General features: G+C 38.5%; 4 protein-coding genes across 10 annotated transcripts; 1 reads left to right on the forward strand and 3 right to left on the reverse strand.

Annotated features, from left to right (window-relative positions):
• The first annotated feature begins 12450 nt into the window (after window positions 1-12450).
• On the forward strand, window positions 12451-45616 carry col11a2 (collagen, type XI, alpha 2). 5 transcript variants are annotated; one of them, XM_067412130.1, is made up of 66 exons: window positions 12451-12701; window positions 12805-12914; window positions 19221-19382; window positions 20102-20312; window positions 20598-20760; window positions 22061-22183; window positions 23066-23182; window positions 27406-27534; window positions 28992-29213; window positions 30940-30993; window positions 31211-31252; window positions 31634-31696; window positions 31939-32013; window positions 32208-32294; window positions 32408-32464; window positions 32593-32646; window positions 32820-32873; window positions 33144-33197; window positions 33349-33402; window positions 33654-33707; window positions 33900-33944; window positions 34110-34163; window positions 34356-34400; window positions 34616-34669; window positions 34760-34804; window positions 34998-35051; window positions 35218-35262; window positions 35477-35530; window positions 35768-35812; window positions 35955-36008; window positions 36165-36272; window positions 36441-36494; window positions 36605-36658; window positions 36874-36918; window positions 37121-37174; window positions 37280-37324; window positions 37407-37460; window positions 37547-37600; window positions 37700-37753; window positions 37939-38136; window positions 38269-38322; window positions 38615-38722; window positions 38807-38914; window positions 39000-39053; window positions 39143-39196; window positions 39362-39469; window positions 39566-39619; window positions 39760-39813; window positions 39959-40012; window positions 40106-40159; window positions 40261-40368; window positions 40452-40505; window positions 40649-40702; window positions 40798-40851; window positions 40993-41046; window positions 41129-41236; window positions 41359-41412; window positions 41548-41709; window positions 42326-42379; window positions 42555-42590; window positions 42795-42848; window positions 43014-43293; window positions 43385-43497; window positions 43571-43639; window positions 43851-44087; window positions 45457-45616. In XM_067412130.1, exons 2-66 carry the CDS (start codon window positions 12833-12835, stop codon window positions 45601-45603), a joined length of 5412 nt encoding a protein of 1803 aa, XP_067268231.1. In that variant the 5' UTR covers window positions 12451-12701; window positions 12805-12832; the 3' UTR covers window positions 45604-45616. The 5 variants fall into 5 exon arrangements, with proteins under 5 accessions (XP_067268231.1, XP_067268236.1, XP_067268233.1 ...); XM_067412135.1 differs by lacking the exon at window positions 23066-23182 and adding an exon at window positions 25298-26140 and having other exon boundaries at window positions 12451-12914; XM_067412132.1 differs by lacking the exon at window positions 28992-29213 and having other exon boundaries at window positions 12451-12914.
• Window positions 45617-45638: 22 nt separating this feature from the next.
• Window positions 45639-52406, reverse strand: hsd17b8 (hydroxysteroid (17-beta) dehydrogenase 8). The gene is made up of 9 exons (XM_067412150.1): window positions 51890-52406; window positions 51248-51450; window positions 50987-51103; window positions 49570-49665; window positions 49340-49425; window positions 48611-48695; window positions 48004-48046; window positions 47784-47858; window positions 45639-47656 (listed from the first exon to the last, which is right to left on the reverse strand). The coding sequence occupies exons 1-9, from the start codon at window positions 51933-51935 to the stop codon at window positions 47637-47639; spliced, it is 771 nt and encodes a 256-aa protein (XP_067268251.1). The 5' UTR covers window positions 51936-52406; the 3' UTR covers window positions 45639-47636.
• Window positions 52407-57257: 4851 nt separating this feature from the next.
• Window positions 57258-65881, reverse strand: LOC137002154 (SLA class II histocompatibility antigen, DQ haplotype D beta chain-like). The gene is made up of 5 exons (XM_067361661.1): window positions 65857-65881; window positions 65493-65760; window positions 65052-65335; window positions 57902-57984; window positions 57258-57287 (listed from the first exon to the last, which is right to left on the reverse strand). Exons 1-5 carry the CDS (start codon window positions 65879-65881, stop codon window positions 57258-57260), a joined length of 690 nt encoding a protein of 229 aa, XP_067217762.1.
• A 2834-nt stretch (window positions 65882-68715) lies between these two features.
• On the reverse strand, window positions 68716-81238 carry brd2a (bromodomain containing 2a). 3 transcript variants are annotated; one of them, XM_067412138.1, is made up of 12 exons: window positions 80609-81238; window positions 75888-76182; window positions 75603-75740; window positions 75290-75434; window positions 74165-74364; window positions 73561-74025; window positions 73344-73472; window positions 72876-73109; window positions 72478-72740; window positions 72061-72386; window positions 70413-70541; window positions 68716-70315 (listed from the first exon to the last, which is right to left on the reverse strand). In XM_067412138.1, the coding sequence occupies exons 2-12, from the start codon at window positions 76158-76160 to the stop codon at window positions 70185-70187; spliced, it is 2433 nt and encodes an 810-aa protein (XP_067268239.1). In that variant the 5' UTR covers window positions 76161-76182; window positions 80609-81238; the 3' UTR covers window positions 68716-70184. The 3 variants fall into 3 exon arrangements, with proteins under 3 accessions (XP_067268239.1, XP_067268237.1, XP_067268238.1); XM_067412136.1 differs by having other exon boundaries at window positions 79091-81238; XM_067412137.1 differs by having other exon boundaries at window positions 72888-73109; window positions 79091-81237.
• Between the last annotated feature and the right edge of the window lie 30155 nt (window positions 81239-111393).

Consider the following 111393-nt stretch of genomic DNA (forward strand, 5'->3'; position numbering starts at 1 on the left):
TAAACCGTGACGATGCATTTACAGCTATATTTAAACTTAAAACAGCTACTCAGTTATCAATTAAGTTAAAAGGCAGCTCCACCTATCAGCCGGTGTGAGGTGAATGCAGGACAGAAACCTCACTGCTCTCTTTGAATGACCATCACTGTTCCTTAAAATGGAATTTCCAGACCTTATGTTGCCAAATATTTCTTAATATATATTTTTAAATACATACTTAAAATTAAACGTTCTTTGGAAGGAAATTTTGCAACTGTAAATATTCCACTGACTACAAGAAGTGGACACCATGATGAGATCATTATATGACGGAGGAGTAAATTAGAGCTGCAGAGATGAGGGTTTTTGCAAATTAGCAATATTTATCAGCCATAAGAGGTTTGCAAATTAGCACTTTGGTTTGTGAGTTTAAACAAAAATGTAAGGAAATGACAAAGTTGTGACATAAAACTGCTCAAACTGCTGTGTATCAGCCACAAACACGTCAAGTCATAGTTCAAGTGAAATGTTATATTAAATTTAAGGATACTGAATATTTAAGGAAAGTCCTGTATGTTGATTTCCACTTCTTTCATCCCTTAAACCAAATTATTCTTTTTCTTAAACAGTGGTGAAATATATTGAAATGTGAATCTGTAAGGTCCTTATGAGCTCCTCAATATGAACATATTTGTTTCAGTGTTGGATGTAATGCATAACTAAATAATTACTGTAATTAAAATAAGGGATCACTCTTAATTTTTTTGTAATTCAAAAATTACTTCTGATGTAATTGCATTAAAAACAATTTAATGTGAAACAATAGAGTATTTAACATCAAAATCTAACGTCTAATGTTAAAACATGTGTTTTAACCTTCTCCCCTTTAGTCAGTTCAAGAATAATTCATGCAATTTTATATTAAGTAATAAGTAATGCAAATATTTTTTAGAGAGAGTAATTAGTTCAGTAATTACACTGTTAACCATAACAATTAATTAGTAGATAGTAGTTAATTCTTTTTATTTTTAGAGTAACCCAGCACTCATTTGTTTAAAGTCATATATTATTCTGTCCGTCATTTACTTTAATATTTTCCCCATTCAGATCTGTGCTGAAGAATTGCCTTTTTTTAGTTGTTGACATTCTGTGATTGTTTAACAAAGTAATGCATGTTTGCTGTAGACTAAAATATAGACAAATTGCAGTCTTCTGCTGTGGCAGTGTGGACGTCCGAAGCCTTTTGTTTTCTTAAAAACATCTACTTATAGTTCATGTCTTTTAGAAATGTAAAGTTTTCTTGTGTAAGAGCACTGGAGAGAAAAAGAAAACAAGTGCACATGAGGATATACTAACCAACACTGTAATTCGTTATTTAAAAAAAAACTGGCAAAAATACTGCAGAATGGAATGCAAGGTTTTAGTTTCTTGAAATACATGTTGGTCGTTGATTTAAAATAGAGCACTTGCTGACCGATTGTGTCGTTTTTTTTGTAATTATCCAGTGCAGAAAGTCTTTATTGAAAATAATTATTTTCTAAATTAATCACATCTTCATTTTGCTTTCTGCTATTAAAATGTAAAATAAAGGAAATACATGTGCCAGAGCTGGAGGAGATTTTGTAGATTATCCGATAAGGTGGAGAAGAGAGTGAAGATCTGCAAGGAAAAGAGACGAGTTTATTATTCATGTCATTCGCTGTTTGTTTCTTGATTGTCACTCATGCTGTTGTGGCAGCTGTGGCGCGGCTGGAAAAGTCAACTACATTGGAGTAAATGACGTTGATGCCATTTAGTTTTCCTGCTGTTAAGTTTTCTCTGTATGATTGTTGTCTTGTGAAGGCTTTGACCTGGTTACTCAGATATCACTATTTTTATCCTGCAGATCTTAGCGTTATGAGACTCTAGAGATTTCACCAATTTTGGGGTTACGTTTTTTTTTTAAGACATTAAAAAATGTATCAAAAGTGACAGTTTTGTGACATTTATAATCGACATCAACATTGATAATAAGAAGACCATTTTAGCATATTAATATTATAGTTCACACATTAGATTAGGGTCCAATTCTCACTATTAACTAACTATTAATATGAATTTTGCCTAAAAAAAACCTCCTAATTAGATTATTAATAGTTAGTAAGGTTAGTTGTCAAGTGTAGGTATTGGGTAGGATTAAGGGATGTAGAATATGGTCATGCAGAATATTAATATGTGCTTTATAAGTACTAATAAACAGCCAATATACTAGCATGTTAATAAGCAACTTTAATAGTGAGAATTGGACCCTAAACTAAAGTGTTACCATATTGGGTATTAATAACTAATATATATATATATATATATATATATATATATATATATATATAATATATATATATATATATATATATATATATATATATAATCAGTACAGTACAGTCCAAAAGTTTGGAACCACTAAGTTTTTTAATGTTTTTAAAAGAAGTTTCGTCTGCTCACCAAGGCTACATTTATTTAATTAAAAATACAGTAAAAAACAGTAATATTGTGAAATATTATTACAATTTAAAATAACGGTTTTCTATTTGAATATATTTGACAAAGTAATTTATTCCTGTTATGCAAAGCTGAATTTTCAGCATCATTACTCCAGTCTTCAGTGTCACATGATCCTTCAGAAATCATTCTAATATGCTGATCTGCTGCTCAAGAAACATTTAATGTGTACAATTGTACAAAATATTTGTGTACAATATTTTTTTTCAGGATTATTTGATGAATAGAAAGTTCAAAAGAACAGTGTTTATCTGAAATCTAATCTTTTGTAACATTATAAATGTCTTTACTGCCACTTTTGATTGATTTAATGCATCTTTGCTGAATAAAAGTATTCATTTCTTTAATTTCTTTTCAAAAAAATAAAAATAAAAATTCTTACTGACCCCAAACTTTTGAACGGTAGTGTATAATGCTACAGAAGCTTTGTATTTCAGATAAATGCTGTTCTTTTGAACTTTCTATTCATCAAGGAATCCTGGAAAAAAAGTACACAACTGTTTTCAACATTGAAAATAATCATAAATGTTTCTTGAGCAGCAGATCAGCATATTAGAATGATTTCTGAAGGATCATGTGACACTGAAGACTGGAGTAATGATGCTGAAAATTCAGCTTTGCATCACAGGAATAAATTACTTTGTCAAATATATTTAAATAGTACACAGTTATTTTAAATTGTAATAATATTTCACAATATTACTGTTTTTACTGTATTTTTAATTAAATAAATGTAGCCTTGGTGAGCAGACGAAACTTCTTTTAAAAACATTAAAAATCTTAGTGGTTCCAAACTTTTGGACTGTACTGTATATATATTCAAACAGATAGCAGTTCTTTTGTAATAATATTTCACAATATTACTGTTTTTACTGTAATTTTGGTCAACTAAATGCCTTGGTGAACATAAGTGGAAGCTTGTGTAGGAATAAAAAATACAAAAGGTAATTTTGATTTTTATCTAACAATTCTGATTTTTTTTTTTTTTTTTTCAGAATTGTGAGATATAAACTCAGAATTGTGAGAAAAAAGTCACAATTGAGATTAATTTCAATTTTTTATCTCACAGTTCTGAATTTTTATATCTCAATTATCTAAAAAAATTGCAATTACCCTTTTTTTAATCCGTGGAGGAAACAAGCTTTCTTTTAACAATAAAAAATATAACCAACCCCAAACTTTGAACTGTAGTGTGACTTTTGAGTCAACTAAGATCATGATACTCATTTAAAAGCAAATCGTATATCATAATGATAACTATTTTACATTAACAAAATATGACAGTACATTTAGTGTGCGCTTTAGATATAGCACACACACACATGGTTTTGTATATATATATATATATATATATATATATATATATATATATAAAAAAAAGGGATGTTGCTAAATATACACAAGTTAAAACAGTTCATTAATAACAAAATATATTTGATTTGGTTTGTTCAGTTTAACCATATTGTAGGACCAAATATCCAAGTTCAGAATCACTCTGGTTGTCTTGAAAAGGCCACAATCAGGTCTCTCGTACCTCTCAATCTCTCCCTCTCTCTCCTCTCTCCCATCAGGCTTCTACTGTACCTACCGCTCGCTGTGTGTCTCTCCCTTCCTGTCTCACAAAAGACCCCTCTGTTCTCTGTGCTTTACCCCGGCCACCCCACCCCCTTCCTCAACACCCAAGTGGTACATTCCCTTTCCTCCTCATCCTCCCCCTGGAGTGCGTGTCTCATTGACCGGTCCCATTGTGGAGCTCTTCTCCTCACCTTTAGCTTTAGTTTGGCTACAAAGGTGCATTATTACGGTACAGTGTGCGGCCAGTCTGTGCTGCAGACACCTCAAGCTCATGTGTTAGCCCTGACTCGACAAACAGACCTGTTGTTTCACACATGTTGTAGAGCACAGCGTAACGATAAGACGTTTGTCTCTTACAGCTCTGCAGATATCTTAATCACTAAATGTATACTCAACCTTTCAAAACTTTAGAGTTGGTAAAGAATTTATTAATGTTTGAAAGAAGTCTGGCTCACCAAGGCTGCATTTTTTTTTAAAATAAAGTAAAAACTGTAATTGTGAAATATTATTACATTTTTAAATAACTGTTTTCTCTTTTAATATATTTTAGAATTTATTCCTGTGATCAAAGCTGAATTTTCAGCATCATTACTCCAGTCTTCAGTGTCACATGATCCTTCAGAAATCATTCTAATGATGATTTGATGCTCAAGAAACATTTCATATTATCAATGTTTAAAACAGTTGAGTTTTGTGGAAACCATACATATTTGTTCAGAATTCTTTGTCTTTACTGTAACTTTTAAACAATTTAAGCTAACTAGTTCATGCTTATAGAATAGATCATCACATTCATCATTGTGTGTTTGACTGAAGCAAGCTGCCCTATGTTGATCGGGAGGGTTTTTCCTGCAATTAGTGTTCTGGAAATTGCTTGTTGTTTTTGTAAAAACTTTCTTCTAAATGACATGTAAACTGTTCCAAAAGCCTGCCAGATGTCTTTCTGTCTACGGCCTTAATCAGCAGCTACCTAATGTGGCATTCTAACCGCAGTGGAGCCCCAATCTGCACCAAACTCCACAGATTCCTGCAGGATAGGAATGCTTATGATTCACAAATGTCTTAATATCTTATATGATTATTTAATATCTAATATGATGACACTTTCAGCTCGCTTTAACACATTTTACCATGTTTAAACAGATTTTCCTTCAAAATCAATGTGGGAAAAGTTTGCAGATTATACTGTAAACCCGAATAAGTTGGGCTAACTCAAAAAATGTGAGGTAATCAGTTACAGCAAATTTTTTGAGTAATGATGTTCCCAGTTTTAAGTAAGCAGAACTACCAAGTTTTGAGTTTGTAGTACTCATGTGTGTTAATTGTTCTTAACTTGAAGTACTGAGTTCAAAAAAACTCATACATTTTAATAGCGATTAACATAAAATATTTAGTTAATTAACTTTTTTATTTTGAGTTCTTGTCAAATAAATGTTATTTATTTCACTGTAAACCCTAATAAGAAAATCCAGAAAATGCCAACGTGCTAATTGTCTAATATGTTAACAATAGCATAGTATAGATCTTTCTGAATGAGTACAGCAACTTAAAACATGTAATTTATGCTCTCAAAGCAGCATGCACCGCTTGTCACCATGATGGTAACTCTCCAAAAACCAACCCGATCTCACGGCAATTCGTACGTATTTTACAAGGTGGCTAATTCGTACAAATTCATACGACCTCACTCGTACGAATTCACACGTTTTTTGGTAAATCGTACGTATTTTACGAGTTTACAAATTCGTATGAATTCATACGAATGACCTACCCCAAACCCCACCCCTAAACCTAACCGTCACAGGGGTTTAAACAAATCGTACGAATTTGTACGAGTGAAGTCGTATGAATTCGTACGAAATAGCCACCTCGTAAAATAAGTACGAATTGGTCGTGAGATAGCGTTGCAAAAACCCACATTAACAGAAGCTCTTCTAAATTAGCATAACAAAACACTAATTACTGCTAAATCTCCCTTACCATTAATCTTGTGCAAAAAACCTTATAACACTTAATTTTAGCATTTACTCTCCCTTTCAAGTGCCATGGGCAAAGCATGATGGGAAATATAAATCCTAGCCCAGTTTCACTTAAACTTAAGTTGATCTAAATTAAAAGAAAAGTGTTCATACAACTCAAAACAATGAAACAGTTCAGTTTACTTGAAATATGTCAGTGCTGTGAACTCAAAAGAAAAAGAAAGTTCTAAATATTCATGACACACTCAAAAATAAAAGATTTTTTTGATGCTGTTCAGTTTATTTAAACTATTTTGTATCAGTTTTCTGGTTTAAATGTGATTGATTCATGTTAAATTGACTTGAAACGATTACTCTTTGACTTAACTTGATGTTTTCATATTGGAATAACATGTTTCAATCAAGTAAACCCAACCAGGACTCAATCAAACAGGATTTTCACTTCCCATCATGCTTTGCAAAGGGGCTGAACTAGGAGTGTAAATGTTGAAATAAAGTGTTATTTAAGCAGTTTTTAGGAAGATGAGAAAATGGAAAGACTTTTTAATGTTTACTGTTCTATTATGTTGGTATTTAAAAGTTTCTGTTAATTAATAGTTTTAGGGTTTTAGGTAAATCAACCTTAATAAATTAAGTTGACCCAACGTAAGTACATTAAATTGGAATAACAGAATTGCATAATGCTGAAATAAAGCAACTTAATCATGTGGAAATCCTTTCCATGATTTTTTTATGTTCGTTTAAAGAGTAATTTGTTTGAGTGCAGTTAATCTAACTGAACTAATTTGTTTAATTTAAGTTTGTCCTACTCAAACCAATTAAGTATTTTGAGCATTAGAGTTTACAGTGTAACCATAACCTGATTTCACCTGAGTTTCTGGAACAACATTTCAATTAACAATCAGATTTCAGTTACAACTGTACAGTTTATGTCAAGTTTAGGCTTACAAGCAGGGTTAGGTGCTTCTACATCCATGTTATTTACCTATCATTTCCCTCTGATTTTAGGGATAATTTATGGGTAGGGTTAGTTTTAGGGGTAGGGATGTGGTTAGGATTAAATTTTCCAACAGTTATGTTGACCCAGGAACGTGTTTGGAGCTCTCTACATAGGTAGCATGCATGGCACATGATGAACCCATCATGACACTTGGCTAGAGCAAACATCCATTCAGTGAATGCATTTCAAATTGGGATGGTTGTTTGCTCAGATGCATTTTTAAATGTTTAGACTTTTTGAAGATTTTTCCTTTTCAATAATCTTAGATATCCATATTAATCATTCATCTGAAAGCATTCTGTTTTTAGATTTGCCAGATTTTGTATTTTTGCCAAAAAAAAGAAAATGTTTGCATTTACATTGTGATGGTTTTTGTGGGTAATTAAACTTTAAAGACCTTATATTTAACTTATTTAAAAAAAAATAATAAATTCCTGGTGGAAACTACATTACCCATGATGCTGTATAGAAAATTACACCAATCAGAGAGTTAAAAAAAAGCAATATGTGGCAAAATTGCACTTTAGCTCCGCCCACTCCCAAGAAGCATTGTAGACAATCTCAAAATACTTAAATGTTTGTATTTGTATGCATATTTTGCAATGCACTTAAAATGTATTGTTTATATACATTTGTAAATGAGCAGTTTTTTATTTCGCCATCATTTTTAATTCGATTATGCCGTTTGCAGTGCTTCATGGGATTATAGTTATTTCCCTCACTAAAGCCGTTAAGTACGCAATCTTGTCTTTTTGCCAGATTTTTTAAAACTTTTTTAAATCAAATGAAAGTTTGTAATGTTCTGATTCACATTGTAACTGGTTGACTTAGTTCATGGCTTATAACGCTTTAACAGAGACTCCCTATTGGAAAAATATATGAAAAAATTACTTATGGAACTAGCACCACTGAAAGAGGGGGCGGGCACTAATGCACTCTATAGCCGAGGAAGCTGGCATGGCATTAAAACACCAACCAACAAACCAACTTATGGGCAAGGCTCTTTTACCATAAATTATTAAGTGACTCACTTTTGATTTTTACTTTTCATGACATTTAAAGTAAAATTACATGTATTGTCATTTAATAATAATTTTGATCATACCCAATTAACCAAATAGCAGTTTTTCCTATAGAATTTGTAGTTTAAATTATTGTTATTGTTATTATTATATACATTTATTTTATTAATTGTTTATTTTTTACTTTATGGAACTACAAGACAATGGACGTTCCTATTTTACTGCTTGTTTCAAATGAGATTTTGTAATGCAATTTAGTATTTCATCCAGAAAATCCTCTCTCTCTGTCCTCTCCATCACCGTCCCCTCCCTTGACTCATCAGTATGTCCCCAAATTTCCACTTCAGTCAGTGGGTCATATGAATCGACCTCCTCCCTTCTGCTCATGACTCCCTCAATTCCACCTCTCTCTCTCTCTCTCTCTGGGTAAATACTGTTTGATCCCTCTCTCTCTCCCTCCATCAATAGGCCTCATTCATTCCCTCTCTCCCGCTGCATGCCATAGGACCCCCTCACCATCCCTATTCATTCCAATGATTTTTTTTTTCCCTCCGTGAAGTTTTCCGTGACTTCTCAAAGAGTTAAGTACCTGTTCTCTCTCTTTTCACATCATCTTTTTCCATAGTCATTTTCAGTCTTTCTCTTCTCCGTCTTTCTCCCACACTTGTTTGTTTCACCTGTTTGGAATAAATGTAGTTAGGTTTATGACACTGGACATTGAGCTATGCTAAACATTATGATAAACTACTAAACATTAATCTATGCTAGCAAAACCTATAAATGGCTTTCATAACAGATTAATGTGTGAGTTATTTATATTTCAGTGAAATTTCAACGTTGTCCCAAAGAATAATAGAAAAAAAGGAGGAAAAAAAATAGACAAATGTACAAATTTAATGCTATTAAATCAATGTTTGTACCATAGTTCATATTATTTGGTCTTGGAAATACTTGGGAAGTATTTTGGGTCTTTTTCTCAAAAAGAAAATCTGAGGTGAACAAAATTAGGTAAAGTCTCCTTTTGCACTCTTTTTTAGGAGAAACTATAGCATTTTTGTTCTGAAATGTCCATTACATGAGCTCTCAATGTATGTTCTATTCCTGTATTCTTATATAAGTAGCCTTTTAATATTGTTTAATAGTCACCATTACTGAGACGATTGAAGAAGTTGAAGAAAAATTGCTTAATGATGCATAATTGTGCTAAATGATCTGAGGCGCAGCCAAATTTAGAGTCCGAAAAAATGAGTCAAACCAAAAGCTTATGTGAGTGTTCATGTTCCCACATACTATAATAATCTGATAAACAAACAAACATTTATTTGTTGGTGCTTTAAACTCTTACTAACATAGCTGATGGTTTGATAGCCATATGCAGCTCTCATCTACTGGCACAGCAACCATTAAGCTTGCAGACATTTGCTAACCTTCTAGCCAGCCTTCAGTCTCACCCTTCCCATTCCACAGGCTGATCTGGGCGTACATGAGGCCGGGATCCAAAATCACTGATCCATTCTCTTTAGCTCTCTCATTTTGTGCTCTTTACTTACTGGGAGCTCTGTGTAGCGTAATACAGAGGTACATACATAGGCAATTATTTTCAATGCTCCTGCTGTAACCCTGTACCAACCCAGTCCATTTCCTCGCAAACACACACACATACACATGCCAATCTATTTCCTTCCCCCCTTCTCCGATCTATTTTGGTGTGTTGTAGTGGGCTAGGGTGTGTGTGCGTGGTTTGCAGCCCTGCCCAGTAAAATACAGACTTTTTAAGGAAGTCTGCAATATAATCTGGTCGCTTTATTGTAATTACAAGGTCCCCATTTTGGAAATAACCATGCTGTCCGCAAGCACTTGCCGTGTCTGTCTCCAAGGAAAACTTGAGCTTTGCTTTCGTGTGCCCCCCACTGAACTGGTTAGTGCCCGGCACGTAGCCCTATCGGCAGATAATTCATTTTCTCACACACGCGGCGAATTTAATTTGCTCGCTCAGATGTTGTCATAAAATCTGTTAGCATGGGTGGCCAACCAAAACCTACACAACCGCATGGCTAGTGGCCTATCGTCAAACCCTGGAATTACTGTGGACAAATTAGTAGGCTGTATTAATCTGAACAGCTGAATTCACTCAAGGTGGGAAACATCTGTCTTGAGGATTTCTGAGTGGGTTTTTACCTTTTTCTTTCTAATAATAGGTTTTATCACTTTTGCCTTGTACATGGTTTGTACGCATGCCAAGACGTTATGTCAGTCGTCTATTTATGTGAACGTTCTCAAGGTACTTTGCAGTGTTTGAGTCAAAGTTGCGCTTCAGTTTTTTTGGATGTAAACTGGTCTCAGGCCATTTCAACCCCAGATGTATTTTTATACCTTCTCAAGGTCCGTGTTCACCTGTACGTCAACTTCTGAATATCTCAATGTTCACATGCTCAACCATAGATTCAGACCAAGTGGAGGCCATTTTTTATCTGTTTTAGTTGCATTTAGTTAGAGATTTTCTTTTTTTAAAATGCTGTTCATGATTAAACTGTAATTATGAACAACAAACTGCTTGTTTTGATCTTCACTAGCAGTTAGGTTTAGCATGAGTGCTAATTTAAAAAAAACAAACAAACAATCATTTAGAAGATTAATCTGCATACCCACACAACCCTTTATACAAGTGCTCTGATTTGCTATATATTATCTTCAGTAGTAGTTTAATACACCTGATTCCCACTTTCCACCCACATCCTCATTTTCCTTGATCTTTTCTCACATTTTTAAAAATATCTTTATTCTTTCTCACATTCTCTCCTCTGGCCTCTCTGTGTCAATGGGAACACCACAGATTTAAAGCATATGATTATACTGTTTTATTATAGAAACTCTAGAGTGAACCAGCCAGAGGCCTTACAAAAACACATGCCATGATTGTTTATGGATTGTCTCCCTTAGACCATAATGGGCCACAGGACATAAGAAGCACTGATTTGAATCAGTGCAAATTAGAATATCCGCGCAAGGAAAAAGCTCTAGTCAGCTCCTAGTGTTACTAGGAGTTTTAATATTCATAAAAGCACAAAGTGCAGGCCATATTGTGATTAGTGGCTGCTGACAGTATATTACCAGTCAATGGCAACCATTCAAAAAATTTTTATGCTCATCTTGTAGACCTTTTGTTCTATCCGTTTAAGGAACCTCAGACTCATATATAAGGGTTGTTTCTTCAAAAGCAAGTGGCTTATAAAGATCCTTAGACAGAGCACAGGCGTAACCTACATAAATGAATGGGTTTCCTTTTTTATCCCTTACTTTGAAGAACTGACTGCATCTATAGGAGGCAGTGAGAGAGAAAACGAAGGAGAGACATCAAAATGAACTAGTTTCTTTGGTGTATTGGAGTTCAAATAGCAAAATTAGAGAGAGAGCACATGATTACACTCATTGCTTTCTGACTCATGTCACTAAAGTATAATCTTAAAGAGTTAGAATAGCCTGTATAGGCCTACTTTTAAGAACTTGGCTACTTAAAGCAAAAGCAAATACTATAGGCTATAATTCCTGTAAACAGAGCCACTTTTGACATTGGGGCTGTGCAAAAGTGGAACGAATTTGAATAAAACAACTTTTATAAGTAAGATTACCTACTCTCGCGAGTTTGCTTGGTTTCAAACTGCTGCTCGAGCTCTTTAGAATCAGAATGAGTATGTCGGCCAAACATAACGTAACCTAAGTCATATTACTTTATTTTAGACTTTTACATCATATACGTATTATAAAAATCCGTGTTTTGTTCTGTTTTTGAGAGAAAGGACGTTGCGCGCGAGACGAACCAATTTGCGCGCCAAACATTACTGACAGAAAAAGTAGACGGGCTGAAACTAGTCATTCTTAGTTTGCATACAATAAACATTTCTTCACTAATTGTCGATGACTAACTGAAATGAAGTTTTGCTGACAGGGCTAAAGGTTCATTTCGTTTCGTACCTGCTGGCGTGGTCATTTTGACCAACCGATTTGGACCGAGCTATGAAAAGGGCAGGAAAGACACTGTGCATGACGTCACGAGCGGATAAGGATCTGATTGGCTGCCGAAATTCTTCATGCCTACGGACCCATCGGTCCTACATGGTTCAGCTGTCTAACAGAAATAAATAGAGAAAAATAAACTGACTGATCTACATGCCAATCGCTGGCACGTCAACATAAAACAGCTCATTTGATGATTGCAGATATTTTGGGACATATAGATCCTTGATGATTTCTTGAAATGAAAGTCTGTCGACACGTAACGAACGTGTAGAAAGCCGCAGAAGTCCGTATGCATGATTTTCCCTCCCTCTTTTCTACTCTCTACCCTCTCATTCACTCTCTCTCTCTCGCCACACACACACACGCTCCCTCGCATTTCGTGGGAGAAAGTAAGAAGAGGGAGAGAGAAAGAGAGAGATTGAGAGAGAGTGATTTGAAGTCTCTCTCTGCTCTCTCCGCTTTTCTGTTCACTCAGACTCAATGGGGCTCTAGCATTAGGGGTTTCAAGCTGTAAAACTGCATATTTATTACCCGTTCCCTTCTTTCTATTTAAGTTTTGTACATAACACAGATAACTTATTGAAGAACAAGGTGGGTGTGCGTCTCTTAAGGCGCACAAAGTTCCTTAATAGCTCCCTAAAAGCTGTGAGAGAAAGAACGAAAAAGCTAATTTTGAAATTGTCCTGCCTTGTAGTCCAAACCGGTCAAAAAACTTGGGAACTATGGATATTCGGAAGAAGCGGAGGCCGTGGTGCATGGAGACCTCGTTCGTGCTCCTCCTGTGCCTTGCTCTGGCAGAAGCAGGTGAGCTTTTTGCTTTTTTGGGGTGTTTGTGGGATTTGACATGATTTATGCACAGGTCATTATAGCTTAATGCAACAGTTGGTGTTGATGCGCTTTTACGCACTCCATAGGCTAAACGCTGAGATTACAGGTGACTAGCTGCCGTGTATTTGTGTTTTCAAGAAGATGCTTAAATAAGTTTTAATGATTTCACTTCTCAGTTAAATTGTAGGCTACTCTTAATTTTGTTGATAGCATATGCTTGTGATTGTTGTTAACATTTACTGAGCTCACATTGGTAGGCTATGGTTCGTCAGTTAACATCACTCGTTTATCATGTCAGAATTTGTCAAGAGCTGAAATATACACACTATAGGCCCTTTAGTTGAGCTCCAGGCCTCGTTGGCACACATGTAGTGTGGCATCCCCGGCGGGGGCATAGGATAGGACGGTGCTTTCACTGACAGGGTTTCACATCCTTCATTTCAGCGAGCAGCACCTTGAGGTGTCGTTTGTTGTTGTTAGCGAAAACAATGAATAGCCTAATCGTAGCTAGCCTACCCGTAGCTATTTCAAAGGGTATAGTTTACATTTTTATATACAGTTTTATTTTTTTATTTGTTTTATTTTTAAACATAGGCTTATTAATTACGTTCTCTGTAGGATGCTTCAGAATATTTCTGAATTTCTGAATAATACAGCAACACTTTATAAACGACCACTAATTCTGTGCTCGCCTATTATGTCTCTTCGGGATCTCTTTAAAATAATTTCTCAAATCAATATTTCAATTTAATATATTATTTTATTAATTAGGCTAACTTAAATAACCTCTTCAAGCTGTCCCAAGACCTTTGCGACGGCGTCCTAATCACCCTGTCGAGTTTTTTAGGCATTTTTCCTTGCATGTAGGCTATTGACACCTGTTCCGCACTGTGTAAAGTTAGTTTTATTAATAAAATTGTTGCTCTTTTTCTTCATAAACCTTATAGTTTTTTATTATTAAAAAATTCCCCTTTTTATTTAGTCAGATATTCATTTAATTTACAACACCCGACAAGACGTACTGCACATTAATAGTTCACTTTATAAAAATCGTTAGCTGGAAACAATAATGAAAAACTGCGATTCTAGTGTCCACCACTACTAGGTGAGTGGCGCTCGAGATTCGGCTGTTTTTCCAAAGAAGTTTCTTGTACAGTAAGTAGCAGTAGACATAAAAAGATATAATCTATTTTCATATCTGAACTTAGTACAGATTTTATTTTAATATTTTAATGTGCGAATAGTTGACTGAAAAAAAAAGGTTAAAAACAAAACATTAGATGATGGCGCGCGCCTAATCTCCCTCAGGCATGTATGTAATTCCAGATTGCTGATTTGATCGCGCTTTTTCTCGCCGTTCCTTCCCTTGAGCATTTGGAGGAAGTCTGAATATTTGTACGTCGCATGAGTAGGTTATTATTCTGCCCTGTGGTTCAGAGAGATGGAGTGAATGAGTTAGTGTCTCCGTGTGTGAGCTCAGTGATATTTGTGTAAACGCACACGTCTGTTACACCTGAAGAATTTTCCACAGTATGCCAGATTTAGGCCAGTGAAAGTTGCACTGTGAATAATCCTCAGCCTGCTGTTTCTACTTGATAAATCATCTATGCTTTTTTAAATTACCAGTAAGAAACTAGATTATGTGTAAGCCCCAAAATATTATGGAAACCAAAGCCACTATTTAGGATTTTCCTTTTATGTCCAAGTCCATTTATTTCTGCTAGTGTCCTTAAGCGCTCAACATTGTTCCATATTGTTGAATTTGGGACAGCAGACAGACTTTTGTTTTGAGAGAGTAGTGATTCTAGGTGGGGAATATTTATTTAACATGGATGTTCCTTCAACCTCATTTCAAAGGCAGCACTCTCAAAGAACAGTCTGTCTCGCTTCTGTTAACCAAAACACCATCAACCAAATGCAGTGCTGAGGACTGAATGGAGCCACTGTGTGTAAGGGAAATGCCCGGAATATTCGTGTATATATTCGTAGCACGTGAGAAAAGACTGTCTTCATGGGTGTGTCCATCATTCCTGACAATTTCGTGAAATGAAAGCAAGCATGTCATTGTGTGTTATTTTCATTCCTAATCTTCCCCTCACTAACTTGAAGTAAATTTGGAATATGAAGGCCAAAGTTTAATGAGATCACGTATTAGATTTGTTGAATATGCGATTTATGGATCGGAACGGCACAATAGGGTCACTATTACTATTGTAAATACTTGGTAGGCCTATTAAACTTGTTTGTATTGTTTGTACATGAATGATACCTCAACTCAAATCAATTGTTGTGGCGAGCTGTGCTATTAGTTTTCTAGGCGATCAGACTTAGTGCACAATTATTTATTCTTCGCACATTTCTGACAAACAAAACTAACTCCAGTCATCCAACAGCAGGGTTTTCAGCTGTAGGAACCTTTCCACACTTTGACCACAACAGGGCCTCCAGAAGCCTCACACTTCCACAAATGGCTCTGTTGACAACAATACAGTTCCTTTGGCTGAAGAAGCACAGCTTTGTGGTATGTTTCAGAGAGATAGGTAGTCATCATGTCTTCAAGGTTCAGTCCACCACAATCTTTTTTGGAAATAGATGTTTTTTGGCTCATAGAAGGTCATAGAAAGTTACGATTTGAGCCATTAATACCTTACATAGATTACTGGATCTCCTTTCGAAGCATGTTTCATTGAATTATGCCGATGTTCTCACATACAATGAAAATGACTTTACCGAAATTGTTTCAGCAGGTTTTATACCTCACAAAATTTCTGTATTTCAAGGTTAGTTTAAAATCATTTGATTTTGGAATGCAGACGACTCACCACAAGAGGGCCCAACACATGCTCAAGCTTTTTAACTCAGTAGCACCACATCTAAAAGATTCTCTGAGCACATAATAAGCACCCTCATCCTTTAGTCTGGCTTAGTACATTTTTTGTACATGTCTCATGATTGTAGCTCTGGATATATGGTGGCATCTTTATAGTTTGAAGTTGATGAGAGTGTTTTCACACTTCTGTGCATAAGATAATATGAAGGTGATCAAACTAATTGTCAATAACAAAATAAGAAATTATGATTCAAAATGTTTGCAAAACATTGCTAACCATATTGTCTTAGTTTGAGTAATTCTTAGGATATTTCCGGTAAAGTATATTAATTTTTGTCTGGGTAATATATGCTTTGGTTTACAGTGAAAGGTGTGTACAGTAGCTGTGGGAAGTCTGTATAAACGCTCAATCTTTTTTAGTTTACATGATGTTTAATATAGTGGCCATGTGGTCAGTTTACCCATCCTGGCAGTGCCAAGCAGAGGCACTCTGTGCACCCACACTGACTCATACTGAACCACACAGACCCAGACTTAAAATGTATAATACATTTATGGCCTTTGTTTAAGGCAGTTTATATTCTAATGCAGTTTTTAGCCGACTTCCAACGGGCCCTCCATCTCTAGGGCATGAGTTTTTAAGTTGAACTGAATTGCTTTGTGCACTACAATTGAATAGACATGCACAAATTAACTGGCTTATTGCTTAGAGGTACTTGTTCTCTAAAAATCTCATATGGTTTATTTAATAAAAGCACTAAATTATCAGTAAAAAAACACCCTTATTTCAGTTCCTGGAAAGAAATGCATCAGTAATCAGGCTAATGCACTTGTGCCAGGCTTGTTTTTAACCTTTCATCAAGATCAACCACACTAACACACTTGGCAATCTGTGAACATTAAATGCTCGTTTGATATATATGTCTCTGTAACCCCATATTATGCCAGGAGTTGGTATGATGGCATAGCTGTCTGTGTATTATAAATAAATCATAAATATAGAGAGCCATGATTTAAATTATAACCTCCAGACAGGCCTGTACATGCACGCCTAACTATTGCGGTTGGCGGGAAGAGAGAACGAGACAGGAAAGACAGATCCCATCATTGTGATGGATTTATCTTCATGTCTTTTGCATCTTTTTGAAGATGAATCTGTTTGCGGTTTGTTGTCACAGTTGTTTGATACATTCAGAAGTGTCTCCTGAAACCTTTTCTCCATCTTCATCCTTTCTTTCTGCTGTTTCAAATTGTCCATCTCACTCAAAACAAGGGCATCTTTGTGAGACAGTAAAGTTGAGAGTTGAAAGGTCAAGGTGTCAGGTGGTATGACTTGCTGGTATTTAGCACAGTTATTTGAAGCTCACAAGAAGGACAGCCTGAAGACAGTAGAGGGTCAAAAAAGAGAAGATCGAGGATCCGATTCTTGGGTCTTCTGGAATGTTCTCATCGCATGTTCATGACAGAGTTCTGATGGAAGTTTGTTTAGAAATGTTTGGGGTCACCTTGACTGGCAATGACTTACTGTTTGGAATGTTTGTACTAGGTCTTGTTTATTGAAAGCCATTGTCTGCTCGTGTGTTTGCAGTGTGTGTGAGCATACACTGGTTGTTTGTGTGACCACTTTGTGAGAGCAAAGGTTTCAGACATTCAAGGACATGTTTACAATGTAAAACATACTTCTGGCCAAGCTCTTTGGTGTGTGTTTGCAATAAATACATGGCTTAGTAGTAGTAATAAACCAATTGAGGTTGATTAATCAGCTGATATTTGGCTGTTTTGAGATGATTTGGCCGCTCATTCCACATAGTGTCAGTTCAAAAAATCAATGACAGCTTTAGAGATAGAGAGTGTAGCAATAGAGAGTGAACATGTTATGTTTTCTGTTTTTCTTTTTATTAACTTTGAGGAAAGTGTGTGTAAGATAAATACTCATTCTGTTAAATTTAACATACACTCTTAAAAATAATGGTTCTTTATTGGCATCAGTGGTTCCATAAAGAACCTTTAACTTCTATGGAACCTTTATTCCACAACAATTTCTTTATAGTTGAAAAATGTTCAAAAAATGGTTCTTTATTGGCATCAATTGTTCCATAAAGAACATTTAACTTCTATGGAACCCTTCCATAGAACAAAAGTTTCTTTATAGTTGAAAAATGTTCACAAAATGATTCCTTTTAGAACGGTTCACTGAAAAGTTCTTTGGGGATCCAAAAATGGTTCTTCTAGACATTGCTTTGAAAAAACCCTTATTTTTAAGAATGTAATATATAATGTTTAATATATTTTTTATCAATGTATAATCAAATGATTATTTTGGACCTAATTCAATGATACATAACATTTTTATTCTCTTTTATGTCTTATTTTATTTATGCTTGACCTTATTCCTAATCTTGCTCTGTTTGGGAAATGCTTTTTGGGCTTTTCCCTCCTTATTTCATCCGATTTAGCCAAGAAGGCCCAGTGGACATATAGGTTTAGCTCTCAAACAGTGGCATACATTGTGTATGTTGTCTCTTCTGAAAACCGATACAGTGACCAGAGACTTTCTCGTTCTTGTTCATCTCTTTCTCCCAGTATTTGAATAGGTTGACCTTTTGAGAATCAAGGAAGCATTGCATTTTAGGTAGAAGTCCCATTTTAGGGTATCCCTGCACTCTTGAACCTCTTTCATGCTGTTTCCACAGTATTGTATTGAATAACGTACACTAATTTTCTCTAGTCTAATCCCCTCTTATGAGCATCTGTCTTTGTATGGCTAACTGTATACTCACATTCTAATTAGTTTACATAAGTAGAATTTCTTATTTTCAGTCTGTAATATGAATATGCTAGTTGCTAAATACGAAATGACTTAACTACACATTGTGGTAACTACACAGACCATATTTTGGTCAGTGTGGTTATAGAGACCAAAAACACTGGCATAGCCTCAGAGGAAAGTACCAGCACTAAAATGGAAAGGAAATAAAGGATTTGTCAAGAGCTTGAAAGAGTGTATGGAGACAGAGCCAAACTTGTTTAACCTCAAATACGTATTGCAAATACATTAAGCCTTGTTAGAGAGTTTAACATAGTTTTAGACAGTTAATAATGTAGTACACATTGTGGGTTGAGCAGATGGCATCAGGATTCAGATGATCCCATAAAGAGCAATAGAGCTGCCAAGAGCAATAGGAAGATGGAAACAGACATAAAATTTTAAAACCTGTCTGTGTGGGGCCTTTTGAAGGATTCAACATCTGTTTTAAACGCCACATTCCAAATATGTTATATGGACAATATTTTGAGCCGTGTAAAATGGTGTTTGCAGAAATAAGTGCATTTTTTAACTCGTCTAAAAATAAGGTAGTATTATTTTGCAAAGCTCAGACTAAAAGAATGTATGCTGTTGGTATTTTCTTTGAATCTAGAATCTAAAAAATGAAACTCTTTCACTCCTGCAGATCCAGTAGATGTTTTGCGGGTGCTGCAGTTGCCTTCCCTCCCTGAAGGTGTGCAGAAGGTTCCGGGTTTCTGTACCTCCCGCCGGGCCGGCACTCCTGATCATGCCTACCGCATCAATAAGAAAGCTCAGATCTCTGCCCCCACCAAACAACTATTCTCAGGTACGTTCCTTTAATATCTGATAGTTTTAATAACATTTAATCATGTAAACCAAACCTGAAGACATTCTGTTTGGTTCATAGACACACAATTGTGTAACATAATGTTTTATCTGTACAAACTACAAGATCTTGCAGTGATATATATGTGAAAGTGGTATTTCAGTATTCAGTGTCTGGAATATGAAGGAAATCAAAAAAGACAAGGCTATGATTTGAGGCTTGGCAAGTTAGGAAAGTGATGAGACTGCATACTTTTTTCAACGTTCGTATATATAATTAGGAATTTTACAGTTTGATTAATTGGAAAGAATATTACATTTATGTATTATATATTATGTGGGATTCATTTTTTTATCAACTGGGTATTTGGGTTGTAATTCATTATTTTTTTCCTATTTTGTGACAGATTTATTCCCAGACTGGTTTCAAGAGTTTTTATTTGGATGTTGTTATGTTATGCTTAGAAAGATTATTGGGTCTGGTTGAAAATCATTTGGGTCGCTAACATGCAATTACTCCTCTAAAACAGGATGAGAGCTTTTCAGTAGCTAATGAGATGGTTGCAAAGTTAACACAAAATCTGAATGGTAGTGTCAATGAAATGAGTACAATTTTTGCAAGTTGAGTCTTGAATCATAGGTTTCCCTCAGACTGCAAATGTGTCTGTGCTTGAAATAAGCGGCTTTATTGTCTCAAATCTTCGTGTTCCTTTCCTGTAGGACGTTTCCCGGAGAACTTCTCCATTATGACTCTGGTAAAGGCCAAGGCTGGTCTTCAGGCCTTCCTGCTGTCCATCTACAACGAGCAGGGTGTACAGCAGCTCGGTCTGGAGTTGGGGCGCTCACCCATCTTCCTGTATGAGGACCAGAATCGCAAACCCGCCCCAGAGGACTACCCACTGTTCAAAGGGGTCAACCTGGCTGACGGCAAGTCAGTAACCAACCCCTGCTGAGCCCCATCAGCCCATCTGTGTCTATAAAAGTTTCAGAGATGTTATAGTTATTTGTGTTGCTGTGTTTTCAAGCAGTGTGATGTGTAAACTGTTGGTTGATTAGTAAATATCACTTTTTAGACTAATACTTTTTGTATCCAGGCACAAAGGTTTCTTACATTTTTGCCCTTGGCAAACTCACAAACTATATACAGGAACTCCTTTGTGACTGTCTGCCCAGTTTATGCTCATTAAAACCTTCAATATCTCATCTCATCCTATAGGTGGCACCGCATAGCCATTTCTGTGCAGAAGAAGAACATCACTCTGATCCTTGACTGCAAGAACCGTATAACCAAAACTCTGCCACGTAGCAACAACCCAGTCTTGGACACCAAGGGCATCACAGTCTTTGGAGCCCGTCTCCTGGATGAGGAGGTCTTCCAGGTCTGGTACACCTTGTGCAATGAGTTTTCAAGGAATTCTGTGATACACACTTTGTGATTGATAGATGACAATTAAGACACATTTTTGGACTTTTTTTTAACACAGAAAAGGGTTAGTTCACCCAAAAATGAAAGTTCTGTCATTAATTACTCACCCTCATGTAGTTCCAACACCTGTAAGACCTTCGTTCATCTTCAGAACACAAATTAAGATATTTTTATATATATTTAAAACAAAACAAAAATAAGGACTTTATTCAACATTATCTTCTCATCTGTGTCATTGTCCTACATTGTTTACGCTCAGCACTTCCAGGTTCTACATCAGAACGCTGACTGAGTATATGTTTTGCGCACAAAAAGTATTCTCGTCACTTCATAACATTAAGGTTGAACCACTGCAGTCACGTCGACTATTTTAATGATGTATTACCTTTCTGGACCTTGAAAGTGGTGGTTAAATTGCTGTCTATGGGGATTAAAAAAACCTCTTGGATTTTATCACAAAATTAATTTGTGTTCTGAAGATGAACGAAGGTCTTATGGGTTTAGAACGACGTGAGGGTGAGTAATTAATGACAGAATTTTCATTTTTGGGTGAACTAACCCTTTAACTACAATTTACTATTTTAATGCACATTCCTGGGGCCAGTTACAGTTCTTTACCAATTAGCAGTTAATTAGGGCTAATCAGTCTTACTTTTCGGATTCAAATTAGACCAATCTACTTTTTGATGTAACTGACTTAAAAACGTTATTAACTTTAAGGAAAAAAAATTAGATGACCAACATTTAACACTGTACTAGTTCAAGCATTTTTTTCTAAAATATGTCACATTATGGACGTTAAATGGGTTGCAAATGTCATTTTATGTTGACTTCAATCTTATATGATATAATCAGTGACTCGCATGTGAAACAGTTCTGACATTTCCAAAACACACCCGAAGTGGTCACAACATACTGGTCCAGCCAACCAATCAGAGCACATTGCGCTTTTCAGAAGGAGGGGCTTCATAGAGACTGGAACTAAACACAGCGTTACTGACAGACTGGGAAGAGAGGTGCTGCAAAAATGTAAAATATGTGAAAAATAATGTGTTTCTTGAACATTCAAGCATGAAAATGTATTCCAGTAGAGCCCAAAAACAAAATCAAGAATCCTTTAATTTCATACATTTCATTTCACAAAAAATTATTCTTGCACATACTAAATGCTGTATTATCCCAGTTGGCCTGATTTTGACCTCAGGTTCCAGGCCACAAACTGACATCCCTGCTTTTTCTTTTCTTCTCTCCAGGGTGAGATCCAGCAACTGCTGATCGCATCCAACCCTCAGGCTGCCTTTGACTTCTGCGAGCACTACAGCCCTGACTGTGACTCCCCTCTGCCCAAAGTCCAGTCCCAGGACCCAAACACCTACGTGAGTACCACAGCACATTTTCAAAATGGGGAAAAGCGTCCTGATGTGAGATATATAGATGGAGTTTCACTAGTAACAAGTGTTTGATGGTTAGTTTACAGTATGTTAATGCAACTCAGTGCTTAAGTCACCAAATGTATGCTAAATGTTTTTGCTTTTTCAAAAAAGTGACCAAATATTTGCTGTAGAATCATGCCGTTCAAAAGTTGCACCTGTATTTGACTTGGATTGGACTTGCGCTAAATGCTTGAGTAAATATGGGCCAAAAATGATATTGTAAATGTTACTCACAAAATCTCACATCAGAATGCCAGCTAATTATTCATGTTCTGAAAATCTAGATTGTTTATGTTTCAAAGCACATTAGTATTATATTTCACCTACAGTATTTAGCGCCCCTGATTTGAGTCAGATATCCACATCACTGCCCTACAATACATTTTCATACATCCACAGCTCTTCCACATCATCAAAGGTGCTCTACTCTAACGCAGTCTGCATCTGTTTTATAACAACCATTTCACTCTAAATGCTGAAACTGCATATAATAGCTTTATTTCTTCTTACAGTATACTGTTATGTTAGCTTTTCAGATGTTTTTTCGTTCATTGAAGTTCTCAATGTGTTTTGCAGTTATGCAGTAACATTTAAAAGTGTTACTTAACCCATGAGTCTGATGAACAAAATGATAAAACCATCATGCTGTCATCCTCATTCCTAGTTCCTACATCTTACATCCTCCATTTGTTTTCTCTGTCCAAAGTCTTCTTTTTTCACTCTTGACATTTGCTACATTCTCCTTCTGTCACTCACATGCCCTCTCTCTCCTTCCCTGCATTCCTCTGGCTTCACTCCTCCTCTCTCTCCCCCCATGTCTCTCAGTACTTTGATGAAGAGCGGGATGATTATGAATACCCCTATTATTATAAAGGAACTACGAGTGTCCCTCCCTCCCAATCCGTCCCTCCCTCCGTCCCAGCCGGGACCCTCACCAAACAGGTAAAGAGGGAGCGTGAAAATGGAGTGAATCAGAAAAGAGAGGAGGAGAAAGAAATGACATAAGTTATGAAGAAATACTAGATTTGCATTTGTCTTAAAGATTCAGGTACACTGGAAAAAAATAATATTTTTGTCTTGTTTTACATTAAAAAAATATCTAAACATCCCTGTAACAAAATAAATATATTTGATAAGGTTTATACTTAAAAAAAAGACAGAGGGGTTAGAAAAATATACTTAAAATTGTTTAGATGTGCATGATGATTAAAAAAACTGATTAGTAACTTAACAAAAAAGAAAAGATGAATCAGAATTTAATATGCAAATACATGTAGAAAGAGCACCAATCAGAAGTCAGTATGCAAATTTTACAACATTATCAGGGTTGTTGTTTACATCAGTGTCATTCAATAGATGATGACACAATTTAACGCAGAAAGTGTAATGTTAAACGTTCCTGTCGCGTTCAATTGAATAAACTCATCCTCTCCTTTCTGTTCACTCCTGTTTTTCGTCATGTGTGATGTCCCACCTCTTTCCGTACGCCACCTCGTTTCTCTTCACCCATCAACTGTAACAATATATTGATGTTGCTTGTGTCACCTACATGTTGTCCTTTGTCATATATTTGTACCTGTATAGTGTCAAAATATTTGTGTTGGTCAGTACATGATTGTGTGTATGTGGATTTTAAAGGGGCACTGGAGGCACACACACACACACACACACACACACACACACACACATACACACACTATATCACACACAGATCATGGCCCCACTGTGTTAAACCAACAGCCTTAGAGAAAGTACAAACACTGATTTACTTCACAGAGAGGGAAGTGTTTATACATCCAAGTACATAACATCTGGAATAAATTTTATATTTAGGAAATCTAGTGATTTTATATTTACATTTTTAAATGATATTTAAAAATTTTCATTTTATATTTACATTAGCTAGTTTAATTCTGATTTACCTTACTTTTTTCAGTGATATTTTTTTCATGTTAATCATAGCTCAGGTACACAGAGGTACCTTTTTATTCTTCACAGTTGCATGGCATTACTCTCCCTAAAACTTATGTTCTTACATGTATTTGCATGTTTTCACATTTCACCTGTTGTGTGAGTAACAAAACTTGTGAGTTCTCTTGTGTCTTGTGTCACGCTGATTTGTTAATATGTACAACGAACGTCTGTGTCTATGTGTTTATTCATATCCATCTCTTCACTTCTTAGGTTTACTTTCACTTTGGCCAACATTGTACTCTCACTTATTTGTAGTGCTGTTTTTCTTGCCCTGTGGACAGTCAAATCTGTATCTAGCATTTAAATATCTTGAAGTCTGTATTTCACTGTGAGTAAAGATAACTTCTACTAGCTCAGTATGTGTAGATAAGTCTTCAATTAATATGCCTGTTTTATTCTCTGCAGTTTTTGCTTCTGCTTGTCATCTGATTCTGGGTAGTCTACACCATTCAGTCCTTTCACATTGATTAATGTAACTAATAATATTTGAATTAGTATTATTTATGTTATTTGTCTAAAACAATTTTCTTTAATGATCCTATACATGCTGGCAACAGGATTATGAATGGTGTAATATGACTATCTCACTTCCTGTCCTTTAATTTTTCTCTTTCTGTGCAGTTGAGCAGCACAGTGTACCAGCCATGCATCAGTTTTATCAACAGATGCTATTTGAGCATACTTTCCCCCAGTGCCTCACAGCGTTACATCCCCATGCGCACAACATGCTGCTTTTTTAATGTGGAGATTGGCATTATTGGAGAAAACAGTACCACATTATTTATCTTTCTTTAGGTATAATTGAAGTTCACTAAATCTAAACAGATTATATAACTATGAAGAATTAAATCTGACTAAACATTATACTGTATCCAGTAATGCCATTGAAATCTCTGTCAGTCATTCAAGCGCCAGCGATCTTAAAATCATTGTGTTGTCTCTCTCTTTTTCTGTCCATCCCCACTACTTTCAATCCCACCCATCCCTGTTGTCTTCCACTCTCTATCTCTTTCTCATTCACTCCCTTTTCATGAACGCTTACACTTTTTAATACAATAAATAAAAACTATATTTGTCAAATAGGAGGGCAAGGCGAACAACGGCAAAGCCGATAAGCAAAAAAATGCCCCAGCCAAAGCTGCTGCTGGTGGAAAATCAGATAAACCTGCTCCAGCTAAACCAGCTAAAGCCAAGCCAACTCCATCAGTCAAAACTGCAAAGACCAAACCTACTGCAGCGCAATTATTGATTTCAAAGATAAAACCTATTTTGGCTTCTAAACTAGCACCCAAATCAAAAGTAACGCCAGCCCCAAAGAATGACAACAAAAAGAAGGCTAATGACAATGGAAAGGCAGTTGAGGAGAAAAAAAGTAATGGTCAGGCTAAAGTAAATGGAAATGGCAATGGCAAAAGCAGTGGGAATGGGAAAGACACTAATGGTAAGGCTGGCAGCAATGGTAAAGTCAATAACAACGGCAATGGGAAGGAAACTGTGGAGAAAAAAGCAAACGGAGAAGCTAAAACTAATGGTGCAAAAACAGTGAAGACTGAAAAGGCAGCAGTGAGCAAAGTAACGAAAACTGAGACGGGAAAAGCTAAACCAATAGCCAAACCACAACCAACCAAAGACAAAACGAAAGCCAACGGAGCACCCGCAAAGCCTAAAGCGACCAAAACTGTGGTAGAGAAGGTTCAGCCCAAAGTTGCTAAAACTGTTAAAGAAGCGGCCGTCACTCAAAAAACTGTTGTTTTCAAACCTACCCCTGCGCCTTTGCCTCTCCCTTCAAAACCTAAGGTCTTGGATGTCAATAACGTCAAATCAAAGACCAAAAGTTTCCCACCCTTCGACAAGGCTGCTGTGAGTGGCAAGATCGCCTCTTCTCCAGAAATACCCAAGAAGAAACCCACCAATGGTTATCAACAGGTACAAAATCAAGAGCCCGTGTTGGCCATCAAGAGCTGTATTTCCAACCTCATCATCTTGGTTCAGGACTGTATTCAAATCTCAAAGTAAAGGTTGATCTGGGATTTGTCTTATAACAGATGCAACACATACTCTGAGGTGCTTTTTGAATAAGATCCTACATCGTACATTTCAGGTTTTGCATACATTTTCAGGATTGATGTTAAAACAGAATCAAGGAGGCGCAAAAGACAAGATTTGTCGATTTCCATCAGGTTTGGCATAAAAATTCAGAAAACAGTGTGTAAAACCTTAAAGGTATCATGACATTGACCAGCTGTGAGGTTGGAGACATACAGACTCTCCTCCACCCTTTCATATATCAAATGATCTGAGCGATCATTAGAAGGATATGATAAGCGGTATAGACTGTGTCATCACCGCATGGCTATTTGTACAGTCTTTTGTTTCTCTTCCATTTTATTTCCTGTCACTCCAAATCTACACTCTCTAACTGGTTAGTTTGTAGAAAGTAGTTTACCAGGTAATGCCGATTATAAAAGCATGTGATCAGTTGAGAAACGTAGTCATAAGATCCCACAGTTTAATGAGTCATTGGTAGAGCTCAATGTTACACATGACACAACGAGTCTCTTTCTCCATCTCACTTTCTGATTTCAGCCTGTTTCTCTTTTACGTGTTGTTTTTTTAAATGCTGTCCTGTCAGTATTATGTGAATGAAACAGTTTCACAGAAATATATATTCTACTTTAAATATTGACTCTGTGATGCTGCACTTTCTGTCCGATGGATTGTGGACAAATGTCCAAAAGTTGTTTATTAATTGTGTCTGTTGTGTTTCAATGGTCCAATGACCATTGGCACCAACGTCAACACCTATAAAGTCAAGTTTTGACCCAACTTGACAATATTTGTTCCTTGACATGGCAATGTGGCTTATTAAATCAAATCAGGTTAAAGGGAAAATCTGTCTGGGACAGCAAATCTTGGTGATTAAAATAAGTCTTTCACTGTGTAAAGGTTTATTCCAAGATTTTTGATTCCAGCTGCAAAAGTTTCCTGTTCTGATTTTACTATGACGCGAGAACAATGGCTTTTTGCCAGAAGACTGTCGTCTTATATCGGCAAAAGCACATTGATCTCTTCTTTCTGCATGTAACAAGTTCACCAGATCTGAGCTTGTTATTATACTAATCAATCTCTCCCCTTCAAATCTGCTTGCCTCCACCCCCAACCCCACCCACCTCTTGGCCTCCTCCAATCAGGACGTAGATCCTGCTTACTCAGAGGCTGACCACACCCCCACAGAGACCGATTATTATTACACAGTAGAAGAAGAGGCGTCTCCACAGCCAGAGAGTGATCTGACTGGATATGAAGAAACCATTAACCAGGTAACCCACACCCATAGATAGCTGAGAGACATGGAGCAGTCAACAGTCTCTGTAAGAGTCTCTCAGTTACTTTAAATCATTACACTGGAGGTGAGACCAGCCTGTGTTTATTTTACATTAACAATTAACCATTCTGCAGCCACGTGTGCCATGATAAGTGCTGTACTTAACAGCAAAATGAATGCATAGCATCCATTTTATCAGATATTCTTTTGTGATTCTTATTTCACTTTCCTTAAGATTTTATCCTTGCTCTTATATCAAAACCGAATGTGTCTTGACATAAGAATGAAAATCTTGAGAGATCACAAAAGAAATGGTGCAAATATGGAATGAATACCATGCATTCATTGCTGGACAGCTCCTTTTAAGAGTGAGATATTTTTGGAAGTCAGACACTACCAATCTGTAAGGTCAGAGAAACTGATAAACTTCATAAATACAATGAGTTAGATGGGTTAGTTATGGGTAGACCTAAATCATTTTTCATCTAGAGTGGGACTTTTTGGTCAGGTTTGTATTTAAGATTAAACAATATGTTTAGTAATAGTTTGGAAATGGACAATCTACATGGCCAGTAAGTTAAACGAAATAGTCAACAATATAATGGTAAGAAACTAGTAGGTAGTTGTGCTTTAGTTTTTGCTTCAAAGTAAGTGTGTTGCCATAGACTTGATGATTCTGTGGTCTCAAATCAACAATATTGGACAATACACCACAAAAAAGACTTTAATTTCATCTTGAGGCACAACGATCATATTTATGGTCACACATTTTGCTTAGTCAATGTCATGATGACGGAGAAGAAATGGACAAGTGCTTTCATGAGGCCCATTCACATCAAGAACGATAACAAAGTTTTAATAATTGTTATTATTCTCTAAGAATAGGGAAGTCCATACCACAGCTATAAGTATAACAACACAGAGAAATTATATAATTGAAATCACTTTTAGAATGATTTTATTCCAGTTGATGAATGATAAAAATCATAATAATCAACAACATAGCCAATTAAAATCCATCCGGTTTGAGCATTTAAAGTGGCAGTGTGTGATTTTAACAAAAGGAATATTATCGTTGGCTGGTGTGGATGCTAATATAGTTATTACTATATTGTTCTTGGTGTGAACGGGCGTTTGGACTGAACAACAAAGCGGTAAAAAGGACTAATTCTTTGTAAAATTAGACATGAAGAAGACAGTTTTGGTGAGATCAGTCTGTGTGCTATGTGTGTGTGTGTGTGTAAACCTGTGCCCATATCTGTGTGTTCCTCTCTCATGATTTTTACAACAGGTAAGATCTATTTTTCTGATTATTCTGTCTCTTTGCTCTCTCTCATTTCCATTTTTCTTCTCTATATCTTCTATCCATTTCTGCCCCATCACACCATATAATCTTCCATCCTCCAAACCATCCACTCCACCCCTACCTCTGCTCCCAATGGTACGGCCCAGGTCGACGAGACTGTCGGTGTCGAGGAATTAGATACGACCAAGACAGGTGGTGAAGTGGTGTCTCAAACGCCAGGCGAGCCCTTCACTGAGGAGTATATAACAAGCGACTTTGGAATGAAGGAGTATGACTATTCCTACAAGGACTACAATGAGCCCATCTCCGAAAGCAAGACGGAAGATACCCTAGGCCCTGCCCTGTCCGCTGTGACAGATGAGGGAGGTGTAAGTTACCTTGTGCTTTCCAGCAAATTCCCTTTAAAGCTTTGATAAAAGCTTAAATTGAATTTGCACTGGCTTTAGGTCTTGCAGAGGCATCAAGCAGACAGTTGTTAAGACCAGCTAAGCTCTGGTGCTAGTCCAAGTTCTGTGGCCAGTTGCATAAACTATGTTAAGACAGTGTCTTAAGAACTAGTTTGACCAACTAATCTTTTTTAATTTCATTGTACATGGTATAATGACAATAAAGGGTTTCTATTCTAGCAGTTAGACAAGAGGTAATCAGTCTTACTTTTCTGATTCAGATTAGACTGATCTACTTTTATGTAACTGACTTTAAAAAGTTAGGACCAGTCTTGAAGAAAAAAAAAAATAGATGGCTAACTTTTAGTTAGTCAAGAAATTTATGCAACCAGCCCCAGGTCTAAGACTTAAACTCTGTTCCAAATCCCATACTTAGGCAGAAATATTTTTTGTTGTTGTTGAGAATCTTTTCTTTTGACATCTAAGCTGGCAAATGTGTTAAGATAATAAGAAATATGGATTTTAAATATATTTGCATTTTATTAAATACTGGTTATGGTAAAATTTGTTTGTAATAATCTAATTAAATATCTTAATAATATAAGTAATATTGATAATATTTGTATGAGTTATGTATTATAATTATTATTTTATCAGGTATTTAGCAAAATGTTAAAGTCAAACTCTGTTGGAATCAATTGTGAGTCAAATATTAAAATGACAAGCCTATATCAGTTTATTATGTTAAGATTTTAAGTTATTTTAGTATTGTTTATATACTATTATAGTATTTATTAACATTTTGAATTAGCATTTATTTTCATATTTCATTTTTTTTTCTTTCTATTATTTAAGTTCTCTGCAAATGCAAGATTTCTAGTTTTCATTTTTTGAGTTTAAGTTTTTAATCTAATATTTTTTTATTTCAATTAACCGAATTGATTTTTATTTTAGTTTACAATAACAAAATTGGTAGGCAGTAGATAGAAAGGCAGCGCACTATAGGTTTTGGAAGAGAACTTCAATTTCAAAAAGAGTTGATGTATTTGCAGTCAATGTTTACTTAAGACTAAATCAAATATGCTTAGAGTAATGGGTTACCAAGTTATGTCATCAACAGAAAATGGTTCCCCTGTCAGCAAACCTTGTTTATCACAAGATTTGAACACTGCTCCTTTGCACAAGATTCCTCTGCAAGTCTGCATAGAGTGCTTAGTTCAGTATAGCGCCATTAATATTGGTTGACTAAGCTGCTCTCATGCTGATCTGAGACCTGCCTTAATCTCGATCAGCATAGAACAGCAGTATCTTCTTGGAAGAGAACCACGACTGTTTGAGCTTGACTTCAGCGCCAGAGTTCTTCAGTATGTATTAATGTGCTGTAGACTTGTAGATCATTAACTGCATATATAAAAATAAAGCTGTTACTTCAGTCTCTAATGTGCCACATTTAAATGGATGACCTTACAGAAGTGGATGAGTGGCGTTTTAAGACTGTTTGGTCAGTATTTACTTGACTTCATTATAACATAAATTGTCAGTCAAGGCCTATCATGAGTTTCAGTGAGCCACATTCATAACCACTCAAAGGTTATAATGTTGGCGGGTGTACAGTTCTCAGCTACTATCTGCACATCTTAGACTGTTGGTTTCTTCTTTTTGTATATTGACTGGGCTCTGTTTTGGGTTACATATCTGTTTTCCTCAGACCTCCGTGCATGGCCTGAAGGGAGAGAAGGGAGAGCCTGCTGTCCTTGAACCTGTAAGCATCATAATTTCAAAATCGAAACAGACAAAACCATTATGATAAAGGTTAACATTTGGGAAGTGTAAAAACAACTTCAAAACCTGTTTAGACATTTAATTCACCCAGGCCGCCAGAGGGTGCTACAGAATACCATTTTGATATAGCCCTATGGCATAATTACTTATTTTCTAGATGTTTAATTTCTTCATTTTTTTCACTCTTAATCTCACAGGGAATGCTGATTGAAGGACCACCTGGACCAGAAGGACCAGCAGTATGTTCTCTTTTATTCTTTTGAGTGAATTAATGATTAATTAGCATTCCCATTCCTTTTTAACCGAATTGCAGAACATCCTTTCCTACAGCTTCCATATTGTGCATTGCAATTTATTTTTTCTCATATACAGTGAATTCAGGAACATTTTCCCAGTCATTTCAATGGCAAAAACGTGTCCCAATCAACCTGAATTCACCCTAGTATATGATATTTACTACACAGGGCCATCCCAAGCTTGGGGCGGGGCCCAGTGCGAGTTAGCGGAAGTTACTTGTTACTGCATGCTAGTAAAAAGTTATGGTAAAAATTAAGTTCCACAACTGTGGTTTGTGTAGATAATAAAATCTCATTATTTATGTAATTTTCTCTCTGCATTAGGGTCTCCCTGGCCCCGCTGGCCCGCAAGGACCCCCTGGTTCTGTTGGTGATCCTGGTGAGAGGGTAAGTAGAAATTTTTTTTGTGTGTGTGTGTGTTTACACTTTAGTTTTTTGTATATGTAATTTGAAACTTTGAAATACATACATTTGAAATACATACATTGTAGTGCTCATTGTTTCATTAGGTTTTTCCAAGTTCATGTTAACTCTCCTTGTGAATAAATAAATTTAGTGTGTTATGTGGTGTAGAGAGTATGTAGTTATAATTGAAAGTATTTAATAAATCAAATTGGTTGTTTCTGTAGGGTGTTACTGGTAAGGCTGGTTTACCTGGAGCGGACGGTGTCCCAGGACCTCCTGGAACTTCTGTCATGCTTCCTGTAAGTCTTCTCTCCTCTTTCTTTCTCGATGCTCAGTGTTCATAAAGTCATCTCACCACTAGATGTCACCATTTTACCATTACAGTCAAGGATGTCATATATGACTTTATTCCTAACCAGCTCCCCCTCAGCTCCCACATACAAGTTAGTCCAAACTGGGCCTTGATTTGCAAACCTCTTTTCTGTACTTGCAGTTCCGTTTTGGACAGAGTGGTGGCGAAAAAGGGCCCGTTGCCTCAGCACAGGAGGCCCAAGCTCAAGCCATTCTGTCGCAGGCTCGGGTTAGTTGCAGCTGTCATAAAACAATCATTTAACTTTTATTTATTGCTTTTTCACATTGAGGTCTAACTTTATGTGACTTAATTTAGAATTAATGGCGTTTTCTTCTGTCTAGATGGCTCTGAAAGGTCCACCAGGGCCAATGGGTTTCACCGGCCGTCCTGGACCTTTGGTAAAAGAACTTAACGCAAATAAATTATATATATATTACACTTTTATACGTTTTTTGTCAAGTGCTTACATTTTGATGTTGTGATCAGTGTGCTATTTTGTGTTTTTTGTTATCTGGTTCTTAAATAGGGAACACCTGGAAGTCCTGGCTTAAAGGGAGAAGGTGGGGACCCTGGTCCTCAGGTAAGACCCTCCATTTGTGTTTCTCTGTTATTATAATTGTTAGTCTTTCCTTCAAGAACATTTGCCAGACATTGAGTCATCCTGAAGTTCTCTGACAGTCAGAATGTACACATATCTTGCATAGAAACTAAAGAGACAGGCCTTTATCATGCATCCCTATTGTGTTTTTGCAGGGCCCCAGAGGTCCTCAAGGATTGTCTGGTCCTCCTGGTAAAGCTGGTCGGAGGGTGAGTCCACTACAGTGTTCTTGACTTATAGAAAACCAAACCTATAGATTTACATCAACAGAAGCCATATCTACGCATCAGAACATCAAAATATCTTAACAGTGTTTTTTTACTCAAGGGCAGGCAGTAGGCAACAACCCAGAACACCTTAGAAACTATATAATAACGTCCTGGCAACTACCCAGAGCGTCCTAACACGATGATAGCACCACCTGCATTTTTCTTATGAAATGTCAAAATCAATTTGTTTATATATGATGTATCCTGCAGGGTCGTGCTGGTGCTGATGGAGCCAGAGGAATGCCTGGAGAGCCCGGAATTAAGGTTGGATATTTTAACCATTTTTGTTTTTGTTGTGTTCTGTGTGTGGTTTCAGCTGTATGTGTCTTCCAACTCTCAAAGGCAATCATGTTGACTTTGACTGAGTCTTTTTAGACAAGAAGTTCATGCACGTGTGTGTGTTTTTCTATATTAGGGTGACCGTGGCTTTGATGGCCTTCCTGGTTTGCCTGGTGACAAGGGTTATCGGGTAAGGGCTGAAATTTATTAAATATTCATGAACTATATTGTTTATTTAAATCAAAAGGCCTGTTCCAAAAGGTAGTGAGGTTTTAAGGCAGCATAATTTATTGTGTTTATGACACCTTCTTTTGGCCAAAATGCAATGCAGCTTCTCATGTGTACACAGCAGACAGCAAGGGTTTCACTCACTGGAATTTGTTTCGTAGCTTTTAGTTATTTATTTAGTTATAATATTAAAATTTTACATTTTTTCTACAGGGTCAAACTGGCGGAATGGGACCCCCAGGACCCCCCGGAGAGGACGGAGAGAGGGTACTTCTCAAGGATTTTTTTTAACATTTGCACTGTTACAGTAAATAACAATAACAATAGTGAATATTAATTATGTATGTTGTCTAACATCCTCTTGATCTTTGTTGATTTTTTCTTTGTTGATTATTTGCCTTATATCTATCATCATCTTCATAAAGCAAAAAAATGAGTTTTCATCTTGACTGTTGTCAGGGAGATGATGGAGACGTTGGACCCAGAGGTCTTCCCGGCGAACCGGTGGGTATTTTTGTTTCTTAGACACTGTACACAGATATGACATTGTATATGATAGTATCTGCCTGTATAACTTGGATTTCCTTTCCAGTATAAAGTCCATAAGGCTCTGTGTTTTAGTTAGATTTTGTTGTATGTTCTTTGATTAACCTTTTTCTCATTTTGTAGGGCCCCCGTGGTTTGCTGGGGCCTAAAGGGCCTTCTGGCCTCCCTGGTCCTCCTGTGAGTATTCATTGAAAGATACGAATACTACATAGTAAAATGTTAAATCGGGTCTTTTAAGGCAATTTTATAATTGATATGGTTGCACAGCAACTTCAACACACCATCATAAAAGATTTGAAAAATAAATATTTGTACATGGATATCCAGATCGATCTTTCTTTCATTTCTCCGTATTATCTCCTTTGCCAGGGTGTTCGTGGAAATGATGGTCCACATGGTCCAAAAGGAAACTTGGTCAGTAAATCTGACTTCTCTGACATTACTCTAGATGCACATTCTTGAACAGTTTAAAATTATGTAATATAATGTGACATATGTATGTAATAGGTTAAGTAGTCATAATAACAGCAATCATAGTATGTAATAGAAAAAAATTAACAGTCTAAGAAAAAAACATCAACATTAAATATTCTCGTCCTCATGCTCATTGTCCTCTTCCCACTTTTAAGGGACCCCAAGGTGAGCCTGGTCCTCCAGGACAGCAGGGGGCTCCAGGAACACAGGTGAACTATGAAGTTTATGACAAATGTATTTACAAATGTACAAAAATCAGAGTGAAGTGTATTTAATATTAATGCTTTTGTGTGCAACAGGGAATGCCAGGGCCACAGGGTCCTAATGGACCGCCAGGAGAGAAAGTGAGTGTTTTTATGATTGCAGAACACAAAGCATTTTTAATAGTCAAAGAATGTTTTACAAAATGTGCTCTTGTCTGCATTTGATAAAAAAAATATACAACACACTTACATGTCCAGTATTGTGCTGAAATCATCAATAATGTTTAAAGGAATTTAATGCAATTATACTACCATTATGTTTGTCTTCTAACAGGGACCCACAGGAAAACCAGGTCTACCAGGAATGCCCGGAGCTGACGGTCCTCCTGTAAGTGCTAGATAGGATTTTATTTGACCACTTTTGTTTGTAAATGACTTTCAGTTTATGGGAATTAATCATTTTAGACCAAATGTCAGTTTGCTTAATGTGACAAAACAAAAATGATTATGGAAGACCTGTGGTAATGAATGTGCCACTCATGTTTGTCCCACAGGGTCATCCCGGAAAGGAAGGCCCAGGTGGAACCAAAGGAAATCAGGTGAGGCCATATAATTTGTTCCACAACTATTTGTATCCTGTTTGTATTTGTGCACTTTATACTGAGTGTAATCAGCAATTACATTAGCCTTCAGTACAGAGATAATATATTAAACTGTCTCACTTTATCAAATATCTAACAGAACTCTTATTCCCTCAAATCCCAGTGTGTTCATATTTTGACCTTTATTTTCTTTGCTTATATATATGTTTAGGGTCCTAATGGTCCTCAGGGGTCTATTGGCTATCCTGGCCCTCGGGGAGTGAAGGTAAAATATATATCTTCTTTATTTTGTTGAATGAAGGTAGCTTTTGTTGTCTTGAGCTATTTTAAATGGACATTAAATCATTAAAGTGATACATTTGTCATCCTGTGTCTTTGTCATCTTTATAAACAATTCTGTCATAGACATTTTTATGTATTGGAATTTTGGCAATGGCCATTAGTTGATATCTGCTCTCAGCTGTAAGATCATAACAGACTGCATATTTTGTGACATTCACAGGGAGCTCAAGGTATCCGTGGATTGAAAGGCCATAAGGGAGAGAAGGTGAGTGTTTTTTGTTTAAAACATTAACGTAAGTCATATATATTGTCATTATAATAATGAAACATTTCAGTAAATTGTTATCTGTTTGTGCCAAAAGTGCAGGTTCAGTGGTCTGTGATAAATAAAATGCTCTTACTTTCAGGGAGAGGATGGATTCCCTGGAATCAAAGGAGACTTTGGTGTGAAGGGAGAGAGGGTACGTCTTACATATAAAGCATCCCTGGATAGAAACTCATCAAGTAGCATGTGATTAGCACAAATGTAAAATGATGATGTCTAGAGTTAGCATTAGTAGCACTTGACTGTATTGGCCCATTTCATCTGCAAACTAAGATTTGTTGTGCACCAACAGGGAGAGGTGGGAGTGCCCGGACCAAGAGGAGAGGACGGTCCTGAGGGGCCAAAGGGTCGTGTCGGACCCCCTGGTGAAATTGGCCCTATCGGCCTGTTGGGAGAGAAGGTTAGTTTGATTATATAAATTAAGAGGTGATTGCTGATTTTGACTTATAAGTAATTTTCGCTATGTTTTGTATTGCCATTGGTGCTGACTGTAAGGTATAATGAATATTATAATGTTATATTGTTGGTATAAAGATGTATTAAATCTTACTAAATTATGTCATTCCAGGGTAAACTTGGTGTGCCTGGACTTCCTGGATATCCCGGAAGACAAGGAATTAAGGTAAACAAAAATAATATTGTTTATGATGCATCATGTGTGATATACAGCTGTGGATTTCATCAAATATAATGTTTTTTTTTTTAAAGTTAATGTAATGCTTTTATTTTCAGGGCTCCCTTGGTTTCCCAGGATTCCCTGGTGCAAATGGAGAGAAGGGCGCAAGAGTAAGATTTTTTTAGACTAATTTAGACTAAAACTCCAGACAACAGAATTAGTCACATGGATGTCAATGCGACATCTGCATTTGAGGTCAAAGTTGAATAGTTTACAATTAATAATTGAAATAGTTCCACATACACACACACATTCCACATACACATCTTCCTTTATTTTTAAAAATAGCTGACTAAAATTCAGAATTGATTTTTTTTCTTTCCAGGGTTTGATCGGAAAACCTGGACCAAGAGGACTAAGAGGGCCGACAGTATGGACCTGTTTTAATTCATCCTCTCATTGCTTATTCTTATTCTTGTTCCTCTTTATTAAACACATTTTGTGCTTTCATTTGATTTGAGATGTTTGCTGTAGATTAATCTTGCATTTGTTAGATTTGATCACGCAGATGACTGATTTCATATCAGTTCACTTGTAAAGCAATGCCTAAAGATTTATTTATATTTATTTAGGGTCCCAGAGGGCAGAGGGGACCCCGTGGGTCAACAGGAAAAACAGGTGCTAAGGTATGAATGCAATTTAAGTTAAATTATTCTCAAAAAGTGAATTAAATTGTCATTGCCAACAATTGTAGGTTATGTGTACATAACCAATTAATTCTGATGTTTTAGGGCGGATCAGGCAGTGATGGGCCTCCTGGACCACCTGGAGAGAGAGTATGTTTATTTAAAATTTTATTTACAGCTTAGATATTTTAGTTCATCTTTATTTTATTTGTAATGTTTCCGCATTTTTCAGGGACTAACTGGACCTCAAGGTGCAAATGGATTCCCTGGGCCAAAGGGACCTCCTGTAAGTTACAGTTTATAAGTTGGATCTGATGCTTGCAATGTAAGTTTTTGTCTATTTTTTATTGATATGTCTATTGATTTTTGAAGGGACCTCCAGGGAAAGATGGACTGCCTGGACACCCTGGACAGAGAGGCGAAGTTGTACGTATCTTTTGTTTTTGTGCATTACAACATTCACTGAGATCAAGGTGAGATTAAATGTGCAGCATCATTTATTTTCCGTTTTCATTGCATTCATAGGGTTTCCAAGGCAAAGTTGGACCACCTGGGCCACCAGGAGTGGTTGGACCACAGGTGAGTTTTATAATTTCATTAGAGGTAGAAGTTTTTTGGTGTAGACCTTCAATATTGCTTCTTCGAAGATTGAGTAATTTGTCGGAGAAGAAATCCAAATTGACTCTAAGATGAATAAATCTTTAAAATCAATTGAGAAATGTATTGAACTATGCAAGCTTTACTCAAATCTAGTTCTTGTTTAGGGTCCCTCTGGTGAGACTGGTCAGATGGGTGAGCGTGGCCACCCAGGACCCCCAGGACCACCCGGTGAGCAAGGCCTTCCTGGACCCTCTGGTAAAGAGGGAACCAAAGGAGATCCCGGTCCCCCTGGCGGCCCCGGTAAAGACGGACCCCCTGGACTGAGAGGATTCCCAGGAGAAAGAGGACTCCCAGGAACTCCGGTAATAAGACCTGCTCATTCTTACCAGTGAATTTTAGATTGTAAAACCTTTTCTCTATGTGTTTGGTCACTTTAAAACTGCACATAAATGATTTATATATAATAAGTGAGCTCTACCTGTGTGCTTCCTTAGGGCACTGGAGGACTGAAAGGAAATGAAGGCCCTGCTGGACCACCTGGACCTGCTGTATGTTGCTCATATTAAGCATATCATAAAATATCACAAGTAGAATACAGACTTTCATTAAGTTCTGACTCATGAATGTCTCATATTTCAACACAATCAACTTCAATCAACTTATTTAAATCAGCATAAAAGTACAAATACAGACATTATGTATTATTTGTGTTTTCAATTATGCTTTACAAATATTTACAATTTAAATATATAAATTTTTTTATGTCACAATGAAGAACATATTATTTTACCATTTTTGAGGAATTATGAAATCACATGTTGGTATTTCAACTAATTGCAGGGATCATCTGGGGAGAGAGGAGGTGCTGGCACTGCAGGTCCTGTCGGCCCACCTGGGCGACCTGGACCTCAAGGACCCCCTGGAGCTGCAGGAGAAAAAGGAGTGCCAGTAAGTGTCTACTGTAAGTTTGCACTGTATCTCTAATACAGTTTTATTTACAGGCCCGTCACACAAGATCATCCTGTTTTACAGGGAGAGAAAGGTCCAATTGGTCCAGCTGGTCGTGATGGCATCCAAGGCCCAGTTGGTCTTCCTGGCCCTGCTGGACCTCCAGGTACTGCTGGAGAGGATGGAGACAAGGTCAGTGACCTCTTCATATCTTGATATTCATATTTCAAATGGATGCTCTTGTCAAAATATAAATTTTGCATTGTTCTTTGTATAGGGTGAGGTTGGAGAACCAGGACAAAAGGGAGCTAAAGGATCCAAAGGAGAACATGTAAGTAAATTAGCTTTCACTTAAAGCAAAGAATCCTTGTTTTGGTGAACATAATATCAATCTATAATCAATTATTTGCATATTTACAGGGTCCTCCTGGTCCACCTGGGACAATGGGTCCTGTTGGACAGCCTGGTGCAGCTGTAAGTGTGAAAGGAATTTCATATTCACACATATTACATGTTAAAGAAGTGCTTACATTGCATTTTTAAGGAAACAAGTGGGATTATAATTTCATGGTACCATTAATGGCTTAATAACAAGTGCTTGTGATCAACCCCATGTCAAATCTCTTCATCTCTACTCAGGGTGCTGATGGTGAGACAGGTGCCAGAGGTCAGCAGGGACCATTTGGCGCTAAGGGAGATGAAGGGACAAGAGGATTCCCTGGGCCTCCAGGCCCCATTGGATTGCAGGTACTCTAAACAGATTGTGTTTTATTCACTCTTACCTATTAAATTCTATATACAGGATGCTTTAGTTATAATTTATACTTCATTAATGTTCATTAGGGTTTGCCAGGCCCATCTGGAGAAAAGGGAGAGACCGGAGATGTTGGGCCATTGGTGAGTCTTAATATTTTAATTCAAAGAGAGTTCAGAAGGTGCAGTTGTTATGTATAATGCATCATGTGATCTTCTGGTGTTTTGAATCATGATTAGAATGAATGTATTTCCTAATCTTTTCTGGTTGTGTATTACTGTAGGGTCCTCCTGGTCCCCCAGGACCACGTGGTCCAGCTGGTCCTAATGGTGCTGATGTAAGCAACTTAATTTTGCACTATAAATAATACTAATTCATTATTATGTTTTATAATCACTATGCATTGACTCTCTGAAATACTTGATTCAGTTAATTTTGTATAATGTCATTATGTTGTTTCATGCATATTGTTCATTTTGCAGGGGCCTCAAGGTCCTCCAGGAGGTTTGGGTAATCCAGGTCCCATAGGAGAGAAGGCAAGTATAGGAGAATTCATCTTATTGCATGGTTGACAACTATATGATTGTTCTGATTGATGACACTTGACATCTTTTTATTTGTATTGACAGGGTGAGCCTGGTGAATCTGGACCACCTGGTGTTGGTGGAGAGCCAGGAAAAATGGTGATAATTTTATGAAAATTGAACATCCTCTGAGCCTGTTTAAAATACATAGTAGATATGGTCACAGCTAACATGTCACTGGTTCGCTTGTCCAATGATAGGGCCCAAGAGGAGAGCGTGGTGAGAAGGGAGAGGCTGGGCAGCCTGGCACCCCTGGTCCTGCTGGTGGAAAGGGACCTACTGGAGATGATGGACCCAAAGGAAACCCTGTACGTATTAAACATGACATAGCTTTAAAAGAAGAGATAGGTCTATCTGTGACTCTTTGGCAGCTGATATTTGTGTTTTTAAGGGTCCTGTTGGTTTCCCTGGTGATCCTGGCCCCCCTGGTGAAGTTGGACCACGAGTAAGTAAAGCTATTGTCATTTATATACTAATACATGACAATTAAAGTCAACATGAATTCATACATGTTCCTGGTTTTATTATAGTATATGATTCATTATTGCTCAGTGGTTCCAACGACTTTGTTTCTGACTTCTCTTATAGGGACAAGATGGTGCAAAGGGTGACAGAGGAGAGGATGGAGAACAAGGAGAAGCTGTGAGTGATCATTTTCCTGTTTATGAAGGGCACATCTTCCTTATGCATTCTGGGCCTTATGAGGTGTTTATCAACATATGTCATATTTACTTTAGGGTTCACCTGGACCAACTGGTGAGAACGGGCCACCTGGACCTCCAGGAAAGAGAGTAAGACCACCTTGAATTTGACCTAGAAGAGAGTCATTTGTAATATTACATTTATCTATTGATGTACAATAAATATTATACAGGATCTTATAAAAAGGCATATTTCTGGATTCTAAATTATGTGTCAATGTTCATATTTAGGGTCCTCCAGGTACAAGGGGACCAGAGGGTCGTCAAGGAGAGAAAGGAAGCAAGGTAAGACTATATAATTGAAAGAGAATACAGCAGGCATTCTGTAGTTCTTTTCCTCCTATAATCTTTCTGTTTTTTTCCCTAGGGGGATCCAGGTGCCCTCGGCCCTCCAGGAAAGACTGGACCCGTGGGGGCACAGGGTCCACCAGGAAAACCAGGAACTGAAGGTCTAAGAGGGTTGCCTGGATCAGTGGTATGAGATGACAGTTATCCAATCAGAATTGTTTCTTTTCTGTAAAAGTTCTGTTTATTTAACTAAATCTAATGTAGTATTTACTGATTCTGATAAAACTGATAAACGATCATTTCATTCAGGGTGAGCAAGGTGCCCCAGGTGCTGCTGGCCAGAGAGGACCCCCTGGACCGATGGTAAGACCTTGGATTGAGTAATGGATTGAGTATTGAATATAAAAGAACTCATTAATGAAAGTGAAGTACTATTATAATACCATATAATATATGCATATATATTCAATACTAAAATGCTTTCCCCTCCTCTCACAGGGTCCTCCAGGTTTACTTGGTCTTCGTGGTGACCCTGGTGCTAAAGGTGAGAAGGGACATCCAGGTATGCTCGGTCTGATTGGGCCTCCAGGAGAACAAGGAGAGAAGGGAGACAGAGGCATGCAAGGACCCCAGGGATCATCAGGACCCAAGGGAGAAACGGTATGTGAAGTCTGGTCAAGTCCGCACATTAAAATCAGACCACAGGAAAATATACATGACCGTTTAAAAGTTTGGGGTTGGTACAGATTTTTTTATAGAAATTAATACTTTTATTCAGCAAGGATGCATTGATAAAAAATGATAGTAAAAACAAAGATTTTTGTAATAAATTTTGTTTAGCTTTTATTTTTATCAAATGATCCTGAAGAAAATGTATCACAAAAAAATTAAGCTGCACATTTTCAACACTAAGAGACTAATAAATGTCTCTTGAGCACATAATGAGCATATCAATCATATTAGAATGAGTTCTGAAGGATCATGTGACACTGAAGACTGGAGGTCACCTACCAGTGTTGTGAAAATTCAGCTTTGCCACTGCAGGAAATCTCAATTAAACTTATACACAAATAGAACATTTCACAATATTACTCTTATACTGTATTTTTTTCATCAAATAAATGCAGCCTTGGTGAGCATAAGAGACTACTTTCAAAAACATTAAAACATCTTACCAACTCCAGACTTTTGTACATACATGCAAAACTTTCCTAGTTCATACCCTATTTCATACAATCAAATATCTTCTTTCATTTCTTGATGTGTTTTATTTTAGGGTATGCCTGGAGGAACTGGCCCTCTTGGCCCTGCAGGTCCTGCTGGTATGCCTGTGAGTAAACTTTCATTACTATTTCTCAGGTTTTTAGAGCTGTTTATCATACCAAATTCTGAATTTTCTGAAAATATAAACTATGAGTACCAACTTGAGCTCTGAAGCACCAAAATATAGTCTCAAAACATTGGTTTCTTTGATTAAAACTGAATGGATGTGATGTTTTTCACAGGGTCCGAGGGGTGTCAAAGGAGCTAAAGGTGCCACTGTGAGTAATCCTTGTGAAATCCTTCCTTAAATATTTGTACTTAACATATAAAATGTCTGTTAATGAGTGTGAGAATTATATCATGAGCCATATTATGTGAGGTAATGTTTAAATAAAGCATCATACATAGTTCACATTTCTGTCTTACATCATACTTTACAGTAAATTTACACTAATTTTGTGTGTCTTATCTCTGTGGTACAGGGTGGAGCTGGTCCTAAAGGAGAAAAAGGTGTACAAGGACCACCAGGACCACCGGTGAGTATAGTCTGTGTTATCTAGAGTACAAAACGCAAGAATCATTTGGCAGGGAAAGATTTTTGTTGAAAACAAACACTGATTTAAGACAAAAAATAAAGGAGATCAGCACATCCCAGAATTCCTAAATCCTTGAAATGTAGCTGAATTCTTCTTTTGCTTTAGGGTCCCCCTGGTGATGTCATCCAGCCGCTGCCCATTCAGATCCCCAAGAAGTCCAAGCGCTCCATCGACGCCAGTAAGATGCTCTCTGAGACTGACACTGAGGCTGCCGACGCCACGGGCGCAGAGTTCCTGACTGGAAATGAGGGTATGGAGGAGATCTTCGGCTCGCTCAATTCCCTGCGTCAGGAGATCGAGAGCATGCGCTTCCCACTGGGAACGCAGGAAAGCCCAGCCCGCACCTGCCAGGACCTCCACCTCAGCCAACCAGATCTGAAAGATGGTATGATCGTCATGGTTATTAAGTGATTGATACATTACATGACCAATGGTGAGGCATTTTGCAATCTAATCATTATGCTTCTTTTATATAGGCGAGTACTGGATTGATCCAAATCAAGGCTGCGCCCGGGACTCTTTCAGAGTTTACTGTAACTTCACTGCCGGTGGAGAGACGTGCTTGTATCCCAGCAAAGCAGTAGAGAATGTAAGAACTTGCAGTCATTCACCATTATATGGTTAAAAATTCATGTTTAATTCATCCAAAAATTCTCCCATAGGTAAAGATGAACTCTTGGCCAAAGGAGAAGCCTGGGTCCTGGTACAGTCAGTTTGCAAAGGGCAACAAGGTGAGTTTATGGCCTCAAAACTCTTTAATTTAACCAACTAATATGCATAAATAAACTAAAAGTAACTTAATTAAAGGGCATTCACATTGAGAGCGATGTACAGTGACAAAAATGAATTCATTCTTTTAGACAACAAAATTTTAGATTGTGTTGCTCAAAATATGCTCAATATGTTCTAAATCATGAATTAATACTTTCATTTGTGTTGTAGTTTTCATATGTTGACTCGAGTGGAGAACCTGTAGGTGTAGTCCAGCTGGGATTCTTGCGGTTGCTCAGCGTCCAGGCCCGTCAAAACCTAACCTACCACTGCCACCGATCAGTGGCCTGGGTTGACTTCACTACCGACAACGGTTACCAGAGGGCGCTACACTTCCAGGGAGCCAATGATGAAGAGCTGAGCTACGAGACCAGCCCCTACATCAAAGCCCTCATCGACGGCTGCTCTGTAAGTTTCCTCTTGCTACATAAATATTTTTACACTAAATTAACATTATGGGCCAGATTTACTGAACAGGACAAATTAGCGTGAGAGAAATTCCAAAAAAGCGTTGATGGGAGTGGAAAGTTCTGCGTGTGATCTACTGATGCAGACACAGCCGGTGTTCTGACCAATAATGCTACCTATCATTTCCATAATGACCAACGCAATCTACCAAGAGCAACGCAAATTAGCGTCTGGTTTAAGACATGCACAAATACCAGTAAACTGACTAGCGCAAACCTTAGTAAATCGCATTGTGTGATTAATTTGAATACTCTCCCCCCATAAATTTTGCGTCTGAAAAGGAAACTCCTACAAATGCATATGCAATAAGGTCAGCTGAAAAATAACCATGTGTCCATGTCTTTTCAGCGCTAATTTTTCACTGCGTGTCTTTAGTAAATCCTGGTAGTAGTTTTTTAATGCCAAAAGAGGGTTTTTGCTGTCGCAAGCTATTAGTAAATCTGGTCCTAAATGTACATTAAAGTACATTAATTGAACAATTTAACAAAAAAAAATTTAAATACACTACCGATTCAAAAAGTTTGGGTTCAGTAAGATTAAAAATGTTCTTAAAAAGTCTTGTATGCTCACCATGGCTGCAATTAATTGATAAAAAAATACAGTAAAATTGTAATATTGTGAAATATTATTACAATTTAAATACAATTTTAAATGTATTTTCTTTCTGTGATGGAAAAGCTGAATTTTCTGCATCATTACTCCAGTCTTCAGTGTCACATGATCCTTCACCAACAATTCTATTGTTGCTCAAGAAACATTTATTATTATTATAATCTGTGTTAAAAACGGTTGTGCTGCTTTTTCTGATACTTTTGATATTTTTCAGAATTATTTGATGAATAGAAAGTTTAAATAACAGTGTTTATTTGAAATAAAAAAATCTTTTGTAACAATATAAATGTTTAACTTTTGTTCAATTTAATGCATGCTTAAGTATTATTTTTTTATTATTATTATTATTATTATTGACCCATTCTGTTTTCATTGTAAGAATACATTATAATGCTGTTATTAAATCTACTGGGTATTTTCTGAAATTGCAGTTGATTTTGATGTAGACTTTTTTAGTCTAAATATGTAAACAGCACTTCATATCTCGATTACACAATTTATTTTAGGTGAGTTTTAGAATGTTTTAACTGCAGCCAAAATTAAATATAAATAAAAATGTTTGCGCTTGCTGGGTAGTTTTAGTCTTATATACTTTTATCTACAAATTACACATAGTTCTTTTTTTTCCATTATCCAATATATTTAAGGTATTTTGTCTCTCCTCTTAAGTATTTCTTTGTCTTTTTCTCCCCTGCAGTATCGTAAAGGTTTGGACAGGACAGTGCTGGAGGTGAACACACCTCAGGTGGAGCAGCTCCCTCTGCTGGACATCAGGATCTCAGACTTTGGGGAGGACAATCAGAAATTTGGTTTTGAAGTGGGACCTGTCTGTTTCCTGGGATAAACACACACATGCTGAGGGCAAAGGGGAATACAATCACCGATACAAACACTCACACACAAACATACTCACTTAATCATGCACTTAAAACCTAGACATAATGCAAACACTATAAAGACATTTGAAATTACGTGTAAGAAGTGGGACACATAGATTCACACACACACATACACACACATGCACACACACACATTGTTGTGAAACAAAGTTGCACACAAAGTACACGCCCAGGGAAAAACACTCCCAGCAACGGATGGACAACAAGAGGAGAAGAGAGCCATTCTCGCAGGAGAGGAGAAGATATTGACAAATATTCTGTCAAGTAACAGAAGTGTGTTCGAGCAGATACTGCTGGCCTAAAGCGGAAGACCCTCCCGTTTCGGCCCCCTCTCTCCTACAGCTCCCCTCCCCACTGTTTCTCTTCCGAGACGTTCCACTCTTCCTACCTCCATGCCTGATCGTTCCTTTTTATAGTCCTGTGCAGAGCTCCGCCCCTTCCTCGCTTCCACCCGTACCTTATAGAATAGAATGCAGGTGCAAAATTTAAACTGAGGAACGGAAGCCGAGCATGAAAATTCCATTAGAAGGTGAAATTAGAATGCGTTTCTGTGCTGTAATAAAATCACACCTGAATGACTTGGGCCATATAAAGATGCAATGAAATCAAAGCCATTAACAGTGTAAAATTGTATTGAATTTGATAATGTTGTACATTTATTATAGAGTAATAAAATCTGTACGAATTTTCGACTTTTATAGACATGCTGCCAACTTACCAGTCCAGTATTTATGCGTTTCACTACATGTGCCTTTTACAAATTTGCATTTTATCTGACAATCTGCACAGAGTTGACCCACAGCATTCAGTATTGATGACAAACCGATCTGTTTGTCACCTTTGACCTTTCGTGTGAAGTGTTCAGGCTGGAATTGTGCATTAGAACCATTTGTACAGAAATATTTTATTGTATTTATTTTGTGAAACAAACAGGTGCTCTCAAGAAAATGACCAACACTTGCAGTACAAAATAATGTGGTATTCATCTGTAATTATTTCCTGTAGTTTTTCATCAATCTATTAAATATGTAAATTAAACCCCAGAAAGCAAATCTGCCTTCTCTGTATGATATATATATACTTGCTTGTGATAATATTGCATTATTTCAGTCGCAAATAAGAGGTTTCGGAGAGTTTAGAGCAGGTGGAGATGCCAAAAAAAAAAAAAAAAACACCGAAATGTCTCGAGATTCAGACAGCAGTGGAGAAGGGACAGGAAGAGGAAGGAGAGGGAAGGAAACTGATGGTGGTTTGTTTTTTATGTATATTTTTTGTTTCTTTTTTAAAACATGGAGAGGGGAATGAAAAGCTATAAAAATTATTTGTGAATTAAAAGTTGTTTGTGTGGTTTTCTCACAAGGACAATACTGCTAGGATTGTTTTTGTCAGTGAAAGACAAACATCTGCCTTTAAAAAATATGGTGCTAAAACTTGTTTTATGTAAGTACTTCAAAATCTGTTTGTGTAATATATAATCTATTTAAAGAGCTGTTGGACTCCTTTGTTGTCTTTTTCCCGTTTGTTTCCAGTTGTCATGGTCACATGGTGCTTTTGCTAATATTTGATCTGCCTCGTTCTTCTGAGCCAAACTCCCATTTTCACTTTTCAACAACAAGTTTTCTCATGTCTTAGGTGAAACCGTATGTAATTTGGCCACTTTCCTTCAAACACATACAAAACCTTCATCTTAATGATCAATTTTGTTTGCGCTTGGAGTTTTGAACTGTTAACTGTTTTAATTCTTTGACTTGATGTTTTGGTCCAAGCATTCCCATTAAACCACACATCAACACATTTCTTCTTGTGTCAACTTAATTGTTTTTTAAAAGTGGGTTCTTTATAAAATATTCACACTTTAATTGTATAAATATAGGATTTTCATTTGTCGCACTGTATACAATATTTTTACAGCAATTACATTACATACATTACATAAAGGCACCGTGTTGTTGAACAACAAAGACATTTAACATTGTTTTCAGCCAATGAAGAGTCCACCTGTATTGATTAAAGAGAAAAGTTCATGTTAATTCAATACAAACTGACAACAGAATATATCTAAATAAAACGCTCTCTGTAGTTTTTCTGCTGAAGATGCTGTTCAGTAAGAGATAAAGCTTCTTACCAGCAACTTCAATGCTGACTCCAGTAATATATCGACTGTCATCAGAAGCCAGAAAGGCACACGCGTCAGCGACTTCTACAGAAACAAGAGTGAAAGAGAAATAGATCTCATTTTATATTTATATACATAGTGATCATCCAAACCAATTAGTAGAACACTTTTGGTATGATAATAGTGCATTTATGAACATGTTTTTGTATAATGAAGAAATAATAGTTACCAGCAGGCTTTCCCATCCTTCCCATTGGAATAATGGATGTGAGCTGCACAAAATAACCAAAATAGAACTTAAATAACAATAAAAGTGGCTTTAATATGGTAAAATACAGTGCAATGGTCTGACAATGCAATAAATTAATATAATAAAAAGGTTAAAGGGATAGTTCACTCAAAAATGAAAATTCTGTCATAATTTACTCACCCTCAAGTTGTTCCAAACCTGTATGAGTTTCTTTCTTCTGCTGAACACAAAGGAAGATATTTTGAAGAATGTTGGTAACCAGATAGTTGAGGGCACCATTGACTTCCAAAGAAAAAAATACTATTGAAGTCAATGGGGTCCATCAACTATCTGGTTGCCAACATTCTTCAAAATATCTTCTTTTGTGTTCAGCAGAAGAAACAAACCCATAGAGGTTTGGAACAATTTGAACAATTTTCATTTTTGGGTGAACTATTCCTTTAAGATCCTTCAGTAAAGTTTAAAGCTGTTTTAAATCAATAAAAAGAATCTCGTCACATTTAAGAAATAGCTCTAAATGACTTGTTCATGTGCACAAATAATCAGCTTGTTTTATTAATCTGAAGACAGATATATTCTTCCTTACTTTATCGATGACTTTCTCTGGTACTTTATCTGTCATGGGTGTAGCGATGAACCCTGGCAGCACACAGTTGCAGCGAATACCAAATCTAAAAGGCACAAAACATTTTTTATATTAAATTATTAAAAAACAGAACATAAAGAGACATGGGCTGCATCCTGAATCTTAAAAATGCTGCCTTCAGAGGACACATTCCAGGTAGGAAAGTATCAAGGCCAGTGTTAGCTTCACTTCCTGTCTCATGATATGCCTTCATCTGATTGATTTCTGAAGGCTGCATAGATGTATCCTTCGCTGCCTTTGATATCCCACAATCCTGTGCTTTCCATTATGAGGTAGTTGAGTTAAAAAAATAAAGATGATGTCTGAAAGTTGTGGTTGTTGGTCAGTTTGTACATTTTTGTCCAATGTTTTCCACTTTTTAACTCAAGTCTAATGAAAAATTACTATTATAAATTAAATATTTTATTAGTTTTCACCAAAGAAAGTTACTCTGCCTCAGAAATCTGTCTGAAATCAATTTTGTGAGGTACCTTAGTGTGCAAACGCTACCTACAAAGTCATTGATAAGGCAGTGAGGCAACAAGTCAGCTGGCTAAGTTTTCATGTTTACAGCCCATTATTAACACATAAGCAGCACCACAAACCCTAAAGAAAATCATAAAATGGTAACAATGTGTTTAAAAATGGCAGGTCTGTAAATATGTGCCAGTCACAGTAAAATGCTCATACTTGCTGAGCTCTTTGGCTGCGGTTCGAGTGAGTCCCTCCACTCCGGCTTTAGAAGCAGAGTAGTTCACCTGGCCAATATTCCCAACCTACAGCCAAAGAAAGAGATACTATGTTTAGAAAAAATGTTAATGACTTTATTAAGCATCCTTGGTGTAAAATTGATAAATGTCCACTGTAATAAAACTGTGAGTGTACTACAGTGTGATACTGCTCTACTGTAATTGCTTGACCTTGCCCACTATACTGCCCACAGTGATGATGGAGCCCTTCGCTGCCCCGGCAGACACTAAAGCCTTAGAGACGGCCTGAGTCAGAAGAAAAGTGCCCTGAAAGAGATCATGAAAACAGAAGATCAGATACACTGTATAGATTATTCAACATTTTCAGAAACACTATAGAGACGGGGACAACTTTAAATGAAAAGGAACTGAATATACATACTACCATTTAAAAGTTTGAGGTCAGTAAGAATTTTTTTTTTATAAAGAATTAGTACTTTTATTCAGCAAGCATTAAACTGATCAAAAGTGACAGTAAAAACATTTATAATGTTACAAAAGATTTCAATTTCAAATAAATGTTGCTCTTTTGAATTTTCTGTTCATCAAAGAATAATGAAAAACAAAATGTATCAAGTTTGAAGAAAAATATTACGCAACACAACTGTTTTCAACATTGATAATACTAATAAGAAATGTTTTTTGAGCACCAAATCAGCATATTAGAATGATTTCTGAAGGATCGTATGACTGAAAACTGGAGTTATGATGCTGAAAATTCAGCTTTGCCATCACTGGAATAAATTACATTTTACCATATAAAAATACTAATCAAATAGTAAACAGGTATTTTAAATGGTCACAATATTTCACATTTGACTGTTTTTACTGGTGTATAAATGCAGTCTTGGGAGCATAAGTGATGGCTACCAAAATCAAAAACATTTTTTTAATAGAAACTTAAGTTTCTTGACAAGACTCACTTAAAACTTTCTTGTAAGTAATAAAGATTTAAAGGATTAGTCCACTTTCAAATACACTTTTCCTGAAATTAAGGTTTTTGATGAAATCATTCCAGGATTTTTCTACTTATAGTGGACTTCAATGGGCACCAAAAGGTTGAAGGTCAAAATTACAGTTTTAGTGCAGCTTCAAAGGGCTTTAAACAATACCAGACAAGGAATAAGGGTCTTATCTAGCGAAACGATCGGTCATTTTCGAAAAAATTGTAAATGTATATGCTTTATATAAACAAATGATTGCCTTTCAAGTAGTTTCGCCAAAACCGCATTTCTGTATTCTTCAGAAAGCTTACGCTGTATGTCCTACCCCTTTCCTATTCTACTTACGGAACGAACGCAACGGCAGTTCCAATAAGGTAAGACTCTTATTCCTCGTCTGGTATCGTTTAAAGCCCTTTGAAGCTGCACTGAAACTGCAATTTTGACCTTCAACCGTTTGGGCTCCACTGAAGTCCACTATAAGGAGAAAAATCCTGGAATGTTTTCATCAAAAATATTAATTTCTTTTCGACTGAAGAAAGACATGGACATCTTGGATGACATGGGGGTGAGTAAATTATCAGGAAAGTTTAGTTGAGAGTGGACTAATCCTTTAAGATTTAAGTGCCAAAAGCACCTTAGAGCACCTTGAGATTGACATCAATGACTTTGTCAAAATCATCTTCTTCCATCTTGAGAAGGAATTCATCTTGAGTGATCCCGGCTGCGTTCACACACACAGAGGGCGGCTGGAAGTAGCGGCACTGTAAGAAAACAAGATCAAGATCATTCTGGTTTATTATTCGACCCTCGGAGCTCCAGAAGAGCCCATGAACGACACACACACACACACACACACACACACACACACACACACACACACACACACACACACACGGCTATCATACCTGTATACTTGTCACTAGTTTCTCCACACTGTCCTTTGATGACACGTCCACCCCCAGGGCCATGTGCTCCTGACCTTTGTGGTCACGTGACAGGAGTTCCAAGGTCTGATTGGCTGATTCCTCATTGCGGTCAGCCACTACTACAGAAGCACCTTCAGTGGCGAATCTCTGACACACGGCCCTGCCGATGCCACTGCCGCCTCCTGAAACAAGGACACTGTCTGACCATGACTGCTTTATGATTCTGATCAATAAATCTCTGATATGTACAAGAACCTATATACCTTTCAATTAATTTCTTTAAACTTTAGTAGAAGCAAAATGACAAAATTTTGCATACGGTTATAATGCAACATTAAGACTAATAATGGTTAAAAAAGCGAAAAGCATTTTATGTATTGTTAGATATACAAATACTGAAAACAATACTGTAACTGTAGCTTTTAATGTTTTGTTAATCATTTTTACAGACTCAATAGTTCAAAACATGATCTAAACAAAGGTTTTTTCACGAGCACTCAAAGTGAACGGTAGCTGTATGACTTGTACAACAAAAGTGTTCAACTTTGAAATGGTATTATGACATAAATTATATAAAATATACATGGCCATTAAGACAAAGTAAATGTTTTTAAATCTCACCCGTCACTAATGTCAGCCTGGATATGAGACGAGAGGACGCCGCCATTATGGTCACCTGTGTGTTGTAGTACCTGATTATGTCCAGTAGAGGGCATTAAAAGACCACTGATATTTTTTCCCACGCTTCACTGTCACGACCTCTTGACTTTCAAAGGCATGAATGGGACAAAGCGATTTACAATTACACAGATAGGATACATGAATAAAATAAAATAAATTCGCTCACATTTATGTCGTGAAAACCTTTACTTTCTTGTATAAGTTCAGCCGAATGTTTAAGCAGCTGTTGGCAAACCTCTGGTCACCCTGGTCAAGCTGTAGGAGCACATGAGTATAAATGACCTGGATACACGCATGGAAATCATTACACTAAAATAATTTTACACTCATAAGTCGTCATAAGCTCCGCAATTTTATAAATATAATTTACTTTTACTGTTGTTGCTACTCGATTTCAAATAAATAAATCGTCCAGCACACTACACGAGGTAAGTGTTTACTGTGTTATTCATATAGTCCCCAAACAAAAGGAAAATTTTTCATTTTACAAATTTAAAAGAGCTGAAAGAAATGAAATTAGATTTTACAAAATGATTGAGAATTGCATTGCTTTAGCTCGTTTTAAGTAAACTGAACAAGGATTATTTTTGAGTGTAAAGATTACAGTTACTAGTTAGAGTTAGAGAGGGAGTGATAATGGGCTAATTAAAGATAATTATTGCAGAAAAAAAAGATTTAAGTACAAAAGCTCAATACCGCAAATGACCACAAGAGGGCAGAAGTGTCCAACTGGAGAAAAAAATGACCAGCTTTCCTCTTTCAAAATACAAGCCGCCCTGGGTTTTTAAATTTTACGGTCTGTGGTTTTATTGTGAAAAAAATACACGAGCATTTTTTTTTTAATTAAATTTAATTCTAGAGCAGTTGTGGTCAACAATAAAATTGTCCCTCAATAAATCTTAAACTTATTTAAAATAAATTATACTTTTAATTTTATAATTTAATAATTTTATTGTTATATATAAGAATAAGAATGATAATGATCATAAAAATAAGGGAATACAAATTTTATATATATATATATATATATATATATATATATATATATATATATATATATATATATATATATATATATATAAATTTGTGCTCAGCGTAAATGAGTACACCCCCTTTGAAAAGTAACATTTTAAACAATATCTCAATGAACACAAAAACAATTTCCAAAATGTTGACAAGGCTAAGTTTAATATAACATCTCTTTAACTTATAACTTAGAGAACAAAAGTTTCTGTTTTACTCAAATCAGAGTGATGCAAAAATAAGTACACCCCACTGAAAGTCTCTGGAGCAAAGCTAAATTTTAGACTACAAAATTTAATTGAACAAGAATTCAACCACAGGTGAGTCTAATTATTCATTACACAGGTGACCAGCAGACAGTCGACTATAAAAGGGTGCTAAAATCCCTTCCCATTTCATGCTGTCAGCAATGGCACCACATGGAAGAGAAAGAAAATTTGTTTACACCGGAAAGGTGAAGGCTACAAGAAGATCAGCAAAGCTTTACTCAGAATACTGTAGCAAAAGTGGTACACAAAATGTGTGATCTAAGTTATATTATTAACCTGACTTTCATGTTATAAGTTAAACAGATGTTATATTAAACTTAGTCTTGTCAACATTTTGGAAATTGTTGTGTTAATTGAGATATTGTTTAAAATGTTACTTTTCAAAGGGGGTGTACTCATTTACGCTGAGCACTGTATACAGTACAGTCCAAAAGTTTGGAACCACTAAGATTTTAAATGTTTTTAAAAGAGGTTTCATCTGCTCACCAAGGCTACATTTATTTAATTAAAATACAGTAAAAAACAGTAATATTGTGTAATATTATTACAATTTAAAATAACTGTGTACTATTTAAATATATTTGACAAAGTAATTTATTCCTGTGATGCAAAGCTGAATTTTCAGCATCATTACTCCAGTCTTCTTGTCACATGATCCTTCAGAAATCATTCTAATATGCTGATTTGCTGCTCAAGAAACATGATTATTTTCAATGTTGAAAACAGTTGTGTACTTTTTTTTTTCCAGGATTCCTTGATGAATAGAAAGTTCAAAAGAACAGCATTTATCTGAAATACAAAGCTTCTGTAGCATTATACACTACCGTTCAAAAGTTTGGGGTCAGTAAGAATTTTTATTTATTTATTTTTTTTAAAGAAATGAAAGAAATGAATACTTTTATTCAGCAAGGATGCATTAAATCAATCAAAAGTGGCAGTAAAGACAATTATAATGTTACAAAAGATTAGATTTCAGATAAACACTTCTTTTGAACTTTCTATTCATCAAATAATCCTGAAAAAAATATTGTACACAAATATTTTGTACAATTGTACACATTAAATGTTTCTTGAGCAGCAGATCAGCATCTTAGAATGATTTCTGAAGGATCATGTGACACTGAAGACTGGAGTAACGATGCTGAAAATTCAGCTTTGCATCACAGGAATAAATTACTTTGTCAAATATATTCAAATAGAAAACAGTTATTTTAAATTGTAATAATATTTCACAATATTACTGTTTTTTTTTACTGTATTTTTAATTAAATAAATGTAGCCTTGGTGAGCAGACGAAACTTCTTTTAAAAACATTAAAAATCTTAGTGGTTCCAAACTTTTGGACTGTACTGTATATATTATTTATTAAATACATATTTCAATATTATTAATAAATTAATTTATATGCATATTGTACTATGTACAATATATACAGCTCTGGAAAAAATTAAGAGACCACTCCATGTTCAGAAATCAATGTTAAGTGGTCTCTTAATTTTTTCCAGAGCTGTATAAATAAGTATATAATATTTATTTTGAACATAATATAATTCGTATGCCATCTAATTTTCTACATTTTTTGCTTTCATTTATAAAATGCGTAAACTACAAAAAAGCTTTAGTTTTTGTTGATTGAAAATGTTTGTTCTTAGGTCAAATACTTAAGGGAAACATAAAGAGCTTTAACACAAAAGGGCTTCTGAGTTCAGCAGTGATAATGACAGTGAATAAGCTCCACACTGCACCTGCTCTGAAATCTAAACCTCGCTGTTCATCTGGGGAAATGAACTGAACAATTAACCACAGTCCCTTGTGGCTGTTAGAGTAAATGCAGTCAGAGTGTTTTCTTTCTGCAGCTTTTCTGCCCTAAATGATATCATTCAACTCCAGATGATTAAAAAATAAAACTGTACATCAATGAATCTCTAAAGATATGCATGTTTCTACAGACACAATTTTATAAACTTATTTGATGTTGCAGCATTGAGGTTTATATTTTATGTTTTTTTTTTTCTTTCTTTTTTTTTGTCTATATATGTTTTGTTTCGAGCATTGGTATTTGACATGCAAATATGAGTCAGAGGCAATCATGCATAGGTACGTTAAAAAAAATATTCTTTATTAAAATGAGCAATAATATACAACATGGAATCAAACATTTACACGCACCCACATAAAAGTTGATTTTTCAACCCTTAACATGACAAAATGAATGAAAAAGGTGCTCAAAAGAGGGGAAGAGAAGAAAAACCTGGGGAAAACAAGAAAAGTGTTTACATATTACCTTTACATCTATCCTGGATGATCACATCATTATTTCAGTATCAGTAGTGGTAGACGTTTATATGGGGGTAAATTGATGCCAAAACCATTGAAAATGGACAGACTAAAATTCACAAATAGATATTACAACTTGTAAACACAAAACACAATCTACAAATAGATAAAAAATCCACAAACAAAGTCCTCATGATCCGCAAATGTAAAACAAGATCTACAAATAGATACAAAGTCCTCAAACAAACTCTTTGTGATCCACAAATATAAAGCATGATCTACAAAAAGATTAAAAATCCACAAATAAACAAATCCTGATTCACAAATAGAAATCAGTGACTTGTACTTGAAAACCAGAATTTGAATGAATGTAAAGTGACTTGTTTGCAGGTGAAGATTATGTTCTGTTTGTAGATTGTGTCACATTTGTTTTCATAATTCTGACACTATTGTTTCGCTGTTGTGGCAAAATAATGCCATAACCATTGAAAATGAAGAGACTATGAGTCAAAAATGCATATTACAATTTGTAAACACAAAACAAGATCTACAAATAAATTTAAAATCTGCAAATGTAAAACACAGTCTGTAAATAGATTCCAAATCTGCAAACAAACTCCTCATGATCCGCAAATGTAAAACAAAATCTACAAATAGATAAAAAATCCACAAACAGACTCTTCATGATTCACAAATAGAAATCAGTGACTTGTACTTGACAACCAGAATTTGAATTAATGCAAAGTGATTTGTCTGCGCATGAGGGTCATTTTTATTTGTAGATTGTGTTGCATTTGTTTTCAGAATTTTGGCACAGCTGTTTCGCTGTTTTTTCCATTAAAAAATCTACAAATGCCCTCCTCACAATTTGCAAACAAACATGGTCTAACTTGTATTTTCAAACCACTGTAAAAAGACATTCGTACACATTCTGTGCAAAGCTCAGCATGCAAGTGTTGAATCTGTGTTTGCAGATCACAGGGCATTCACAGATCCCTCTGCACACGTCTACAGATCTTTTTGGCACTATCTTTCCGCAGAGTGTGTGACTACGATCCACACGTGTAGTCAGCCAATCAGGGGTATTGCTTCAATGTGATGTCACGCCCCCTCAATAAGCCCTTTTCAAAATAAGAGCTGACACTTCTCTAATGTGTGGGCTGGGCTCACTGCCATTTACCGTTGCCGGTGTCACAGCGCTGACAGGCGGACAGAGCCTGGGCAGCGCTGCCGTAGGAGTAAAATCTTTAATACGTGGAAGGGGGAGCTGCCACGGGACCTGCCACCGTTATATGCGCCTGCCTCGGGACCTGCCACGGTTATGCGCGCCTGCCTCGGGACCTGCCACGGTTATATGCGCCTGCCTCGGGACCTGCCACGGATATATGATGCATATATGATATATGCCGATTGATGAATGCGTGCAAACAGTGCAATCCTGCTCTTATGTACCTATTTATCATCTTAACTTAATATTTTATTCGCTCTTATTGCCCATAATAGAGCGCGTCTCGTGGCTCCTACTCGCGTCGCGCCTGCCTCAAGATCTCTCACTGTTTACAGCTACCAGACACTCTGATTGACACATGAGAGCAAACGGATACATAAATAAGAGCAGGACTGCACAATTTGTCATCTTATATTTTATTCGCTCTTATTGCCCATAATGGAGCGCGTCTCTTAGCTCCTACTAGCGTCGCGTCTGCCACAGCTTAGCGTCGCGTCTGCCTCAAGATCTCTCACTGTTCACAGCTACCAGACATCCAGGACTGATGCAGGAGAGCACAGAACAAAACATGTCACAGCCAAGGTGAGTAAATTGAACAGGTAAAATCACATTGTGGTCTGTGAAATATTGTTTAAGGATCTTTTTAAGTACTAGTTTAATAAGTTAATAAGATTTTTACAGTCTTTATAAAACATTTCTTTAAATGTTTGTGTCATTCAACAACACTGAAACAGCATTAGTTTTTATTTTTATTTATTTATTGTAATATGGGCTCAGACACCTTAAGCAGAGAAAAAAATGTAAAAAAAAATATGATTGTAAAAAAATGGGCTACACATTGTGGCATTAAGGCAAACTCAAAAGGTTATGCTGTACAAAATAAGTAACTATATTAGTTCTGCAAAGTGACTTTTTAGACTGTATTATTCAACAAATTTGATAAAGATAACAGGGAAGGGGGCACAGAGAAAAGTCCAGACAGTAGCACAATGTGTGGTGCAGCAACAGGAGGCATCCCTTTGTCATCAAAACCATTCAGGATCAGAATCTGTGGATGCTCTGTAAAATTGAGTATAATTATTTAAGGGTTTAAGGCTAGACTGAATATTAAAATCGGGAAAAGGGAATTTAAAAATGCCATTTTAACACACTTACCCCAAATGTCCCTTTGTTTGCAAAGCCGTTTCTGCCTGGAACCTGTGGAAGCCCTCTGTCTTTTTTAGGATTAATAGGGTTACCTTTGAAAGACCAAGAGAGGACAACAATTTATAATGCATTTTATTTGATTGTTCTCTATGCATCACCCATGCATTTTTAAGCAAACAAAATTATCCAAAAATTTACCTCAGGATTAAGTACTTCCAAAATGTAGGATGTATTACGTAATTCTGTTATGTCAATCTGTGTGACTCTTTTAATTCTATCAGTGATCCCCTCTGTCTGTAGCAATAGGCATTGCATTCAACATTGTTACAGTATATTGGTAATTAAGTGTAGCTCAAAATGCTAGGAAATAATTGTTTATATTTGTTGTTTTTCTACAAAAGTTACATGTTTGTTTATTACAAAATTGGTTTACCTGTTGTTCATCAAAAAAAGAAATCCTTCCATTAAGTTTCATCTTCAGCTTTGGGGAAAATTTTGGATTTTTATGCAAAAACTGTTTGATCTAATTGTGCCATTTGTGCCAGACACATGAACAATAGAACACAGCAGAGATTCTTCCAACCCAACGATGGAAGGATATGTGCACCAACAGGCGCAAACATAACACTTGCAGCTGAAGGAAAACTAACAGTCAACCTTGAGTGGATGAAAAACTTCAGAAGTAATCCAAGACTTGCAGCAAAACCCAGAGAAATGGACGACTTCTCATGTCCACACCCTGAGACCAGCACATTAGACCAGTATTCGTTATATGATAGATTTCATCAAAAAAAACAGAAGCACCCTGAAGTATTATGTATTAAAATATTCCATGACTTGGGTACAGTCTGCTTTACATCCATTTTTTTTTTTTCAGAGATGCATTTAGACATCTAGACTCCCTGGAAGGGTGGACTGAGCGAAAACCACAACAATGGCACATAAAAGATGGAAGAAACTGTGGTGTTTTTGTTTGCACAGTGAGTGGACAGAGATTTATGTTTGCTACTTTGTACATTCATTAACATTTACAGTATATAATAAATACTATGGAGACTTTAATTAAGTAAATACAGTACATTGTACAAAGCCCTTTACATTTTTGTAGATTGCAGAGATGGAAGCAAAAGGGCTCAGCATGTCTTACGAGTTGCTCCACACAGAACAGTTGATCCACCTTCGGATGTACCATGCCTCCTGTTTGGTTAAAAATATACAAACTAAGGTAAAGCAGTGTCAAGCTCTAAATTAAATAATGGTGGCGTTTTCTCTAATCTGGATGTATGTATGATCTGTCTAATATTTGAGTAAATATAAAATAAATATTATAAAAACTATATTGCTTAAAATTATGTACTGGTTTGCTCATCTTCTGTTCTTAGGACTTCCCACCTGAGATGATAGCTTGTGAGGCTAAAAACAGATGTTTGGCCCAGGAGATTGATGTTTGCATATTTCAACAAATCTGGACCAAATAAGTGATAATACTGCATTTTAATATGTTGTACTATATTGATTGAGCAGTTATATAAATGTACATATTTCCTCTGCAGAACCATGCACGCAGAGGTCAAGACACTGCAATGGATTCAGTGTGACATTTGTAATAAATGGCTGCACTATGACTGTGCTTGGCATAAATCCAGCAATGGTCACAAAGGACATGGCATTCAGCTGTGGATGTGATATTGAAAAGTCATATCCTTACGAGAAGTATGCGGTTTACATTTTCAAACAAATTTCATTCTCTAATCACAACATTACAAATACATTGAATGCTTCTGTAACCCTCCCATTTCTTTTAACAGAACACTATCAGTGTTGAAGCAGGGATTGGTGGTGAACATAATGGCAGATCAGGACATTATGGTAAACAACATGAATACTTCATCACACCAATACCTGAATAAATGTGCCTTACCTTTTGTAAGGTTCTCATCTGCATATCCATTCTCTTGTGACATTTACATGCATATCTGTTGGAAGTTTTTGGAAGTGAACAATTAGAAAAATATTATATATTTGTTACACTTATTTCAAAAAGAAATACCGCATGATGCATTTCTTCACATTGTAGGAGCTACACAACGGCTTGACAAATTGCACAATTAGATCAAACAGTTTTTGCATAAAAATCCAAAATTTTCCCCAAAGCTGAAGATGAAACTTAATGGAAGGATTTCTTTTTTTGATGAACAACAGGTAAACCAATTTTGTAATAAACAAACATGTAACTTTTGTAGAAAAACAACAAATATAAACAATTATTTCCTAGCATTTTGAGCTACACTTAATTACCAATATACTGTAACAATGTTGAATGCAATGCCTATTGCTACAGACAGAGGGGATCACTGATAGAATTAAAAGAGTCACACAGATTGACATAACAGAATTACATAATACATCCTACATTTTGGAAGTACTTACTCCTGAGGTAAATTTTTGGATAATTTTGTTTGCTTAAAAATGCATGGGTGATGCATAGAGAACAATCAAATAAAATGCATTATAAATTGTTGTCCTCTCTTGGTCTTTCAAAGGTAACCCTATTAATCCTAAAAAAGACAGAGGGCTTCCACAGGTTCCAGGCAGAAACGGCTTTGCAAACAAAGGGACATTTGGGGTAAGTGTGTTAAAATGGCATTTTTAAATTCCCTTTTCCCGATTTTAATATTCAGTCTAGCCTTAAACCCTTAAATAATTATACTCAATTTTACAGAGCATCCACAGATTCTGATCCTGAATGGTTTTGATGACAAAGGGATGCCTCCTGTTGCTGCACCACACATTGTGCTACTGTCTGGACTTTTCTCTGTGCCCCCTTCCCTGTTATCTTTATCAAATTTGTTGAATAATACAGTCTAAAAAGTCACTTTGCAGAACTAATATAGTTACTTATTTTGTACAGCATAACCTTTTGAGTTTGCCTTAATGCCACAATGTGTAGCCCATTTTTTTACAATCATATTTTTTTTTACATTTTTTTCTCTGCTTAAGGTGTCTGAGCCCATATTACAATAAATAAATAAAAATAAAAACTAATGCTGTTTCAGTGTTGTTGAATGACACAAACATTTAAAGAAATGTTTTATAAAGACTGTAAAAATCTTATTAACTTATTAAACTAGTACTTAAAAAGATCCTTAAACAATATTTCACAGACCACAATGTGATTTTACCTGTTCAATTTACTCACCTTGGCTGTGACATGTTTTGTTCTGTGCTCTCCTGCATCAGTCCTGGATGTCTGGTAGCTGTGAACAGTGAGAGATCTTGAGGCAGACGCGACGCTAAGCTGTGGCAGACGCGACGCTAGTAGGAGCTAAGAGACGCGCTCCATTATGGGCAATAAGAGCGAATAAAATATAAGATGACAAATTGTGCAGTCCTGCTCTTATTTATGTATCCGTTTGCTCTCATGTGTCAATCAGAGTGTCTGGTAGCTGTAAACAGTGAGAGATCTTGAGGCAGGCGCGACGCGAGTAGGAGCCACGAGACGCGCTCTATTATGGGCAATAAGAGCGAATAAAATATTAAGTTAAGATGATAAATAGGTACATAAGAGCAGGATTGCACTGTTTGCACGCATTCATCAATCGGCATATATCATATATGCATCATATATCCGTGGCAGGTCCCGAGGCAGGCGCATATAACCGTGGCAGGTCCCGAGGCAGGCGCGCATAACCGTGGCAGGTCCCGAGGCAGGCGCATATATCCGTGGCAGGTCCCGAGGCAGGCGCGCATAACCGTGGCAGGTCCCGAGGCAGGCGCATATATCCGTGGCAGGTCCCGAGGCAGGCGCGCATAATGTGGCAGGTCCCGAGGCAGGCGCGCATAACCGTGGCAGGTCCCGAGGCAGGCGCATATAACGGTGGCAGGTCCCGTGGCAGCTCCCCCTTCCACGTATTAAAGATTTTACTCCTACGGCAGCGCTGCCCAGGCTCTGTCCGCCTGTCAGCGCTGTGACACCGGCAACGGTAAATGGCAGTGAGCCCAGCCCACACATTAGAGAAGTGTCAGCTCTTATTTTGAAAAGGGCTTATTGAGGGGGCGTGACATCACATTGAAGCAATACCCCTGATTGGCTGACTACACGTGTGGATCGTAGTCACACACTCTGCGGAAAGATAGTGCCAAAAAGATCTGTAGACGTGTGCAGAGGGATCTGTGAATGCCCTGTGATCTGCAAACACAGATTCAACACTTGCATGCTGAGCTTTGCACAGAATGTGTACGAATGTCTTTTTACAGTGGTTTGAAAATACAAGTTAGACCATGTTTGTTTGCAAATTGTGAGGAGGGCATTTGTAGATTTTTTAATGGAAAAAACAGCGAAACAGCTGTGCCAAAATTCTGAAAACAAATGCAACACAATCTACAAATAAAAAATGACCCTCATGCGCAGACAAATCACTTTGCATTAATTCAAATTCTGGTTGTCAAGTACAAGTCACTGATTTCTATTTGTGAATCATGAAGAGTCTGTTTGTGGATTTTTTATCTATTTGTAGATTTTGTTTTACATTTGCGGATCATGAGGAGTTTGTTTGCAGATTTGGAATCTATTTACAGACTGTGTTTTACATTTGCAGATTTTAAATTTATTTGTAGATCTTGTTTTGTGTTTACAAATTGTAATATGCATTTTTGACTCATAGTCTCTTCATTTTCAATGGTTATGGCATTATTTTGCCACAACAGCGAAACAATAGTGTCAGAATTATGAAAACAAATGTGACACAATCTACAAACAGAACATAATCTTCACCTGCAAACAAGTCACTTTACATTCATTCAAATTCTGGTTTTCAAGTACAAGTCACTGATTTCTATTTGTGAATCAGGATTTGTTTATTTGTGGATTTTTAATCTTTTTGTAGATCATGCTTTATATTTGTGGATCACAAAGAGTTTGTTTGAGGACTTTGTATCTATTTGTAGATCTTGTTTTACATTTGCGGATCATGAGGACTTTGTTTGTGGATTTTTTATCTATTTGTAGATTGTGTTTTGTGTTTACAAGTTGTAATATCTATTTGTGAATTTTAGTCTGTCCATTTTCAATGGTTTTGGCATCAATTTACCCCCATACGTTTACCTCTGTGCTGTCTTTTGTAGTAGATGTATGCAGCAGAAAAAGCCACAATAAGGCCAAAAAGGAAAAAAGAGCAACCCACAACTAATTTTGCAATTCTGGTATCGAGAGAGGTTGAGTCTGAGCATGAGAAAAGATCAGAGAAAGAGAATGAACAGAAGGTGACAGAAGTAAGTACTCTATTTTGAGAGTTTACATGCAAATCAATAAACTAACAACGCAAGAAAACCATCGGAAACATCATGACAAAGAAATGCATGTTTACTGTGGACTTTACTTGTGGGAAATTTCTACAGTAATTCCAACATGACATCAGCTCAACAGAAGAACAAGAACTTCATGAACACAAACATCATGCAGTAACATGTATTTGCAGAGGTAAAAGTGTTGGAAAATTTGGACCAGACCACATTTGGTGGGTCATGGACAGAATGCCTCGTCAGTTTTAGTGTTATTTTAACATTATTTATATACTATTATAGTGTTTATCAATCATTTTAAATAGCTGTTTTATTTTCAGTTTTTTGTTTTAATTTTAGTTTCATTTTTAGTCATTTTGTTATGTGCTTTTCTTATTTTTAGTCTTTCCTGTTTTTGTTTTTTTAATTACTATATAGGTTTAGTTTCATTTTATTTATATTTCAGTTTTAATTTTAGTTATTTATTTATTCCAGTGTGTATTTTAGTGTTTTTAACTTATACATATTAAATTAAAAAATGGAAATTTTAATTTTATTTTTAATTTTATTTTTAATTTTTTTATTTTATTTTAATTTTAATTTTTAGCTTAATTTCAATTAAAAAGGGGTTTCTAATCATTTTAGATAAAGTGTTAGTTCACCCAAAAATGAAAATTCTGTCATTAATTACTCACTTTCTTGTCGTTCTACACCCGTAAGACCTTCGTTCATCTTCAGAACACAAATTAAGATATTTCTGATCGAATCTGATGGTTCAGTGACGCCTCCATTGACAGCAAGATAAGTAACACTTTCAATGCCCAGAAAGCTACTAAAGACATATTTAAAACAGTTCATGTGACTACATTGATTCAGCCTTAATGTTATGAAGTGACGAGAATACTTTCTGTGCGCCAAAAAACAAAATAATGACTTTATTCAACAATATCTAGTGATGGGTGATTTCTAAACACTGCTTCATGAAGCTTCAAAGCTTTACGAATCTTTTGTTTCGAATCAGTGGTTCAAAGCGTGAATCAAACAGCCAAAGTCACGCAAACCATTGAAATTTCGAAACACTTATGACATAACGAAGCCTCATTTACTGAAATCACGTGACTTTTACACTCCGAACCACTGATTCGAAACAATTTTGTAAAGCTTCGAAGCATGTGTTTTGAAATCACCCATTACTAGATATTGATGAATAAAGTTGTTATTTTGTTTTTTTCACAAAAAGTATTCTCGTCGCTTCATAACATTAAGATTGAACCACTGTAGTCACATGAACTGTTTTAAATATATCTTTAGTAGCTTTCTGGGCATTGAAAGTGTTAATTATCTCGCTGGCAATGGAGGCCTCACTGAGCCATCGGATTTTATCAAAAATATCTTAATTTGTGTTCCGAAGATGAATGAAGATCTTATAGATGTGGAACGACATGAGGATGAACAAACCCTTTAACCACCACATTCAAGGTCCAGAAAGGTACAAAAGAAATTGTTAAAATAGTGGTTAAACTTTAATGTTATGAAGCGACAAGAATACTTTTTGTGTGCAAAAACAAAAATAACAACTTTATTCAACAATCTCTTCTCTTTTGTGTCATTCTCTTATGCTGTTTACGTTCAGCACTTCCAGGTTCCACGTCAGAACAGGGGTCTCTCAGATTTCATTAAAAAAATCTCGAAGGTCTTATGGATGTGGAACGACTAACCCTTTAACAGTAATAACCCATGGTCAGTTCTTCTGCATGAAGTTGATGATTGTGTGCTTTCTTTTTGTTCATAGATCGGCTGGTGATCAGCACCAACTACCACTGGTAAATTCCAACAGTTATCTAAACAATTATTAATACAGCTCACTATCTTCACTCACCCCACTGAACGACGAGAGGTTTCTCCAGGCCGCTGTGCTCCACTCTGCAGCTCACTGCGACTCCTCTGTGGAGCACCAGATCCAGGTATGAATGCATCTGGTAGCTCCAGTCACCATTATCCATGAATTCAGTAGAGATCACGTCATCAGTGACCTCCAATCCGTCCATTAGCCAGGTCATATTAATGGCCTGTGGGTAAAAATTGTATGCACGGCACACCAAGGTGGTGAGCTGACCATAATGAGCCTTCTCAGTGGAGCGTACGGTAACAATGGGCGGCACTGTTGAAAGAAAACAAGATTCATCCACTAAATATGACCTATTGGATCACTTCAGACTATCTCAACACATTGCTTTCATTTCCTTAAAATGTCATTATTGTGTTCAAATGAAAAAGCAGAAGATAAAAGAAGGATGAAAAATACACTGTTTACCCTTATTTTCTCGATGTGCTGTTGACATAAAATCTTGCATCAGCTCTGCACAGTGTCTCCAGCTCTTCCTTGCGCTGTTTCATCTTCCAGATCTGACTGTTGAAATGATCGGCGTTCTTGATTCCATATTCATCATAACCAATGTATTTCCCCAGCCTTGAGTCATAACTGCACAGAAGCTTCTGGTTGAAGACCAGCTTCACTCTGTAGACCATGTCAGACAAATCCTCTTTGCTATACTCGCATTCGTCAATGCCCTGGAACACGTAAACATCTGAAGAGAACAAAGTTATTCAAATGAGAGTCAGTATATGCCAGTTAAGATACATTCTTGAGGGTTAATACATCCAGAAATCTGTGCATATTCAACAGTGAGGTATTTTATTTTGCTGCATTGAGGTTCTTGGAAAGATCAAACAGGAACTTAAAAAGTATTCTTGTCATTTCATAACATTAAGGTTGAACCACTGTAGTCACATGGACTATTTTAAAGGTGCCCTAGAACTTTTTTTTAAAAGATGTAATATAAGTCTAAGGTGTCCCCTGAATGTGTCTGTGAAGTTTCAGCTCAAATTACCCCATAGATTTTTTTAAATATTTTTTTTAACTGCCTATAATTAGAAATGAGCCGATTCAGGGTGTGTGGCCCTTTAAATCTCGTGCTCCACGCCCCAAGAGCTTGCGCTTGCCTTAAACAACATAAAAAAAGTTCAAACAGCTAATATAACCCTCAAAATGGATCTTTACAAAGTGTTCTTCATGCAGCATGTCTAATCGCGTAAGTACAGTGTTTATTTTGATGTTTACATTTGATTCTGAATGAGTTTGAATGTATGCTCCGTGGCTAAAGCTAACATTACACACTGTTGGAGAGATTTATAAATAATGAAGTTGTGTTTATGAATTATACAGACTGCAAGTGTTTAAAAATGAAAATAGCGACGGCTCTTGTCTCCGTGAATACAGTAAGAAACGATGGTAACTTTAACCACATTTAACTGTACATTAGCAACATGCTAACAAAACATTTAGAAAGACAATTTACAAATATCACTAAAAATATCATGTTATCATGGATCATATCAGTTATTATCGCTCCATCTGCCATTTTTTGCTATTGTCCTTGCTTGCTTACCTAGTCTGATGATTCAGCTGTGCACATCCAGACGTTCTGCCCTTGTCTGATGCCTTTCATAATGTTGGGAACATGGGCTGGCATATGCAAATATTGGAGGCGTACACCCCGACTGTTACGTAACAGTCAGTGTTATGTTGAGATTCGCCTGTTCTTTGGAGGTCTTTTAAACAAATGAGATTTATATAAGAAGGAGGAAACAATGGTGTTTGAGACTCACTGTATGTCATTTCCATGTACTGAACTCTTGTTATTTAACTATGCCGAGGTAAATTCAATTTTTGAATCTAGGGCACCTTTAAGGTTGAACCACTGTAGTCACATGGACTATTTTAACAGTGTCTTTACTTCCTTTCTGGGCCTTGAAAGTGGTAATAACATTGCAGTCTATGGAGGAACAGAAAGCTCTCGAAATATTTTAATTTGTGTACTGATGAACGAAGGTCTTATGGGTTTGGAACAACATGAGAGTGAGTAATTAATGACAGAATCTTAATTTTTGGGTGAACTAACCCTTTAGATTTACACAAATCAGAAGCTACAATGGCTCTGAGCATGTGATTAGGTAGTTACCGTAAAATGGTGAGACTAGTCCTACAAGTCAGTCCTGTCTTCATATAACAGATATTTCAGGTTATTAAACTCACCTTTAGATGAGACACAACAAAACGCAAAGCCCACCAGGACAAGTCCGAGTCTGAGTGTCCTCATCTCAGTGTTCTTCAGTGCAGAAGCAGTGCTGTTCGTGGAGAGTGTTTGAATAATGAAAGCATTCATACGCTTCACTGACCATGGATACTTCCTCATAATTTAGTATCAATTACCCATAGGATCAGGAACAGTGCACAAGGCCTGTAAAAACACTTTTTTGTCTTTATCCAAAAACATTTCAGTGTACAGGAAAGCTAAAGATCTTCTAAAATATTATGTTTACACTATTATCATCTACAAAATATTAAGGGGAATTCAGGTTAAATCAAGTACATTACAAAACAACTAATATCTGTTCGACGACCCAATAAGCTGTCAAATCCCATCCATACACTCATGTTGACTGTTCCTAAACTTACCTCAGCACACTACAGGAATGTTACACCGCCACATTCGGGGCTTGTGCTGCTAACTGAGCGTCTGATGTTAATGCTAACAGGTATTATTAAACTTAAAAAGAGACATTCGACGAACAAAAACAACTACTGCCACCTTCTGATGTGGTTCAGGATAGTATCCTGATGAATGCAATGCATTTTTACAGATTAATGTAAAAAATAACTTTTATAATTAATTTATATGATATACCCCCGATTTCACAGACAAGGCTTAAGTTAGTCCTAGACTGAAGTTAGACTGAAATGCATGTTTGAGCTGTTTTAACTTAAAGTAACGTACTGACAGATCTTAAAATATGTCTCTGCCACTGTTTTGACTCAAGATACACACCAGTAATGTTTATTTCTAGTGAACGTTTATAAAAGCTACTTAAATATCCTAATTTAACTAAGGTCTAATCCTGGCTTAGGCTAAGCCCTGTTTGTGAAACCGGGCCATATAGTTTAATGGCGCTTAGGTTATATATAAATAAATAAAGTTATTTTAGTATCATTTAAAAACTATTATCATTTTGTTAATATTTTCAACTAGTTTTTATTATAATAGCCATTTTAATGTTCATGTTTTGGTCATTTGTTTTGTTTCACGGACAAGGCTAGTCCCAGACTAAAATGCATGTTTGAGCTGTTTTAATTGAAAGAAACTTGCTGACAATATGTCAGTGCCATTGTTTTGTCTCAAGATGCACACCAGTAATGTTTTTTGCTAAAGAACATTTTAAAAGCTACTTAAATGTCCTAATCCTGGCTTAATCTAAGCCCTGTCTGTGAAACCGGGCAAAGTTAGATGAGAAATGTCATTTTGGCAACTAGCTGAATGAAATATGTTTAAGTTTCTTTATATTTTATTAAGTAACTTTGTTTTTAAATGGTTTTAGTTAACTATAATATCCCTGGATGCAATACATATTCCATTTAAGTTCATATAGAAATATATGAAATAATATGGTCCTGAAGAAACACTCAGCCACAAGATTTTGTTTTAAGAACATCTCACCCTCTTTATTAATGTGACATTTTTCAGATGAGAACTACGGTCGCATGAAGCATCTGTGGAGATGATGCTTATAGCGTGAGGTTTCATTTCGTTATGTTTTGTTGTTTTCTTAAAAAAACAGAATGAGCTGTGGAAAAAACCAGCCACAATACTAAACAGAAGAGCTGAAGACAGGAGTAAACAAAGAAAAAAAAAGAAAAACATAACACAGGAAACAGAAATCAGGTCATAATGACAGATGCAAGCTGCGAGGTCATGAAACTTACATATGTACAAATTTTGGAAGAAAAAATACAAATTTTAAATTGTTTTGTTGTTGTGTAACTGCATGTGTTATGATATTGAAACTATATTTTCAAGCATTTCATTTCTGAATATGAGGGTCATTTTGATTTTAAAAAAAAAATCATAAATTGTGCATTAATTCTCTGGGCAAATAATAATAAACACACTAAAACTGAACAAACAAAACCAGACTAAAACTCAAAAACCAAGATTTACAAAACAGTATTCATATCAACACCTTATTAAGCAGCTTCTGATAGTGCATCTAAGACTCTGTTCTGCTATTGAAATCCTGACCGAAACCACACGAACGGAAAAATAATTTAAGCATCCAGAAAAACAAATGCTCATGTAGCCCAGCTGAATTCTAAGAGCACGATTCTGTATGTTTAATGCAGATTTGAACCCATTCATTTGACCATGGGGAATAAAGCAGGCTGGATGGAGAGGTGATCAGATTCAAGTTTTAAGACGCCACTAAAGCCAACATGTTATTTCATGTTCTCCTAACTTCAAGATGTACAGATGCCATTTGAATAGGTGGAGCTTTGTTTTTTTTTTCATTCAAATGCACAACCAAGCGGCCACACATCCACGTATGTGCAAAGTGTGTAAATTACTCGGAGTGGGCAGGAAAACCACTGGATTCAATGGCACACATACACATCACGCACTCGCTCATGCAAACAAAAGTGACAGTATTTTCCACTCCAAGCCTTTTGTTTTCTTTAGGACAAACAACTAATAGGTCAAACGAAAAGAGGGAGAGAAAAAAAAAAAAAAAGCAACACAAAAGATTCACAAAAGAAAAAGTCAGATTTTTGTTTTCTTCCCTACCAGGGAATTGCTTAAAATTCTTCTTTATAAAAGAAAAATAGATATTTATATATCTTTGTACATATATATACACAAGGTAAAGAAGGATGGCCTAACGGAAATGAGTCCCAAATTAGACAAGGATGCCCCGGTCTGCTTTTCCATCACTTCCTTCTTCGTCCAACATTTCCAGAATTCTCTTTGACCCCACACTGCTTCTATACATCTAAAGAGAAAGCCTGCTTTTCCTTATTCATATTTCTCTCTGTTTTACTAGTTGTTGTTTAGAGCAGGAGCTCTTTTCTATTCTAGGATGGAGTGCGTGTTTTAATTATTGTCTGTTTCTTTTGATTGGTTCAGCCTGAGTCTGAGTCACTGGTGTCAGAGGATGAGGAAGAGGATGACGATGAGGAGGAGTCTGAGCTGGAACTGCTGGCGCTGAGACGAGACGCCATGGCATGGGGTTCCACCGCAGTGGGCTTCTCCACTAAAAGAACAAGAGAGAGATGTTCATTTAATCTGATTAATTAATAATTTGATTAACCTGATTCTGATTGAATCTGTGAACACCTCAGAGTCCCTACCTTTGGTTTTCTGTGGTTTCTTGCCGGAGTTGAGCTGGCCGCTGACGTCCTGCAGTCTTCTCTCCAGCTCTCTCTTCTTCTCCAGAGCCAACTCCTCACGAGATTTACCCGCAGCACCTTTGACTGCCACTGGAAAACACAAAACACACATTTGGTCAAATTTCCCATGCAACTTCTGAAGTATTTATGTCAAGTAACTTTTATTTATATAGCACTTCATACAATACAAATTTGTTTACAGTGATTAACAATGATCAATGATGTAAACAGAAGCAGCTCTAGAAAGTCAACAGTGTCATTATTCAGTTGAAATTAGTTCAGTGTTGATTTAGTTTAGTTCAATAACTGTGTAACTAAAGATCATCAATTATGGAATGAGAAAACAGTGATGTCCTCATCATCCAGCTCAGGTCAGTTCTCATCTGATAGTGTAAGTGCAATCAAATCAACAATATTGTCGAATATTAAGTAATTTATAGTGTTTTATCTAGAAATAATCAGTCATGGGTGTCTCTACCTGTACCAGGGACTTAAATGTTAAATCAAAGATACAATGAATGTAAATAAGAGTAGGGGGAAAAAAAAAACTTCAAACATTTCCAGTATTCAGGTGGATATTTATAAAGTCATACACCAAGGTGTATCATCTAAACCACTAATTTGGCTTTTTGAGAGAATCAGTATCAGATCGATATCAGATTTTATTTTGAATAAAAGCATCTGCCAAATGCATAAATTCCCCAATTCTGTCTCATTCATGTCTCATTTGCTACCATTTAGTTATATAAAATAAAAATTACAAAATAAAACATAAAAAGGCTGCATATATTCCTATCTAGAGAGCAGAGCCAATATAATATATACACACTACAGATTGGGGTCAGTAATACTTTGTTTTTTTGAACAGTTAATAATTAATACTCCATAAGGACACATTAAATTTTTCAAAAGTTACAGTAAAGACATTTATAATAGTCTTAAAATTAAGAGATATTTATAAGATTTCTTTTTCAAATAAATGCTGTTCTTTTGAATTTTCTATTTAAAGCACCCTGAAAAAAAAATGAATCCGTATCCACAAAATAAACTAAGCAGCCCAACTATTTTCAACATTGATAATAATAAATGTTTCTTGAGCAGCAAATTAAAATGATTTCTGAAGGATCATGTGATACTGAAGACTGGAGTAATGATGCTGAAAATTCAGCTTTGCATCACAGAAATAAATTACATCTTAAAATATATTCAAATAAAAAAAAAAGTATATTTCACAATACTGTTTTTACTGTATTTTGATCAAATAAATGTATTTTTCGTTTCTTTTGTTTCATCTTTCCATGTAATTATTCAACACTGTACCTATGTTGACACACGAGTCACATGGGAGATGACTCAACATTAGTGGAGGAATGAAAGAACTGCATTGTGTTTGTTCACAGAAGGGTAAAGAGCATATGACTGTCGACCTGAGGAGCGTGCTGAAACCAGGAAAGGTGGGGCTACACAAAGCATTATGGGTTAAAGTCTAGCTTCAGATTCCCATTAGCCGCCCAAGAACAAACATTCTTTTTTTAAGAGGAAGCTTGTATCTTTTTTTTATAAATCAGCTACACTATATAAATCTTATTTAAATGAAATGTGCTCTTACCATAAGGTTTCCGTGGTTTCTTTCGTAAACACATCATGACGTATCGCTCTAGTTCCCGCAGTGTGGACGGTTTGAGCGTCTCAAAGTCGATCTCGATCTCCTCTGGGTTGGTGTCGCGCAGCGAGGGCTCTCGTGATTGGATGATGTGGACCACGCGGCCCAGTTTCTCGCCCGGCAGCCTGTTGATGTCCAGGCTGAGCTGCCGCTTCTCATCGTAGCTCATGGGGCTGGTCTCCTCCTCTTCCTCCGAGTCATAGTGTGGCGTAAGACCACCGTGGCTCATGGGTAGGGGGTTAAACGACGCAGCTTGAGATTTCTTTGAGGATCTAAGGGAAACATGACAAGGAATAAGATTTGTTTATTTTTGTTGATGATTTATGAATTAGCTACTGTGTAAATCAGTAAATGGAGACATACTTGCTCTTGTTGCTCTTCTTACTGGAGCCCTTCTTGCCCTGAGTGGAAGTCGCTGCTTTGCTGTTGCTCCTGCTCTTTGGCGTCTTGGAGAGTTTTGGCGTTTTCGGCGGCCGAATGACAACCTCATCCTCCATCATGCTCCTGCTCCTCTTGTGTTTTTCCGGCTTCTTCTTTTTCTTCTTGTCTTTCTTTTCTTTCTTCTTCTTGGGCTTGACGATGGGCGTAGAAGACAGCGCAGCCAGCTGCTCGTGCACCGCCCTCAACTGCAGACAAGCGAGTCAATGAGTGTCACTGTGTTTCTAAACCCACGGCCACTGCAGCTCTCAGTAAACGTACAAATACGTCAAATCTGACAGTGCCGGTTTTAGCGAACTTTGTTGGAAAAGTTCAGTCGCTACCTGTGTACACACCTGTTCCTGAAGCTGGGCCAGGCGATGCGCTCTCTCCTCCTCACTGTCGGAGCTCGGGCTGCTCTCGCTCTCACTCTCGCTGCTCACGTCACTCTCTGACGACGAGGAGGAAGAGGAGGAGGAAGAGGAGGAGTGACCGCCCAGGCCGCCGCCCAGGGACGCAGGTGGGAGGGACTCCAGAGGTTCGTCAGGCATCTTGGCAAAGCGGAACTCAAAGACATCCTGAAATAGAGAAATGAAACCTTTAATATCCAACTTTTGACATGCTTACTTTTGGTATAAACGGAAGAAAAAGTAGGGCGGCATGATTAATCTCACTTGAATCGTGATCACAATTTCGCCCCCTATTCACTACCATTATAAAGCTTGGTAGAGACAGAATATTTTTAAATATATTTCCGATTGTGTTCGTCTTAAAGAAGATAGACATATATCATGATCGTGAAGTGTCCATACCTGTAATTTTCGGGCCATGGACACCACATCGTGATCTGGAGGATTGTACTTGTAACAGTTTGAAAACATTAGCCTGATGTCAGCAGCAAACTGCAATGCATCCCGGTACTCCCGATGATCCATTTTCCTCTGCAAGATCGAGAAATACATGAAGATCTGATTGAGCACATGGTGGCATTTTTAAATGGTTATGTATCTAAAACTCTTCAACGCGCACCTTTATAGTGCTTAGATCCATGGGACACTTGATAATATCGTGATAGTCGTGCAGTCCCAGTAAGGAAACATCCACCGGCTTGTAGAAGGGCCAGGCGTAGGCTGTGTGCTTCTTCGACAGCAGCTCCTTGAGAATCGTGCTGCAGTATCGTAGCTGCTGGCTCAGCCTCCCACGCCGCACTGGCTGATGTTGGTTCTGGGAGTCGGGCAAGTCTTTCCGTGGTGGCTTGATGGGCCTGCCACTGCCACCTCGTCTCGCTGGAACTTTGTCTCCAACCAGGCCTCCACCAAGACCTAGGTTCAGGCCAAGGGACAGGCTCTGTTTGGGGTCTGCACTATAAGCAGAGATGGTGAGTGGAGAGTCACCGCCGCCCAAGCTGAGACCCATGCCACCTACACCCATAGTGAGAGGCATGCCCGTGGTGGTGGGGGTGGTCGTGTCTGCCTTACGCTTGACGCCCTTTTTCTATTGAAAATATAGAGAAAGAAAAATTAGCTAAATTGCATCTAAAATGCAAAAAAGCATTTAAATTAGCTTATGCTGCATCTGAAAACTATAAATACTTTTTTTCTTTTTTTTTTCTTTTTTTAATAAGAGGTCTTACCTTTGCAGTAGGTTGGGTAGGTGGCAGGCCCAGCAGCGCAGGGGTGCTATGTGAAGTGGGAGGCAAAGTCTTGGTTATAAGCATCTGCGGTGGGGTGGACAGGACCGAGTCTGGGGTGTCTGGAGTGGGAGGGGAGTAGGCCGACTGGGATACAGAAGATATAGCAGGGACCTGATGAGCTGTTGTGAATCCACCTGAAACTAAAAGTGAGACAGAAAAAAGAAATGCATAAGCACAAAAGCAGACAAAGAGCCAATAAACAGAAGCACCAATTGAATTTCACACAAATCGACTGTAATTAATCAATAAGGATTTTTAAAAATAATTTAATAAGAGCAGTTTCTAGTAGATGAAATATTGTAGAAATGAGTATCACTAGAAACACACACCAATATATAAAATCTATTGTATAGTATTTATTTAATTATTAGTGGCTAGCATTACATTATATGATATAATGGGTTTATGTGAAGATTGTTTTAAGTTTACTTAAATTAAAAGTAATTTTTAAAGCCTAATAAACATTGAAATTGATAGCTGTAATGTTAAAAAAAAATCTATAATGTAAAAAAAAATTAAATTCGTAGAGACGCAAGAACCAGTATTAGTATCAGTGATTAAACAAATATTTAAAATATACCGTTAAGTTGTTTCTACATTAATTTGGAGAGTAACGGTTAAATTATCACAATATAAAATATTAAAACCTCCAATGTTTTAATCACGATTAATTACAGAAAAAAAAGTGTGATTTAGTTTTTTTTTTTTTTTTAAATCGATTGACAGCACTATTAATATATATATATATATATATATATATATATATATATATATATATATATATATATATATATATATATATATATATATATATACACACACACACTTTAAATTTAGCAATTTTTATATAATAATATGTACTTTTTATTAATATTAAAAAATATGATTATAAAAAAATATAATAATATATAAAGTATTATAAAAGTATATATTTTTAGTAATATATAATTTTATATTTTAAATATTTATGCATAAATATCCAGGTAAATATAAAGATTTGACCATGAAATCCTGTCAACACAGTTTAATCAGGGTCATCTATTTTTTCCCCCACCCTGTTCTTACTTGATTTGTGGCCTTTTTTAAGTTTGCCCGGTTTGCCCCTAGGGACAGGTGCGGGAATCTCTTCTTCCTCTTGGGGCATCTGTGCAACCTTCTGCAGGAAAGCCTTCTCCAGAGACTGGGCCATCAGGACAATGTCATCTGTTGGCTATAATAAACAGACGACTATTAGATCACATGGCAGTCTCTAGACAATTCTACTGATGCATGTAATTGCACCATAACAGGCTGGGTTGAAGACCTGAGCCACTTAATGGAACAAAATAACTGAAAAAACAAGGCTGAGCACTAATAGAAGGCTGACTGACTGACTGACCTTGTTGTAGATGTAGCAGTTGGTGAACATGGTGTTGAAATCCTGCATGCACTCGCTGGCACTGCGGTAATAATTGTTCTCCAGTCTTTTCTTGATGGTCCCCATGTCCATGGGCTGCTTAATGATGTTATAATAATCCTGCGTGAGAGAAGAGATGAGCAAACTCTTGTGTTTAGACTCATTACTTCTGGTATAGCATGCCATCATGTTAAATATTTAATAACAAGTCTTATGGTCTGAGAAACATCCCCCAATCAGTCCAATCTGGAACGAGAACAAACTTACAGGGAGGTTGAGCTTGGCAGCATCCACCGGCTCATGGAAAGGCCAGGCGAAGTGATGCCTCCACAGCGTCTTCTGTAAAGCCTTCTGGAGGAACTGCAGTTGGTTGGTCATGCGGCCCTGTCGAGTGGGGTCCCGTACAGGGGGTTGAGGGGGTCCGGATTGGGGAACCTGGGGCAGAGCAGGTCCTTCAAAACCTTCGTACAGCAGCGACGGCTTGCGGATGCGCTTGCCGGGTCCGGAGATGGTCTGCTCCATCATCGTGAGCCCCTGCATGCCGTCGCCCCCGCCCAAAGAGCTGTGGAGAACAGGGAGATGAGGGGGTCATGTAGAGAAGAGCCAGATGAGAACATTTTGTCTTGGTTTCACAGACAGGGCTTAGATTAAGCCCAAAGTAGGCCTTGGTTAAATTAGGGCATTTAAGGAACTTTTATAAACATGCTTTAGAAAAAAAAAAAAAAAAAAAAAAAAAAAAAATTACTGATGTGCATCTTGAGACAAAAAAAAAAAGGCACTGAGTGCAAGTTGCTTTCAGTTAAAAGCTCAAACATGCTTTTTAGGATTAGCCTTGTCTGTGAAACCGGGCAATATAGTATCAAATATTGGATTATAGTTTCATACCCAGACAAATTATAACTGTAGAGACAGAACGACGAACAACTTTGTGATTTAATGAAATGAAACATGACGCGTCAACATAATCACAGTACACTTGTCATGACTCAAACTCTAATTGTCCGTTTCGCTTATGGGTACCGAGCATGAAAACACAACTGCCCCTCCAGCAGTTTATCTGTCCAGTCATGTGCGAGTTATGCTACGACTCATTCCGAAACCATAAGCCAGAGTCCAACTGGAAACTGGGGGCGTGACCTTAAATAGACTTAACCCAGATCGGGTCGTTTGTGTTCATCTGAGGAATTAGCCAATGAGTGTGCAGCTTTCAAAACAAACATTTTGAAGCACAAATCAATTATTCACGTTGGCCTTATATTACTAATGATTCACCCTAAACAAATGTTTTATTATTAAAAAGCAAGTAATTATAACAACTCTGCTTCGTCAAAGAGAGAGTGGAAAATCAGCCTACGTCTGTATTAACACATTTAAACTTGATTTTATGTATATTTAATACCTCAGACATCATTATGGACTTTATAATTATAACACGGTTCTATAAATTTATGCTGTCATTAAAATTGAGTTTTTAGAAAAACAAACAAGTATGACTTATGAGCCCATATATACAGGAATATAATCCTAAAGGGCATTTAACTGCCTTTAAGCCCACAAATTGCTTATGTTAAACTGCACTATCCTCACTAATTTTATAAAATAAAATATATGGGCTTTATATAACCTGAGTTTAAATAATCTAATTTCCTCCACGAGACTTACCTTCTGAGGCCTGTTAAACGCTTTAAAATGATCAAGTTGACAGCACCCAATACTTGCATCACAAGTTTTTACATGTGCACCCTCTTGAGATTCATTTATTGGGACTGCTCAGATGATGCAATATTTGTAAAAAAATCACGTAACGACTGCAATGTTAATATATGAAACAAAACTACAGACTACAAAACAGTTTAGATGGGTGTTTACTCTTTCTGCAGAACGATGCTCTCAATGCCTTCCAGTCAGGTTCTGTAAGTGAAGGTTTGTATACTTGCCCCAGTATAGACTGAGTGTAATTTAACAAACTTAGGGAAACAGAAAGCAGACTGGCTGCTTCTAAAGAAATAACTTTGGATATATGCATCACATAATTCAATACATTTACAACTTTATAAATATTTAGTCAAACTGATAAAACATATTAAACAACTTAAAGTTGGATAATTTAAGGTTTGAATGTACAATATAAACACTGCTATACAATGATACAAAAATCACAAACAGTTGACATTGAAAACGTTTTATTTTCAGTCCAAGTAAAATGTTGGATTACAAACAATGTTTGGAAAAACAAAAACAAATAATACGTCTAATTATTATTAATTGTTATTATCAGTCAAATGTACTGCATGCTGGTTGGGAGGGGGCAGGCGGCGGGCTTCATGCGGCTCGTTTAAATACTCGCGTTGCTAAGCAACCAAAAGCGAAACAACTCCACAAATTATTCAGTGCTGTGCCATTAGATTTCACAAATCAATGACACCAGCCACCAAAATAAGCCGAGAGGGGATCAAACAGGCACAGAGCCGCGGCCCTCCGCGCGTGTTAAATGTTGACAAAAGTCCACGTGGTGTGAGGCGGAAACGCAACTTAAGATGAGTTTCAGAATGACTAAACCGTGAAAAAAAAGAAAGAAAGAAAAATGGTTAACATAGGATCCTCAAAGTAAGCTTCAAATAATGAGGCAAAACAACTTACAAACACCCGATAAATAAATATTCGTTTTCCGAATCAAGGCGTCGCTTGTGACCTAAATCTCTAACGTTACATGATACAGAAATATGAATATATACCCCACTGAAACACATTATCGATCATAACATGCCTTTCTATTACGCCAGACAGTATTGTATGCAATCTACCGATCAAATTCACCACCACATGGTCACTGTAACACACTCGCGGAAGAAATGATCCATGAAACATGCTAGATTTAGTAAACCTAAAATTCAGCACACAGTTCCGAGTCTAAATAATCACCCAAAACAAATGTATAACATTTTAGTAGCGTGTCCGCAACCTGTATGACCAATAAAAAGACGTTAGCTGGTAACGTTAGCTGCTAGCATTAGCTTACCCTGCTAATTTCACGTTCGCATCCTACCACTGCATGTTTAACGACATACAATCATTTATGCAATTCAAACAATCTCAGATTTAAAAAGCGGTTGTATCACTGAATCTTGACAGTCTGAACACCGACAAATGTGTCGATAAACAAACTGCCGTCTCAGGGAACGAAAGCGCGCCTGCGCACTAAAGGCGGGCAGCTGCTCGTTAAAATCAGACTTTAAAACTTGAAGACTAGTGGCGAAGAGACGTTGTAAAAATAATAGTCGTTTCAACACCACTGCCATTAGAAAGTGAGTCAATGCAGGCTTATTATTCCAGTTTTTCACTTGAAGTTATTGCGACAGGACGAAAGTGATTAAAATAAATTAATTCCGAAAGATGCCGAATTATGACAATATTCCAAACAACATTTTCGTTCACAGAACAAGTGCAATGTCATTTACTCCAACCGGTACCTGTCAAAGGGCGGGCTAATGGCCGTCTCCATCGGGATGGATCCGGATTCTGTTTTTAAACCGGTTTCGTTCGAGTATCCGAGTTTCGCGGCCTTGTTTTTCTGACTTCCTCTATCCTCCAGCTCAGCGCTACAATGAAATGGCGAAGTTGAGGCTCCGCCCGACTTTTTATAAACCCATCGACGGCTCCATTGGCTGATGTCACGCCATTCGTACACACCTACGCGCATTCTATTGGCCATTCGATCTGTCCGTCAAATAGGCCACGCCCGCACATCCCCCGGAGCACGATTTGTGGGTTTAAACCATATTATTTCGCAAAAACACTCTCGTCTAGGCAACACCGCCACTATAACCAACATACAGTGAAACATTTTCGCGAATAGTTTACAACACTGATGGCTGCACTAACATTTCCAGAAATATTGCGTTTCTCAAGAGTTGAGTGTTACGTCAAAAGACTTCGCTGATTGGTTCCCCAAAACTAAGGCGCGTTCACCCAGGGCAGCTTGGAAACACGCCATTGGCTCACCCGATTAGTCACGCGTAACAGACAAATGCGGCACACACACGTAAAGATCACCTCGCCTTTCAGTCTGTTCCTGATCTACTGCCTATGAGAAGAGGAAAACCCCCAAAAATACCTAAACTCAAAAGTCTAAAGCAACCACGTGATACGTTCCTAAAATTAAGCAGGGGGAAAAAAAAAACCACACGCCTAAAACCCAAACACAATATTGTATAACAATGTTTTATAATCGTCCCATTAACGCAATGTAAAAAAACTAACACACTAAAGCTGACAAAAGGCGATGTCCTCCTCTGTGTCGATTCAACATGGCCTACAAGGAGTGTCCTCCATGAAATGACGCAGCAACTTTAGTCCTTCCAACGACGACACGCAGTGGTTAAACTCGATTAAATGACCAAAAATATAAGTAAAACACACTAAAATAGCCAGAAATAACTTAAATATTAGAATTACGTCGAAAATTTACACAAATAGCCTATAAAAAGAACTAATGCGTTTAGGCCGACGTCGAGCTCTAAACCTACCACAGCCAAAATCATCTATAAAACTTAAAATACGTTTGATTACCTAGCTGTTTTGATCAAAATCCATCGTTGTTTAACAGTATTGTCGGCTGTTTTAAAATCATCCGAGTAAACTACACTTTAACAACATTCATTTAAAGATTCTCTTTCCAGAAGCCATTAACAATTGTTAGACGCATAAGACTAAATGACCTGGTACAACAGAGTATTTTAAAACGATCCTCAAATTAAAACGGTTAAGTTAAGGAGAACAGATTTTTAGAAAAATATACTGCCGCCCATCCCCCACTACCAAGGTTACAGATTTGAAACAATGTCATAGATAGTGGGAAACAAAAATACAACACTAAACCGGTCAAATTATAAGTCATCTATAAATTATTTAAATTAAAACGCTTAATTTAAATTATTAATGTTTTACAACAGATTTTTTAAATAAATCTAAATCTCTTTAACATATACCTCTATCCAGATTAAGTGAATTGAAAATAAAAAGGAAAAACAAAATATGTCGAATTCCTCATTGTTGGTAAAAAATCCTGATTTTCTTCTTGTCTTCAGCCACGTTTCTTTATTCAACACATTTCCCTCAAACATGTCCGACTTCTTCTTCCCCATTCATTGGATCGAAGTGGGGGCAGGGAGAGTCATGTGATCACCCACACAACTGATCGCGTGGCTTAAACTGGTTTTAAGCGGGAATTCCATAAAACACGTCTTCGTTTTTAAATACACAGCACACAGAGAGCATTCCCTAGCAATTAAATACTTGATCTTTAAAAATCCATTAAAGTAAACGCGTAATTAGTCAGCTACGATGATAAATCCAGAACAAAGAAGATATTGCTATCGTTGCTGCGCCATGATTGGACGGAGCAGATCACGTGTCGGGCAAACCATCGCGCCATCGCAAAAATTAAACCACCTTATTTTTCACCGAGATTATCTTCTTGGAAAATGTAATCCGATTCCTTTAGATTCGTTCCAAATGCTCTGAATACTAGAGTTAACTTAGGTAAACGCAGAGCAAAAAGTTTATTAGGAGCACGAGAAATCCATGTAATCAATAGCTTTCATCTCCCTTGAATGTAATCCTCTCTGCGCATGTGCAGTTTCATCTGACTCCCTTCCCCCCGAAACCTGCTAAAATTGGAAACTTGTTCTGTGACTAATTATTTTGACTGATTACGAAATATAGCTACATTGAAACTGAAATAAGTTTGTAGACACATATTAAGTGCATCCTTATAAGGTTTTAACAAAGGTGAACACTGAAAAAAAATATTTAAATCTAGAAAGCAGGTGATAATGCATTGTTCCCTTTCGATACTTCACTCGTACTGCGTATGGGGAAAGGTCTCCCTTTTTCCCCGCTGCTGAAGCCTTTTTCAATAACGCAGTGTAACTGCACCGTCATTGGTTCACTCATAGACAAGTTGTTGAACCAATGGCGGCGCGGCATAGCTGCGCGGCCTATGGCGACAAAGCGCGCGAATATTCCCGCCGAAATGGGCGGGGTATAGGGCTATATAAGCAGGCGTTTCGCCATAGGATTTCAGTGTTTTCTCCTTCAGCGACGACATCTACTTCTCTTCGCTGATCTCCGCCTGAAGCCGAAGAAGCTCGCCGCCTTCTGCTCTCGCCGCCGTCTGAAGAGGCTCCCGCAGCGGACTCGCCTGGACTCGCCGGTGGAAGAAAGCGCCGGCGCCCTCGCGGACTGCAGCTTCTAGCGCCGTCGCCGAGCCGCCGCCTCCCGCTTCCCGCTTCCGGCCGCTTCCTGTGCGTCCCCTGCCGCCATCCGGCGCGCCGCCTGAGAGCTTCATCCGCGGCTTAAACGCCGCTCTAAAAGAGCGATTTCCAGCGGTTTTCACCGCTTTAAGAGCTTCCGCGGCCCTCGCCGCTCTAAAAGAGCCACCCAATTGCCGTTTTCACGGCAGCGGCGTCTCACGATGCCCCGCCACTCATGTGGTACTTGCAGGGCCCCCTGCACGACGACGATGGACACAGCGAGTGTGTCGCTTGCCTGGGCAAGCCCCACGCAGACGGCGCGCTCGCTGGAGACTCATGCCCGCACTGCGAGTGTATGAGTCTCGCTTCCCTGCGCTCGCGGGTCGCCTTCTTCACTGAGGGCGATCTCGCCGCTCGCGCCCTCCCGTCTCCTTCCTCCCGCGGTCCGGCGAGGAAAAGACAGCGGGGTAGAGCGACTCAGCGCCAGGAGTTGAGCGAGCTCACGCCGGCCCAGCCCCCGCGTGCCTCGCCCTCTCCTCCCAGGGAACTCTCTCCAGTTCTGTTCTCTCGCCCTGAGCAGCGTCCCTCCGCAGAAGCGAGTGACCTCGTCTCATTCGGGGGAACAGACGACGAACAAGACGACTCCATGTCTCTTGCGGCTTCCGAAGCGGAAGGATGGGCTGGCGAGCCGGAAGACCCCGCTCCACCGCCTCCCTTGGAACCCATCGAGCATGGCCAGGGCATGGATGCCGAGCTCTTCCGCATCCTGTCTAGAGCCGTTGAAGAGCTGGACCTCGAGTGGGCCCCTCCAGAGGAGCCGTCTCGCAGCCGCCTGGACGAATGGTTTCTGCCAGGCCGCCGCCAAGCACCTCGCCAGCGTTCAGCGCCCTTCTTTCCTGAGGTCCACGAAGAGCTGACGAAGTCGTGGCGCGCTCCTTACTCTGCCCGCCTCCACACTACGCACCGCTCCGCCCTCACCGCCGTCGACGGCGCCGAGGAGAAGGGATACGAGCGCTTGCCACCCCTAGATGAAGCGGTGGCTGCTCACCTCTGTCCTCCCGCGGCTGTGGGTTGGAAGACGAAGAGGGCCCTTCCTTCCAAGCCCTGTCGGACCACCTCTACTCTGGCTGGACGGGCTTACACCTCGGCGGGCCAAGCTGCCTCTGCGCTCCACACCATGGCCATATTTCAAGCATTCCAGGCCAAACTCCTCCGCTCTCTGGATGAGTCTGGAATCGACGCGCCAGCCTTCAAAGATCTCCGCAGCGCCACGGATCTTGCCCTGCGAGCTACGAAGGCTACGGCCCAGGCCATCGGTCGTTCCATGGCCAGCCTGGTCGTGTTGGAGCGCCACCTGTGGCTCAACCTAACGGAGATCAAAGACCTAGACAAGACGGCCTTCTTAGACGCCCCGGTCTCGCCTTCTGGTCTCTTCGGGCCTGCAGTGGATGGCTTCACTGAGCGCTTTACTGCCGCGCAGAAATCGTCTCAGGCTATGAGGCATTTCTTGCCTAAGCGCTCCAGCTCCGCTTCTGCGTCTAGCCGCCCCAGGACTGCGCCGGCTCAGCAGAACAAACCAGCCCCACCTGCAACACAGGCAGCGCCGCCCCAGGAGCATCGCCAGCGCTCGCGCCCTGCGAAGCGCCCTCCCTTCCCGAGGCGCCAGGGACCCCGGCCCAGGATTGTACTGGACCCGGTGCCTCCGAAGTCGTCCTGATTCGTCGGACAGGAAGAGGATAGGGGACCGTCCCGTTACGACCGGACCACCCCAAAAGCTCCCACGGGTAATTTCCCCTCCGCCTCGTTTATTTCCGGGCGTGGGAAACATACTCCAAGTGACAGCTGGGCCCACACCTGTTGCGCCCACTCCAAACGCCGTTTTCACGGCGGACAAATTTTTACCTCATCACAAAAAGAGCAAATTTCCTCTTCCACCCCTCGCGGTGTACGACCCTCTCAACGGCGGTCTGTCACCCAACATTATTCAACCCCTAGCCACTCGGGCCGAGGCCTGGCAGGCCATCCCCGATGTGTCAGAATGGGTCATGGGGATCGTAAACCAGGGCTACTCGCTCCAGTTTGCACGACGGCCCCCGCTTCGCCGGGGTGCTTCAAACATCGGTCAATCCGGACGACGCTCATGTCCTCCGGGCCGAAGTCATGTCGTTGCTGGAAAAAGGAGCTGTGGAAATGGTTCCTCCGTCAGAGAGCGAGACAGGCTTTTACAGCCGCTACTTTCTGGTCCCCAAAAAGGATGGCGGTCTCAGACCCATCCTAGACCTCAGGCTTTTGAATCACTCCCTCATGAGACGGAAGTTCAAAATGCTGACGCTGAAGCAGATCCTCGCGCACATTTGCCCCGAGGACTGGTTCTGCTCGCTGGACCTGAAGGATGCGTATTTTCACATCCAGATAGCCCCCCGTCACAGACGATTCTTGAGATTCGCATACGAAGGGGTGGCATACCAATATACGGTCCTGCCCTTCGGGCTGTCTCTGGCTCCCCGCACTTTCACCAAGTGCATGGACGCGGCGCTTTCCCCTCTGAGACAGATGGGAATCCGGGTTCTGAATTACCTCGACGACTGGCTCATCTTAGCCCGTTCGCGAGACGAGCTGGAACGCCACAGATCCGTGCTCCTCAGCCATCTACAATGCCTGGGTCTCAGGGTCAACTTAGCCAAGAGCTCGCTATGCCCCACTCAACGAATTTCGTTTCTGGGAGCAGTTTTCGACTCGGTCCGTATGACGGCAGTAGTCTCGCCAGAGCGCGCCCTGGCAATTCAGCAGCTCACGGCATCTGTCACGAACAAAGCCTATCTCCCTCTGAAGTTTTTCCAGAGGCTGCTAGGGCTGATGGCTTCCGCCTCCCCGGTGCTGCAGCTAGGCCTTCTTCGGATGCGGCCTCTTCAGTACTGGTTGAAGTTCCGGGTTCCTCCCAGCGCATGGCGGCACGGCCGCCTATGTCTCAAGGTCAATCGGGCCTGTCTTCTAGCCCTGAAACCTTGGATGGATCCAGTATGGTTCCAACGCGGAGTCCCCTTACAGGCGGTCTCACGGAGGACGGTGCTCTCAACAGACGCCTCCAACTTGGGCTGGGGCGCTGTGTGCGAGGGCAGACCGGCCTTCGGCTCGTGGAGCCACGAGGAAAGCCATCTACACATCAACTGTCTAGAGATGCTAGCAGTGATGAAAGCCCTTCAGTTCTTTCAGGCTTACTTGACGGGACGTCATGTTCTAGTTCGGTCAGACAGTATGACGGTGGTGTCATACCTGAACCACCAAGGCGGTCTTTCGTCCAGCCGCTTATGCGCTCTGGCGAAACGACTGCTGGAATGGGCTCTTCCGAGGCTTCAGTCGCTCAGAGCGACTCATGTTCCTGGCAGGAACAATCTGGGTGCGGACATGTTGTCACGGAGCAACATCCCCTCCGACGAGTGGATGCTCCACCCCCAAGTGGTCCTCACGATCTGGGAGTTCTTCGGGAAGGCAGAGGTAGACCTCTTCGCCTCAGAAGACAACTCTCATTGCCCAACATTTTTCTCGAAGGAAGTAGATGCTCTGGCCCACACATGGCCCAGCACGCTCCTTTATGCTTTCCCTCCGATCGCACTGATCCCCCAGGTCATCAGGCGTATCAGAGAAGACCAGCACAGAGTCCTTCTGGTGGCCCCGCTCTGGAGGAACCAGGTTTGGTCCTCAGAGCTATTCAGGCTCTCTCTAAGAGCCCCGTGGCCGATTCCCCTGAGACGGGACCTCCTCTCTCAGGCAAACAGAACAATCTGGCACCCACAGCCGCAGCTCTGGGCTCTGCACCTCTGGTCCCTCGATGGGAGCCGACTAGCCTCCCCGAGGACGTCCTAAATACCATTTCTCAGGCTAGAGCCCCATCTACGAGGCGCCTCTACGACCAGAAGTGGTCAGTCTTTGTTGATTGGTGTTCAACACGCAACATAGACCCTGTGGAGAGTGACGTATCTTCCATACTGTCTTTCCTCCAAGAACGCTTGGAAATGGGGCGCTCCCCTTCCACGCTTAAGGTTTACGTAGCAGCCATTGCAGCGTTCCACGCTCCTATTGCTGGCCAATCGGTGGGACGAAACGGGCTCGTGATCCGTTTTTTGAGAGGTGCTAGGCGTTTGAATCCTCCTCGCCCTCTCACTATTCCCTCCTGGGACCTCTCGTTGGTCCTCAGGGCCTTGAAAGGAGCCCCATTTGAACCAATGGGTTCAGCCGACCTCAGGCCCCTAACACTAAAAACCGCTCTGCTACTAGCACTAGCATCGGTAAAGCGTGTTGGCGATTTGCAGGCCCTCTCTGTGAACCCTGCATGCCTCGAATTCGGGCCTGGTGACTCTAAGGTCGTTCTGAAACCTAGGCATGGCTACGTCCCTAAAGTGCTCTCAACTCCGTTTAGAGCTCAGGTCATCTCGCTCTCTGCTCTTCCTCCCTCGGCGGACGAACCAGAGCTGCAGCTACTCTGCCCAGTCAGGGCATTGAGGACCTACATAGACCGATCACAGTCTTTCAGACTGTCGGATCAGCTCTTTGTTTGTTTTGGCGGCCGCACCAAAGGGTCTCCGGTCTCGAAACAACGCATTTCCCGTTGGATAGTGGATGCTATTAACCTGTGCTACTCCTCACTGGGCACTAATTGCCCCATAGGAGTCAGGGCCCACTCCACTAGAGGAATGGCTTCCTCGTGGGCTTGGTCCAACGGAGTTTCCATCCAAGACATCTGTGAGGCGGCCGGCTGGTCTTCGCCGTCCACCTTTGTCAGGTTCTATCACCTCGATGTCCCGACCTTACAAGCTCGGGTCCTGTCGGTGTGATTAGCGGCTTCCAACAGGTCCCGCTTCACGCCACCATAGGAAGTATCTTCCTTCAGTGTAACCATGGGTTCGGTTAGGCTTTGCCTCCGCTTGTCCTTTTTGCCCCCCTCTGGGTGGCCAAATGCAAGCTATATCGTTCCCAGCCGTGGCACGGCGTGGTTGAATTCGTTCCCCATACGCAGTACGAGTGAAGTATCGAAAGGGAACGTACTCGGTTACTAACGTAACCTCGGTTCCCTGAGATACGGAACGAGTACTGCGTCACTTGCCGTGCCACGAGGCTGCGGCTCAGGGTCGTCGCTTCAGTCGATTGACACTGAAATCCTATGGCGAAACGCCTGCTTATATAGCCCTATACCCCGCCCATTTCGGCGGGAATATTCGCGCGCTTTGTCGCCATAGGCCGCGCAGCTATGCCGCGCCGCCATTGGTTCAACAACTTGTCTATGAGTGAACCAATGACGGTGCAGTTACACTGCGTTATTGAAAAAGGCTTCAGCAGCGGGGAAAAAGGGAGACCTTTCCCCATACGCAGTACTCGTTCCGTATCTCAGGGAACCGAGGTTACGTTAGTAACCGAGTACGTTATATGCAAGAGTGTGATCACACTGCTTGTTTTATTTTTCAAAAAAATGAAATTATCCTGATTTACACAACTACATGCAATGTTTTTTATAGTTTTTCTTCCCACCGGGCAACGTTTTTGGAAAGATGCAGATAATTATCCCTTTATTCAATAGATTTTTAATATTACTATACATATCCAACATGTTTAAATATACCTAACATCCTAAAGGTAGCCTAATTTAATTATAAGTTAACAAAATATCACTTCCAGAGGCTTGCTTTTAAAAGAATAGCCCTACATTTGAATATTTGTCAGGTAGTTATTTGACTATGTTGTGCTACATACAACAACATCTGTGTAAACAGCATGACAAATGGGAAAGCACATGCCTGGCCTGTCACTCATGTCCCACAGAAGTGAGCACAGACAACACTAACCCAGTCTGACTCAGCGTCACAAGGCAACTTGGCCAGCAGGGGAAACGGTTGCTATGGAGGCTCTCGCTCACACACTCTTTCCTTTTCCTAATAGCTGGCTGTTTTTGGCAATAGTGCTGAAGGAAAGCACACACTTTGTTTGATGGCTGGGTTTAGGTCGGGAGGATTTTTTCAATTATAGTTTTATTGCAATGTTTTAGCATGCGTGTGAATTGTTTTAATGTAATAAAAATTAAATAACTTTTTTGAAAATGTATGCAATCATATTCCTAGTTCCCATTCTCAATTAAGGGTTAGTTCACCCAAAAATGAAATTTATGTCTTTTATTACTCACCCTCATGTCGTTCCAAACCCGTAAGTCCTTTGTTAATCTTCGGAACACAAGGTTCTGCGTCTGAATGCTGACTCGGTGTTGGCCAATGGTGTAACAAGTGTAACATGCGTATGATGCTGACGCAGGAGCCGGCCAATAATGAGCCGGCATTCAGACATAGAACTTGGAAGCACTGGATGTAAACAGCATAGCAGAAAGACAGGGTAGAGAAGATATTGTTGAATAAAGTCATTCCGTTTATTATTACTATTACAGAAACCGTATTGGTTTCTTCTTACCTGTTTCATTTATGTATGACTGACAAATATCTATCACATTATATTTAATAGTTTGTTTATGTTAAAACTGTAAGCCAAATGAATGGAAATTAAAGATTAGTTCACTTTAAAATGAAAATTACCCCAAGCTTTACTCACCCTCAAGCCATCCTAGGTGTAGGGGAGAGTGGGGTAAGATGAGCCATTTTTTTTACTTATGTGGTCCTCAAGATAAGGGAAAACAAAGCAGAAGTACAATGAAGGTATTTAAAGTAATTTCAGGATGTTTCCTATCGTTTTAAATTATCAGAATACATCTACTGTATGACAAAGGGTTCTAAAAATATGGCTTCTTATAAAAAAAAGTGTTCCTCTGGCTCAATTTACCCCAAGTTAGTGTTAAGTTGAGCCTAGTCAGTAGGTGGGTGTAAACTGACCACCTAACTGAATGTGAATCGAATCCATGTGAATTTTTTAAAGCTAATGTACCTGTTTTAAAAATCTTTTTTTTAATCAAATTTAATAATCAAATGTCATTTTACAAATATTCATATTTCTTTTTTTAAATCTATCTTAAGCAACATAAAACCAACCAAATAAAGTTGAAATTTTAGTATGTTTAATTGTTTGCATTTCTGAAGCAATATGTTGAACACCAAAGTTGTAACCTTCCCATAAACAAACTAAACAGAGAGTTTGTTGAGTAAAATTAAATAAGAATGAATAAATGTCAATAAAACTAATAAACATTATCTTGACATGGTAGTTTTTCTGCAATGTCGACCATGTTAGGCCATTAGAGTGCAGGTGGAAAGATATATATGATTAAACATCATCTGGTTCGTATCAGAGAAGGATTTTGGTGTACTTGTACATTGTTCCTATCAAATAAACTCAAAAATAAAGATAAACTAAACCAGTTGCATAATATTACATTGAAACGACACTAGTTTATACTTCAGATTCAGTGACTTATGGTGGGGTAAGTTAAAACGCTGGCTCAATTTACCCCATAGCATTTGGCTCACTTTGCCCCATAGCTGCCATTTTTGGAAAAGCTAGCAAGCTTACCAATTCAGAATAATATTTAGCTAAATGACTTGTATGGTTTTATACGTTGTTAAATCACCAATATGCATCATAAATATTTTTAGCTTTGATGAAACAGCCATTACTGTTACAAATTTGCTTTGATGAAACAGCCATTACATCTGTTATGTTAACATTTTACTTTGACAAGCCAAAAACTGTTTTTAAAGTAAATAAGCGACTTCCACTCCTCCCATGTGCTTCACCTTTTCACAGTCTGGCAAAAATGATGTCACATGACAATAAAAGTGTACTGTTGCCAATATTCAGGGGGTCAGTCAACTTACCCACTGGCTCATCTTACCCCACTCTCCCCTATATGACTTTCTTCTTTCTGGAAGGCGTAGGATTTAATGTAAGTGCTTTGAACTGCAAGATGCATTACACACTCTGCACTCAAAAAAAGGCCAAAATGTAAAATTTTATGTATTTGAATTGCATATTAAAGGATTAGTTCACTTGAAAATGAACAAAAGTGCATCCATCCATTATAAACAAACGTTCTCTACACGGCTCCGGGGAGTTAATGAAGGCCATCTGAAGCAAAGCGATGCATTTGTGTAAGAAAAAAAATCAATATTTAACCAGTTATAAACTAAAATATCTAGTTTCCGCCAGACCACCTTCCATATTCAACAAGAAAGTGTAAAACTCTCACAGTTCAAAACGCTTACGCTACGTCCTACGCCTTCCATATTCAACTTACAAAAAAAGCATAACTGACACAACTTTCTTCAGCTCAAACTCATTGGTTCTGTTCACTGCTATTATAAAGCTTGGATGCGTCAGGATTTAGTAATATAACTCAGATTGCATTCATCAGAAAGAAGAAAGTCATATACACCTAGGAAGGCTTGAGGGTAAGTAAAGTTTGGGGTAATTTTCATTTTAAAGTGAACTAATCCTTCAATTTCCATCCATTTAGTTTACAGAGTTTTAACATAAACTGTCAGTCACAAATAAATGAAATAGTTAAGTGTCATGATCATGAGTTGGAGTGCCCTGTTTAGCCACCAGAGGGCACTCCAACAAGGACTATTTTTCACCTCAGACTACATTACCCATATTCACCTCCTGGACTCATTATCCTCATTTCATTGCACCCAGCTGTTTTGTGTTTGCTCATTAGTTTCTGTCTATTTAGTCTCAGTTGTTTTTTTCTTGTTTGTCGGTTCGTTGTGTTTGTTACATGCACGTTGTAGTCCTGGCTTTTTGTTTTGTGGACTGATTACGTGGAGTTTGACTCTTGCCTGTCTTTGGATTTACCAATAAATGCTGCAACTCGATCCTAACACTTTGTGTCTGTGCATCCCGTGACAGAACGAACCAACCGGATCCAGCAGCATGAGGGTTCTTCCGCCAGCCATGGGCCGGGAGCGTGTGGCTTTGCTGGGGGTGGTGAGGGCCTTGCAACAGGGAGAAGAGGAGGTACGGTGTTTCGCCCAGTATTTCTGAACAATGGCGGTGGGGCTAAGATACAATGATGCGGCTCTTAAGGATTTGTTTAATGGGTGTCTAAGGAACCCTCTGTCTCAATGGGAGATGGAGGGGCTTCGGGTCCTGGATTTTTGGGACTCTCCCATAGAGTCCACTGGGCAACACCTGCTCAGCCAGAAGGCACTCCAGCCCATGAGTCCGCTCCAGAGCTCGCTCCAGCCCGTGAATCCACTCCAGAGCTCGCTCCAGCCCGTGAATCCGCTCCAGAGCCTACAAGGGAGGTGGGCGCTGAGTCTCAGCTTCCCACACATAAAAAGAGGAAGAGGAGGAGGAAGGCTTCCATCCCTCAAGATCTGGAGGCTCCCCCAGAGCCCGCTCCAGCCAGTGAGGCCGCTCCAGCCAGTGAGGACGCTCCAGCGGTTTTCCCAAGCGCCTGGCCCTGCCGGCGCCGCCAGAAAAGCCAGAGCCCACTGCTGTCCCAGAGCAGCCCGCTCTCCCTGATACGGCCACGGAGGCCGTCACCGAGCTGCCCGCTCTCCCTGATCTGGCCACGGAGTACCCTTGGTCGGCCCTGCTCCCGCCGCCCAGGCCGCCAGCCCTCCTGCCGCCGTTTGTCCTACCGCAGCCCCAGCCTGAGCCCGCTGCCGTCCCAGAGCAGCTCCAGCCTGAGCCCGCTGCTGTCACAGAGTTGTCCGCTCTCCCTAATATCGCCACGGAGCACCCTTGGCCAGCCCTGCCGCCGCCGTCCAGGCCGTTTGTCCTGCTGCCGCCATCCAAGCCTTCTGTCCTGCCGCCACTGCCCAGGCCGTTTGAACCATTGAAACCTGCCTGGTCTGTTCCTCCAGCACCGCCCTGGCACTCAGCCAGGAATCCAGACCTGCTGGAACCCGCCTGGTCAGTTCCTCCAGCGCCGCCCTGGCATTCAGCCAGGATCCTGACTTTCTTAGAGCCCCCGTGGGTTATTCCTCTGGCTCCTCCCTGGCCTTCAGTCAGGGGCTCTGGTCCTGGCCCACCATCCCTCCTCCGGTCCACCTCCCTCCTGAGAGGTTTTTGTATTTGTTTCATGGAGCGTCTGGTAGCCGCTCCATAAGGTGGGGGTACTGTCATGATCATGAGTTGGAGTGCCCTGTTTAGCCACCAGAGGGCACTCCAACAAGGACCATTTTTCACCTCGGATTGATGCGATAGTCGGTGTTGCCGGTGTTCAGGAACAACATCGGTATCATAACTTGTCACCGCTCCCGAATTGGCGCTAATTTGAAAGTGAAAGTAAAATCCCCTCAGTCATTCATGGTGCGTGTCCACAAAAAGGTGCCGGACTGGACAAAAGCGAGGCGAACGCCGCGAGCGAGCGACACTGATAGTCCACACTGGCGGAGAGCGAGCGTTTTCAGTTTATTCCTCCGGAAGCTCAACGTAGCAATTAATTGAAAGTGCTCGCTCTGCTTCGCACTGTTATGAATGGCCATGCAGATTTTACGTTCACTTGTATTAACGAACATATTAATGTTTTAGCACATTACAATCATTATATGGCTTGAGTTAAGACAGCATATTCTCCAATGAATTAAACAGTTTATCAATATCATACAGATTGAAAGCGTGAATGGTCTCTCTCTCCCACTGTTTGTGTGTTGGTGCGGGGGAGGGGTGCGATTTTCGAATAATCGAATAATTCCCAGCGATTTTCGAATATTATTTTTGCTTGAAATGCCCATCCCTACTGATTACGTGGAGTTTGACCCTTGCCTGTCTTTGGATTTACGTTTTTGGATTTACCAATAAATGCTGCAACTGGATCCTAACACCTTGTGTCTGTGCATCCAAGAAACATGAATAGTAATAAATGGAATTCGTTTTAAATGCACAACCAGGTTTTTTTTTATTTTTTTTTAAACCCTCTACCGCACACATTATGATAAATCTATAAAAAAAAATATTTGACTTTTTTTCTTTTCTTAGAATGGCTTAACTTAAAGTGCTGTAAAAAAAAAAAAATTGGAAAAAAATATTTTAAGGTACTTTATGATACGTTGCCATATGGCAACAATGTACAATAGTGGAAAAACTTAGAATAAATGTAAGTGTATATAGTTCATATTTTTCCTCAGAAATGTTGTTTGTATTGAATCAATTAGTGCTATTATAAATTTTAGCTGTAATTATAAGCAATACCTTATACTTATTTTCCAACATCTTGTTTTTCCATTCTCTTTTGCTGAATAATGCTTTATATTCTTTAAATTTCACCTTTTTTCTGTATGAAACTTCAAAAAGCATTTTTTTTTTTCCAAAGGTGAGACACATGTAGACATCACATTTGGTGCTCTTCACACTTACAATACACTTACAGCCACTTGCACCTGCCTTTTTGAGACACCATGATAGGAAAGTGGTAGGTCTGGGCCAGTATACATGGCTGTGATGGCAGATCTCTGATGTTGATTTAATCCATTATACAAATGCCATGTATGCCTTTAACATACGACTAATCAACATTATATCACTAGCATTAATGTTGTTATTGTTATAGCTTAACAGACTGCAGCTGATATTTGCTAGCTATCTAACCTATTATAATAATGCCATTCCATTATTGCGCAGTGTTGCCATATGGCAACACAGACATTTTCTCGATTTACCAAAAACTAATTTCCTAAAAACATTTTTGAGTGGTGAATATGTCATCATACCTTACCTGAGATGATGTTAACATTTTTTTTTGTGAATGTGACATGGGCAGGTCCTTGTTTGTTTGACGTTTTAGTTTGCTTTCAGCAACTACCGACAAGAGATGGCAGTCTGTCAGATATCGCGTCACAGAAAAAAATTGCATGTCATGTGACTTAACCAAAGCACATCATTGGCTAAATTAAAGTCTTCTCTTACCAATAAAAAAAAAATAGAATGTTCTCTTAAAGAGACGGTGGCAAGGAAATGAACATAAAGGCTGCGTCCGAAAACCTAGGTATCTGTCTTGCTGCCTCGCTATCTTATAAGAGAATGACTTGTACGGCAGCGTTTGTGCATGAAGGCACCTCACGAAATTGATTTCGGACAGACTTCTGAGGCAGCGTAACAGTTTAATGATCTACAGCAATATAGCGCGAGCTTTGGTGAGAACCAAACAAATATTTAATAATTACAGTAGTAATTTCTCGATAGAAATGATATCAAAATTGAAATATGTTGGTCAAAATCGTACATTTATACACAAACTGAGCAGCAAACGCAACCTTCAGACGCCATCTTTATTTTTGTAGCTCAATTGTCACAGAATGGAAAGCAAAGGATTGTGGGATATCAAAGGCAGCTAAGGATACATCTATGCTTCCTTCAAAAATCGATCTGAGGAAGGTATCTCATGAGAGAGGAAGTGAAGCTAACATTGGATTCGGACGTGCCTTGATGCCTTACTCCTCGGAAGGCAGTATTTTCCAGTTTTCGGACGCAGCCAAAGAGTATGTTGCCATATGGCAACACTATGCGGTAGAGGGTTAAATCAAGAAATCCTCATTTTAATATTCCTTGTTCAACAGCCACATTTAAACTTTTTAGCAGAGTAAACTTAAAGTACCCCTGTAGTCAATTTTATATCTTTAAAAACACATTTTTTTTTTTTTGGTCACCAAAATAAAATGTTTTTTTTCCTGTGAGAAATTACTTCATGCCTTAAAATGGCTTGAATGTAATCTTTACACCCTTGCTTCAGTAAGTATATACTAATTAGCCCCACCTCCATTCACTTGCATGAGCTCAGAGATCCACTCGGTCAACTTACTGAGGTAAACGCTGCAAAATGGTATCGCTTTTTATAACGTCATAACAGTAATATGATTAGCCTTTTACTTGCAATGTTATCAAACATTGCTAATGTTACACGACTCCCTTGCTTCAGAGCAGTCATTAATGATATGCTAAAGCTTGCCGGGACGTTGACGTTACAAGGTAGTTTGTGACGTAAAAACGCATTTTTGAAACCGTCTGTAGATCACTGCAGTTTTAAAGACAAAATACTCAGCAGCAATGGTGTTGACTTATGAATTTGTACATGGTTTGTCTTAAAGCATATCAAAAACACCACAAAGACATTGGGTAATCCAAATGGATGGTTATTTTATGCGCATTTCAAATACACAAGTCTTAAAAGGATAGTACACCCAAATATGAAAATTTGATTATCTGCTTACCCCCAGGGCATCTAAGATGTAGTTGACTTTGTTTCTTCAGCATAACACAAATGAACACAAATGTATATGCTTTATAAACAGAAATGATCACTTGGCACGTGCTTCCGCTTTCCGTATTCTTCAAAAAGCTTACGTTGTATGTCCTACGCCTTCCCTATTCTACATACGGAAAAAAATGGAACTGGCGCCGCGTTTGTTCCATAAGTAGCTCTTTGAAGCTGCACTGAAACTGTAATTTTGACCTTCAACCGTCTGAAGGCCATTGAAATCCACTAAAAGGAGAATAATCATAGAATGTTTTCATCAAAAACCTTAATTTCTTTTTGACCGAAGAAAGAAAGACATGAACAACTGGGATGACATGGGGGTGAGTAAATTATCAGGAAAATTTTATGTGAAAGTGGACTAATCCTTTAAACTATGCCAGAGCGCATACACACCTCATGCACCGGATACTGTGCGTGTGCTCAAGGCAGTTGGACATAGTGGTGTATTAGAGGTAAAAAAAAAAATATATATATATATATATATATATATATATATATATATATATATATATATATATATATATATACTGTTCGGTTTCTCGCACAAACCGATCATTTCGTGTCTTAGGACATCAATGTGCCGTCACGAACCGCAGGGTTTCATTTGGATTGCATTATTTGACTGACAGACGGCAACAGTTGGAGTTAAAAATCATCATTTGTGTTCTACCGAAGAAACAAAGTCACCTACATCTTGGATGCGCTGGGGGTAAGCAGATAAATATCACATTTTCATTTTTTGGGTGAACTATCCCTTTAAATTTAAGTCTAAATATTTTTTGTGAAATCGTTGCTGATTTAAGCAGGACAATTTAGTGATGGTCAGATGAAGCATACTAGATCATTTTAAAAGAACCCGTTTCTTTTCCCCTTAGAATCAGTTTCAGTCCTCCTTTAACCAGGCGTATCTGACAGTTAAACGACTGCTAGAAGCCCATTCTTTGAGGTGAAAACCTCACTAGTCTTATAATTGTGGAGCTATTAACAGTGATTCTCACAATCATTTGCACTTCTATTCTGAATCCAGACACAATGAATGTCAATGGCTCTGCTCTCACAGGTGTGAAGTGTTGGTATGCAGTACCATTGTTGCATTATCACAGTATTTTACCTCTGCAATAAAGAATTCACCAATCCCTTTCCAATCATGTGTGGGAATAAAGATGAAATTCAAGAAGAACAAGAGCATTTGGTATATGTTTTTTTTGTAAGCAATGTATGCTTACCACAGCCACTTGCATAGTTTTTGTCATATGTGTTGTATATGAGGCAGTATCATTAATACCGTCTTTCAATGTGTGTGGTTGCAGGCATATATATTTGAATATGCCTTCAGATTTGTTGCTGAAAGGGAAGCACAACAACAATTCAAGCTGTATACAGTGCATCAACCTTGAGCCAAACAAAGTTAACAGTTATCAGATTCCATCAGGCGTTGTACAATACTTCTGTTTTTATTACATTTTGCATTAGGCAGGAGCTACAGTGGTGGGGAGTGAAAAAATATTTCTTTCTTTCTGACTGCATCAAACTAGTGAGAGATTATTGTTGCTAAGAATAGTTCTTGTGCCATGTCATCTATCGGGATGACGAACAAAGAATAAATAAAAATGAAGAAGAGAAAACTAAAATAAAATTCCATAAATTCCATATAATTAGCTATGATATTCAGATTAATTAAATATTTAATTTGCCACAGTCGGGATGAGATTTTTATTTGGTGTACAACAGTGACATCTAGTGTTTATGATGGTATAATTACTCCGGCCCCTAGTGGACGAACTTCCAGTGACGGTCGTCCTATATGCACCCAGGTGAAAAAATTATACTCGAATGCACTAAATACAAGCAAGTACATTTGTAGTACATTCTTTTTTTTGTGATTAAAAAATGTGTAAAAGTTATACACTATAAATACACTAATTAAAAGTATAAATCTACCTCAGTAGTACTTAAGTGCAATTAAAAAAAAGTGTACTAAATACCACCAATACTTAAATTGATTTTTAGTGCATTGAAATAAAGTATACTGGCAAAAAAATATATACAGAGGGGTTCTATTAGTGTATTTCTCAAAAGTGTGCTTTGAATGCTTTAAAAATAATCTTTAGAGACTTTTATATAGTAGGCCTATACATTTAAATTAAATTGATTTTATTACAAATATATATCTAATGTACTAGTTATAAGTACATTTTCCCACCTGTGGTACTTAAGTACACTTAATATAAATGCACTAATTAGCACTAACACTTAAATTGATTTTAAGTTTAGTCAGATGAAGTAAACAAAATATACAAAAGTGTTTTATAACTGCATTACTTAAAGAGTTAGTTCACCCAAAAATGGAAATAATGTCATTTATTACTCACCCTCATGTCGTTCCACACCTGTAAAACCTTTGTTAATATTCAGAACACAAATTAAGATATTTTAGTTGAAATCCGATGGCTCAGCGAGGCCTTCATAGCCAGCAATGACATTTCCTCTCTCAAGATCCATTAATGTACTAAAACATATTTAAATCAGTTCACGTGAGTACAGTGGTTCAATATTAATATTATAAAGCGACGAGAATATTTTTGGTGCACCAAAAAAACAAACAAAATAATGACTTATTTAGTGATGGCCGATTTCAAAAACACTGCTTCATGAAGCATCGGAGCGTTATGAATCAGCATGTCGAATCATGATTCGGAACGCATGTCAAACCGCCAAACTGAAATCACATGACTTTGGCACTCTGAACTGCAGATTTGGCACACTGATTCATAAAAAGTGCATTTTAGTGCACTTAAAATAAGCTTAATAAATCATAAAATGTTAGCATATTTATATTGTGTATGAGTGAAAACAATTTTTGCACTGTTAAAAGTTACTTTTAATAAAATGCATATTTAATCGAGTTTGAAAAATTTCATGCCAAGAATTGCATGTTCCTGTCATAGGGAGAGACCAGGGATAGTAGTAACACTTTTTGTTTGATCATCAGTAACTCAGTGGTTGTTTGTGCTAGATCTCTCAAACATTGATACATTGTAGCCACATTTGTCTACTAAATAAAACTAACTTGGACGTGTAGGCTACTACAATCACAGATTATGTGAGTTAAAGTCAAATACAAAGAGTTCCGCTGTAACAACACCATCTAATTTATTCAAGAACTTTATAAAAGAACAAAGAATAATCACTTTTTAATAAAGTAAACAATTTAACTACAACATTATATTGTATTTTTTAGGAGAGGAATTTAGCACAAAAACAACTGCCACGTGTGTTTGTGTTAATGCTTGTGTGTGTACTGTATTCCTGTCACATAAGGGTTCAGTCACTAGCTATGCAACCATCTACATAATTTTAGGTAAATTTGGTAATATCATAAAAACCGCAGGATGGAAATGCCAAGATGTGCATAAATTCCATAAAGTGCACAAAAAAAAGTGCTCAATTGAGCCGGTTAATGTTTTTATTAGATAGGACATGCGCATAAACAATGATGAAAAAACATTAACCACATAGATCCCCTTGATGCTCAACAAAAAACCAATGTGACTGCCTCAACAGAGGATGTCATTGATAACTAGTCTCTCACAAAGTAATACGTGTGACGTGATTGACTAGAATCTGTCACAGGTGACTTTAATAAAGTGCACAACAAAGGAGACACTCAATGAGACTTTTAATCCAATACTAAACAAAACAGGAGATAATCCAGGAGAACGTGCAACCAAATATCACATAGAACTTATTGCAAGGAAGAAACAGAAAAGGAGGGCTTATATACAGAGCAAACAAAGGGAGAAACTAACTGACGCAGCTGAACTGGACTCTAATCAATATGTAACCATGGAGACAAACAGACAGGGAAACTTGTTTTTTTATTTGAAAAAGCAACTTAGGCTACGTTTACACGTGGGCTGCTATTTTCATAAACGGACATTTCAACCTCTCCGGTTTCAAAAATAACATCGTGCACACATGTCAGTTTTCAGAAAAGTGTTAATGTACACGTACCCGTGTATATATGACGTCAAGCAGCTCAAGCCCACGTAAGCCAATCAGAATCCCAAAAAAGAATCCCGAATTCCTATTGAAGTGATTCGAACTCATTCGTCTCTGCTCCTCAACATAATGGAGCAGCTGTATTTGCAAATGCAAACACACAAGAAGATTTTGCACCAACATAAATGCGACTGCTACTCTAAACGCTTCCATGATCACATGTAAACATAGGTGCGAGCTCTGGCGCATACTGTTACGTTGGCTGCCTAAACACCCGTTTGTCTCAGTTTACATGCAAACGTTGGTTACAGGTGTAACTGTGGTTCTATGACTAAGTGGAAGACCGCCAGAGTCTCTGGTCACTCGGTATTGCGAGAATGATCTAAGAGATCGAGGTGACGTGCTAAGGGGTTATTATAGTTCAATGCACGTCACGAGTCATGAGGTGACTTTGTCATTCGATTCTCGATCAAGCGTGAGCGTGAGGAGTTTTCCACTAGTGCTTTCAGCACTGCCTCTGGTCTTCCACTTTTGCACTGCAGCACATACCGCTGGCAAGGGAGTCACATTCAATCTGTAAAAACGTGAAAATGTACATGATGAAGCCCAAGTTGCTGCTGCACAAATTTCAGAGAGCGACACCCCTTTGAACACTGCCCAAGATGTTGCCACGGCACGTGTAGAGTGACAATGAATAGATGAGGGAACAGACCTTCCTGCAGATTCATACGCATGTAGAATGACCTGCGTTACCCAGTGTGCCAATCTCTGTTTAGAAAGTGCAGCACCTCTGCGCATTTCACTAAAACAAACAAACAATTGGTCAGTTTTACGCCAGGCTGCTGTCCTATCAATATCCTCAAGGACCTAACTGGACATAGCTCCAACCGTATGTCATCTCGATCTGATGGCAGTGCAGCCAACACGATAGGTGCGTTCATAAAATGTGGAGACAAGATCTTGGGTAGAAATGCCGGATTAGGCCACAATGAGACACTACTAATGTCAGCACTCCAGTGCAAACAGGGGACACTAACAGATAATGCATGAAGTTCGCTCACATGCTTTGCTGTTGTAATTGCCAAGAGAAATGCAGTCTTGAATGATAGCCACTTAATGTCTGACTCCAAAATTGGCTCGAATGGGGGCTGACACAGGGAACTAAGCACCATACTCAAATCCCATGTCGGACTCCGGACTGCCCGTGGAGGACAAAGACGATTAGCCCCTTTCAAGAAGGCAACAATCAGCTGGTCAGACCCAAGTGAAGAAGCAGCAAACTCGGACTGGTGAGCTGACAAGGCCGCCACATACACCATACAAGTGTAGATGCAGAACGTCCAAGCTCCAAAAGATGTTGCAAGAAATCTAAAATGCATCCCACCGAGCTCTGCAATGGGTTGATGTCATGGCTAGAACACCAATCACAGAATACCTTCCATTTAGAAGCATACAACTTGCGCATAGATGCAGCACGCACATTCAAAACAGTGTCCCTGGCCCTCTGTGAACACTCCAAGAGAGGCCCGGTGGGCCCAGAGGCCACACCCACAGTTTCAACCGTTCCGGATGTGGGTGCCAAACTCTCCCCCCTAACTGACTCAACAGATCTGGTCTGTTCGGCAGATGACAAGGAGGCCCTATCAATAATGAAAGAAGTGTCTGAAACCACGGCCTTGCAGGCCAATGAGGAGCCACTAACAGTAGACGGTGCCCGCAGCCGCGCACCCGACACAGAGTCTTCCAAATTAGTGGTAACGGGGGGAAAGCATAGAGCATCACGTCTGGCCAGTCGTGGGCTAACGCATCCAGACCCAGAGACCCTGGTTCGTCCATCAGGGAAAACCAACGAGGACAATGAGATGTGAGACTGTCTGCAAACACATCCACCACAGCGGTCCCATATGTTCTCCATATCATCTGCACGACATCTGAATGTAGACTCCAATCTCCCTGCGACACCCTGCCAAGAGAGAGAGCATCTGCAGCATGATTGAGTCGACCTGGTAGGTATGCTGCCCGGATGGAAAGCAGATTGGTCTGCACCCAAATGAGTAGATTGTGAGCTACCCGAAGCGCACTCTTTGACCTCGTGCCTATTGCTTGCTGGGGTGAAGCCAGTCGTCTAGGTATGGTAAAACCCAGTCCTCTGGAGTGGTTCCAGTGCTGCCTGAATGAACTTTGAAAAAACTCTTGGTGCCAAAGCCAGGCCAAACGGAAGAACCCTGAACTGAAATATTTGACCCCCTATGGCAAATCGAAGGAACTGCCTGTGCTCTGGTGCAATCAGAACATGAAAATAGGCATCTTTCAAATCTATCGTCACGAACCAATCTTGCGGCATGATGGCCTGCAACACATCTGTTGTGCGCAACATTCTGAACGGCAGGAACTTGAGAAAACAATTTAAGTTTCTTAAATCCAAAATGCGAAACCCGCCGTCTTTCTTTGTGACCAGAAAATAAATGGAAAAAAATCCCCCGGGATGAACTTGGGGATCCCTGTAGAGGTGGGGGGCGACGTTGGGGCCCTGGGGGGCGGATGTGAGACTGATGACCACGTGGTTGAGTCCCGCCACTACAGGGAGGTGGAGGAGGTGGTGTAGTAGTCTGAGAATTACGATGATGGAAATGTTGAGATGATCTATAGTTGGGTCTTACACCAGCACTGTGAAAACGAGCACTAGAGGCTGCTAGAGGAGGCCTGGGACCTGGGGCAGTCCCCACATGACGAGAGCGAGTTTCAGACACTGACACACGCCGATCGAAAGCTTCCTGTGCAGCTGGTACAAAAATTCGACCAGGTACCAACGGCAATCTTTGCAAATTGTTCCTACATACCTCCAGCAAAGAGGACTGGGCAAACCAAACCTGCCGTCGAGCCTGTACAAGAGAACCTAAGATTGTTCCACAGTGATTGGCAATAACACCCATGGTCTGCAATGTAAGTTCAGTTAAGTCTGTCACTAATGGGTCAGACAAAGTTTCTCTCAGAGAGGAGTGTAGAGTCACAAGCATGTGCGCCAAGGAATTAGAAACACGGCCAAGGCTGGCTGTAACATTGTATGCACGAGACAGTAACTCATCAGTGTGCCTACACTCAACATTAGGGCAGCGTACATTCTCACGAAGTGCCTCATCAGGAGATACAATAAGCGCCGCCACACTAGCTTCCATAGGTGGCATGTTACCAAGTCCTACTGTCTCTGGGTCATGCATTACAGCCAGTGTGTGGGCTAACTGATCTGGACGTGTCGCCTTCGTTGAATTTTGCAATGCAGACACCAATACAGACGTAAAGTCATTGCACTGAGGCATTGTAAATGATGTTCTCTGCGCACAACGGAGAAAAATATTCTCAGACCCCACTGCTGGTTGAGGGGGATCTAGATTGATGCTGGCAAGCATAGCTTTTAATGTTCCTTCCAGGGATGCAACAATTGAAGATGATCCACCTGATTGCACAGATACGGTCTCACTGCCAGAGTGTTGTGATGGACCTTCAGGCCGGTTTTCCTCAGCACCTGAAGTAACAGGCTGAACTGTCTCTCGCACATCCGTTTTAGACTGAGCTTTAGACAGAAGTGGCAATAACAGCTCCACTGCAGAAGACAGCTAATCAACTTTACGTTCTAAATCCGAAGATCTAGTTTTGTTAGTCTTCTTCACACCCTGAGATGCTTGCTTATGTTTACGATAAGCTGTGGTGATACTGGAAGAAGGTAACAAACTATCCAAAGCAGATTCTAGACCCGCTAAACGAGCGTGACGCATGGTGAGTGGCATAATGGAGCATCCCGGACACGGGTCAGTCAGTGCCTTTCTAAGATGATCCATACCCAGACATGCAGGACATTGGCGATGTTCATCCATTATATCCATTACATTGGGGCATGTAGAACACTGAAGTGCATCCATGTTAAATCAATACTCACCGTAAAAGTTGATAAATCCGTTAGTAGTTCACGCCGCGATCAGGCTCGTATACGCTCTCAGCCGAGACAACCAGGGCTTCCGAGTGTAAGTATATCGTCACAGAAGCATTCAAACTTGCCGGCATCCAGCAGATTGAAGCCTCTTGCGTGATGCAATCCGTATATCACGATCGCGGTGCGCCGTGAGATGCGTGTAAATCCAACTTACAAACAATGTAATCAAGACGAAACAGCTCGCGATATATCTTGAAGATCTCTTCAGCAGCAAGCTGCACAAAATATCGTCAAGTTATCTTCAACAAGCGAGAATGAGAAAGAGATCGAGGTGACGTGCTAAGGGGTTATTATAGTTCAATGCACGTCACGAGTCACGAGGTGACAACTTTGTCATTCGATTCTCGATCAAGCGTGAGCGTGAGTTTTCCACTAGTGCTTTCAGCACTGCCTCTGGCGGTCTGGAGCGAAAGGAAATAGACCGAAGATTTTCAAAATCTCCACTCTGGCCTGAGTTTTTAGAAAGACTCGTTTTCAGAGGCGAATTCTCCGTTTGCTGTAAACGAAGGGCACAAACGAAGGGAAATGTCTCCGTTTTTCAAAATAACCATGTACGTGTAAACGGGGCCTTAGATGTTTTGTTGTAAATTGAGTAAATGTGTTACTTGAAAAAGCAATCTAATTACGTGACTCAAGTTGCTTGTACTGCGTTACCCCCAACACTGAATATCATAAAGGTATAATTTCCTTTTTAATTGATTATTAAAAGATTATTATTATTATAAGTTACTTTTTCACATTTATTGACTGAAAGCTCTTCTGTCCACAAGTTGAAAGAAATAGGAGCGGCAGTGTGTGCTGTGTGACAGCTACAGTAGTTCTAAATTTAATGTGAAAATGAAATTACTTATCTCACATGCACAAAAACATTCAGTATTCCTCAAAATGATTAAAAACAGTGAAATGCAATTTTTTTTTTTTTTTTTTTTTGCAAACCTGTATTAACTATATTCAATTACACAAATGTACTTTATGTATTTAATCTAATTTTATTAACCAATGTCTTTGATGCTGACCTTGTTAGTTCACTTTCAAATGAAAAGTAGCCCAAGCTTTACTCACCCTCAAGCCATCCTAGTCTGACTTTATTCTTCCGGATGAACACAATCAAAAATATTTGAATAAATATCCTGACGCATCCAAGCTTTATAATGGCAGTGAACAGGGTTCACAAGTATGAGCTGAAGAAAGTGCTTCCATCTACATCCATCCATCATAAACATACTCCACACGGCTCCGGGGGTTTAACAAGTTAGTAAAATATCTAGCTTCCACCAGACTGTCTTCCGTATTCAAGTTACGAACAAAGTATAAACTTACACTTACACAGTTACACTTTTTCCTTAAGTTGAATAGGGAAGGCATAGGATGTAGCATGCTTTTTGAACTGCAAGAGTTTTACACTTTCTTCGTACGTTGAATACATAACTTGTTAAATATGGATATTTTTTACATAAACGCATTGCTTCCCTTTCGTAAGGCCTTTATTAACCCCCGGAGCTGTGTGGAGTACACGTTTATGATGGATGTGGATGGATGCAGTGTCTTCAGCTCATACTCATGAACACTGTTCACTGCCATTATAAAGCTCAGATGTGTCAGGATATTTATTAATATTTCTCAAATTGTGTTCATCAGAAAGAAGAAAGTCATGGATGGCTTGAGGGTGAGTAAAGCTGGGATAATTTTCATTTGAAAGTGAACTAATCCTTTAAACATAACAACTACAGCCCCTTCAGTTAACTTCCTTCAGTTAAACAAAGAAAAAACTGAAGTCATTGCATTTGGAAACAAAGAAGTTCTCAAAGTGAACATGTTCCTTCACTCAAATCAAGTCAGGAATCTGACTGTGTGATTTTGGAGTCAGACCTGAGTTTCAGTAGCCATGTAAAGACAATAACTAAATCAGCATATTATCATCTCAAAAATATTGCAAGAATTAGATGCTTTGTCTCCAGTCTAGACTTAGAGACACTTGTTCATGCTTTCATCACCAGCACGGTGGATTATTGTAATGGGCTCCTCACTGGTCTTTCCAAAAAAACCATAAGACAGCTGCAGCTCGTACAGAACGCTGCTGCCAGGATTCTGAGCAGAACCAGAAAACATGAACACATCAGTCCTCAGGTCCTTGCACTGGCTTCCAGTTGCATTTAGAAGAGATCAGATGTGCTCCAACAGTAGCCACATTCAAATCCAGACTCAAAACACATCTTTTTACCTATACATTTGCTGATTGAGCACTGTGCTATGTCCTGTCTGCATTTTATTTTATATGTATTATCTTTTTATTCTTTTAATTCCTTTTCCTGTTTTTATTTAATTTTTAATGTATTTTATATCTTTTATGTGTTATCTTGTTATTTCTGACTTTTAATGCATTTTAAATATTGCTGTCTGGTTGAAAGAGCTGGGAGAATTAGGAAGAAAGCATTTGTGATTAAGTTAAAATTTGGTACATTTGGATAAAGGGAACAAACCATGGGGACATTTGAGCTGTGGTGCATGGTTAAGATATCTCTGGATTACAGTCAGGACACTTTCCAAAGGGGGAAATTTGAACTGTTTTGCATAGGTAACTCCGGATGGGGGATTGGGTCTATGTGGCACAGTTTGAGGTGTCTTGGCAAAGGGTGAGATTGAAACTTTGTTTATCAGTTTGAAGTGCTAGACAGGTAGCTAGACAGCGGTCCTGTTGTGTGAGGAAGATCCATTTAGATCTGCTCTGATGGATAACAAAAACAAAAAACAAACCCCCTAAGACTTCCTAGCTCATCCATCCAGATAGCAAAATTCTCTGTTTTTACTGTTATTTATATTCCTTATGTTCTATTTTTATTTTTCTTCTTCTTTATGTAAAGCCCTTTGAATTACCATTGTGTATGAAATGTGCTATACAAATAAAATTGCCTTGCCTTACCTTTCCTGATCAAATTCAACCATACTAATAAGCAAAAATTACTTTAGATTTAGAAATAAGAGTGATGAACTTCCTTCTCCTGTATCCTAATCTTCTGCAATCCAGAAAGGCAGCACAGTTGAAAGGTTTGTTTGAACTGCACCCTCTACTTTACAGGTGTAAATGTGTATTTCCTTCAGCCTGAAGTGGTGAACCATTGAAATTTTAAAAACTCTTAAGACATAATGAAGCCTGGTTTACTGAAATCATGTGACTTTGGTGCTTCAAATTCCTGATTCGAAACAAAAGATTTGTAAAGTTTCACGAAGCAGTGTTTTGAAATCGCCCTTCACTAGATATTGTCATAAAGTCATTATTTTGCACAAAAAGTATTCTCGTCGCTTCATAACAATAAGATCAAACCACTGTAGTCACGTGAACTGTTTCAAATAAGTCTTTAGTAGCTTTCTGGGCACTAAACGTTTTTAAAGGGTAAGTTCACCCAAAAATGAAAAATATGTAATTAATTACTCACCCTCATGTCATTCCACAGCCGTGGAAGTCCTTCGTTCATCTTTGGAACACAAATTGTTATTTTTTATGAAAAGTTATTTTTGATGAAATCTGATGGCTCAGTGAGGCCTGCATAGCCAGCAATGCCACCGAACTTCTCAAGATCCAGAAAGGTAGGCTACTCAAAACATATTTAAAACAGTTCATGTGACTACAGTGATTCTACCTTAATATTATAAAGTGACGAGAATACTTTTTGTGCGCCAAAAAAAGTAATTAATGACTTTTCAACAATATCTAGTGATGGCCAATTTCAAAACACTGCTTCAACGCTTTACGAATCATTTGATTCGCTTTACGAATCATTCAAATCAGTTGTTCGGAGCGCCAAAGTCAGGTGATTTCAGCAGTTTGATATGCGATCCGAATCACTGATTCTAAACAAAATATTCATAAAGCTTCGAAGCAGTGTCACTAGATATTATTTAGTTAATATCATTATTTAGTTTTTTTGGCACACTAAAAGTATTCTCGCTGCTTTATAATATTAATGTAGAACCACTGTACTCACATGAACTGATATGTTTTGAGTACCTTTCTGGATCTTGAGAAGTTCGGTGGCATTGCTGGCAATGCAGGCCTCGCAGAGCCATCGGATTTCATCAAACAAATCTTGATTTGTGTTCAGCGTGGTGTGAAACAGGTGTGGAATGACGTGAGGGTGAATAATAAATTACATTATTTTCATTTTTCAGTGAACTAACCCTTTAATTGTCTTGCTGGCGATGCAGGCCTCACTGAGCCATTGGATTTTATGAAAAATATCTTAAAAGATTTTTCTGAAGAACACGGCAGTTAAACTGCTCAGGACAAACAAAGGACTCATGAACAACCATCACAAAAAAACAAAAACAGCCATGGACCTTCCAAAATATTAAAAATCAAGCATATGTAATTTGTCTTTTATTTGTAAATGTTACAAAAATCATAACATTATTACAACCGGAACCGGAAGTTGCAAATGAGTTTTCTCTAGTGTTGTGACATATTTCCAAGTGAAACATAATATTGAATAGAGGGTAGAGTTTTACTTTAGCGCTCCTCCTCTCCATCTCTCGCTCATAGTAGACTAACGGTCGGAGGGGACTGGTTTAAGCATTTTCAACCCAAGCCGCCAAACTGATGTCATCAGAGAAGGGGCACCGTTGCAGAGGGGAGGAGCTTTATTAGATTTTGATTAAATATTACGAAGCCAACCTATTTTTTTGTGTGGATTGACTTGCACGGATGAATTGTTTACCACAAAACTAGCCATTTGAGCTAACAAAATAAATAAGGTCAATTTTGATTTCATGTGTACTTTAAAGGGCACCTATTATGCAAAATTCACTTTTACATGATGTTTGAACCTAAATATGTGTTAGCAGTATGTGTACACAACCACCCCATATACTGGTTAGGGCAGTAATGAAGAGGAGAGCACGCCCTTTATTGCACTTCATCAGAGTTGTTTTATGGATATAAAGTTTACCAATTTATTAAGCACCCCCTGAAAAGGCATAAGGTCTGTATATATGTTTAATGTTAGTTGTTTCTGTGTCACTCGCTGTGTATATTGATGATAATGTAAGGGAAAGAGCTCTTACTTTGATTTTCTAGTGTGAAAATGGACACTTCTTCTTTTGTGTGAAGTACAATAAACTTCATAAAACTCATCAGTAAAGTTTTGGCCATCATTTGGATGGGGTCCGCTACAACGGGCATTGTGGATAAAAGCAAGATGATAATGCAGCATTTATTATCTGGCTCTGTAGGCATCATTGTCCAACTCCAGACTTCGAACTGAACACCGCTTCTTCTTGAAAAGGCGGAGAGCATTAGCTCATTTGCATTTAATGGGACACACACTAAAACAGCGCAAAATCAACCCCAAAAAGTGTCTATAAAAATGATTTGTGGGGTATTTTGAGCTAAAACTTCACATTCACACTCTAGGGACATCAGAGATTTATTTTGAATCTTTTATAAGGAGGCATAAAAAGGTCCATTTTAATGTTATAAAGCGACTAGAATACATTTTGTGCACAAAAACAAAAATAACTTTATTCAACAATTTCTTCTCTTCCATGTCAGTCTCCTATGCTGGTTGCAAGTAAATACAGTGCAGTGCTTCTGGGTTCTATGACACATGCTGAGACTATATCATTTATAAAGTAGAAATGTTACAAATGATAAAGATTGAGCACAGCAGTGTGTAAGTGGTTCAAACAGAATCAGATTGTATGAACTGCTTGTGTGCCATGTGGTGTCAAAATTTGGTTTTGTTAAATTATTGTAAAGTTTTTCATTTTCATTTTTCAGTTATTCTGCTACATGTGTCTGCAACTTGTGTGTAATCATGCTTGAGCAATCATAAAAAAACTATATTTGTGATGTCACCACAGATCTAACAATAGTGAGAAACTTTTTCTTAAATGTTTAAATAAAACAATTTAATTTGGTGTGATATTGTTGGCAGTAGGATTTGTTTTTAAACTACAATCAATAGAATAGCACTTTTGATGGTCATACACTATAAAAATACACTTTACCACTTTAAAATGTTATGACCTTATACCATTTATATATTTGAATGGACTTTGTGAACTTTGGGTACAGATACACTCTTAAAAAAATGGTTCTAGTAGTGGTTCTTTGGCTCGTAATCATAGGGGAACCACTTTAAGTGCTGTATAGCACCAAATCTTGGTTCTTCAGTGGTTCTTCAGCGGTTCGTCGTGGTTCTTTGGGATGAGGTGCTATAGCACCGCTACCATATACAGAACCTGTTAAGCAACTGTATGGTTCTTCAGTGGTTCTTTGAGGTGCATGGTTAAGGTGCTATATAGCACCACTGCTGTACAAAGAACCTGTTAAGCCCCTTTAAAGGAACCACTCTTGGTGCTGTTTAGCACCATTTTTGTTGAAGAAATAAAATGCTATGGCTCCTCTTATGGGTTCTACATAGCACCATTTAACAATGGTGCTGTAGAGCACCTTTAAAGATGGTGCCATAGACTGTAAAAAAAAGATGGACGACGCAACGCCGCTTCCTTCCATTGTATTGAACTGAAGCCAAAACGGACGCCGATGGGCGCTGACACGTTACGCAAAAACGTCAGTTTGGAATCTGGGCATGCGCAGAAGGTATCGTCAGTGGAGCCCGGAGGCGGAGTCACGGTATCAAACTTCCGCCCAGACGGCTGCGTCATCATTGATGTATTTTAAATAGGCTATATTATATGTAATTTAAAATTCTACCTATAAAATAATAGCCTATTCTGTTTCTAGAGCAATAATATTTTTGAAACAGCAAATTCAGTAGATAAACTCAATATAATATGCCACTAGAAACAATTCTAAATCGTCAGAAACGGTCCTGCCATTTTAAATAAAAGGTTTAAACTAACGTTACAGGAGATCGATTGCTGTAGACGGTGCTCTATAATTAACTAGAGTAGGCTATCATTAGTTTTATCCTGCTAATTATTATTTTATACCCATAAAAATAATTAACTGCCAGATAACGATCACCTGCTTTTTTCCGTCATGGCTAACTTTAGGCATGTTATCTTAACTAATAACGTTTATTAATTAGTTTATGAAGCCCACATTTAACGTTACCGAGAAAAGCTCAGATATCCATCAGATCCTGTAGGTCAGTTAGTACAGTTTACTGCTGAACAGCCCAATTTGTCGGTGTGAAATAACACAGAAACTGAAAATTAATAGTTATTTATTTATCTTCACTCTCCCCTCGAAGCTCCGACAGTCCTCAGACGAGCTGTCAATCAACTGTGAATCATGATGACATTGCTAGCTAAAATCAAACTTATCACAAAAACGAACAATTGAATATAAATCAGCGTGATAACAACTACCTTAAATGACCAGAACCATCTTTCGGAAAATTTTATTTGAAGCATAATTTATTTTTATGTTTTAACTTAAGTCTCATTCGTCTGCATTGAGCGGGCGGGGTTTATGACCTGTACTGCATCCAGCCTCCAGGGGGCGATCAAAGAGCCCGCAGCTTCACTTTTCGGGACGTATGAGGCACACCCGTATGGTGCTATATAGCACCAAAAGTGGTTCTCATGATTACGAGCCAAGAACCACTTTTAGTGCTATATAGCACTTTTTTTTGGATTTGGACTTCTTTGTTTGGTCAAGGGGGGTGTGGGGTATATCCCAGCCCACAGGGCCACTAAGGTCCATTATAAAATAGTCTACTTGATGAGATGTGAGGCCAATATGATCAAATATATCAAAGTTTGTGGTTTCTATTTGTTAATGAACACTCTAGGCCTACAGTAACTATGGGTTAGGGCATGTGATGTGCCAGTGGGTTCTTTATTGTTCAGTTTGATCTCCTAGCCTAAATTTTATATATCTCATAGGCTCAAACAGAACAATAAAGAATCACTGGGACATGCCCTAACCCATCATGGTTACCATATTATTTGAACATAACCACACCACTACCTTTTTTTTTTTTTTTCTTACCTAACACATAACCCACAAACCATCACACCTCAGACCACATGTGCTGCAAGATTCAGATTATGGTCAAACAATTTGAGCAATACGATTTTATGTTATTAACAATATAAATATTTATTTTACAAGGTTAACTGTTAACATAATAGTTTATAGTCTAAGTGATCTTTAGTTGGATTTTTTTATATAGGCTAAACGATATCATGCCATCTTGTTGCATATTTGTGTTCACAAGGTGGCGCCAATGTCTGTGCATTAGAAATCAGACGAACTAGCATGTTTGGCGCCTTAAATTTGTTTTATTGCTTTTGATTGGCCGCATGATTCGTAAGAAGTTGCCATGTGAGCGAGAAAGAATCAGGTTCGGATTACCTGGAAACATTATG

The sequence above is a fragment of the Chanodichthys erythropterus genome, chromosome 15, assembly GCF_024489055.1.
Source record: "Chanodichthys erythropterus isolate Z2021 chromosome 15, ASM2448905v1, whole genome shotgun sequence".
NCBI classification, from domain to species: domain Eukaryota; kingdom Metazoa; phylum Chordata; class Actinopteri; order Cypriniformes; family Xenocyprididae; genus Chanodichthys; species Chanodichthys erythropterus.

Excerpts from the sequence above, each read along its gene's own strand:
- LOC137002154 (XM_067361661.1), bottom strand. The coding sequence starts at position 65,881 with ATGCAGCAAAATAAAATACCTCACT. Across the intron at positions 65,761-65,856 it reads GCAAAATAAAATACCTCACT|ATGTTTACGTGTTCCAGGGC; the intron begins GTTGAATATGCA and ends TGTTCTCTTCAG. Across the intron at positions 57,985-65,051 it reads ACCTCTCGTCGTTCAGTGGG|GTAACCCTATTAATCCTAAA; the intron begins GTGAGTGAAGAT and ends GGTCTTTCAAAG.
- col11a2 (XM_067412135.1), top strand. The coding sequence starts at position 12,833 with ATGGATATTCGGAAGAAGCGGAGGCCGTGGTGCATGGAGACCTCGTTC. Across the intron at positions 34,805-34,997 it reads ATGGACCGCCAGGAGAGAAA|GGACCCACAGGAAAACCAGG; the intron begins GTGAGTGTTTTT and ends GTCTTCTAACAG. Across the intron at positions 37,601-37,699 it reads CTGGACAGAGAGGCGAAGTT|GGTTTCCAAGGCAAAGTTGG; the intron begins GTACGTATCTTT and ends TTGCATTCATAG.
- brd2a (XM_067412136.1), bottom strand. The coding sequence starts at position 79,332 with ATGGCCAATAGAATGCGCGTAGGTGTGTACGAATGGCGTGACATCAGC. Across the intron at positions 72,741-72,875 it reads AGGAACAGGTGTGTACACAG|TTGAGGGCGGTGCACGAGCA; the intron begins GTAGCGACTGAA and ends GCTTGTCTGCAG. Across the intron at positions 70,542-72,060 it reads GAAACCACGGAAACCTTATG|TGGCAGTCAAAGGTGCTGCG; the intron begins GTAAGAGCACAT and ends TGTGTTTTCCAG.
- hsd17b8 (XM_067412150.1), bottom strand. The coding sequence starts at position 51,935 with ATGGCGGCGTCCTCTCGTCTCATATCCAGGCTGACATTAGTGACGG. Across the intron at positions 51,451-51,889 it reads CAGGCTGACATTAGTGACGG|GAGGCGGCAGTGGCATCGGC; the intron begins GTGAGATTTAAA and ends TCCTTGTTTCAG. Across the intron at positions 47,657-47,783 it reads AGTCAGCATTGAAGTTGCTG|GTGGACTCTTCATTGGCTGA; the intron begins GTAAGAAGCTTT and ends TAATCAATACAG.